The sequence below is a fragment of the Ceratotherium simum genome, chromosome 14, assembly GCF_057802395.1.
Source record: "Ceratotherium simum simum isolate JZ-2026a chromosome 14, ASM5780239v1, whole genome shotgun sequence".
In the NCBI taxonomy this organism is placed as follows: domain Eukaryota; kingdom Metazoa; phylum Chordata; class Mammalia; order Perissodactyla; family Rhinocerotidae; genus Ceratotherium; species Ceratotherium simum.
Genome location: NC_141913.1, coordinates 31,031,021 through 31,175,199, shown reverse-complemented (window position 1 = coordinate 31,175,199; position 144,179 = coordinate 31,031,021).

Sequence of the window (144,179 nt, the reverse complement as noted above, 5' to 3'; positions counted from 1 at the left end):
TTCTTTCCTTGATTCTTCCCTGCTCTCCTCTCTATCTCTTACCCCAAGATTCTACACTGGCTGCTCTTTCTCCCTGGATTTGGTCCATCTCTGCCTGGTCTACTCCTGAGCCTCCTTCAAATTCAGAACACTTTGACTATGAAGCCATATGCTAACTTTGGGCCAAATATTAAAGCCAATGGCAACGCTAAAAGTTTTTATAGCTTGAGTTAAATTAATCATCGCTGTTTGCAGGTTGCTCAATATTTTAGAGAGAGAACTGAGATTTGGTAGCTTTCTCTCTCCTTGGAGGGATAAATAGACATAAGGACTCATAACATTAGAGTGCATTGCCTGATTCCTTGTTCTCAATACCTACATACTTGGAGCAAGTTGCCTACAACAATATCTGATATCTCAAATGCTCTTCTTACTATGTGACCTTGACATTCTTGCCATTCAGTGATGGGGTCTATGACTCATTTCATTGACCCTCAGCGGAGTTCTCTGACTGCTTTAACCAATAGAGTATGGAGGAAGTGAAAGTGATGCTCTGTGACATTAAATCAATCAAACACCTATATTTATTTGTGTCAAAGCATGGCCTTAGCACATGAGTAAATGGAACACACTTCTCCTTTACTCTTTTGGGATTCTCACTCTTGGAGCCCAGCCTCCATTGCTGTTAACAGGCCCATTGAGAAGTTATATAGAGAGGCCACAAGTAGGAGTTCCAGCTTTCAGCCCAGCTGAGATCCCTGCTAACAGCCAGCATCAACTGCCAGATTTGTGAGTAAGGATACTGCCAAATGGTTCCAGCCCCCAGCCATTGAGTCATCCCAGCACTATAATAGAGCAGAGATAAGCTAGCTGCACCAAGCTCTGCCTGAATTCTTTACAGAATCTGTGAGTATAACAAAATGGTAGTTTTACATTAGTTATTTTTGGACCTCTTTGTTATGTAATGATAGTAACAACACCTGACTTTAATGGTGGTCGCTGAATTCACTGTCCTCCTTCAAACAGATCAAAGCCATAAGACTCCTAAGGAAAACACCATGGGCCCAAAGGCTGATGATAGTGATTTTAGTAAGAAAGGTAGTTCTGGGAAATTTCCACGTCTAAGATTTTGCTCTTCTTTAATATTTTTATTTTCCTCTTCTTTGGAGTCTTTTCTGTGTAGCTGCTATGTTAATGTAGACCTAGAGCCAAGTTCCACTTTGGAAGTTCTAGCAGGCCCACGTTGGGGACCAGTAGAAAGAGGCATGGATTTGATATCTTAAGTCAACTTGGTTTTAGGGAGAAAGGCTGGGTATCCTTGGAATTATTTTTCTTTTTCTTGCTCTCTATTTACCATAAAAATGGTTTATCGCTAAAGTTAGCTTTTTGATAGTGAGGCAACTACAGTTAACTTGCTTGGAGTTTAAAACATAATCATCAGCCAATATTGTCTTAGTGTGGACTGGTATAAAAAAGTCCCATAGACTGGGTGGCTTATAAATAACAAAAATCTAATTCTCAGAGTTTGCGAGGCTGAAAGTCTGAGATTGGGGTGCCAGCATGATCAGGTTCTGAACTTTCTTCTGGATTGAAGGTGGCTATCTTCTCCTTGTACCCTCACATGGCAGAAAGAGGGTAAGAGAGATCTCTGGAGTCTCCTTATAAGGGCACCAATCCTCTTCATGAGGGCTCCACTCTCATGACCTAATTACTTCCCAAAAGCCCCACTTCCTAATACCATCATAATCAGGATTAGGATTTCAACATACAAATTTGGTGGGGGGGGTGGCACAAACATTCAGTCCATAACAAATATTTAGGCTAAGATGAGAATGTTTCTTTTTCTTTTTTTGAGGTAGATTGGCCGTGAGCTAACATCCGCCAATCCTCCTCTTTTGCTGCTAAGGGAGACTGGCCCTGGGCTAACATCCATGCCCATTTTCCTCCACTTTATATGGGACGCCGCCACAGCATGGCTTGCCAAGCAGTGCGTCAGTGTGCGCCCGGGATCCGAACCAATGAACTCCGGGCCGCTGCAGCAGAGCGCGCACACTTAACCGCTTGTGCCACCGGGCCGGCCTGGAGAATGTTTAATTTATCTGGAGTATCTTTTCTGACATAAACTCCTCTGAAACCTGGAGCTGAGATGGACAGAGGGACTTCCACTAGTCAAAGGTTCCCAGAGTCTGTCTTCTGACTTTCATCTTCTTGAAGACATGTTTAAGATTTCCCTGTTTCTTTTACTTTGTTTTTGCACACACCCGCCATCCTGGTTTAAGCTTTATTTATATTTTCTACCTAGAATACTTGAAACAAACAAGCAAAAAACAAATAAATTCCGATCTCTAACCACTTCATTCCATTTGCCATGTAATGAAATTCAAGATCATATAAAAAATGATTAAAAGCATAGGAGTAGGAATACCTGAGATAAATTATGGTTTTGCCCCTTACAAGGTAGATAACTTGGATCAAATTTCTTAACTGTAGTGAGCCTAGGCTTCATTGTCTGCAATATGGAGTGAAAAGTAATGTCAACCTCATAGGGTTGTTGGGAAGATTAGATAAGCTCACACATGTAAGTCAGTTAGAATAGTGCCTGACCCACAGTAAGAGAGAATAGTCATATATTAAGGCGTGTGGAGGTCATTAGATAAGAATACAAGAGTGTCATATGTAAAAGATTAATAATTATGTCAATATATATGAAGCACCTGCTCTAATCCAGGAACTGTGCTAGGAATATAAAAATTAATTAGTTTCCCTACCTATTAAGGTTCAGAAGTTTCAATCTCAAGAGACAGACTCTATTGTGGAAAAGTGAGAGAAGGTTGCAGGAAGGTGATTTTAGATTTGAACACTTTGATTTGAGATCTCATTGATTCATCCGTATAGAATTGTGACAAATTGAAAATTCTCTCTTATTGATGACTGCTCGAGTCCTCTGGTTCTTTTCCCTGCAGCTGAAAAATTTAACTATTAAATGTGCATTGCATTAATTAAAACAGTCTGTGTTGTTCTGTGCTTGATTCTTGTCTTACTTTACAAACTACATTGAAACATGCCTGGAGGCAGGATTACGCTTTGTTGCATCTGCCATAGCACTTTAAATTTTGTAAATACTGTGTCAAGAAAAGTCATCCAAAGCTCGAATATAAAACAAAAAAGAAAAGAACTTGTGCTTTTAATGTCATTCTGGGGCTTGATTTATCATGCTCACATAAGGATTATTTAATTCTCTGGGAAAATGCACCTGCCTTTGATTTTGCTTTTTACCATTTAACTAAAGCCTAAACATTTTGAAGTTATATATTTACTTGTAGGTTCTGTCTGATAGAAAACAGAACTTTAAAGATTATTGCCTTGTAGGACGTTAACCAGTTTGGTATTTAATCTAGCAGTTTTTATTCTAGTATTCATTTAAAAAATTACCTATAATATCCAGTTTCTCAAATGCTCTTAGGATCAGCTTTATCAACTTGCTGGTGTCCACATTAGTGACTTAAGAAATCTTTGACATATATTCATTCTGTTTGTATTATAGTCATGTTTTTAACTTTTGAAACTTATGTTCTGATTCATGTTAGCTACATGTGAACCAAGAATTTTAAAAGTATTTTAGGTTATTGATTATAACCATAAACTTATGGCTATAAATTTCCCTCTAAGCACATTTGTAGCTGCATTTCATAATTTTTGAGTTGTAGAGTTTTCATTATCATTTAGCTACAAATGTATTCTAAGTTTCATTTTGATTTCCTCAATAGAACTATGGATTAGTAAGAAGTGTATATATATATATATTTTTTTTTTTTTTTGTGAGGAAGATCAGCCCTGAGCTAACATCCATGCCAATACTCCTCTTTTTGTTGAGGAAGACTGGCCCTGGGCTAACATCTGTGCCCATATTCCTCCACTTTATATGGGACGCTGACACAGCATGGCCTGAGAAGTGGTGCATCAATGCGCACCTGGGATCCGAACCCTCCTGCCAGCAGCGGAGTGCCTGCACTTAACCACTATACCACGGGGCCGGCCCCCAAGAAGGACATTTCTTAATTTCCAAACATAGAGTGATTCTATAGTTATTTTTTATTGCTGATTTCTAGCTAAATTGCATTGCATTCACAGAATGAAGTCTGCACTATCTCAATCATTTGAATTTTGATGGGATTGGCTTTATAGCCCCCATATAATTTGTGAATTATGTATGTTTTAATATATATATGTTTAATGTGTTTTAATTTTAGAATAATTCCACTTGTACATAACAATGCATATTCTACAGTTGTAGATAGAAAATTTAAATTATTACTATATTTTAAACTCAAAAGTAATTATTATTTTTGTTTTAAGGTCAATATTTAGCACAGTTTCCTTACTCTTTGTGCATTTTCAGCCATCCAATTGGAATGATTTTTCTTCTGCCTAAAGAAAACTCTTTAGTATTTCCATTAGTGCAATTCTGATCTTTTTTTTCCTCCATATTTTAATTTCCTTCACTCTGGAAGAATAAGCTTTGCTGGATTTAAAAATCTAGGTTGTAAGTTATTTTCTTTTAAATTTAAAATAAAATTGAAATTTAAAATAAAAAAAGGTATTTTCTTATATTTTGGCTTCTATTGTTTCTATATTGAAGTCTGATTCCAGCTTGGTTGATGATGTTTGGAGAGTCTCTTTCATTTTCCTGCTGATTTTAAGATTTTCTATTTGTTTTTAGTTTTTAGCAATTACAAATGATGAGCTTAGATGTGGATTCATATCTTGGTTAAGATTTCTAGGGCTTCTTGTGTGTGGTTTGCTATCTTTTATCAGTTTTGGAAATTATTAGCCATTATATCCTATGTTTATATTACTTTTATATATTATGACATTACTTTTGCTTCATTGTCCCTCCTCTTCTTCTAGGACCCCGAGTACAATAAGTAAGACTTTCTTGATGCAGTTTCTATCCACTTTGTACAATACTTTTAATCTATTTTTCCTATATTCTTTATTTTAGACATTACCTTATACTTCACGAATTATCTCTTCAACTGTTCCTAATCTGTGAAACTCATTCCTTGTGTTTCTGTTTTCAGTTATTGCATTTTTTAGTTCTAAGATTTAAAATTTTTTGTTACATTTCCAGTTCTTTGGAAAAAATTCTCCATCTTTATCAGAGTAGGGACAGATATTTTAAAAGGCACAACTAATCACTACAATACCTAGAGCATTTGAAAGTGTTTTATTATATTTTTTTTTTCTGAATAAAAAGTTTGCAAATCTCCAAATGAGTCTTGCTATTGTTAATTTTGCGCTGGAGATGGCATTAGGAAAGCATTTACAGATATATTTGATACTTAGGATGATATTTTTCTCCAAACATGAATTACCTTTCCTACTGCTAGGCGCCTGGGGCACTAGACATTCAGGGCCATCTTTGTCCAATTTGAGGAGGTGAGGTAGATGAAGCCGAGCTGCAGTATTTGAAAAAGACTTTCTAATTTTGGGATTTATGCTTATTTTATTTTTTTTTGATGCTGTTCTTTTTGTGGAATCTCAGTCCTAAAGAGGGGTCATCACACCCTCCTTGGAGTGCCCTAGATATCAATATTTATATCCCTAGCATCTCTGGGTTGTCAAAAGTTCTCTTCCACCTCCCAGATTCCATCTCTGGAACCTACATTTCCCTACAGGCAAAGCAGACACAAATGCTGAAATCAAATTTCTCCACTGCTTCCGTTCTCCTCTGGTACCAATTTGGGAATTTCTCACAATTTTCTTAGCTCTGTGGTGCTTTTCACCTTACACACACACACACTCACACACGCCATCCGCATACACACATCCTATACATTTGAATTTTGTCCAGTATTACTAGTTGTAGTCAGTTGGAATATTGGTCTGACTTACTAGTCTACTAACACTAGAAAGGAAAATCTCCCTTCCCCACTTGTCCAAATGTCTGTTATATGAACAACTGCTCTCTTTAAAAATCAGAAACTCAATTTAAAGTCTATAAACATCCAGGGAAAATATCACAAAGTGTGCACACTCATTTCTTTTCATAATAGGTTAACCTCAGACCATGATGTGATTCAAAAACCACTTATCCTAATAATACACACGTGTGTAACAAATTTGCAATCTAGTTCTCTAGTCTATGAAACAGCAGAGCAACAAATTCAGTAGGGGAATGAAAAGTAGAGTGACTTTGCTAGAGGTAAATGTACCAACGGCAGCTTGAAGTAATGGTTGTCAAGGAAGAGTTAGTCAAAATTCAAAATAATAGTCAAAATTCAAAATAGTATAACAATGAAAGGATAAACAATCCCTCCTACCTCCATACCATCTAAGAGCATTAATATGCAATCACGAATGTTTATAATAATGTTTCCATACTCTGCATAAAAATGCCAAATGTTGTTTAGTGAGCTCTACCTTAAAAAGGTAGTGAGGTTTGTGATGAATTTAGTATAAATTTCATTATTAATTTCTAAGTGTAGATTGGCAAATTTCAATTATACCCACCTATATAAGCAACTTCTTTTATGATTGCCATTGAAAAAAAGAGTATCCTTTCCTTTCCCCAATTACCTTCTTACACTGCCAATAGTAACTAATCCTTTTAAATCCATGTTTCTTTCTTGGTTTTAATAAAACAATTTATTTTCTATTTACTATGTGGCTATATTTTAAATCTTTATTCTTGAAGTTGGAATATATTTTTCAAGGACTTTTTTCACCTTATACCAACTAGCACTGAGCTGTTTTCAGTACAGAGAAAGGAAACAAAATATAGCTGATAGAGCAAATCTCTTTTTCTGCTGAGTCTTTTATCCGTTTTGGCCAGTAGCACATATTGGAGTCTTTAAATTATTACTTTTCCGTTCATATAACCATGATGTATAACAAATTGAACATCAAGCTGAATGGATCCACTTAGTTGTTATATTTATTTATTTATTTTGATCACTAAATTAAACCAATCTAGTACTTTTTCTGACCTCCACTAAACTCCTGGGGAAAGGGATGTATTTCTAAATTAATGTGAATTTGGCCAAGAAACACTCTTTGGTCTGCTTTACCAAGCAAATTTTATACATTTATAAATGGAAATGTAAAAGAAAAAAGAAAGGCAAGAACAATCTTTGCAAGCCCAGCATATTTTGCTAGCATGGACCACTAGTCATCCATGCTTCAAGAAGTTGGCCTTGGGCCGGCCCCGTGGCTTAGCAGCTAAGTGCGCGCGCTCTGCTGCTGGCAGCCCGGGTTCAGATCCCGGGTGCGCACTGATGCACCGCTTCTCTGGCCATGCTGAGGCCGTGTCCCACATACAGCAACTAGAAGGATGTGCAGCTATGACATACAACTATCTACTGGGGCTTTGGGGGGAAAAATAAATAAAATAAAATAAAAAAATCTTTAAAAAAAAAAAAAAAAAAGAAGTTGGCCTTAACAATGGTGTGTCACCTTTTCTTCCTATTAAGAAAGGCCATTTTATACTTGAGATTGTCTAAAAGCTGTTGCACAGTGCTGGGAATAATAGTGTACAATATAACTGTAATACTGAAAAAGAACTTTGAGATTTTTATTTTCCCTTTTTGTTTTGTTGTTTAGAAATACTATTATTTTGAGAAACTTAAGCAAATCTGCAATCCCAGTTAAAAAGATAGGCATTTTAGAAAGTCTAATTAAATGTATCTACTCCCCACCTTCAACACTACACCATCCTAAAATACACCTGCATTTCAGGTTAGAAGTGTAGACAATTTCAAAATATCTACTATAAGGAATGTCTGAGGATTGCTACTGGTATCAAGGACACTAGTCACCCTGCAATTTGTACAATAGTCACTCATATGAAAAAAAAAATTAAAAAAAAAAAACGAAATTACTAGGTGATGGAAAAGGGTTTTTGAAAGAAAGAAAGGAAGAAATTCAAGAAATTCCAGAACAGGGAATCTATGGGAGAAAAGCATGGGCACTGAAATGTCTTGAACACTGAGGAGACAGAACAAGTGTGTCTGAGCATATAAAGATGGAGCAAAAGGCATGGGACTAGAAGGGCTGAGCTATAAGGACATTGAAGACAAAACATTTGCTCCAGGCTGGTTTTGCTTCCTAGAATTTAGAGAGGTGTTAGGAGTTTAGATTTCAAAAGGTTTTTCTGGCAAAAACAGAATTAGAGTTAGAGACTGTGTGAAATCTAAGCAGAATTACTACTTACCGACAATGGCTATGAAAGTAAATTACAATCCTGAATAAACTCTTGGGGAAGTCTCTGCTTGCAGATAATTAGTTTTCTCTTAGTGTCACTTACTAACTCTGTTATCCCAAAGGTAGGATACCCTTATCTTAAGGCATTGGGTCTGGTCCCTGGAACTATTGGCACCAGAATTCTATACAATTGAAGGGCTTAAAAACGTCATTGAGAAGTACCTGTCCAGCAAGAGCAGACTAGATGGTTTGGACTACGATTTGTAAGATTGCTAGTTCAGAACAACTAGAAATGTTGAACAAAATATTAAGAATAAATCTGTAGGAAAACATAGGGAAGATTCAAAGTAGCAACAATTTGGGGAGCCAATATCTCGGAGAAAAGTAAAACCTAGAAAGGTGAGCCAAGCTTCTGGCATTGCCTTTTCTCTCCCATTATTTTCTTATTCCTAAAGCTACAGTTAAGTGGTCAAGGAAGCTGAATAGTATTTCTGCAAAGTCATGGGAGAAAAATTGGAGTTCAGGGACTTCCAAGAATTTATTTTTGAAAATAATCGATCACGCCTCCTGATAACTATATGAATATTTTTCTTTCAGTTTGATTCAAAGTATGTGAAATTGTTAAATTTTAGATAGTTTCTTCTTGTTTAATCCTCTATCAAAAAACTGTTCCCACATAAATTCCCAAGAGCACAACCTCTTTCTCAGGCTAAGCAGTGCTATTCCTCTTAATGTTTTCACTGTTTGATTATTATTTATTTTTTTCCCTTAGTTTCCACTGTAATATATGGTAACTTACATCTGGCCAATATCATCACAGCATTCCTAAATGTCTTCGTTAACTTTCACTAGATGTTAAGCTAATGGAAGCCTGTGATATTGTGTTTTAATGAGCTTGGTAACTTGTACAATACTGAGTACTTGTGTCATCAATAGATGTTTCTTTCATTTTATTTAGTTGATCCTTATGTTCTCTCATATGCCACTTATTGTTTGTATTATTTATTCCAGAATGAGATCACATAGTTTCTTAAGTTCTCTTATTCAACACACATTTATTGAATTCCTACTGTATTCCAAGCACTGTGCAATTATCTGGATGTAAAAAACATAAGAGACAGAGAAAGACTTCAGGAAGTTCATAGCCTAGTGAAGAGATAAAACATATAAATATTACCTAGGAACACAGTGTTGAATTCCTGGAGACAAATATAAAAACTACCCATTAAAAATGTGGTAGAAATCAATGTGGAGTGGTTCTCTTAGAAGTAGAATACCTAGAAAATGGAATACATAATTGGTAAAGACAATGGTATCTATACCAGACTCCAAGCAGAATATATCATAAAATCATCAAAATCATGGTGTTTTGAATATGTGATTCTTTAAGTTGTTAAAAAGATTGGAAATTGTGGGAACCTTAAAATAATGTTTTTCCACTCAAAATTGACAGTAAACATTTAATAAGACATATTTTGTGGACAGCAAAATGTTAGGTTTGGAATACAACCCAAAGAAACACATGACATAATCTGGGTTTGTTGTTTTTTGGGAGAAATACAGATAGTCATTTGAAAATGCTTCATGGTGTACCAAGCTCTTCATGATCATATTTCTGCCTATCACCACTCATCACTTTCAGTTGAGAATAGTAGTCATATTGAGTCTCTAGAATTTCTTTGAACAGGACATTCTCTCTCACGTCCCATGATTTTGCCTCTGCTCCTTCTTTTGTATGAAACTTATTTTCCTTATCTTCATCAGGCCCCCAACTGTTCTTCTCAGCTCACTCCACATATCAGTCAAAACTCAGACAGCGCCTCCAGAAATTTTTCCTTTATCCACCCATGCTGGGTACATGTATAATAGTTTCCTATGTTTGGATCACAGAGTGGGGACAAGAGAGTGATAAGAGATAAGCCTAGAATGACAGGAAGGAGCTAGATAATGGATAGCCTTTTAGTTATTTTAACAAATTTGAACTCTATCATGTGAGTAATGGGAAGACACCAAGTAGTTTTAAGCAAGACAGGAACGTGTCCAGCCATTGTACTCCACCCTCCTCCTACATGGTCATTCTCAATTTCATAATTTCCTTAAATGCCAGTGAGAATATTTTGAGGGTTGGAATCCAAAGGCTGTTTAAATTAAGATCAATTACATATTCTTTTTTTTTTTTTTTTGTGAGGAAGATCAGCCCTGAGCTAACATCTGTGCTAATCCTCCTCTTTTTGCTGAGGAAGACCAGCCCTGAGCTAACATCTATTGCCAATCCTCCTCCTTTTTTCCCCCAAAGCCCCAGTAGGTAGTTGTATGTCATAGTTGCACATCCTTCTAGTTGCTGTATGTGGGACTTGGCCTCAGCACGGCCGGAGAAGCGGTGTGTCAGTGCGCGCCCGGGATCCGAACCAGGGCCGCCAGTAGTGGAGCGTGCGCACTTAACCGCTAAGCCACGGGGCCAACCCTACATATTCTTATTGCTAATCTCTCTTCTGAGTTTTAATCTCTTATTTCTGTCTGCTTGTGGGCAATTTCCACTTAAATATTCTTTCACATCAAAATAAGCTTGTGTAATATAAATTCATTAGCAATTCCCTTGTATGATCCTACTTCTGTTAAAAGTGGTTCTCTATTCCTACTATTCCAGGATTGAATTTTTTATTGTTTTGGAAATGTAGAAAAATCATAAACTGAAAAGTAGAAAACCTGCTTAAAATTGTTGTCCTGCTACCAAGGCAAATTGTTTAGACTTTTTGAACTTCCCTGTTGTCATCTACATAATGAATATTTGAAATAAAGACTTGTACCATGGCTACGTAGAGAGCTAAATTTTTGATTCTATAATTACTATTCCTTCATCACTCTCATTCAGATCTCTCATTTTTTTTAGTTCAGTGTATATCGAATCAAGTCTCTTCCATTCTCATTGTTTCTGTTCTCTGCCTACAACCCTGACTCCCCATGATTCCACCTCCTATTAAAATTGAAACTATTATTATCTCATCCTTGGGAAATTACATTAGCTTCCACACTGGATTCCCTAGTTCTTTTTAGTCTCTATTTCAAACCAGCTTATGTACCTTATGTCATTAGTCTTGTCAAGATGATTCTCTTGCTTATAAGATAAAATTAAAATCTATAAATTGGATTCAAATTCTTCTAAGGTGCATTATTCCTCTCCACATTTTCCAAAATGATTCTTATACAAATCTCTTTCCCACCCCTAAAGAAACCCAGATGCTCTTATTTTTTATGAAAATATTCTCAATTCTCTCTTTCTGCAAATTGAAGTCTTTTTCCATTAATAAGTGAAGTCCTCATTTATAAGGCACTTCATCCAGGGAAACTAATTCCATCTCTTGAGTTCTTATGGCAGTGATTCTCTCTTCCTCTAGCCTCACATTGTTGATCTACAGGAAATAATTGATATCCAGTATCACTTCTGGACATAATGCTGATGATGGGTTTTGAGCAATGACACATGACAAAACAAGAAGTTAATATTTATTTTATGTAATAACAGCTCCCAACTACATACTGCTTTATAGATTACCAAAATATAGATTTTATTTGAATAATACACTTGACCTTATGGGAATACACTGTTACCCCATAGTTAGATGAAGAAACTGAGCTTCAGAGAAGTTACAAACCCTCGGTTTGCCCAAGGATTCACAGCTAGTAAAGCAGAGCCACCACTTGAGCCCAAATCTCCTGACATGTAAATTCAGGGCTTTCATGGTAACAGTCCATAGATGTGCCAAAGAACTCGCTATTTTGTATGAAAACAATCTTTGAGGCCAATGATCATGACTTAATCATTATATGCTCAAACACTACCATAGCGTCAGCAAACATTTCCAGCTGTTCTCTATTAGAATCCTTACCTTGGTGCCACGTCTTCCCTGGGTCTTAATGCCTTTTCTTAAACACCCTGGATTGTAATGCTGAACCTAGATGCCACTTGTCTTAAACCTCTCATTACCTTCTTCCTTCCAGCCACATCTCACCTGTGGACTTCCTTTTCGAAGAGGCTGATCTTAGCTAGTTATACTGGAAAGGAACTGAACCCCGGTCATGTAAAGTGTTAATCGCTGATTGGGCTTACTGTATTTTACTTTTCGGGAAAGTTTTCAATTTAACTAGAAACAGTCCTGTAACCTAGAGGGAACAATTTCTAATAGAGTGATGCCAGAAAATTTGGTAAAAAGTTGGGAGATGTTTTTGAGTGAGACTCCTTTTAACTACATTCATAGTGATTGCCTATTCGGCCTCAATCTCAAGTCAGACATGGTTTAAATGTTAATTTTTTCTTTTCTGTTTTAAAACAATTGTCTCCATATTGTGCACAAAGATAAAGTAGCTGGAATTTTAAAAGCTTGAGGAAAGAAATAGGCTGGTTATATTCTTAGATGGGTTAGGACATTGTTGTATAGTTTCATTTCAGCAACAGCAGTCAGTAAGTCTCCACTAACCCTACATCTGCAGAGGAGAGGTGTACTTTTCTCCCTTCTCAACTTTGCTTACTACCAGAGCATCATTCTTTCATTTTCCTTATTGTCCTCTCTCAAAATACATGACTATTTGGGGATGCTTGCATGTGTATTTGCAGATGAATAAGATGTAGGCAGAGAATGTCCACACTTTAAGTAAAGCTTAGCCATTATTTATACCATAATACAAATGAGTTTATTAGGTATTTTTATTATAGTAAGTTTTGAAGAAGTTACAAAGTACCAGCAGAGGCAGAAAGAAATGGTCTGATAGAATAGAATAAAAAATTTAGTACGGAAGGGAAAAATGGGAGACACTGGAAGAGAATCTTTGCTTTAGCCTTGAGCTGGCAAAATTTCACCACTGATAGTACAAAATGGTGCCGTGAAATCAAGAGGGTGACCTAGACAAATCTTCTTGTCAAATGGTATGTTTTTCTTGTTCAATACATCATCTCTGGTTCTCTATTTTCTCTCAAATAAATTCTCTCGGAGAAAACACACATTCTAGAAAATAAAATGTTCAAGCTACAAAATGACATCTCAATTACTTGCACATTCAATCATTCTTACAAGTAAAACAAAATTGATCAATAATGTTTGCTGTAGTGTGCCCCATTAAGCAGCTTTTCTTCCTACTACATCTCCATAAAGCTTTCTATTCCCAGAAGGACAAAGATTGAAAGAATAACAACAAATATATATCAAGAAGGAGAGTACATGGTATGTTAGATCTGTTTATGCTAATCCTAATTTATATCCTCCAAAGTGAATAAAATTAAATTCTGAGAGCATCTACTTCTCCTTCATGACCTTACTTCCCTCTCTGAAAGTTGTCTTTCCTGAGATGCGTTTGGAGGAAACCACAGTTATTGACTTGATACACCAGATAGTCAACTTGCTCTCGGTTTCTATGGTCTTTTTATATTAATTTTGACTAGTCGTTTTCACTGTTTCCTAATGTACTTAATTTAGGGTTTTCTCTTCTTTCCCCCTTCTCCCAACCTTGTTTGCTGCAGTTTTAACTAGTATTTTGCATATGTATCAAGAAGTAAATCTAAACTTGGTAAGTGATTCAAAAATAATTTTCTTTTTTCATCCTTTCCCCTTTTCCCTTTCCTTTGCCATTCTGTTCACACACAATGTGTATTCTTTAACACAATTGTAAAAAGAAAACAATAATAGTAAGGGATAATCTTTTAATTGAGGAATTTTTTTTGGGGGGGATGAAAAAGATTGGCCCTAACCTAACATCTATTGCCAATCTTCCTCTTTTTCCTTGAGGAACGTTGTCCCTGAGCTAACATTTGTGCCAATCTTTCTCTATTTTTTATGTGGGACGCTGCCACAGCATGGTTTGACGATGAGTGGTGTGTAGGTCCCTACCCAGGATCTGAACCCACGAACCCCAGGCCACCGAAGTGGGGCACATGAACTTAACCACTATGCAACTGGGTGGGCCCCTTAATTGAGTTTTATAACTCTAGTGAATGAGAAGAGAGAATAATATTATCTTACATTTATTCTCATTTCATTAGTTTTCTGTTCTTTCTCTCTTCCACTTTTCTTCCTCATACCCTTTTCCTCTCTCTCTTTTGTGACTATGAGCTTCTAAAGGTCACTAATCCCAGGACCAGGTATATAGTATGTACTCAAGAACTGATTGCTGAATCAAGGAATGAATTATAAACTGTAACACCCCATTGGCCCCTTTGCCACTGGTTTCTAACCCTTATTAACCTCTTCTCTTACCTTCTGAATTTTATAAGCCCTATGATAACCTTATATTCAACATGATTTATATTTATTGGGCACATATACTGTGCCTGGTACTGAGGATATATCAATTAACAAAACACATAATGATCTCTGCTTTCTTGATACTTTCATTCCAGTGAGGAAAGAGAAAAAAAATGAAGTTAACAAGTAAAATATACAGTATATAAGTTGGATATAAATGTAAAAGAGAAAAACAGGAAAAACGGAGAGAGTGTATAGAAGGGGATTGCAATTTAAGGCAGTAGATGAAGTCTTCACTAAGAAGGTGCCGTTTGCAAATTGGCTTGAAGAAGGTGAGGAAATGAGCGATGCTGGTTATGGGGGATACAGCAAACTCAAAGTCCTGTGGCATGAATCTTCCAGGCACATATGAGAAAAACCAAAGGGTCAATATGGCTGGAGTGAAGTAAACAAAGGAGAGTTTAGTCAGTGAGTCAATCATGCCCTTATGGTCTTCTCAGTAATAAAGCCTGTTTTGGTTGGCTAGGACTGCCATAACATGATACCATAGATTGGATGTTTTAAACAGCAGAGATTTATTTTCTCACAGTTCTGGAGGCTGGGAAGTCCAAACCAAGGTGCTGGCAGGTTCAGATCCTGGTGAGGGCTCCCTTCCTGGTTTGCAGACAGCTGCCTTCTCACTGTATTCTTACGTGGCAGAGAGAGATCGAGACCGCGAGAGCTATCTGGCATCTGTCCTTATAATGCCACCAATCTTATCATTTAAGAGCCCCACCCTTATGACTTTATTTAACTAAATACCAACTTATAGGCCCTATCTCCACATACAGTCACAATGGAGGTTAGAGCTTCAACATACTAATTTGGGGGAGATACAATTCAGTTTATAGCAAAATCCAAAAGAGAAGTGCAAGGCCACTCTGAGAGACCCTGAAGCATTATTCCCCTGAACATCACTGTGCACTGGGCAAATAGCTACCCCATGGCTCCTGCAGCCCCAAGGCTAGGGAGCTGGAGGGCAATTTGTGTCTGGCCTCAGTGATTTATCAGGAGCTATTTGTACATATGCATGTTCACTAACACGTGTTCATATTCACTAGTGAATCTGCTACTCTCTGTTACTTATTAAAACACCTTTCGTACCCTATCTAGCATGTACTCACATGTTGTATTTCTTATAAGTATGCCTTGATTCTCCCCGCTGAAGTGCACAAACCTTAGAAAACATCTTTTGGCTTTTTCCTAACAACCACAGTGCCCAGGCTAGGGCTGAGTTCACAGTGGAAAGTAAATAAATGCCTTCAGTACAGGGAAGTTTTATTGTTTTTTTTTTCATTAGGAAAGCTTTTATAGCCAAGATATAGTAAAAGAGTCATAAAATACAATTAGAGCTCTAAATGTGTTTTTAATCTCATATATGCATATTCTCATGTACATTTGTGTGTACATATAACACAACAACAGTTATGACAGAAGCAAATATATATATATAAGGTAATTTTGCTGCCCAAGATATTATGGTGATCATTCTAAAACCGTGTTTTCCAAGGATAAGTTAGGATAAACAAAAACGCTCCATTATATTCAGCTGTGCTTTTGGATTGAGATTTCTACTGTTCTGAATAAATTCCAAGACTATTTCTACATCTAAGGTTCTAATACATCTTGAAAGACTAGTTCACTGTAGAGAAGAGAGTTTGAATTCCCATTTTTGTTTTTGTTTTTGTTTTTGTTTTTTTGGTGAGGAAAACCAGCCCTGAGCTAACATCCATTGCCAATCCTCCTCTTTTTTTGCTGAGGAAGATTGGCCCTGGGCTAACATCTGTGCCCATCTTCCCCTACTTTATATGGGACGCTGCCACAGCATGGCTTGACAAGCGGTGCGTTGGTGTGTGCCAGGGATCCCAACCCTGGGCCGCTGCAGCGGAGCGCGGGCACTTAACTGCTATGCCACCGGGCTGCCAACTATTTCCTGGTTCTTTTAAGGCAGGCATATGAGCTAAGTCAAAGATATCAGCTGGAGAAATAGTTGTGTTATAAGCGTGTTTTAGGCCTTTGAGCATTTTTACAGAGCTAAATCTTTTCACTTTTGAAATATGGAAGAATCATTCTTATCATTTACCTTTTCTAGAAATCAGACATGGCATGAGCCCATAAATATATTTTATAATTTATAAAGAGCAAACCGTTTGTCAGATTCCCAGATCTAACGATATTGGAGCTATCAACCTACTTCCCAGAAGAAAATGATAATAAACAACAGTTTATTAACATAGCCAAAGTTGCTAGATATCATTCGACTTGAAAACAGGAAATAGATTAAAATCCTTATTAAAATCCAGTTGAGTGACTTTGGGAAAGTCATTTATGTTTCCTTGAGATGTTTTATCTGGAAAGAAAATGTAAAGTGATAAAATAAGGTAATGTGTGAAATAACATTTAAGAAACTAAACAACACTATTCAAACTAAGATATTTTAAAAATCATCTGAAGTAGGAATCTCACCTTCAATATCCTTGAAAAAATTCACCCTGTTACTTTTGGGAAGGGAAATAATTCAAATCTATGTTTTAAATACAGATTCTAAAAATGGAAGTTTGTACATACTAGAATGTAAAGGTTCAAGTTTTTTTTTTCTCTTTCAAAAGAGACTACTGGTGGAGAAAGTCATTGTGCATGGAAAAATTCCATATAAACTTTGATTTTTTTTAACTTCTGAATTTCCGTTGGGCAGTAGATATGGGATTGGACAGACATCTGGAATCACCCATTATCTTGGCTATGATTTGGCATCTCCTAGGATGGTCCATATTAACACATCCCTGGATGGCAGAAGTTATCATATACCTTCATAGCATAACTTGCATATTTTGGAAGGCATTTCTGAGAACAGATTTTTTCGACAATGAACATGCCAAAGGCTTGACATGAAAAGCACTTATTCCTAATGTCTGTCATTCTCTCTCTGCCAGTTCATCTTTCCTGGGCTGGCCCTCTGCCACACTGGCACCTGAAATGCAGCAAACAATGTTTGGATGCTGAAGGTGTAACCGTAAGTTGTGGTTATCTTCCAAGCAATTACCATATGGTGTGCAATTCAGCTCCTCATCTCTTTGTTCGATGGGAGAATAATAACAATGACAATAATGCCATTTAATAATGTATTCTAGCTTTAGGGCCTATTTCATTCCCATATTTTTGTGTCTTTGAATAGATTGATTCAGGGGGAACTTAGGCACCGTTAAAGTTAAGTCACCTCTCCAGAATGGGAGGCTATTGTATATAAAACAATTCCAAAGCAGGCTTGATGAAGAAACGAGGGAGATTAGCATATTGAAACAGGATTAGGGAGAAATTTAAGAAAAATAAATTACCAAGTGAAGCATGCATTTATACAAAGCAGGCCCTGTGTCCAAGTTTCTGATTTTCCTTATCATTCCTGAGAAATATTTTGTGAAGTGTCTGTAGAACAAAATAGAGAAAGAAAAGCCTTCTGGTGGTAAGTTGCCCTCATAAATATGCATTGGGCTCTCCACCAGACCTCAGATTCAAGGCCTGCTACTGTCAATCTTATGAAACTGGATCACAATTTTCACAAAATTACAAACTAGGAGACCACTGTACCCAACTCATAGGAAATTGAGTCAAGTCTGAGATGTCATTCAAAGTTTATTCAGCCAATAAACATGTACTGAACACCAGTGTGTTGAAGATTTAATGGTTATACAAGTTTTACATAGGATTTTGCATCATCATGATGGAGACTGAAAATTAAATCAAGAATTATGATTCAGCACAAGAAAGGCTGTGGTAGAGCATATAGCAAGTGGGGCATCTATGAAGTCTTCTATGAAGACGATCACTGAGCTGCATTTTATTATGAAAACTAGAGTTAATCATATAAAAGAGGAGAACAGGTTTTTACACACAGAAAACAACATGCACATACTGTCAAGCATAGCTTAACGACAGGGATATGTTCTGAGAACTGTGTCGTTAGGCCATTTCATCATTGTGCGAACAGCACAGAGTGTACTTACAGAGAGAGTATAGCCTACTACACACCTTGGCTATACTGTACTAATCTTACGGGACCACCGTCCTATATGCAGTTCGTTGTTGACTGAAACATCGTTATGCAACCCATGACTGCCGTTATGGAGGAATGATCTCCACACATATTTAGGAAACTAAAAAATTTGGATAGAATAAAATCTGTGACCTGTTTTTACACATTTAATCTCTTTTTTTATAATTTTAATTTTATTTATTTATTTTTCCCCCAAAGCCCCAGTAGATAGTTGTATGTCATAGCTGCATATCCTTCTAGTTGCTGTATGTGGGACGCGGCCTCAGCATGGCCGGAGAAGTGGTGCGTTGGTGCGCGCCTGGGATCCGAACCCGGGCCGCCAGCAGCGGAGTGCGCACACTTAACCACTAAGCCACGGGGCCAGCCCCATTTAATCTCTTTTGATTTTTGAAAGAGCTCTATCAAATGGAAAGCACGGGCATTCTTTTTCCCATTTTATGGAAGAAGACGTGAGAGTTCAAGAGGCTTAGTTACCTGCCCAAATTAAACTATAATGGAGAGGAAGACCTGGTCCTAAAAGAGTGGCCTTCAGATTTTCCATTTAGTACTCTGTGTACACACCACCCTGTACAAATTTATATTTCAAGAAAAAGGTGGACTGTGATAAAGAAATGCAGGATGATTAGTTCACAAAATGGGAACAGATTTTTGAGAACTCTCTAGAGAAGAATATGTACCCCTCTCCCTATTAAAATCTGCTGAGAATTTCTTCCTTTCCCACATAGCCACTGTTTATTCATATTTTCTTATTTATGGCATAAAAATTAATTTTAGTGAAGCCCTTCGTATATTTAAGAACTGATAAGTAGCACTATAGCTTTCTCCACTAAGTGATGCAAATTATACATTCAATATAATTTCACCAAGTATTATCAAACAAATTCTATGTACAAAATGTGTTGGAGTTACTAGAGAAAGTGTATGGGAAAGTAATAAATATGAGCATGGAGCTATCCCTTCCTATAGTCGTTGATAATCCAGTAAGGAATACTGACTTACAGGGAGCTCTAAGTGAAGATGGACTAGGTACAAACAGCATAAATGTACTCTGGGGATTCGAGGAAAGATGATTCTAAATTCATTGTGAGGAGACATGGAAGATTTCTTGGAGGAGAAAGAGTTTAAACTATAGTCTGAGGGATAGCCATAACTTTAGTAGATGTTATGAGGTCAGAATACTTGCAGAGAGAAGGCACAAAGTGAGGAAAAGCAAGGGATCAAGAAAGCCTAGAACATATTGCATAAATAGATCAAGTGAGACTGTATGGTCATAGATCCACCTGGAAAGCTCAGAAATTATAGAGATGTTTATATTCAAGACAATTATTAGGAATTGATATTTATAGTCATGTTAGAATTTACTGATTATTTTCCTTCAGAATATATGTACATATTTCTGTATATCTGTGTGTGTGTGTATATATATGTGTGTGTGTTTGTATGTATGTATGTAGGTAAATATGTTATATTTTATACACACATACATACATATGAAAACATAAAAAGAAAGAGTTTTAATCTGAATTCTATCACTTATAGATGGGTAAACTGATGTCAGAATAATTAAGAGATTCATACAAAGCTATACAGGTAGTTAGTAACAAAAATAGGCTATAAACCAAGTGTGAATTATCCAGCCTTGGATGGCATTGTGCACAGGAAAAAGTCCCTAAAGTGGCATAGAAGCTCTTCTCAAATTCATCCGAACTTACATTTCTGGTCTCTTCTCCCCTCAGCACACTCCACCCTCTTCTCACAATGAACTCAGTGTTACTGAACTACCCAGGCCTCTTTTCAAAACCTTCAAGCCATTGCACATGCTGTCCTTCTTCTGGCAAGTTCTTCTTTTGCACAGATATTCACATATAGCCAGCCAGTTTTATGAAGGAAAAGAGCTGTGATGTGAAGAAAGCTCTGACCCTCACTGTGCAGGATGGGATGGGGATGGGGTGGGCTGATCTTGAACCGGTTGATATATGGATACTACCATGAAATTTATTTATTTATGTAGTTATAATTTATAACCTGCTTACTTCCAGAAAGGATTTGAGTCAGCTGGCTAAAAGTTAAAATACTTGTAAAAATCCTATTTTGAAGTTCTTTGATGTGAAAATTATACCGCGCAAGTTGGCACACTGAGAGTTTCTCGTCTAATTTCTGCCTCCATGTCTGATCCATTTCAGCAGTGCACTTGCTTGATGATTTTTTTTAAGAAAATTTAACTGAACAACTCACACTCTCAGAAATGCTTTGATTTTACTTTGGTTTGTGCTCAGGGCAAAGATTTCTGGCTCTAGTTTTCCCATCCCCCATCGTGAATTCACTTTAAATACAACATATGAGGAAATCAATGTCCAGTGTCTTGGCTGAAAAGTAAATGAAAACAAATATTCAGGATGTAGTAAGCATGCAGGTTTCTGTAACTAAACTTGATCAAAGGACCAGATGTAAGGAACCGAGTAGAGTCTATTTTTCTTTGTTAGGAAAGGCCCAAGGGCTAGTAATTAGGAAGCTGAGATAGTCTTCCTCTCCAGTGCTGGCCCTAATGTTTTGTGCATGAGGTGAGAGATCTTAAGTTTTCCAAAAAGTGTTTCTCTACCTATTGGTTTTTTTGTGATACCTTAAAGCTCTCTCTTCACACTTCTCCTCCCTCCTTTCTCTCAAATTTCAGTTAAGTTTACCGAGGGCGATGTAATATATTCTTCCAGGGAGGAAACTTACAATGCCTTATAATGCAAAAAATTAAAACTTGGATTAATTTTTTTACTAAATTCTGTAACAATTTAGTTATTTAACATAAAATGTACTTTTCATGGAGTCTTAAGTAAGAAGTACGGGTTTTCAGGTGCACCAAAAGCTGCAATAATAAGTAATCTGTGGTGATTGTATTTAAAAAGAAAAGCATCAGATGAGAAGGAGAGCTTTAGAATGATTCCCTCATAATAACACACCCAAAAGGAAAAGAAAAATAACCAATCACAGTTGAAACATTAAAGAGCAGTTTGGGATTTTTGAGCTTTTCAAAAGAAGAGGTGAGGACTTTCTCCAAGAAAATATCTGAGGGAAAGAGATAAGAGACCTGGAGAACAGAGTCCAGAAGACTGAAAGGAGCTATGAAAAAGTCACTTGAATCTGAACCCGAGTTAAAATAATAAACCCTGCTAATAAGTCTTTGGTTCTTGGTTTCAGATTTTTTGCAATATGAAATAATCTGCTGAGTTCCTGCCTAATCCACTTGTGCATTCTCTTCTTCTCTGGGACAGGCATTGGGTTTTAATTCACTTCCAAGCATTCAGGCCAAAATAACAAAATATGTCTTTGCTGAACGGAATTGATGCTCCTAAACTTTCATTCATTTCAGTTTGTTCCATATAGGCCTGTATTTTCACAGCTTTTCCTTTTCCATCTTCTAAGGGGAATTCTGGAAGAGAAAATGTAAAATGCTGAGAAAAGATATGTTGGTTTAGATTAGAAAGAATAGGGAGGAGGAAAAGCCAGCTTGGACTAGAATTAAAGAAGAGAAATAACAGATTTGGAGGAAGTAGACTGAGAAAGTGTAAGGAGAAAGTTGAAAAGGATCTTTGGGACATTTGTCATATGTCGAAGAATTTAACTCTTCCTTTGATATGCCTCTAAAGGAATTCCACAAAATTTCCATCGTGTTTCAGTATGTTTTTGGAAGTCATACTTTATGTTTTATGACTGCATCACCGTATAGATCTAACAGCACTGAACAAAAGAGACGTAGTTCCTGACCTTATGGAATTTGAGGTACAAATGATAATGACCATCCACACAACTGTAATGACAAAGTGTCATTAAAGTTTTCAGCCCTTTGTAGTCATTACCTCATTAATATGTTCTGTAATTTTCTCATTAATGTCTAGATCCATATTGTCTTTAAGGTTCTGTCAATCCGAGGGAAATGTTCAGAGCACAGAGTTAAGGAGTGTGAGTCCTCTCTATCCCCAACATACCTTCTCTGTATCTGACCTATCGTCCACAGAGAGACAAAGATTTTAAAGTCTGAAGATGAATCATCTTGATTTCAACTCTTGAATTCTTATTTTTACTCTCAGGCTTAAAATACCCACTCCAGTGCATGACGGTATCACTTAGGTTTGCCCATAGCAATTAGTAAATTATTCATAGCGTTGGAAAATGAGTAGCGTGGACTGTACAAACTCTATATTTGACTGTCCCATTAGCTGTGGCCTGATTCTCACAATCATGGTCTCAACCAGATGGCATATGCTCCATAATGTGTGCTAATTGATTGATAATAATAATAATGACTAGCATGGAGGACTTACTACGTGTCAAGCCCTAGTATGAGCATTTTTAATATATTAATTCATTAAATTCTTCCAATAACCTTATGAGGTAGGGTTATTACCACCATTTTACAGATGGGGAAAATGAGGCAAAGAGAGCCTAAAAAACTTGCATATAGTCACACAGCTAATGAGAGAGCCAACATTCAAACTCAAGCTTTGTGGCTTTAGGTTAGTTTTTATGAATAAATTCATTCCCTTACTAATGCATTGGTTGACCTTGTGATCATCCTCCTTCCTATTCTAAGGGGACAGGCAGTCAGTTGGATTGATACGTGCCAATATATTTAATGGAGAATCTTGGTTATGACCAGTCCCCTTCTCCTGAACAACCATTTCTCCCCTCTTTGTATTTTAATAATGGCCTCTTGGAGACAATTTATACTAGGTTCAGAGTTGGTAAAAGCATCTTAGTGCAATTTCCTCGTTTGAATCCTTCTCACAACCTGCTAGTGAGGTGGATACCATGCCCCTCTGTGTCAGAAATGGGGCCTAAATATCAGAAAGTTTACGTGTTACACTTGATCACAGAGTTGGTCTGTGCTGTAACCCAGAATCAGACCATATTTTTTTTTGTTGCTATTATTCTAAGGCTTGGCTATGGTCTGAATATTTGTCCCCCCACAATTCATATGTTGAAATCCTAATACCCAAGGTGATGGAATTTGGAGACGGGGTTTTGGGGAGGTGATTAGATCATGAAGGTGGAGTCTTCATGAAATTTAGTGCCCTTCAAAGGAGGGTTGAAAGCAATCTCTTGCCCCTTCCACCATGTGAAGTTATAGCAAAAAGATGGCTGTCTAGGAAGGGGGCTCTCACCAGACACCAGACCTCACCAGCACCTTGATCTTGGACTTGCTAGCCTCCAAAACTATAAGCAATAAATTTCTATTGTTCATAAGCCACCCAGTCCATGGTATTTTGTTAGAGCAGTCCAAATGGACTAAGACAGGCTCTTTCTGCCATATCATATGACGAACGTAAAATCTGGGAAATATCCTACTTGAAAACTGACAGAGCACAAAAATAATAATTAAATGAGAGGCAAATGTTGTAGGTAAAATTTAATGTTTTTTACTTAGCTCAGCCCCAAATATTTAGCCATAAAATGAGGACAGGTCTCAAACAAGACCATAAGTTTTTTATTCACAAAGGAAGATTGATACAATAATGAATTGAAGTATGAATTATTTCAATTGATTGATTGACTCAAATTATAATAATGTGGTGGTAATAAGTTTACAGGATTAAGTGAAGAAAATTTTGCTGAGACTGTCATCAGCAAAATCTGCAGGCCTAGCTACCAAAATATAAGCAGAAGGCCACTTCCGTGAATGTTTGATAAGCAAGCAACAGAACACTTTTATGCACACCTTCCCAGCTGACAAGACGAATTAGTATTTATTGTATGATAACATCTTCATCTGTGACCATACCCAGAAGATTTTCAACTAAGAACATGATATTGACCCTAAAGAAATGGATTTGAGGCTTTTTTCAATTTTTCATTATTTGATTAATTTCTAAATGAATATTTTTATCTATCTAGTGATTTTGAGAAACAGAGATCATAATAAATTCTACCACATCTTCCCCCCCCCATCCTCTATATTTTGTTTCTAGAAATAAAGAAGTAGAACCGGCCCCTTGACTGTCAAAATTGAGGAATTCAGCAGAACTTGTGATATAAAAGATATGTTACATTTTATGCTCGGATTTAACTGAAATAAACATGAGATTGAATTAATTCTCCACTTGGTTTTGAGAGTGTATGTGTATATCTGCTACAGAAATAACGACATAATTAGATTTGAGGTTTAGCATTTTCAAAGGATTTTACCTGTTAGATACACATAAATATATAACAAAGATATTTCATATTAATAAGGGTAAAAGAAAATTCTAGTAACTGAGTTAAGCAAATCTATTTAAGCAATTATGATGCAAGTTAAAATTAAATAAACGATTTACTTATAAGGAATTGGTCTGCACACTAACAGGGATCATGATTCTACTATGAATTATTAATGATTGATTTATCTTAAAGTTAGAATGATGTTGAAACTTATTTTTAAATGAGGGAAAAATAAACATAGATTGAAAGTGATTATTTTAGAATGTTTAGTAGTTTGAAAAATAAGAAATTTCAATTATGGACCACAGAGATTGACTTTTGTGATTGAAGGGCAGAATGGCTCAGAGATAGAGTAAAGTTAACAAAACTTTATTTAAAAAAAAGAGAAGACAGAGGAGTATTGTAAGTTAGATCTGCATAGTAGAAGCTGTTGAATAATTTTACTCAAGAAAAGTATGATGTCTTATGCATGATACTCAAAGACACTAAGTAACTGACACATCTATACTTCATCTCACATTGAATAGGCCTGGCTACAAAGGCAATATTACATTGGTTAAATGAAGCTTGTTGTAGGAAAATAACAGTGGTCAAAGCTGCTATTTGGGATTTCAACAATAAAGGAGCCGAAAGGTAATTCATAGGCTGATTTTCTCTACTCTATCTCACACTGAATAAAAGCTATACCCATCTGCTGTCCTTTGTGGCTATGTAGAAATTACAGCTGAATTTCATCATGAGTCCTTGCTCTTAAACCACTCGCATACTTAATTCTGGTTAGACTGGACAATTCAGTGCAGGACTAGTGTGAGTGTGTGTGTGTGTGTGTATGTGTTGGGTTGGATGGAGAGGTATGACATGGCAAGAAGAAAAATAGAAAGGGAAACGAGGGTAAAGAGACTCTGTAGCTTGGGATATAGACAGAAGCAGAGCCCTCCAAGTCTCCTGTGAAAGTACAAGCAGAAAGAGGGAAGAGAGAAAGAGGAACTCAAAGAGAAAGGGCAGTGGGAGGTGCCACCTTGGTGCCACCACTAAGGTTATGTTAACCAAGCCCCCTTCCTCATGTTGAGCTGCTGCAGCAGCCGATGACCTCACCAACTCTGGCATAACAAAGGATTGCTAGATTAGCCATTTTGATTGCATTGATCAGCAAATTCAATACAACACTGGCTTATCTGACTTTTAACACCTATCCCCATCCCCCTTCAACTGACCAATGTTTTAGCTGGAGTGACTGGTCATGCCCATTAAAATTGCTGCATCAGCAGTGATGGTCAAATTTTTCCAATGACTGGAAAGAGGTTATGGATATCTCAGTATGACAAATTTGTACCACAAATAAGTCTTGTTAAAGAGATGAGAGTATTTTTACATGACTCAATTCATAAGAATCTATTAAAATTTACTTTTCGAGTAAGATGGAGAAATGCTCAGGTTTCCATCAACCACGTTAGTTCAGATTGTGTTCCCAGAGACAGTCTGACAGAGAAGCAGAGTTATAGGATGAACTATCAAAATTGAGAGGAAATTCATCTGAGCTGTCAGTTATTTACAAATAATGATCCAAGTCAGGAATTTTTTTTTGTTCAAACATGGGAGCAGGACTGGTTTTGTGGGCTTGCACAGGACCCCACACTCAGAAGGGCCTCACACTTGATTTAATGTTCTGCTGTTGCCACTTTGAAATTCTTAACATTTTTTGAACAAAGGATTCCACATTTTCATTTTGCACTGGGCCCCATGAATTTCATAGTCAGTTTTGCAGAGGGGAGCTATTGCAAGTGTAGGAAAAGAGGATGCTGATATTGAAGCCAAGTTTAATTTCAAATTACAGTTTCTAAAACGGTTGAGTCAATTTCAAAATCTATACCACTCTCTCCCAGGCCTGTCCACTTAAATACGCTTTTAACGATAACTCCCTGGGCTTATTTTTGCTACGTTCTTCTGATTCATGCGTGAAGGGAAAAACTAAACAGAAATTACAAATGTAAAATTTCCTTAAAATCTTCCCTTTAAACTTTATATAGCAGCAGTTCTTTGTTTGGCAGAATACCAGAGATAAAGTTACACGACCTGGACAGTTTATATTCACATTCCTTGTACCAAGCAGGGAAACTGGTTATTGCATTTTCCAGGAGATTGAATTGTTATAATTACATTGCATGTTATAATAATATTTAAATAGCTCCCAGTGTTTGGCAGGCATTTATCTGTTTTATTTTCAAGGGTTCATGAATGTTGTTCTGCTTAAGAACACTTCAGGTAGCAAGATGTGGGAATGTTGGGGAGTCCTTGGGAAGGGTGGTTCCTTGACATGCTAAACCTATCAGACTTTGTTCATTTAAAATAACAAATGGAATGACTCTCTTTATTTTCATGACTCTAAGAAAACCACCTTCATTGTCAACCTGGACTGTTTTTATCAAATTTAAAGAAACCAATTAACATTTTTCTCTATGAATGAGGGCAAAGAATAGAAACTGATATTTTTTTAAGAAGGAGAGTTGGAATTTACCTTTTCTTTATCTGAAGATCGACAGAAAGTGTTTCTCATCACCACATTAAAAAAGAACAACAAAAATTATATTCTGTTGATTTTATTTTTGAAGTGTCTTTCGAACTTTCCATCCCCCTTTATTCCAACTGCCATTATCTTGGTCCAAGCCAGTCATATCTAACCTAGGCTACTGGTTAAAATTAGTGTCTTTTTCTTCTGTCTCCCTTCTCTCTAAGTTATTCTTATATTGCAGCCAATATGATCTTCCTAAACCGTAAATCTGATTAGGCGACTTCCCTACAAAAACCAAACTTCCAATGGCTTCCTACTCTGCTTGTAAAAAAATCCAACTCTTCAGTTTTGTAACTGATCCCTGTCTACTTCCTGGTCCTCGTCATTTATCATTAGTACTGTCTCACTGTATTTTCCTGCCTTAATGCAACTCTTACATTTTTCTAACTGTGCCGTACATTGTTTCCTTGTTCACAAAAGATTCAAGGTTTTGTCAATGCTGCTTCCTTTTTCCATCTCACATCCACCCTCCAAATGTGGTTGACTGATCCTTCCTCTTCAAGTCTAACATTCATGCATGCATTCAACTAATATTAATTAAGCCTCTCATTTCCTAGAACTGTTAGAGGTACTGGTTTTACAGTGGGGACCAGAAAGCAAAGTTCTTGTTTTATAGAGCTTATATTCTAGTGATTAAGAGATTAATATAATAAGAGAATTAATATAATAATGTCTCATAGTGATTAGTGATATGATAAAATCTAAATCAATTAAAATAGAAGGTGATATTTTAGATTGATGACCGAGATGATGGATTTTCTGAAGTGATAACATTTAAGTCTGAAAGTACAAAACATACCAATTAAAATAACAGAGAAATAAGCATTCCTGAAATAGGCAACAACAAGAGAAGAGACCTAGAGATGAAAACTGCAAGAATTGCTGTGTGGTCAGAGTCGAATGAACACAGACAAGAATGATTAGGGAACCCAGCTGGGGATCAGACTGTGTAGGAACTGGTAGGCTATGGAAAGGACTTTAACTTTTAGTCTTAAGTGTGATGAGAAACCACTGATTGGATGAGAGCGGGATCATCACCTGACATTTTCGGGTTTTGGAAGATGCCTCTGGCTTCTCTAAGGTGAATATACTATAGGGAAAAGCGTGGCAGAAGAGAAGCCAGCTAGGAATTAGGAGTTCATTGCAGTAGCTCAGGGCAGAGATTCATATGGCTTAGACAAGATAAAGGTAGTTATATTTGCAACAGAACTCACTGATAGATTTGAAATGTAAGAAAGGCAGACATTATGGATGACCACAAGGTTTTTGCTTGATAAATACGTAAATGACTGTAACATTTACTGAGACAGAGATGAAGGATGGGGAAGATTTGTAGGTGGTGCTGTGAGATATTATATAGTTCAGTTTAAAAAATAGGAAGTTTCACATGTTGTTGCAGAGACCGGCTACATGCTCAACAAGCCCATCCCTTCTTCCTAGGAATGTAGGAATATTATATTATTCAGCCTCTTTGGTGTCTAGATTGGGACCATAAAACATGAGAAGAAGTGAAGTAAGCCACTTCTGAGATGTCTATCTTTGTGTCTCTGTTTCTTTGTCTCTCTTCTGAACACCTGGAAGGGAAAGACTCAATATGGAAAAGACAAACTATGGAAGGGGCCCTCATGGAGGACAGATCCTCAGAAAGGCCACCCGAATCTATGTTATATTACATCAGTCAGGATCATGAACAAAATAGAAGCCACACAGTATTATGAACAGGTAAAATTTAATATAAAGAATTATTAACTTAGAGAATCAGAGAAAAAAGAGTTTGGCTAGAAAGAATTAAGAGAATTATAAAGAATATAGGAATAGCAAATATAAGGAGTAGCCTCTATCCCTAGGGCTGAAATAGAACACCCAAGGAATAGCCTTCCTCCTAGGACTAAGATCTAGAAGTATTGGAGATGTCATGACTTTGGCTCACTCAATGTCAGAGAAGTTGCTACGGTGCTGCCCTGGTAGAATGTGATGGAAATCCACTATTTGAACCTGGCCATAAATATGGCCTCTAGGGTGCCAGGAAAGGCTATTCACAGCGATGTATGTCACTGAATGCACTTTGCTATTAAACCACCCAAGGGAGTTTCTGGGGGAAGCTCCAGGCTGCTGGGTGCTGCTGATCACTATTCATATCAGTAGCCATATGCTGGAGAAGCCACCCACACTTCAGGAGATGAGCACAGGAAAAGCCATGGGCACTGCAGGAATCTGCTAAGAAGAACTCATTGAAGTTCCAAAATTACTTCCTCCTGTAGTGTCTCTCTGTGCCTTCTACTGACAAACTTAGCGTCATACCAACTAGGAAAGGAAAAATAAAGGGCCCAGTTCAATTTTCATAGATCAAGAAATTAAGGGTCAATTTGGAACTGGGAGAAAATAAATTGATAATGAAACATTTCTTCATTGTCTTCTGGCTTGCTTGGTTTCCAACAAGAAGTTTAGCTATAAATCCTGCCTTGTCCCTCTGAATATAGTTCCTTTTTTCCCTCTGATTGTCTACAAGACACTCTCTTTGTCTTTTGTTTTCAAGAATAAGTAAGATATGCCTCAGAGGTTTTTTGGAGGCTAGGGTGATAGTTTTCTTATGCTGTTTGGTATTCTTTGAGCTTCCAGGTTTTGTGATTTGGTATCTATCATTAATTTTGGAAAATTCTTAGACGTACCGTTTTGACCTATTTTCTCTCTTTTTCTTCTGAGAATATATTTGCATGTCTATTAGAATATTTGATTTTATCCCACAAATCTTGGATGCTCTTTTTGACTTTTTTAAAAACAATTGATCGCTTATTTTTCTCTCTATATTTCAGTTTGGATAATTTCCATTAGTCTCTTCAAGTTCCTTGATCTTTTCTTCCATTGTGTTAAATCTATTGATGAGTCCATAGAAGACATTCCTTATCTCTGATACTATATTTTTCAATTCTAACACTTACATTTGTCTCTTTCTCGTAGTTTCTAACTCTTCTACTGAGATCACCCCTCTGATTTGCATGTTGTTCAGCATTTCCATTAGACTCCTTAACACATTAGTCACAGTTATTTTAAATTTCTTGTCAGGTAGTTCCAACACCTTTGTATCTGAGTTTAGTTCTGATAATTGTTTTGTCTTTTCTGAGTATGTTTTTCTTGCCCTTTCTATGCCCTGTAATTTTTTGTTAGACATGTTGTATAAAAGAATAGATACAGAGATAAAATCATTTTTATGCCTGGAAATGAGCACAAGTTCTGCTAGGCTTTTGATGCAGGCTTTGAGTTAGTGTAGACAGGAATTGGGCTAGGTTTGAGATTTGTTGTTGCTATAGTTCACCTTTCCGTAATACCACAGACTTCAATTAGTGTAGGTGTTGGTTTATTAGAACAACGTCTATTCAATTTTGAATTTTAGGTCTTCCATTTGTGCTGTGCCTCAGAGTGAGTCTCCTTGTTCATTGTTTTTCCTCTCTTGTCTCTCTTCCAGTAGTATTTTATTGCTTTTGAAGCCTGTTAGATTGGTGGCAAAGACCATGAGGGAGTGTGTTCTCTGTTTTTCTGATTAAGCCTCTGACAGGGAAGCATTGAATCCCTGGATCTTGGGGGTGTGGCCTTCTCAGTTCTCCTGCCCTTCCCTCAGCTGTAGTTGTGGGTGCATGTCACAATCCTGCCCCTCTCTTTTTTCTTTCCTGTTCTTTTCTCCCAGTTACAATGATTTTTCAGCAACATTCTTATGGCAGCAGTACTTGTTATCTTTTCCCTCACAGTTTAAGGCTTTCATTCCATTGCAGAGATAGGGAAGAAGGATCTAGAAAGAATTTCTTGCCCCTGTTGAATGGCTGCTATTCACTTATCCTAGCTCTGCACCACAAAGGATACTTTTTAAGATCTTTACAAACTTTCTATCTGGTAGTGTTTATGGAGAAACAGCCTATAACAGGATGTGGACCTCCCAATTTCGGTCACTCTCAGGGTCTCACGCTGTCCTGTTAACTCACACTTGGCCTTCACCAAATTATTAACTCTTCTAGCTTAACTCTTTACCAGTGTCTATTGCTTCTTCACAGCATAAGAACACACTTGAATCACTTCTGCCCCCACAGGCATCAGGTCTTTTTAGGTTTGGGACCAGTTCTTTGCTCTCCAACTTTGGCTCTCTCAGGGGTTCAAAAAATACATAAATTTGAAGTTAGTCTGGCTTTTTTTCCTTGCAAGGGTTAGAGTGAATCTTTTTTCATTTCCACAACCTTGGAGCAAAAGCCCAAAATCCTATATGACAGGTTTTTTAATAAACACTAAATATACACCTCAGATAAATAGGATAGATCTCTAAATATTAAGTGAAAATTCAACTTGCTAAATAATGCATATAGTATGATAGAAATTATATAATTTTTAAAACACACATAACAATAAAATATAGTGTTTATGTATCTATTCACATATTAAAACACTTAAAACAGATTGGAAGAGTCCACAGCAAATTTATGATAGTGATTTCTCCTGAGAAAAAAGTAAGGAAAGGAATTTCAACTTTATCTGCAATATTCCATTTCTTTTATTTAAGGAAAATTACTTTAATGTCCAACTACCACATGAAATGAAGTATCCCCAAGGCCAAAAGCATCATCTATTCCTTATGATGTGTCACTATGAGCTTAATTAGTAGCTCAGCTATGACAGCCATTCTGCAGGCGGACGATAGACAGTTGTCTTTAGTAGTCCATAATGTTGAAGCTATTCCAACTTATACAGCATAGGTCACATGAGGATTTCATATTTTTTCTTTTATATGTCACCTCAAGCTCAGCATTACCCCAATGAATCTCACGCTTTTTCAGATTCTAGAAAGGGGAGTAAGTAAATTTTTTTTTAAGTGTTTATCATAAGTATATAGATGTAATGTTAACTACTAAAAAAAAAATCCTATTTAATCTTAACACCAATCTTAAGAAAATGATATAATTATTCCCATTTTCCTGACAAGGTGAATGAGACCTAGAGAAGTCAAATAACTTGTCTGAGCTCAAGCTATGAGAAAAAGTAGAATATGGATTTTATAAGACCCACAGGAGCCTGGAAAGCTAATTAATCCTGAAGAGAGGGAAGCATCCTCAAATGACTAGAGAGAGGGGGAAGCATTTTCAGAGAGTCAGAGTGATTACAAAGAAAGCATAACTAATGCTCCAAGTTATACGAATCTGATTCTAAAGAACTGAGGCAGTCTATAAACACAAAATGTCAGTAATGTGGTCCACCCTGGGATGCACTGCCCAGCTGTATCTTCAGTAAGGTCTTTGTTGTCCCCACTGCTGGCAATGCCTCAAGGATTGACTCAGCTGCAGAGAGTCACCTTTCAGGAAGGAGTCTGCATCTGATGATGGATTGATGCAGGACTGTAAAGCCTGGTCCCTCAGCCCAACTAGTGGCCCCTCTGAAGGACTATTTTGGTTTCAGATCCTACCATGGGATTGTACTGGGCCTGCATCATGGGTGAAATTTTCACCTCTGCTTCCTTCCTGTGCCTTCCTCGAGTAGTATTGATTCCAGGGACACCTCTCAATAAATATTCTGCACTCTAAATTCTGTCCCAAATTTTGCTTCCTGGAGAATTCAACCTACAACAAAGTGAGGGCAAATTCAATTAAAATGTTCAAACTGTTTATTCACACAGACATAATTTGAATATAAGTAAGAGAAAATATATTTGAAATATGTAAAATAAAGTTAATCATAAAAATGGCAAGGAACCATACTGAGTCAACTATCATAATGGTTACTAACATCTCCATACCAATATCTATCTTCTGCCTACATTTTCCTCCCCATCTATTCTATATTCTAGGATTCTTTTCCTCTCCAAAGAGATTCTAGGGTCGTCTTACCTTATAGTTTCTGGATAATCCCTGCCTATCTACTTAAAATGCCCCAAATCTTTTTGTTTAAAAGGTTTTACAGTAAATAAGGCATAATTACAAATGTTGGAAATTTACAGATGTCAAAAAATTTCACTGAATTCTTAAATCCTTTTTCAGAAGAGCCTAGTAAGCCCAGATGCCTTCTGTTCATTTTTTTTGAATATTGAGTATATATCTTCAATAAGACTAGAGTAATATTAGTATGATGATGATGATGATAATAATAGTAATAACAATAATATGCATCAGAGTCAATTGGAAGGGTTGTTAAAATACAGATTGCTGGGCCTCACCCCCAAAGCTGGTCTGGAGACCACACTTTGAGAACTACTGCTTTAGGATATTTTGATTCCCTCACTTACCTCACCTGTGACATGTGACATATTACCTGCTTACATAGGTACCAAGACAGAGCACCACAGTCAATAAGTCTATTAAAACTTAATTTATTTCTAATGTTTTATGTAAGAAGTAAATAAAAGTTTTTCTTAAATGTCTAGTACATTCTCTGGGGTGCATTTTTCCCACTCTGAAGCCCACATGATATAGACCTGCAGACTCTAGGCCTCCAGAGAGGGCTCCACATGAAAGCTCCCTCCTTTTCTACAGCTACCTCTTTCCTCTTGGCATCCTGCATTTTCATTCTTTATAACCACTCTAACTCCCAGAAAAACCTTTCTTCTCTTTCTAGTCATTTGAGGATGCTTCCGTTTCCTCAGGATTAATTAGCTTTTTAGGCTCTTGTGGGTCTTATAAACTCCATGTTCTCTGCTACCAGGCAAAGTGGTGGGCCAACTTTTGGCTCCTGGTTGAGTCAGGACAAGTGCCAGAGAGGCCCTTCATACCAGGTAACTTAACTTTCAGATACTTTTCAAAGAAATAGGATTAATTTGCTGCTTAAAACTCATATAGTGCCTTCATAGGAAATTATTATTCCTACCCTTAATTTTGACTTCACATAAAAAAAAAATTAAATTTATCCACCTCCCAATGTGAGTTTCACTGCAGAACCTTCTTCCATTAATGTGATAAGGAAGAAGACCATGCCTAATAGCTACTCATTGCTAAGAGTCTACATTCTTGCTGGGGAGAAAAAGGTGAAATATATTAAGCCCTTACAGAATCATAGGAGGCAAAATCAGAAATATGTTGGAAGGAATGTATTAATCAGTAAGTTCTGGAAATCAGAAGAGGGATATACATGGGCAACCAAAGCTCTGAGAGGGTATTCAAAAAATAAAATATAGTACCAGTGGATATCCTCAGGATCTCCTCAAAGGAAAGATAATAAGAGCTTTCTTCATCATTACTTTGAGTTACTCTTTTTTAGCAGTATATAGTTAAAGATATTAGAAGATGGTTAATGGTTAAGAAAGAGTAAATAATTTTTTTGTAGAAAATTTTAAAAAATAACTATTTTCTTTAATTATTATATTTTTACCTAGGGATATCAGAACTATATAACTATATTATAGAAAAAAACCAAGCTATTAATATTTAATAAAATAATCATTAATTTTAGCCAAATAAGTTAGACAAGTTTTGGCATTGATTTATACTGAATATTCACACTTTGAAGTAAGTAGTGGAAAGGGCAACGCATAGCTGTAGCCATAATAGATTAAACAAATTAGTGTATTTTAAAGTACTCTGAATGTTTCTAAAACAACTCATTAATTTAAGTAACTGTGAAAACAACTCTGCTTTTCTTTGGGGTATGAAGCAGACACCAAATGCTTTAGGAATTGAGAGAATGGTCCAACTCAACCAAGGAAAGCTGAGAGAAGCTGAGCTCCTTATACTTTTAGAAAAAGACAAAAAGAGGTGAAGGGGAACATTTAACAATGAAGGCTTTGCCTCCTTTTCGCCTTTATCCTGTCTTATCAAGCAGTGTATGGGTCACATCAGGATTTAGATGCCCATTTTTATACTCTTTAACTATCTTGTTTCAGAACTTAATCTTTATTACCAACCTCCTCAAAAATAGCAGATAAAAAGAACAAAAGGAAAAGAAAATGGAAAGCTCTGCAAAAGTCCATTTTCCTCTCTTTGTTGAGTTCCTGGTGGGACATTTGTATTCAGGTCATCCATGCCCCCTCTCAACTCTCTTCCTTGCAGGAGTGCCCGCTCTGCCCCTGTGCAGAAAGGGCAGCACATTAAGTGCTGAAATGGGAGATGTCTCACATCTCAGATGAGTATCATGTCATCATTACTAGGAAAGTAGGCAATAAAAATCAAATATGGATGATCTCACCTCTTTCCCACAAGCCTGCCTTGCCCTCTGCCTGAAGAGAGATTCACTCCAGCGTGCTGCCTGCATTTCTTGCCTCACATAGGCCAATGCTGAGAGTGACAAGTCTCTGTGCTTGGCCCTCCTGTAAGAGGTGAGCTCCTATCTACAGTCAAGACCATTAACATGTCTCAAGGGTTTTATTTTTCTGGAGAGCAAAGAATAAAATGTAATTAGAGAATCATTTTACGGTCAGCCTGAAGCCTACACTACACTCTATCCAGGAAATACACAATTAGGTGGAAGACAAAGAAAAAGAAGCAATAAGGAAAATTTATTGTTCCTTAAATGTGGGAAATGGACAAGAAAAAACACATTGTGTTTAGCCAACTCAATTAATTGTCTATAACATAATGGAAAACTTCCTAACTGGTCATAATAGAATGAATCTGCTTTCTCTAGTGACCAAATAAGTCAAAAGGAAGTGTAGTCCACGATCAACATAAGGTTATTACTGCTGAATGCTATAGATGAAAGATAATTTAAGGCCAATTAACTATAACATCCTCATCCTTGTCTCCATTAGTCAGGTAAGAGTGATGAGATATCATCTTGATTTGAGTGATAATTATATTGGTAGGAAACTTGATGTAGATAACAGCTTTATGACCCCCAATAAAACCTGGATTTGGCACATCAGTAATTAAAATGCTTTTCTATCAACATCCAACTCAAAATCACTCCTTCCAAACACGATGGAGTTATAGGGACTGGATTTACCTTCCCACCAGAAATAACAAAAATGAAAGAAGAGAAAAGAAAGAAACCACAGTTCTCAAGATATTAGACATCAGGCAGTAAAGAACAGTGATCTTTGGGAGATGGCGGGTGGGGGGGTGGGAAGTTGAGCCATATGATTACTCCACTTTACTTCCAGGAGAAAATTTCTAGGCTGTAATGGATGCAGGACGAACCCAGGCAATGGTGAATTGTCTCCCTGAGTTGAGGACACAGACCTGGGAATTCAGAGAGGCCAACATGGCCAGAGTGTGAGGGGTATATTACCAGAGGGGAGAAAGTGGCACAGAAAGAGAACTCTAGAAATCTGAAGAGTATTTACCTTGAGTATTCAACAGAGTACTTGTCAGAGCATGTGTATGAGGAAATTACACAAGGCCAGAAAAGGAACCGCCAACAAGGTAAGAGGCAACAATCATCAAGGTGCACACAGGGCTGGGCATAGCATCTGTTCTCTGTACCGAGAGCAGTAAACCTCATAATTCATGGGACCTCTTAGAGTACTAAGAAGTTATTGCCTTACAAGTGGCTAAATGCAGCTAGACTAGACTACATGCTGCTTTGGTACTTCCCAACAAAGCTTAAAAAGCATGACCAAAAAGTATCAAACTGTTTTTAAATAACTGCATCCAACACACACAAAAATATTTATAAAAGCACAAAAATATCCAACACCCAATAAGGTAAAATTCACAAAGTTTGACATTGAATAAAAAAATTACTGAGCATGCAAAGAAGCACAAAAATGTAGTCCATAAGGAGGAAAAATGTGATCCATCAAAACTGAGCCAGAAATTATACAGATGATAAAATTGATAGACAATGACATTAAAATGGTTATTATAACTATATTCTATAAGTTAAAGAAGATAGAGGAAAAGCTGAACATATCATTTAGAGACATGGGAGATATAAAAAGACACAAATCAAACACCAAGAGCTGAAAATTACAATGTTTGAGATCAAAAATACAATGGATAGGATTAATCAGCAGATTAGATAAGGCAGAAAAAAAGCGGTGAACTTGAAAACATAGCAATAGAAACTATGAAAAATGAAAAGAAAGGAAAAGAAATGAAAAAGAAAAAAAGCAATGGTGAGCTGTGGAAGAACAAGTAGCCAGAAAATCAGTAGGAATATAGAAAATTTGAACAACATTAATCAATCAACTTGACCTAATTGACGTTTATAGAAAACTTCACTCCAAAACAACAGGAATCTCAAGTCTGCAAGCAATGTTTGCTAAGAGTCCATACACTTTGCCATAAAACAACTCTCAATCACTTGAAAATGATTCAAGTCTTTCAGAGTATATTCTCTGACCACAATGCAATTAAATGAGACAGGAATAATAGAAAGATAATGGGGAAATATAAAATATGTTTAAACTACCTAACACATTTATAAACAACCCAAGAGTCAAAAATGAAATCAAAAGGAACATTAGAATGTATTTTGAACTGATGAGCACCAAAAACTCAATATATCAAAATTTGTGGTATACAACTAAAGAGATACTTAGAACGACATTTATAGCAATGAATGACTATTTTAGAAAAGAGGAAAATCTCAAATGAAAACCTCAACTTCCACCTTAAGAAACTAGAAGAAAAGAGCAAATAAAGCCTCAGAAAAGCAGAAGAAAAGAAAGATCCTTAACTTAATCACATCTGCAAAGTCCCTTTGTCATATAAGGCAACATCTTCGTAGGTTTCAGGGATTCAACCGTGGACATCTTTGGGGGCCATTTTTCAGCCAACCACAAACAATAGCTCTCGTATACTAGAAGGAATTTTTTAAGTCAGACATCTCATCCTTAACAGAATGTGTGAAAAGTCAATCAAACAGTGCTTTCAATATTCTAAATGAACCACTTCATGAACCAAGAATTTTATACTCAACCAAAATATCAACAAAATATAATATTTAGAAAATATATTGTTAGACATGTAAGAACTGAGAAGATTTGTTTCTCGTGGACTTGCTCAAAAACTATTAGTGTTTGCAGAAAAAAATGTAAAAAAAACATTCAAGAAAGAGAGTGACATAGAAATCCCAAAAGTTATAGACTACATCAAAAGTACAATGAAAAGAAATTTTGTAAAACTGACCATATTCCCCAAATATAATTGGTACACATTCGAACAGAATGTCAGGACTCTGGAAAGAACGGCTTTCAGAAAAAAACGTACTTGATGCATAGTGAATACGATTTCAGGGTGGACCAGCCAAAGAATCTAATGTAGGATATTGACCCTAATATTTTAGGATGAAAGCATTGAAACTAATTTTCTAATATTGATACAATCAATAAACTTAAGCTATAACTACACAAATATACTCACACATAATTGAGAGAATCCATATTCGTTACAAATGTCTGTGTATAAATTACCATAAAGACAAGATAATAAGCTGTAAAGGAAACCTCAATAAGTTCAAAATGTTAATATCATGATAATGTATTTTAATTGTAATCTAATAAAATGAAAAATTAATAACAAAAAATAGCTAAACAGATCCTATATGTTGAGGAAACTAAATAGTATATCATTAAATAACTCTTGGATTTAAAAAATCATAAAAGAATTGACATACATAGAAATAAAAGATAATGAAAGGCAACCTGTCAAAATTTGTGGAATGGAGTGGAAGTTTTACTTAAATGGAAAAACGTGAGGAACAAGAAAAAGTAAAAACAACATAGTTAGGCACTCAACTCAAACATTGAAAAAAACAATAATGCTAACTTACAAAAAGAAAAATAAATAGAAAGGAAACAAGAAAGATTTAAAGGCATAAATCAACAAAATAAAGAAAAAAATAGTAGGAAAATTAGTAAAATAAAATACTGATGTTTTGAAAAGTTTAGCAAAATAGGAAGAACTCTTGTAAGACTGAACAAGAGGTAAAAGATACCAAGTAAACAAAATACAAAAACAAATGAAATAACAACATACATGTCAGAAGTAAAATAACAGAGAGAACTAATATAAAAATTTGTACGCCTTTGCATTTGAAAACCTAAAAGAAATGGATACATTCATAGAAAAATATAAAATGCTCATCTTGATGAAAAAAAAATCAGTAAAGAAGGATTAAAGAAACCAAAATCTTAGTCAAAATTCTCCCTTTCCCTGAATTCAGGCATGGCTGATTGCTACCAAATTTAATTAACATGTAATTTCTATCGTACATGTACAGAAATATTCTATCAGATAATTTCCATCATATATATAGAGAGAGTGAAATATATGTATTTCTAAGAAGTAGAGTAAAATTTGCCGAACACTTTTGTGCGGCCAATATAATTTTGATCCTACAATAAGTAGGATTAGTAGATAAAGTAGATAAAGCCAGTGCAACATAATAAAAATACAGGCCCATTTTACTCATGAAGGATACGGAAATTATACTAAATAGAAAGAATCCAAAAGTGTATTAAAATTATATTTCATGATCAAGCTTGGTGTATACAAAAAATACAAGGATGATCCAGTAAAGAAAATCTATCAGTATAATTTGTCTTGATAGTAGGATAAAATATTAAAAAGTCATGTGATTATCTCAATAAGTGTAGAAGAAGCTTTTGATAAAATGCAGCATCTGCCAGTGGTACCAACATTCTCAGTACCCAGATCTTGACTTTGAAATATGATTCTACAATTAAAGGAATCAGAAATCCTTGGAGAGAGGCTGATTTTAAAGCTGAAGCAGGAAAAATAGATGAACTAGGAACAGCTTGTAGGACCAGAAAGGAAGTACTAAAAATAAGTAAATAAAAGGATAAGAAATGTCCAAGGGACCCAAGGGACAACCCAAAAGAGCTCCCAATGCTCAAAGCCCAGTTTAAAGCAACAACAACCACAAAAAACAAGTTTGTATATAACCCAAAGTATAAAATAAATATACATGGGGCCATGTTGATATAATCAAATGATTGAATAAATGAATGGAGAACAGACAAATTTTTCTTACAAAAGAATTCCAAATGATATATGTAGATACTGGCCCCCTCCAGTGGTAGAGCTGAATTCTCCCTGCCTCCCTTGGGTGTAGGATGGGTTTAGTGTCTTGCTTTCAGAGAACAGAGTAGGAAAAGGAGTGAAGGAGAAGGGAGGGAGTTACTTTCCAATAGAGAACCCTGGCAACAGAACCTTAAGCAAGTGATCAAGGTCTGTATTACCAGCAACAGCATATGGTTATTATATACTGTCTGTACCATGTGATGAGAAGGGCATTTCACCTCTGTAATATTCTTTCCTCAAAACCATAATTGCTGTCTACTCCTGAGAAAATAAATCAGACAAACCCAAATTAAGGAAAATTCAAAATACCTGACCAGTACTCCTAAAACCACCAAGATCATGAAAAACAAGGAATGACTGAAAAACTATCACCAGAGGAGACCAAGGAGATACGACAACTAAATCCATTGTAGCATCCTGGATTAGATCCTGGAACAGAAAAAGGACATTACTGGAAAAACTGCTGATATTCCAAAAGAAGTTGGAGTTTAGTTAACAGTTATGCAATATTGGTTCTTAATTTTGACAAATATTTCATAACAATTAAGATCTTAAAATTAGAGGAATATTTGGGAACTCTCTGTACTATCTTTGCAACTTTTTTGTAAACGTAAAATTATTCCAAGCACAAATTTTATTTAAAAATAAAACAAAACAGAAATAAAACCCTTGAGCTGTGCTCTTGTGATTTGTCCATTTTTCTTAATATATGTTATATTTCAACTAAATGTTTACTTAAAAAATTCACATCTATTTCTGATTTAAAAAGTAACTATTTGCAAACAAGAATAGAAATGAATGGGGCCGGCCTGGTGGCACAAGCGGTTAAGTGCCAGGGCTCCGGTTTGGTGGCCCAGGGTTCACAGATTCGGATCCTGGGCACGCACCGACATACCGCTTGTCAAGCCATGCTGTGGCGGCGTCCCATACAAAGTGGAGGAAGATGGGCACAGATGTTAGCCCAAGGAAAATCTTCTTCAGCCAAAAGAGGAGGATTGGCATCAGATGTTAGCTCAGGGCTGATCTTCCTCACCAAAAAAAAAAAAGAATAGAAATGAATGCCTTAATTTGGTAAGGGTTCTATAGCACAAACTTATAGCAAAAAATATTGAAAGACAAAAGAGTTGATGCTCTCTAAGATTAGGAACAATATACAGATGATGCTATCATCACTGTTTAACATAATATAATGATGGGGTAACCAGAAATCAGTCTACAAAAAAAGTATTTTTCATAAAACAAGCATGAACCATCAGTGACTTACAATTTATCCTAATCAACAATATATAATTCCTTTGTAGAAAAATTTAATATCCCAATAAAAGATGATAAAAATTAATTCCATACTCTTGGATGAGATGATTTAACTTTTTAAGATGCTGGTTCTAAGAAGTTATCTAAATATTAAAAGCAATCTCAATCAAATTTTCAATTGGATTTTTTAAGGAGCTTGATAGAGTCACTCTCAAATTTATATAAAAGAATGAAGTCAACTTTGCAAAAGTATAAATTGGGGTAGGGAGAGTGCCTATCCCAATTAGGCACTCAATCAGGTGTCAGAAATTATGACATACTACAATGATATAGCAACACAAATTAGGGTGGTATTCGCACAAAAAAAGACTAACAGACCATGAGAATGGAGTAGAAATTTTAGAGACAGACCAGCTATGTATGAGAACCTTCGTAACTTAAACATAATAAAATTAACACAAATCAATAGGGAAATAAAGGATGTTTCCATACCTCACTATATGGAGATAAATTTAGATACCTAATAAAGACCATTTACAAATAGACTCTAGATGGGTTAAAGACATACACAACAGGTAAAACTTTTAAATTAATGGGAGCAAAAGTACAAGAACATCTCTGTGATCTTGTTGTAGGGAAAAACTTATTAAAAATTCCCAAATCATAAACTACAAAATTTAAAAACTGGGTTTGTATTCAGTGGAAAACACAGTGGACAAAGTTTACAAATGGATAAGAAATTGGGAAAGATATTTTATATTTCTAAAAATAACAGGGGATTATGAGGCGGAGTCAAGATGGCAGCTTAGGCTGACTCTGAACTCACCTCCTCCCATGGACACAGCCAATTTACAACTACTCGTGGAAAAATTACCCGTGAGACAGAACTGAAAACTGGATAAGAGGAACTGCTGTAACAACGGACAATCCTAACTGAGGTGGAAGAGGCAGAGACTCCCTTCTGGAGAGAAAAACGCCGCCTTCACAAGCCGCCAGCTTCACGGCCACCGGGAGCAGCTCACAGGTACGCAGCCTCCCTGGAGGCGCAGGGTCCTGAGCCGGGGAGCGCCCCTGTTGTGGGCATTTTGTGGACCCAGCACAATCGACACCAGCGGCATAATATCTGACTTTGCCTGCTACTAAAGCATTGGGGAGCAGCCCCAGAAAACCCGGTTCACAAAGAAACTAAAACTGGCTCTTAAAGGGCCCGCGCACAAACTCACCCATTCCAGAAAGCATCCTAAAATCACCAGAAAGAAAGGTGCACAGTGCTGTGGTGAAAAGAGACGCACCTAATAGGCCCTGAGTGCATCTCGGTGAGGGGTGAGACCTCTCCAGGGACTGGGACATTGGCAGCGGCCATTGTTGTGGCCTGGTGTGAGCGTGCTGACACAGACGCCATTGGAGTTCTCCCTGAGGCCTGCTAGCCCAGGGTCTGCTCCACCCGCTAGAGCACCGATTTAATCCAGCTCAGCCAGGGCAGGCAGCCCACCCTAGAGACTGGCCCCACCCAACAACAAGCCCTCAGGCAACTAGTGGGCCTGCATAGATTGGTGACTGGATTCTCTGCAGCCTGGCAACTGAGCCAACTTGAGTGGGGCAGGGTGTGCACAAGGAGCCGGTGGAGAGTGTGGGGTGGTGGCGGAGTGTGTGGGGCTCCCGCCGTGGAGAGACTGGGTCTGCTTGGGGGTCGGGGCGCTCACACCGGGCAGGACTGTGTTGACTGTGTGTGTGGACCTGTGGGCAACAGGGCTTGTCAGCTGCAGAAGACTTGTGCTTCTCAAAGACCCACATAGGAGGTTTGCCCCACCTTCCAAAGCCTGAAACAATTGGGTGCTCCTGTGCCTGAGGCCAGCCCCACCCAGCTGCAATCCTCAGAGAGCTGACAAGAGACCTAATAGGCTAGAGGCTTACAGCAATTGTAAGGCCCTGAGCCTAACAACCTGCCACGCTGGGGGCCTACTCAGTTAAAAGAAATACTGCAACACAAATGTGGTATTAGAACTTGCAGCCAACTGTGCTGGGGCTCCCCACACCTGATAAAGAGACTGAAGGGCCCACAACAACTACAAACAGCTGAGCATTACAACAGCTGGCCAGGAGCATAACTTGGCCTCCCTGGGCGCCTATAGGGAGAGCTAACAGGCCACAACAGAAGGACACACGTAGCCCACATAGGGGTCACCCCTGGAACATTGAGAACTGAGGAAAGGACACTGGAAACCTCCTAAGGCATCACTTACATAAGGTCACCTATCCAAGAGCAGGAGACGTAGCTGACCTACCTAATACGTAGACACAAGCACAGGGAAAGAGGCAAAATGAGGAGGCAAAAGAATACATTCCAAGTAAGGGAACAGGACAAAACCCCAGAAAAGGAACTAAGTGAAACAGAAATGAGCAACCTACCCAACAGAGAGTTCAAACTAAGAGTGTTAAGGATGCTCACTGATCTGGGGAGAAGAATAGATGAACTCAGTGAGAATGTCAACAAAGAAATGGAAGATATAAAAAAGAACCAATCAGAAATGAAGAATACAATACTGGAAATGAAAAATTCATTAGAGGGACTCAAAAGCAGAGTAGAGGATACAGAAGAACGGATCTGTGAGCTGGAAGAAAGACTAGAAGAAATTACCCAAGGTGAACAGGTAAAAGAGAAAAGAATTAAAAAGAGTGAGGACAGTCTAAGGGACCTCTGGGACAACATCAAGCGCACTAACATCCGTGTTATAGGTGTCCCGGAAGGAGAAGAGCGAGACAAGGGGGCAGAGAATCTATTTCAAGAAATAATAGATGAAAACTTCCCTAACCTAAGGAAGGAAACAGACATCCAGGTACAGGAATCCCAGAGAGCCCCAAACAAGATAAACCCAAAGAGGCCCACACCAACACACATCATAATCAAAATGTCCAGAATTAAAGATAAAGAGAGAATCCTAAAAGCCGCAAGAGAATGTCAAGTTACATACAAAGGAAACCCCATAAGGCTATCATCTGACTTCTCAGCAGAAACCTTACAGGCTAGAAGAGAGTGGCAAGATATATTTAAAGTGCTAAAAGAAAAAAACTTACAGCCAAGAATACTCTACCCAGCAAGGTTATCATTCAAAATGGAAGGAGAGATCAAAATTTTCCCAGATAAGCAAAAATTAAAGGAGTTTGTCACCAAGAAACCAGTGCTACAAGAAATGTTAAAGGGACTGATTTAACGGGAAAAGAGAAGACCACAAATAGGAAAAATTATCTATTTCCATGATAAGAGGAAAATGGATACAAATGCACAAAAAAGAGGTTAGATATGATATCAAAAACATAAAAGGAGGGAGGAGGGGAATTAAAGAGTACAGCTTTCAGACAGAGGTCAAACTAAAGTGACCATCAATTCTGTATAGAAGAAGTAAGGAACAGAGAAGGACTACTACAACACTGAGGAAAAAAAAAAAAAAAGTTAAAAAATGGCAGTAAGTACATACCTATCAATAGCTACTTTAAACGTCAATGGACTAAATGCTCCAATTAAAAGGCATAGGGTGGCTGACTGGATAAAAAAACAAGACCCATATATATGCTGCATACAAGAGACACACTTCAGACCTAAAGACACTCACAAACTGAAAGTGAAGGGATGGAAAAAGATACTCCACGCAAATGGCAAAGAAAAGAAAGCTGGGGTAGCAGTACTCATATCAGACAAAATAGACTTTAAAACAAAAACTGTAAAAAGAGACAAAGAAGGGCATTACATAATGATCAAGGGAACAATCCAACAAGAGGATATAACACTTGTAAATATCTACGCACCCAATGTAGGTGCACCTAAATATATAAAGCAATTATTAACAGACATAAAAACAGAAATAGACAGTAACACAATAATAGTAGGGGAATTTAACACTCCACTTACACCAACAGATAGATCATCCAAACAGAAGATCAACAAGGAAACATTGGCCTTAAACGACACACTAGAACAGATGGACCTAGTAGATATATACAGAGCATTCCATCCAAAAACCGAAGAATACACGTTCTTTTCAAATGTACATGGAACATTCTCTAGGATTGATCACATATTAGGCCACAAAACAAGTCTCCATAAATTTAAGAAGATTGAAATAATACCAAGCATCTTTTCTGACCACAACGGTATGAAACTAGAAATCAACTATAGGAAGAAAATCAGAAAAGCCACAAATACATGGAGATTAAACAAAATGCTACTGAACAACGACTGGGTTAACGAAGAAATCAAAGAAGAAATAAAAAAATACCTGGAGACAAATGAAAATGAAAATACGACATGCCAGAATTTATGGGATACAGCAAAAGCGGTTCTAAGAGGGAAGTTTATAGCAATACAGGCTATCTCAACAAACAAGAAAAACCTCAAATAAACAATCTAACAATGCACCTAAAGGAACTGGAAAAAGAATAACAAACAAAGCCCAAAATCAGTAGAAGAAGGGAAATAATAAAAATCAAAGCAGAAATTAATGAAATAGAGACCAAAAAAACAATAGAAAAAATTAATAAAACCAAGAGCTGGTTCTTTGAAAAGATCAACAAAATTGACAAACCTTTAGCTAGACTCACCAAGAAAAAAAGAGAGAAGGCACAAATAAGTAAAATCAGAAATGAAAGAGGAGAGGTTACAACAGACACCTCAGAAATACAAAAGATTATAAGAGAATACTATGAAAAGCTATATGCCAACCAATTCGACAATCTGGAAGAAATGGATAAATTCTTAGAATCATACAACCTTCCGAAACTGGATCAAGAAGAAGTAGAGAATTTGAATAGACCAATCACCAGTAAGGAGATCGAAACAGTAACCAAAACCTCCCCAAAAATAAAAGTCTAGGACCAGACGGCTTCCCTGGTGAATTCTACCAAACATTCAAAGAAGACTTAATACCTATCCTTCTCAAACTCTTCCAAAAAATTGAGGAGGGGGGGAAGCTCCCTAACTCATTCTACGAAGCTGACATTACCCTGATACCAAAACCAGACAAGGACAACACAAAGAATGAATATTACAGGTCAATATCACTGATGAACATCGATGCAAAAATCCTCAACAAAATACTAGCAAATCGCATACAACAATACGTTAAAAAGATTATACACCATGATCAAGTGGGATTTATTCCAGGGATGCAGGGATGGTTTAACATTCGCAAATCAATCAACGTAATACACCACATTAATAAAATGAAGAATAAAAATCACATAATCATCTCAATAGATGCAGAGAAAGCATTTGGCAAGATACAGCATCCATTTATGATAAAAACTCTGAATAAAATGGGTATAGAAGGAAAGTACCTCAACATAATAAAGACCATATATGAGAAACCCACAGCTAATATCATCCTCAATGGTGAAAAACTGAAAGCTATCCCTCTAAGAACAGGAACCAGACAAGGATGCCCACTGTCACCACTCCTATTTAACATAGTACTGGAAGTCCTAGCGAGAGCAATCAGGCAAGAGAAAGAAATAAAAGGGATCCAAATGGGAAAGGAAGAAGTGAAACTGTCACTATTTGCAGATGACATGATTTTATATATAGAAAACCCTAAAGAATCCACCAGAAAACTTTTAGAAGTAATAAACGAATATGGTAAATTTGCAGGATACAAAATCAACATACAAAAATCAGTTGCATTTCTGTACACTAACAACGAAGTAGCAGAAAGAGAAATTAAGAATACCATCCCATTTACAATGGCAACAAAAGAATAAAATACCTAGGAATAAACTTAACCAAAGAGGTGAAAGATCTGTACACCGAAAACTATAAAACATTTCTGAAAGAAATTGAAGAAGACACAAAGAAATGGAAAGATATTCCGTGCTCTTGGATTGGAAGAATTAACATAGTTAAGATGTCCATACTTCCTAAAGCCATCTATAGATTCAATGCAATCCCTATCAAAGTTCCAACAACATTTTTCACAGAAATAGAACAAAGAATCCTAAAATTTATATGGAACAACAAAAGACCCCGAATAGCTAAAGGAATCCTGAGAAAAAAGAACAAAGCTGGAGCTATCACAGTACCTGATTCCAAAATATACTACAAAGCTATAGTAACCAAAACAGCATGGTACTGGCACAAAAACAGACACACAGATCAATGGAATAGAATCGAAAGCCCAGAAATAAACCCACACATCTATGGACAGCTAATCTTTGACAAAGGAGCCAAGAACATACAATGGGGAAAAGAATGTCTCTTCAACAAATGGTGTTGGGAAAACTGGATAGCCACATGCAAAAAAATGAAAGTAGACCCTTACCTTACACCATACACAAAAATTAACTCCAAATGGATTAAAGACTTGAATGTAAGACCTGAAACTATGAAACTTCTAGAAGAAAACATAGGCAGTACGCTCTTCGACATCGGTCTTAGCAACATCTTTTCAAACACCACATCTGACCGGGCAAGAGAAACAATAGAAAAAATAAACAAATGGGACTACATCAAACTAAAAAGCTTCTGCACAGCAAAGGAAACCATCAACAAAACAAAAAGACAACCTAACAATTGGGAGAAGATATTTGCAAACCATACATCTGATAAGGGCTTAATCTCCAAAATATATAAAGAACTCATGCATCTCAACAACAACAAAACTACCAACCCAATTAAAAAATGGGCAAAGACCTGAACAGACATTTCTCCAAAGAAGATATACAGATGGCCAACAGACACATGAAAAGATCTTCAAAATCACTAACTATCAGGGAAATGCAAATCAAAACTACAATGAGATATCACCTCACGCCCGTCAGAATGGCTATAATTAACAAGACAGGAAACAACATGTGTTGGAGAGGATGTGGAGAGAAGGGAACTCTCATACACTGCTGGTGGGAGTGCAAACTGGTGCAGCCACTATGGAAAACAGTATGGAGATTCCTCAAAAAAGCAAGGATAGAACTACCATATGATCCAGCTATTCCACTGTTGGGTATTTATCCAAAGAACTTGAAAACACCAATTTGCAAAGGTACATGCACCCCTGTGTTCATTGCAGCGTTATTCACAATAGCCAAGACTTGGAAGCAACCTAAGTGCCCATCAAGGGATGAATGGATAAAGAAGATGTGGTATATATACACAATGGAATACTACTCAGCCATAAGAAACGATGAAATCCAGCCATTTGTGACAACATGGATGGACAGTGAGGGTATAATGCAAAGTGAAATAAGTCAGAGGGAGAAGGTCAAATACCGTATGATTTCCTTCATTAAGTAGTAGATAATAACAACAATAAACAAGCACATAGGGACAGAGATTGGATTGGTGGTTACCAGAGGGGAAGGGGTTAGGGAGGAGGGTGAAAGGGATAATTCGGTACATATGTGTGGTGATGGGTTGTAATTAGTATTTTGGTGGTGAACATGATGTAATCTATGCAGAAATAGAAGTACAATGATGTACACCTGAAATTTTTACAATGTTATAAACCAATGTTACTGCAATAAACAAAAAATTAAAAAAATAAAAAAATAAAATAAAAATAAATAAATAAAAAAAAAATAAAAATAACAGGGGACTAATATCCAGAATATAAAGGATTTCCTGAAAATAAAATAACCTCAAGAGAAAAATGGGCAGAGGTTACAACATGCAGTCTGGGAAGAGGAAATCCTAAAAGCTAGCAGCATATGAAGAAATGTTCAAACTCATTAGTAACCATAGAAGCACAATGAAAATGGCCAAAGAATATCGCTTTGCACCTGTGTATAGATAATAGGTTTTTGTGTGTGTGTGGTTGTAGGTTTAACTGAGGATGCAGAGGTGCTGCACTGCTGCTCAGAGAGGGCCTCATGGCTGGCAGCCTGAGCTCTAAGCAGAGCTTTTGTCTTTTGCAATTAAAGAGAGGAAGAACATGGCATAGCCAGAAACAACTAAATCCTGGACAGGTGACAGCTCAGCTGACTAGGACTTCTCTCTAGGACAGGTCACTCCTGCTTCCTGGGTCTGGGAGGATTGGGAGCTTTCCCCTCTCCACCTCCCACTGCCCTTCTGAAGTCAATTCCTAAAGGGGGAGAGGAGTCTGCCAGGGATAGCCCCAGCCGGTGATGAGTAGACAGGGAGCTGGGACCCTAGAGCCCCTAATCATGAAGCGCCCCCCTCCCAACCATTTTGGGAACTAGTGAGGCTAGGATGAGATGATATTAGAGTGGAAGTGTACACAGGTGTAATTGTTCTGGACAGCATTCTGGCAGAAATTCATCCATTAATTAGCTGAGACATTCTATGAGCTAGCAGTTTACCTCCTAGATATATATTCCAAAGGAATTTTCACACATTCCAATAGGGGTTATGCAAGTGGATGCTCACCACAATATTATTGTACATGGTAGTGGGAGGTTGGAGAGCATCCATAGCTGAGGAGTGACTGGGTAAAACATGATGAAGGACCACGCAGTTAGATGCAACAAACTAGATATTCACAAAGCAACATGAATGTCTGATGAGATAAGTAACAAATTGAGATCCACAGCAGAATATAATATGCACTCATGCTCATATATCAGAAATAAACATTTTGCAGGAAAATTTACCAACAGAAATGTGTACTTTAGCTATTAAAGTGATTGTCCGTGGGGAAAGGAGTGGGAGGCGGGAATGGTAATAACAGGGTAAGGTAAATTAAAATATATATATATTCAGGGAGGGAAAACGTCAATAAAAGGAGCAGCTTCCTTTAACAGAACAGTGATGATTGTAGTCAATGTTTCTACATTTTATTGCAATAAATAACAATGTTAGTGTTATTTTGACTGCCATGGAACTGTGTGATGGTTAAGCATATATCAAGCTATGCATTTGCTTACTTCATCCTTAAATCCTTGAAAACCCGTGACTCACTCCAGGAGTCAAGATGCAACTCCTCATTAAGCAGTTTAAGAAAAAAAGAACTTTTAATTAGGTGGTTTGATAAAAACTGTAACTCGTAATGGATTATGTAAGCTTTCTGCTCTGCAATAATTTCTACTACTGAGTGAATCCGTTGAGATTAGCTCTCTCTGATAGCCTAATAAATAAATGCATGTATCACAGAAGAATTCTTCCTTTTATCCACTTGCTAATTCATTTACCCAAATGTGACAACTCTGTGAACAGTTTTGCAAAAGCTTGACAAGTGCTTATGTATCTCCCTTTGATACTATTTTATGAACATAACAGGTATTTCCTCATCTCTCTATTTGCAAAAGTCTAAAATTTTTAATTAAATTTGCTTTTTTGATTGGATCCTCCAGAATTATCCTTCATATAACATTTATTACATTTTTTATGAAAGACATGTATGCTTATTATAGAGAATTTAGTATACACGTGTAAGAGGTATAAATTGGACTGTCATAAACGAGAATGGGCAAAAATTTTTTCTTTGTTTTTCTGTAATTTATCTAATCTTGTCTCTCAGCAGGCAACATATTCTATTCCATTCCATCAGGGTATTCATTCTGACCCAGAAATGCTTTTCTTTTCCCCAGCAAAACTCAAATATCATCCCAATCATTGACAAGTTTAAAGTTTAGTCACTTTGCTTTAAATACTCCATCTTTTGCAATTTATCTTGACCACCTCAAATCTTAAATGTTTTCTCTTTCTCTGCTTTCCATGGTGGTGTTAGGCTGGTATCCCCAGCAGGTTCTCCAGAGGCAAGTACCCTATTCCATATCTTTCTTGTCCCAACTACAGATATGCCAGGTCTTTCAGCTGATTTTTCCACATCACATGTAAATGTGTGAAACTTTGTGATTTTATAATATTGTTTAATATGTAGTAGTCAAAATTTCTTTTTTTCCAAGCTATCTTTAACCATTTATCCTCCCATATAAATTTCATAATCATCTTATCAACTTCCAAAATAACCTTGCTTAATTTTTATTGAAATTTCTTTGTACTTAATCATTTGGGAGAATTGACATCTTTACAACATTGCATTTTAAATTTATTTAGGACATATTTATATCCCTCAGTCAAGTTCAGTATTTTAAGATAACTTCTATTTGATTTCTTAAGTTTTTTTTAGTTATGATTTTTGTGTGCACTTGCAAGTGTAATTTTATTACATTTTTGAATTGGTTATTCCTAATTCATATAAATACAATTATTTTTATATATTTTCTGTATTTGTCCACCTTATTAAGCTTTTTCAATAGATTATTTTAGCTTTTTTGAAAGAAAATTGTATCATCTAAAACACAACTACTTTTTCCTCTCTGATTACTTTTTTTGTTAGTGCCCTCAAATCAATTCTGACTCCTAGCGACCCTGGGTACAGCAGAGCAGAAACTTGCCGTCTTTTTGTGCCATCCTCTCACCTTCCAGCACTATATCAGACAATGCTCTGCTGCTACTCAGAGGATTTTTGTTGTCAATTTTTTTGGAAGTGGATGGGCAGGTCCTTCTTCCTAGTCTTAGTCTGGATGCTCTGCTGAAACCTGTCCATCATGGATGACCCTGCTGGTATTTGAAATAGTGGTAGCATAACTTTCAGCATCACAGCAACATACAGCCACCACAGTACAACAACCAACAGGTGGTGTGGTTCCCTGACGGGGAAACAAACCTGGGACTCAGAGGTGAGAGCACCAAAACTTAACCACTAGACCACCATGGCTGGCCCTCTGATTATTATACGTCAATATTTTTCTCTTTATATTGTTGTCAAATATGTTAGAATTTCCAAAAAAAATTTTTAAATGATGCTAGTAGATAATTATTTTGATGATAAATTTTAATGTAATTGGCTCCAGAGATTTACAATTACATGGAATATTGGAGATTAAGTCTAAGTGGTGATTCTTAATCACATTGCTGAATTACTAGGGTTATCTGATTTTAATTTCTCCAAGCCTTGGGAGTCACTAAGGGTGGGGTGGGGGTGTATGGGAAGTAAATGCAGGACATGGGAATATATGCATAAGCCTATATTTTTTTTTTTTATAAGAAGGGATCCTTGATCAAATCTTTGCTTCTTCCTCTTCAGAACTTTTAGCAAACAGCCAAAAGGGGATATTGAGTTGATGATTAACTCTACAGTTTGCTACATAAACAGAAAGCGTTACGAAATCTACACAAACTACTTATTGGGTGTGAAAAGATAAAAATGACTATTTATCAAAAAGTAACTACTGGCCAGACATTATGGTAGACAACATAGCTGTCATCAAACATTTGACAGGTAAATGTTAACATGCGTTTTCTTTATTAATTTCTCCCTTCACACGCACACACACACACACACACACAAGCACACACAAGCACACACTCACTCCTGAGAGGTAGATACTATTCTTTTTTTACAGGAAATGGAACCAACAAGGCATTAAAGTAACTTGTACACAGTTACTTAGCTACTAATACAGGGTATTTAGATTTAAAATTTTGTCATTTTCAATTTAAGATAAGGTTTCTGCCACTGCACCACCTTTGACTTATATGATAACTAGAACACAAACAGTGCTATGGGGCTATCTGGGAGAAAGAGAAGAATTTCAGCTGAGGCAATTCAAGAAGGCTTCCTGCGTACAATTTGGGATGCTAAAAACAATTTCAGCAGTGGATATCAGTGAATCAAAACTAAGGAGATACTTTTTTTAATCATTATAACTTTAGAATCCTGTTAACGTACATTTAGATCAAGAGAATAAGGTTGTGTTTTAGGAGTCCATGTGGCATCTGCAAAATCTGATAAATAAACCCAGCCTGATAAGTACCACAGACCTCTGTAACTTCACTGCCTTTTCCTTATAAATTTCTAAAACACTTAGTCCGATATTTTTCAAATGCTTTTGTATTACACAGTGAACCTGCTATAATTGTACAGCAAACTCGAGACATTAACTGCTGTGATTCTGAGTCCATAGACTCAGAACACATATATAATGTGTGTGTGTGTGTGTGTGTGTGTGTGTGTGTGTTGTCCTCATTCACCATCAGTTTCTAATTATTGAATATCCATTTTAGGTCTAAATAAACTGCTGGCAGCAGTCCCTAATGCCATATGCTGTGCAAATTGTTCTTGTCCCTTTCCTGATGTATGTAGTATGTGTGTGCATGTGTGTGTGTGTGTCTGTATGAGCCGGGTGATAAAATTTAGGCTGCACGAATAGAAACAGAAATATGATGTCCAGGAAGAGACTTGCATTCCTTTAACTCTGTTAGCTAGTAGCACAACATTTATATTATCTTATTTAATTCTGGATGATAAAATTCAAGGGTAATACTGACAAACGTTGGTGCATGGAAAAGAGTCCCTTAGTTATTGGATGGGCATAAAACTTTGCCATATGAATAGTTTTAACGAATTTGGCATTTTATATTCGAGAACATGAGAATCAGGGAGACGACATAGCTGTCTTCAAACATTAGAAAGACCATCATGTAGCAGAAGAAAAATGCGGATTTTGTGTGGCCTAGCAAGGCATATTAAAGCCAAAGGATAGAAGTCATAGAGGACAGAGAGAGGGATGCCGGGAACACCCATCAGAGAGAGGGATTCTGGGAACACGCAGTCAGAGACGGATGCCGGGAACACTCTCAGAGGAAGGAATGCGGGGAGCACTTGTCAGAAAGGGGGATTCTGGGAACAAGTCGTTAAAGAGAGACGGGAACACGCTGTCAGAGACAGAGAGGGATGCCAGGAACACCCTCAAAGGAAGGCATGAGAACACTCTCAGAGGAAGGGATGCCAGCAACACCCATCAGAGGGATTCTGGGAATAGGTCATCAGAGAGAGAGATGCTGGGAACACCTATTGGAGAGAGGGATGCTGGGGACACAAGGTAAGAGAAAAGGACCCCGGGAACACCTATCAGAGAGAGGGATGATGGGGACAGCTGTCAGAGAGAGGGATATGGGTACACTCGCAGAGGAAGTGATAGGAGGAACATCCTCAGAGGAAAGGATGCTGGGAACACATTGTCAGAGAGGGGAATCCTGGGAACAGGCAGTAAGAGAGAGGGATGTTGAGAACACCTATCAGAGAGAGGGATGAAAAAAAAAAGTTACAATGAAAAAGAGTTCAAGGCTATAACCACTGATTTTTCAGGAAAAAAGATATATTGACCTCAGCAGGCACTGAGCATCTCGTTATCAGAGGTATTCAAACCGAGCCATGATGATAACGTGTTGGGAAGATTCAATCCTTCAGTGGAGGATGGGATTACATAATCCTTGATATTTTCTGACACTACATCTATGATTATATTTTTAAAAATCCACTCACAATCAATTTCCTATTTTCTGTGATGATAATTTCAATCATGTTCAGCACTGATTCGAACTGCAAGGCTTTGCAACCAGAATCAACACCCCTTTCAAAATTCAAGGGTTTTCTCCCCTCTTTTATCCCCTTGGCTAACATAACTTTTTGTTTTGAAGAAGGAGGAAAAAAGCCCAAAGGTATCATACACATCAAAGAGCTCTTGAAATATAACATTTTGATGAGTTAAGAAGTAAAGCAATAAGAAATAAGTATGGATTAAACGTCTCTTAAAAAAATGGGTGTTAAAAATTGATGGAACAGGACTTGGCAAACCGCACTGAAGATTTTGCCAAGCCCCCAATATTTGAAATATTCTTTGTTACACTTGACAAAGTCAACCCCTCTGAGTGTCTCAAAAGATATTGCCAATACAGGTTGGCAAAGCAACCCATAAATACACAGTCCAAGTTTTCAAATAGTTTCTTCAGTTCAGAAACAATATACAGTCCAATTCCTTCTAAGTGGATGAGGGTTTCCTGGACCACTTCCAATTGGGGGAAATAAATTTGAAAAAATGCAGCTGTTGAAAATGGCATTGCTGATATAATTATTGTCCTTCTAATGAATGAAAAATTCTTACTTCCATTTTATATACATATTGTTGTGTACTTGTTGGTTTTGTTGTTGTTTTACTCCAAAGGAATATATTGCTTTGCGTATATTGCTCTGCATATATTGCTCTTTCTAAAATCACAGCATTAATATTATGGCCACTATCTTATCTTTTTTTCTCCCTCCTTTCTTACACCTTCTATGTTCTCCTCTCCTCATCAACTCACTCCTCTTCTGTATTCCATATTGGCTTATCCCAGGAGGTGCACCTGTTTTCCCTTTTATCCTTTTCCTTTTCTGTTGCCTGAACCACAGTCATGACGGTAGGATATTCAGCAGCCATACTGTACTGTGAAGTGAACTTAAGGATGGAAGCCAAGCACTGAGAATGACAGAGAAGGAACTTCAGTCATTGGTGGCTATGGAGCCTCTATACCATTCCTAGACTGACCCTTCCAAACTGCTTTTGTTTGTAAGAAACATAAACACTTTTTTGTTTAAACTACTGTTGAGGTTTCAGTTAAATATAGTCAAATTTCATTCTATCAATGGGATCAGAGAACAAGCTAGAAATAATCTCTACTTATTTCTCAAACTAGACCCAAGTAACTTCTGTTCTGGGAAACATTCATTGATCCCAGAAAGTAAGTAATATGCCCCTTTCTCTGTTCTCTCGTATCGTGTCTGTGACAATATTTACAGAAGTATTGTGATTATTGGATTATTTGTCTCTCTCTCACTTACTGTATAAGATTGGTGTACCCAGAAAACTAACAAAGTGACAGAGGGCCTGGAATGCAGCAGGCAGTCTAGATATGCTGAATTAATTTATTAATAGACATGCCCAAGAAGGTAGGCAAGCCAGTGGTCTATAACAGGAAAATATGGTAGCCAATAATGTGGCTTATTCACAAGGCTGGCAAGGCAGTGCCAGTGATGAGAACAAGGGACTGCAGGGGAGAACCAGAATGCCAAGGAAGCTACCAATGCCGCTCTTGGGCAAAGCAGAAAGATGGATACCCAGGCATTGGGGTGGACGTATGAGTAGACACCTGGTTACAGGACCAAGATAGCAGCAGCATGTGTTTGGCAATCAGTGAAGAAAGGTTATACAGAATTGATGTAGCCTTAGTTAGGGAATCTTTAATTCCTCCAAGGGTTAGAATGTTGGGATGTTGTTAGCACAAAAGGAGGGCATTGAAAGTAAGAAATACGAAAACATTTTCTTAATATTTTGGTGTTTGCCTGCTGTAATCCCACTCTGCTTGCAGCAATGTTAAATTGGTAACAAAAGACTCCTTCCTAGTCTGTTCCCTAAACCAACAGAAACCAGCATTCTTCTTTATGTTTCTAAAATATTGGGGTACTTTAAAATGCTACCCTAATTTCTTTTCACTTTTATTCTGTACACATGCAGTATATAATCCCGTTTATCTCATGACATCAGTTAGCATCTGGATTAGGAAAAATGAATGCTATGAATATGCTTCCATTCTCACTTCTCTCTATATGCATGCCAAACCCCACTAATCGATTAACACATTTTTTTCCACCATGAAAGAATTTTGCCTCAAAGTCCTTTTTCAGCTCAGCACTCTAGGAAAATGCTACAATATTTCAGAGTAGAAAAACTAGATAAAATCTGTTTGCCATTCCTGAGCTAGATATTGAATGAGACCAAAATCTGCCTCTCCACCAGGTCTCTTTCCTGAGCTCCGTACACATAGAGCCAACTGCTTGTGCACCCAAAATTAACATCTTAAACTGAATTCAGTCTTTCCCCTCTCACTCCCAACCCTTTCCTTTTACGTTCCTCCTGTGCCACCGCTAGTGGTACTGCCATCCTTTCAGTTGTCCAAACCTAAACCTCAGCGCTAACTTTGTCTCTTCTTTTCCCCTCATCCCCATCTATAATCAATTATAATATCTTGTCAGTTCCACCTTCTAAATATATATTTACTCCTTCCACTACTCTTCTGTTACTATTCTAATTCAGGATTCTGTGATTGCTTGCCTAGATTACTAAAGTAGACTCAAGTTTTGGTCATTTCCAATTTGTCTTCCATATTGAAGCCAGAGTGATATTTCTAAAATGCACTTCTCTGCCTTTTGTTCCGCAGAATTTTCCCATTGACCTTAGAATAAAGTCCAACTCCATAATGATGTTTATAAGTATCTTCATAATCTTCTTACTTCTCTACACTTCCTCTGTCCTGCCCACCTTCATGCAACTCTATGCTCCAGAGGCTTCCAACATTTTGTACGTTCTATTCCTTTTACCCACTAACTCTTCTTCATCTTTGGATGCATAGCTTATATGTCATGGAACACTTTGGGATCTATATACTCTTTATTAATTTATTCAACAAACACATTTTGAGCATATATAATATGCCTGGGCATTTTGCTGGTGAACAAGAATAAGAATAATACTGTTCCTGCGTGCATACAACTATTAATCTACTGGAAAAGCATACAGTAATCAATAATTGCACAACTAGCTATTTATAACAACCACTAGGTAAAATATAATTTTTAAACAATATACCAGTAACTTCTGTATCTACTTACCTTAGAATAGACATTCTTTACTAGGAGGAAAAATAAAAACACAACTTATATGACCTCCCATAAATATATAAACCCAATGCCAGTAGGCACACCTTTGCATGGAGAAAAGGGTAAAAATGGATCTTGACTCTGTGTGTGTGTGTGTCCCTAAAAATATCTCTGATCTTGGTATACAGAGCTCGAGGGAAGGGATGGAACAATATTTTCTGAGGAATGGAGGACATTGATGGGAAGGAATGGAAGTAAATATCATCCTTTTCTCTTTGGGTATTAAAATTCAAGAAACTTGTCAGAGTTAACTAGGTGAATCTGGCTAACATTCACTAGCAGAGGAAGATCTTAAAGGAGAACTCACTGTGAGGGAATAGAGTCCAAGCTGTTAGCCTGGTCACTAAATACGAGCTCAGAATTCATGAGATTGAACTAATTCTGAAAGAACATATACATGACGCTTAATGCCGCTGTGTGCCCCGCCCTACTGTCATAAAAACTGGGCTTTGGGGAACATGAATGTAATCTTACTGCTCAATTATGGACTAAAAGGAACCTAAACCAGAAAGACATACCATAGCCCTCTGTATGTGACTCACGTTTAACAGGGATACCAGTTCGCACAACCAAATTCATGCTGGGAGAGTACTGCTTGGACATCCTAGTTGTCTCTCCTTTTAAGTTTGGCCTTTGGAATTACTCCTGTGGACTGACTAATCCTTGGGGGATCGGGCTAATTCAGAAACAAGAGGTCTTAAGAGAAAGATGGGAAAATTCCTACAAAGAAAAGCATGTGAAAAAATAGTTGTGATATGATAGTTTTTGTATTTCAAATTAGTGAAGTATATTATACCAGTTTCAGTATGAATTGTGAAAATTTCTGTAAAAAGAAAAGTACAAATAGCCACAGGTGAGTATAAATTTTCCCCCAGGAAATGGGGATCCAGAGATGTACACTGCAGAGGACTGTTGTGATTGGACTTGCTTGCGAGGTATATAATTCTGTGCATAGAGGATGGATTTGCAAGGGTCGAGACATCTGGGAATATCCAGCATTGAAATGAATAGGAGAGGGTTATTTCTGTAGTCACAAGGTAAGATGGTTTGCAATAGTCTACTACCCTATCAAGAAAATCACCTGTTATCTCTGTAACATCTAACATATAAGATAGTTAAAGAAAAAAAAAAGAATAAAGCAATGAGCAAACAAAAACAGAACAGAATCAAACAAACCTTGCACAACTTAAACAAAATGTGAGAATCATCCTAGAGTTTATCCCTCCACTTTCCTCTGCTCTCACTCAATCTCAAAAAGGAGAGCTTTGAAGAAGCTTGCCCACACTTACCAGAGGTAGTCAAAGAATGTCAACTTAAAGACTGATAGAGTTCAACAAAACCTCCAAGATATCTGTTTCAAGTCTCTCTTTTGCAAAATGAGAAACTCAAACCCGGGAGGAAAAGTGGCAGATCTGGAACCAAAATTGAAATCTTTTGATTCTCAATAAAACAATCTTACAAGGGATCCTTTTGAGTGGGCCAGGCATCTGGGAGAGTGAACCTTTTCGGACTATGAAAAGAGAAAGTGCTGATCTTTTGCTTTCTCAGGGGCCAGGTCCATAAACGGTAATTGGGCAGATCTGGAACTGCTCTCAAATTCTCTGATGCTACTAACCGTGTAGCGGGGCTCGTCTGTTGACACTGATGATCAGGATACTAGCAGAGGGCAGCAAGAGGCGCTTCTCTACTCCTCTCCTGAGACAAAGCATAACATGCCTTCCTGGGCACAAGGAAGAAAATGCAGCTCATTAAAAAAAGAAAGTTTTCTCTGACAATTTGCTCCCGTCCTTGCACGTTTCCTCTTTCGTCTTCATCTCTCAGCCTGACCCTCTCATCTCACCTTTGCCCAGACGGTCAACATAACTTCATGGTTGGCACTGATTTTTCTAACAGTAGCAATTTTAACCCAGTAAAAAGTATCCCCAAAGCACAGAATGTATCAAATTAAAGTGCCTCTCCACCAACTTGATACTGTGACTAATTTGTAAAGGCATAAAGTGAGGAACATGTTTTGTTCTTGGCTTTTGTAACCAAGCGGATGTTCACCTGCCCTTGTCTCACCCCTTAGCTTTTATGAATAATTACTTTTAAAATGTGATGTTTCTGAATCAAAGATTCACATCTATGCGTTTGTTCTATGGTCTAATATCTGTCTTCATATTTTTGCTGCTAAAATGATCTCTCTAGATAATGCCATATAAGTTCAAATGCACTCAAGCATCCACCTCGTTGTTTTAACTTATTTATTATTCCTTAAATTTATCATGGAAAGTTTCAAACCTAATCAAAAGTACAGAGAATAGTATAATTAATAGCCATGAACACTTCACTTATGTTCAGCTTTTATCAACTCTTCTCCAGTCCTGTTTCATCTACACTACTCTCCCTCCTTTCCCTCATCCCACATTATTTTAAAGCAAGTCCTAGATATCACATCTTTTCATCTGTAAATATTTCAGCATGGATATTTAAAGATAAGGAATCTTAATGAATAAAAAATTATCACGCAGCTATGCTACCTAGAAAAAAATAGTAAGTCCTTTCTATTATCATATATATCAATTATCTTAATAAATATTTAAAATTTTATTTATTTAACTGCATTCAAGAAAGGTCTACTCACTGAGATAGTTGATATGTCTTTAGTTCTCTTCCAATCTGCAAATTGTTCCATCGTTATTTTTTTTCATTGAAAATTATTTAAGAAACAGAATCTTTGGCCTGTAAATTTTCCCACCGTCTGAATTTTGATGGTCATGCTTCCCATAGTATGGTTTCACATTCTCTATCTCCTTTATTTTCTAAAAATTGACCAAGTTTTGATCAAGACATTTAATGAGATTTAGGTTTGGTCTTTTTGAAAATCATACTTGTTAAGATGGTATCACGTACTCCCATCCAGAAGCGTATAATACTCGGTTGTCTTTCTTTTAATACTGTGTTTTCTTCCCCAATATTGACTTTTTCCGAAACCTAGATTATTTAAATTGCATCAATTGACTTTAAAATTTCTATGACAAACTTTGCTTATTTTACACAACGAATTGTATTGCTAAAGCTGTCCTCTTCTGCAATAACCAAAGAGATGTAAAGGATGGAGAATAGAGAGGCAAAACTGATAAGGGAGGCCAGGAATTAAGTATCTTGAAGGAATTAACTGACATTTCAAATTCTAACTCTTAAAATATAAATATGCAACTGTAAAGAGTACGAGTAACTCTGGGATTGGCATTGGAAGTGTCTTTGCAAACCATGCTTGTTGATCTAATCATAGTTCAGCTCACACTTTAATTACATCCCAAAACAAAATGGCTCTGTGTTAACGTTGGAGATAGCAGTGCCCAATAATGTGTACTTTTGAATACCTGGAAAAAAATACCCACACACACATGCATATAAATTAGTGTATGCTTTATATTGAAGTATAACATACATGGATGAAAGTATCTAAATTTTATCAGCACTTGATGAATTTTTTTCTATTTGAAGATGTCATGTAACCAGCACTTAAACTCATGCACCCTCCTACTCACTCTTTTGCTTTCAAAGGTAACCACTATTCTGACTTCTAATACCATATTTTAGTCTTGCTTGCTTTTGAACTTCATATAAATGGAATCATACACTACATACTTTTCGTGTCTGGTTTCCTTTGCTCAACGTTTTGTTTGTGAAAATAATTTATGATGTTACATGTACTTGTGTACTATTACTGTATGTATAGAATTCTGTTGTGTAATTATAGCACAATTTGTCTGTTCCACTATTGATGGATAATTGAGAATTGAGTTCTTTCTAGTTTTTGGCTATTACAAATAGTGCTGTTGTAAACACTTTTTTATACGTCATTTGGTAAGCAAATGCATATATTTCTTTTGGATATATACCCAGAAGTGAAATTTGCCAGAGGTTACCAAAATAGTTATATCAATTTAGACTTCCACCAGCAGTGTATGAGAATGCAAGTTGATTCAGATCCTTGTCTATATTTGGTAGGCCCACCTTACATTCTAGGCATTCTGGCAAGTTTTTGGAGGTATCATATTATGGTTTTTGTTTCTCTTTTCCCTGATGTCTAGTAAAGTTACACCCTTATGTTTACCTCTTGTTAATTGCATATTCAAGTCTTTTGCCCATTTTTCTGTTGGGTTGTCTTTCGTTTTTATTGATTTTTAAGGCTCTCTTTATATATTTGGCATTACTTTCTAATCTGGAAGTAAAGAAATATGAGGTATTATAAGAAAAAGTAAGAGTGTTAGTTCTACAACTTTTATTAATTTTTATACTGCCAAAGTTAGCTGAGCACATTAGCTGTTATTCTAAAACTTACCTGAAGCATTGTTCTTCAGTGATAAAGAGTTTTTGCTTAATCCTGTGTGCACAATTAAAATTTATCCTTTATGGTTTTCTATTCAGCAGTTTAACAATTCTGCTTTCTTTCTAGTCACACACTTACAAATAGACAATGGTGATTAAAAGCTAAGTTTATTTTTTGGCCTTATCACTTTTTTTTCTTTTGTTCATTCGCATCTCCACTTAGAGTCTCAATACCAGAGATTACAGTTAGCTCTGATGCATAAAATTGGTTGATTACTAAATCAGAACTATGAATTACATATAAATCACTAGAGCTCACTTCCTTAAGTAAATTTACAGAACTTTCTTTTCTGATATATAAAAATAAATCATACAAAAATGCCGAGAAGAAAAAGATAGGGAATTACATCTACTGTAATCATAAGATAGTTGTGAGCCTAAACCATTCATTTCACTTCCCTGGCCCAATACTTTTGTATGAAAAAAGGATAATACTTCTCTTCCTACATAGTTTGAAAATGAGATAATATAACATATAGAAACACATTTTAATGAAAGTGGCATTAAATTTTTACATGGCATCATTAATCTGAGAGATAATTCATAGACTTACTAAATGCTGCAACTAGAATATATTTTAAGAGCAGATATTTTAAAGGTGAAGAAATTAAAGTTTAAATGAAGTTAGTCATCTAAAGTCCTATTGCAAGTTAGTTTCTGAATTGTAAGTCTTGTCCTCTTCCACTTATAACTTACAAATATTTATTGCAACTATGTCCCTACAACCTAGAATATCTAATGAAACTTTATTTGTTACTTTTTACTGTAATTTCATATACAAGCAAGAGGAAAATAAAAGTTAAAGATTGCTAAATTGCTAAATCTTCCCTTGTGCAGGAATATGAACCATTTTAAATATAAGCCAAAAGTTTTACAGATGAAATACAATAATTTTATTCATTACTCCAGAATCAAAGGAAAAGCAAAAAGATCTTGAGCAGCAAAACAAAGAAATATCAAGTGGGAAAGAATTTTATTTCTTATTTGTTTGTGTGTCCAGAAGTTATTTACATAACATAAGTGGTCTGAGTTATATAAGATCTTATTCCTTTTATTTTATAGGTGAAGAAAGCAACACACTAAGAATTAAAGATATGTTTATAGCTTTAATCAGACCCTTAAGGGGAGAGCCCAAAGACTCCCTGAATCCTAGCCACTGCCCTTCTTTCTGAGAAAGAGACATGAAATTAAAAGGCTGGAACAGGAGAAATCAGCATTGAAATACACTAGAGTGACTGTAGCTCCTGTGAGACAGCACTACGGACACCATGGTAAACAGGGCACCATCTTCTGGGATATCACAGACTGCCTGACCATATGGTCCAACAGTTGGGCTCTTAGAAAACATGATATTAAAGACATCAAAACTAGCAGTCATTAATCAAGGCTTAAAAGAAAAAAAAAGCAAAGTCTCAAAGCCTTATTCTGCTTTTAGAGGTAGGGCACCCAAAAACAACAGACACAAGAAACTAATGCAAACATTAGCACGAGGGATAATAACCCAGTAATTTGGATAGCATAGACAAATTAAATCAAGCGTTGATTAACTCAGTGAATCAATACAAGTGAAAAGATAAAAGAAGAATCATAATTTTCCTGAAAACTCAGAATAAATCTATTACTCAATGTGATATATTATACTGATGTGCAATCTTAAAGATGTGATAGAAAAAGTAAAATAATAGCTACAGAATAATAACAATAGTGGCAAGAACGGTTAAGGCAGAGGGAGTTTTATTTATTATTATAAAAATAATTTATGTAAATATTGTGGGATTCTAGACAACTCTTACCTCCAGAATACATCAAAGACAACCATCTCTGAAAATGACCCCCATGACTATCAGCAAGGCTGAACAGAGACAAGGGGGGAATAGAGACAGCTAGGAATGAGAATGTCTTTCTTCATCCACTGTAATTCCTTAGTGAGGAGAAAAGATTACACAGGAACTGATCCTGTGATGCATATTTTCCCATGAATAGCATAGATATGGAACTATTTTGTCATCGTTTATATATGGGTTTAATTTACCTTTTTAACAACTGGCATATTGCTCAGTTTTTTGTTTGTTGGCTTGGTTTTGATCTGTCTCATTGGGTTCACATTTATGGGTTAAAATGTTCCATCAAAATATTAGTAAAGTTATCATATATTGGCTATGTGTCTGCCAAAACACAAATTAAGTGAATGTTGATTTTAAACTGAATCTCCAAAATGGTCAGCTGTTTTCAATATTGCAAGGTAGTTACCACCCCCTCTTTCTCCATAAAACACAGCTCTCAATAGGCGAGTCAAGTCTTATATTAGCATATTACAATCATCTCTTAATGGGATATAAATCTTTTGGTTTTGAAGTACCATTTTAAAGTTGTCATTAAAACATGATAGATTACCGGTTCTTAAGACATTTAATGACTCACTGGGAAATTGACCCAGTTGCTGGGTTGATAAGGAAGTAACCTATTTATATCTCCTTGATGAACATTAAAATTCTTTCTGTAGTGATGAAGTAGGGGATAGTAATACAAGAGGTCTGAATATGGCCAAGGAAACTGGGCATTCCTGTAAGTTTCACCCCCTGTTCTAGGCTCCCACAGCACTTTGTGAACCACAAGTGGGACCTTGTACCTTGATCATCTCGTCAGGGAAGGTTAGTGTATCCCACAGAACAGATAAATTATCCCTAATTTCAGTTAGGCTATACCAGCCTCCCATCACCAGAACTTGAAATGTAAGCAATATTATTGAATATTTTCTCCAGCTTATCCCTATACACAATGAAGTGTTAAGTTCTGTCCTTTCTACTGCAATAATATTACTCCTCTTTTTCCTTTTATTTCAATTTCCACTGCCACTTGCCACAATGCAGGCATTTAGTTCTGCCCTATACCATTTTTGCAATCTTCTTTTTAACTGGCCTTTCTAATTCATATCTCTCTCTTATCCCATCCATTCTATTTTTTTGTGAGGAAGATTAGCCCTGAGCTAACATCCGGGCCCATCCTCCTTTTTTTTTGCTGAGGAAGATTGGTCCTTGGCTAGCATCCATGCCCATCTTCCTTTACTCTACATGGGACATTACCACAGCATGGCTTGATAAGCAGTGCATAGGTCCTTGCCCAGGAACTGAACCTGCCAACCCGGGGCCTCCAAAGTGGAGCACGTGAACTTAACCAGTACGCCACCGGGCCAGCCCCTATCTCATCCATTTTTAAAAAGCATCCTGGTTAAGTCTAATACTGACATTGGCATTGACCACACCAATCTTTGTGCAAAAGCTTTCCATTAACGTCTCATTGTCCGAAGAGTAAAATTCAAATTCTTGAACGTACATTTGAAGTAATTATACCTCTCCAGCTTTGTTTCTCTCTATCCCCTCACTTACTCTAAGATCCAGATCAGTATATCCAATTTTTAGTTGTTGTTGTTCAAACATGCTTAGGGAATATGTAATGGTGCCTCACCAAGGTAGCGATTCACAGAGAAGGATAGGCAAAGAAAATCAGATCACAATTTCTAGAGATGTGTGTCCCTTGTTCACATCTCACAGGTCATTTTTTCCTCTTCCTCTTACTCTTCTCCCTTTCTTCAAACTTACTCTATTCCTGCAGCCTATGAGGACCTTCTCTATTTTTCTCTCCATTCAAATGTGAGAATCACCTCAAAATCCTCAACTGAGTGATAAAATAGAAATTACTTAATATAAATGCAATTTTATAAATACTGTCTTATAAATCATATTACTGAAAATTTTGGTAAAGGCCACTAGCTGTTCACTGAAACCTGCTCTATATTTTGGGGACCAATCTAAGTGACATTTCCCAACTTCTCGAGCATTCAGATACAGCCAGGCAGCTAAGGGTCTCACAAGGAATGTGAAGAGATAATGCTATGTGCCGCTTTCAGATCTATAAAACCTTTCAGGTGTATTCCTTTTTGCACACACTTTCTGTGCTCTTTCTCTTCTGCCAGTGAAAAGAGGAAGATGACAATGGCAGAGCCACCAGATGGAAGGAGTTGGGGAGGGTCTGTGTCAGTCAGGGTTCTTCAGAGAAACAGAACCAGTAGGACATGAATGAATATATATATATGAAAAAAATATATATAAAGCTATTTTATTTCAAGGAATTGGCTCATGCCATTGTGCGGGCAAGTCCAAAATTAGTAGGGCAGTCCTGCAGGCTGGAAACTCAGGCAGAAGCAGACGCTACAGTCTTGAGGCAGAATTTCTTCTCAGTCAGGGAGAGCTCAGTTTTGCCCTAAGTCCTTTCCACTGATTAGATGAAACCCACACACATTTTGGAAGATAACCTCCTTTACTTAACTGACTGTAGCTGTTAACTACATCTACAAAGTACCTTCACAACAGAACCTAGATTAGTGTTTGAGTAACTGGATACTATCTATAGCTTAGCCAAGTTGACACGTTAACCTGTTAAACTATCACAGGGTCCCTACATGACTATGTGGAAGTGAGCTCCCTTGATAATATGGGCACCCACACAGAAATGTTATGTAAGCAAGAAGTGAAAATTTATTGTTTTAAGCCATTGAAATTTTGAGATCTTTTATCTTGACCCAACCTACCCCAAATAATATACAAAATATTGCTAGATAGAGATCTTTCCAGGTCTACTTCAAAGAATAGATAAAAGTAGTTTGTAATTAAGCATTAAATGTGGATATGCTAGTAAATTTTCCTCTTGGATTGAAGTTGGTTTATTATCTTTCGCAAGTTAAACACTTGTTAAAATGTGGGTGATGCTTTAATTTGTCCAAGATGAACACATTTTTCACGCTACTATTTAAAGGTGAATATCTACCAAGCTTCATTTTGGATTATCACCTCTTTGAAATTAGTGGAGTGAATTTTACTGAGGTTTTAAAAATGTTGTGATTTTTGGATTAAATGTTTCCAGAAGGGAGATAGCTATTAGCTTGGCTCTAAACTCTTGATGTAGTTCTCAAGCAGTTAAAGGGGCAAAGACGTGGCAGTCACACAGTTTTAGCATGTAAACCTCAAAATTGCGGAGGCAATTGCTCGCTTGCTTTGGTTGATATTCAGCCAAAATCTATCAACTCATATTCACTGGTATTAACTATATTTACTACTACCAGAATGAAATTCAAATCATTCAGTGTGTAGCCCTAATAATAATCCTATATGACTAGGGGCTGCTTCTTCAACATTATTTCCACCTAATTTATAATCAAGATGTTCAATTAATAATTTCAGCACTTTACGCAGTGTTAAGTCAGCTGAAAAATATGTGATTTTTCCACTTTTCATTTTTCACAATGCTGAGGAGTGCATAATAACCTGACAAAATGAGGATGCCAGGAAAGCAATGGTTATTAACAGACTAATGGGAAAAGGAAAGGATTTTAAGAGAAAAGCTGAAAACTTGATTGAGTTCTGTAAAAATGTAAAGGCACAAAACTATTGCAAAAATAAAGCAGCCATGTCTACAACACTTTTTTATAGTTATTAAAGGTTCCTTTGGAAAAGAAAATTGACCCAGAAATAAGAAAGACTCACCTCCTTGGGTGCTCTCTCCGTAGAATCTGCCAGAGATCTGCTGAAATTGCTACATTTGTCTTGGCTGTGTGTGTGTTTATTTGGGCTATTGTTTCTTTCTCCTTCCATCCTCCTGGGTGGTACTTTCTATATTTTTCAGCTAACCTATTAGCAAATGTTAATCTAGGTTAATTCAATTCATTATTAATTTGACTAATAGTATTGTAAAACATTTCAGTGCTAAAGGGATGAAAAGAGAAGATATAATGAGTAATGTAGTAATAATAGTGGTTACCATTTCACTGTGCTAAGTGCTTTACATGCACTGATTTCATTGAATTCTCATAATCCTATGAGGTAGATACAAACAAAATTCTATGAAACTAAAGATTCAGAAAAGTTACATTCGGGCTGCCTTTTAAACTTGAGTATATTGGAGAACCAACTTTTTAAATGGATAAAGCTGTTCTTGGGAACAATGATTAGTCTAGTTTGACTAACGGGTACAGACAGCATACAGAGTTTAAGTGATAAACTTTGAACAGAACTAGAGGGCTCTATGCCACGTATATTATTACAAAATCCCATACAAATAAGCACTTGGCTCAGAAAAAAATACACTGACACACTGTTGGGTCTTTCAACAACTGAATCATTTGAGCTAAAGTGATACACGGCTGCCATTTTAGCATTTGAGGGTGAGAAAATAAGATACGACTTATTCTAATATTAACCATTTATATCATAATGGGAACATATTTTCATTTACCTAGTATAATTAATCAGGGTTCTTGAGAGAATGGAACACAGAGTTGGTCCCCTTAAGAGCATCACTCATATCCTTGCAGGCCTGGAGGAAGCACCATCTGTGGATGAGCACCTGGAGCGAGAGTGAAGGCTGGAGGGACATGTAGGGAGGAACCTAGACACTTGGGAGAGGGGTGATAATAATGAGATAAAGGTCACTGGAAAAGGGAGGCATGACATAACAAATTTAACCTGTCACAATATATCCAGGTTCTGTTCTGCTTTCTTGTAGACATCAAGGTCTGTGTCAGAAGAGGAAGGCCACTTCAAAAGCAGAACTAAATTAGGAACAGTATCCTTACTTCACAGCTCTAGCCTGGCCTGGGAGATTCAGAAATTATTTCGTTCTTCCTGGTCTAGGTTTAGAGCAGTGTTAGACTACATAAACTGCCTCTGGGGCACGGCCACTATTTGAGCAAAAGATTAACCAGCAAGTAAGAGAATGGCACATGATCACTGGAGTTAAATGTTTTGTTTTTGTTTTTGTTTTTGAGAGGGAGAATTGTTAGAACTGCTGGAGTTCAGAGAAGTGACATATCAAGGTTGGCAGAAGGAAATTTTGGAGATCATTTATCCCAACTCTCCATTTATTTTTATATTTAGGAAAAATTTATATTTATAAATAAAGAAACTGAGGCCCAGACAAGCTTAGTGACTTGCATAGTGACAGCAAATTAGTAACAGTTTTTTCAAACAAATACCCCATTATACTACACTGCCTTTAAAATAAGTCTAAGGAAAGAATTTTTTTTTCCTAAAGATGTGAGGACAACATGTGGATTTTATGTTAAAGCTGTAAAACTTTCTGTTGATGCTGGATCAACCTTGTACATTGTGGGAGATCAAGATTTGGCCACCCTGAAATATATCTCTTTACCTTGATTCTTTTCTCTGAGGGACATTTGATCTCCCCCACTAACCGTCTAAAGAATTTGATATGGTGGCTCCTTCCTGGAACAGATCTTCCATCTGATGGCTGTAATACAATGTAAAATAAATGTTACCACAGGAAAGGCACCAACAAGCCCATCTTATCAGAAATTCTGTCTCTCTGGCCACATTCTCTGGATGGCCCTGCGAGGAATCGCCAGACAAACATTTACATTTTTAAGGGAAATCGCCATTTGTAAAGGTATCGCCCTCTCTGTCTTGGGAAGAGGGGGAATGACCTCATTTCTAGAAACTTATCAAAGTGGAAGGTGAGGCCTTAAATCTGCGTAATAACCTTACCCTTGTTTACAGTGCTTTAGTGGTAATCTCCTGTAACTGAATCCCCCCAGCCCCAACATCCTCCTTTGTCTTTAGATGAAGATGGTATTTAAGACGAGAATTTCTGCTATTGTGTTGAGAAACGCAGTGTCCCTGGTTTCTCCCATGTATACATGTTATTAAACTTGGTATTATTTTCTCCTGCTAACCTGTCTTGTTAATTATTTGGCCAGCCATAAGAACCTTAAGGGAAAGGGCAGAGGGGGATTCTCCCTCTTCCCCCACAACGTGATTGGCTCTTACACATGAAGCAGGACATTCATGATGGAAATCAATTTCCTTGGTATTAGCCAGAAACTCCTTGAAAGGTAAAACAAGAGGTACCATTGACTTTATTGAATATATTCCAATGCCTAATGTGCTGAAATAAGTCTAAACCTTTGACTGAGGAGAGAATGCTATGGACTTTTATTTTATTAGAAAGAAAAAAGTTAAGTTTTTAGTAGATATCTCCAGAAGTGGAAATTACATTTTATGTAAACTCAGCTGAGCTGTTTGGAATTCGTTATTGAAAAATGGCCTCAATTGTTTTCATGGTCAGGTGAGAGTGAAATATTGTTCCCCAAATACTAATAATTTCTAATCTATTAACAGATTATTCTAGAATACTTGGGGCATCTATAAGGTATGAGTTGAGGGGTGCCCAAAGTCTTCACTGTTCCCAATGTCACCAATGCTTGAGATTAAATATTTGTACATTTCCACTTTGGATCTCAAAGTTTAGTCTTCCTGAATTCTTTTTTGAAATGCAAATATTGTCTATGAGTTAATACTAGAAGCCCTTATCAACTAAAAATCCCTTGGAATTACTTAAGAGTGAGCTGGGAGTGCATAGCCATCTAAGGGTAAAAAAAAGGAAAGAGGTGCACCAAAGGTAGGAAGGGAAATACAGCAAACTGGAAGCTGGGGCTATCAAAAATGAGCCTTCAGTGCAGCATTATTTTGCCTGGGGCTCATTCTGACCTCAGAAAGGACAATATGGGTTAATAGGTGCATCAGAGTGTTAGAATTTTTTCACAACTGTCCTGAGTGGCATTAAATATCACAAGTAGTTTAAATTAACTTCTTCCCCTACAAAAAATATTTGACAATTGCTTATGTGATATGTGCTTGACATTTTGAAGGATTATTCAAAATCTTTTTGTATTTAGGATAATGACTTCCGAAGCACTTACCATCTTGTGTCAGTCAAATACAAACACTGCGGGGATATTAAGTATTGAATATGTAAAAATCATAGGAAGGTGGTGACACAAAATAAAGAAAAGCATACTATTTTGAATTTAAGAACTCCAGTCTCGGTCTCTAATGACTACTAAGGCAGGTGGGTGGATATCCTGAGTTTTAAGTGAAATCCTATATCTTTCTTAGTCTTGACTAAGCTATATAGATACAGCTTTTGAAGATTTCAGAGAGATGGATGGTGGATGAATGCCAAGGCAAGCAGAATGATTAATGAGGCCTCTCATATCGTGCTGTATGCTCCATTGCACCCTGAGGTCTGGCTTTTGCCCCCACCACTCAGCTGATGCTGCTTTCACAAAGATCACTGGTGACTTCTTAGTCACCAAATGCCTATGGCCTGATTTTGCTCCTCATTCTCTTTTGTTTCTGGCATTTATACTCCCAGTCATCTTCCATTTTTATAAACTCTCTTCTTGTCTCTAATGGCAGGGAAGTATTACATTTAGATTTCTGTTCTTTCATCTTTAGCTCCTCTTCCCTTTTGTGTCTTCCATTTCTGGCTTTATCTACAAGTTTCAGGTCCTGGGTCTTCCATTCTTATGAGAAACCATAAAGTCTTAATCCTAAATTTTAAATTAGGGAAGTATTATTTTGTAAATGGCAATGGAGGTCAGGGAGGAGAAATCAATTTTTGAAAGTGATAGAAGAGTAATTGTCAATTGGCCATGTATTGTTCAACTTCAGAATTTCAACCACTACATTTATAATGACAAGTAATCCTGGACCTCTTTCTTCTTCCAGGATTTCCTGTCTAACCACATCCATGGAGCTTCAACCTTGGATGTCTTAAAACAATCTCAAAATTAAGATACCCTAAAATTTATTTTTTGCCCCAATCTCCCTTTAAGAGTCATAATTTCGGTTACTATAATCATGCTCTCTTCAGAATTCTCCATCAGGCTCAAGCCATTGGAATATCCTTTTCTTTCTTTGTTTCTCACATTCATTCACTGAATCTTTTTAATTTTCAATGCTTGATTTGTAAGATCTCTTGTAGCCATATTTTCCCCATTGCCAGAATGCTAGTTCCAGCACTTATATCTCTGTGTCCAGACCAATTTTGTGCTAATATTTATTGGACAGCTAAAATCTATAATCATAGTTCTAGGTGTGGTAAAAAATTAACTGCTGTGTAGACACAGATCCTATCCTCTAAGGAGCTTATAGTCTAATCAACTCTGATGGACATTTAACTCCTCTTTCCAGCTACCTTCTCTGTAATAAATCTTGCTTCTACTTCCTTGTTTATTCAATCAACATACCATTTGAACCATGTTTCTTTCATGCTTTAAACACCTTCAATATTTACCTATTTTAGAGAAGTCAGCAATTACTTGGATTTGAAGCCTTCTACAGCTTTATCTCAACATATTTCTCTAACATAATCACCTCTTTTTCCTTCTATAAAATCTGCAGTCATCAGACTAGTAAATTCCTTGCCCTTCAGACATGCCACATGTAATTTATTCGCACAGTTCTTGTTGACTAGCTCATCATTACTGATGTGAGTCTAAAACTCGCGCCTCTTCCGTGCAGTCCTCTCTTTCTACTGTATACAACCTTAATGATCTTCTTCCCAGCGAGCTTTCTTTGCTCATCTTCTATGCCCCATCCAACACTGAGCTTTCGCTTTTATTTTTTTCCTTAACAAGTCACCATTTAAAAATCTCTACATTTTAATTATTTGTCTTGTTTATGTTATATCTCCCTATTAGGATGTGAGCTCTAGAAGGGCAGGGATTTTTGTCAATTTTGTCACTGCTAATTATCAGTGCCTGAAATAGCTTTTATTACGTACTAGGCACTCAATAAATTCTTTTGGAATGAATGAATGGATTAATTAATTAAATGGATTCAATTTTTCAGATCTTTGATTTTCTAATTAGGAAAATGATGATTTTTTTATACATATATGTATTACATATGTGTGTGTTTTTGATATATGTAATATACATGTCTTTACTTTGGAATGAATCATCTATCATTAAATTAGATGGCATCTTGGCAGGAACCCTAAATCTAGTATCTTGTCTATGGAATCGGAGAGAGAAGAGGTTAGGGATGGAATTTGTTTTAAATCAGAGGGTTTCCTTAGATTAGGGATTCGCAATCCTTTTTTTTTTTTTTTTTAAATATTGACTCCCTAAGGAAACTTTTAGACTTTTTTTTTCTATTATTTGCTTCCCTCTCTCATAAAATTTTAAGACCTCAGATATACTATGTTTGTTTATGTATTGTTGACCTTTGAGGGCACTAACTATTGTAATAGCTAAATTTTTTTTCCATCTGCCCCTCCCCTTCAAAACAATTTTCTCTCTGTGGGAGCAATATTGCTTCCATTAAGAATATATGCCTCAGATAGTACAGGAAATGTATTTAAAAATGAAAGCTAACATAAATCAACTCCTATGGTTAAAAATGTCCCTATACTATAGACTAGTGGTTCTCATACTTAAGTGTGCCACTGGAGGGTTTGTTAAAACACAGTTTGCCTGGCCCAACTCTCGGAGTTCTTGATTTACTGTGTCTGCGTTGAGGCCAGGAACTTGGATTTCTCCCAGGTTCCCAAATGACGCTGATGCTGCTTAGGTGATCACATTTTGAGAACCACTGCTGTAGTTATGGTTGTCAGAAAAAAACATTACTAAGTACTATGTTTGAAATGTTCTACTGTTATAATAACAAAAATTTCTTCAAGGCTTAAACAGATTACTACAAGTCATGGCTAAATCTCTTCCTTCAAAGATATTCAAACATGACGCTGGTGATTACACAGGGGATATGGCAGATCTGAGGCCAGAATGGAGTTTGTTGCCTCCCAACTCAGTGATTTCATAAGTAAAAGACCCTTGTGGTGGAATTTCAGGCCAAGAAGGCCTTCCTGGAGACCTTCCACTTTCATTGCAAGGGTAGCAACCTCTTTTGTCCATGTAGTAGCTACTCTGTTTCCCTTTACCTCCCTAAATGAACTCATTACTATCTCTCAAAGAAAATTTAGAATACTTTAAAGAAATGCAAAATTTCCTGGTTTCTTCTAAGTGGTTTTAATCCTAGGAATGCGAACAGTTGATTACAGATCACAAGTTGTTTGATCTGCTATGATGGAGCCATAAAGGAACTAGAGAAGGATAGGAATTCTAAGGAAAGAGAGGTAGAGAAACACATAAAGTGAGTCAAATGTTTTTTCCAGTTGGATTCGCTCAGTGCTGCATGGGATGAAGTCTAAATTAAATTTTCCTAGTCTAGATGAATTTAATCGGTCATTTGGAGGGAGAGTGCGTGATATAAATACGGTTTTTCTTTTCAAGGTAGTACCCAAAAGAGAGGCGGATTATAGAAGTTAAAATGGAAATATTTTCAAAGTCCAAACACATCTCCAAAGAATAAAAAAAAACAGTTCCTATTTGATCCTTAACGAGTGCTGTACAACTCAGTCTATCTCAAACTGTGCTTTTGTGTCTAAAAAAGCCAGGCTACAAATTAGCACCGACTTGCCTTTAATAGGCCCAGGGGTATTTAGACCAGACTGGAATGCTTGGTCTTTTACTTGCATGAACACCTTTAAGAAGCAAGACAAAGTGAAATTTTAAAAATAGAGCTTCAAAGCCTAAATAACAAAGCAAACAGAAAGCCCATTTGATTTGGTCACTGCTGTATCTTAAGGATCATGCTATTGATCCATTGCACATAGATTAACTCCGATGCACTAGCACTCGTTGTCTGAGATAATCTTGTGTTTGCCTGCCTAGCACTCCACCTGGCTTCTTGGATAACAATACCCAGGAAATGAGGGAGGCTGTGGCAAAGCCCTGGAATAAAGAGAGATGCTCTTTGTTTCTCATACCTCACTGTCTTCTTAGCTTGTCCTCCCTCCACCTTTCATTTCTATGCTTGCCAAAGAAAAGAATTAATAGCATGGAAGTTTTAGATCTGAGGCAGGTTTCATTGGCATCAATTCTTTTTCTCAACCTATCCTGAGCTAAGTGGCAGGTCACTAGGAGACTGTCTATATGCTAACTTGCTCTTTTGCTGAAGGCTTTCCTGAGAGGGGAATTATTTACCAACTGCTGAACAGCAGACATTTTATGTGTCCTTACTTTAGAAACCCTTTAAAGATGTTTATTCCCATGTTGGGATTGAACAACAATTTAAAATGACCAGAAAAATAAGTCATGCTCTGAATTTATACAGCAAGTGTTCTTCATCGTACGCCGGTATCTGCAGCGTATTTCCAGCCTCCCTCTTCCTTGTGCCTGTAGAATGGGCATCACTTCACAGAGTGCTTAAGAAGAGGATGCATGACTATTTTCAATACATTTTATTAATCTCTAACGTATTATTATAGCTGTACAATTCTACCCGATATGTAGTTAGGCATTCTCATGAGTTACCCCTGAGTCTGTTCCTTAGTAGTTATAGTTTACAGTTTCTGCAAGTCTTAAGTGAGTATTTAGGTGAGCAAATAAACACAGGTATGTCTATACTGTAAATGCAATTTAAATACCTGCAGAAAGCTGGAAGTGAGAGATTTCTCATGCGCGATTACTCGCAAGGCAGAAGTTTACATTTTTCTATGATCCAAGGCAAGGCAACAGCTCCCGAGTCCTCTGTCCCTCACACCTTCCGAGTCTCAGACCCTCGTTCTCCCATCAGACTAGTTCACTTAAGATTTACAGTGTCTTCTTCCTCACCTATTTGAAAAACAACAGATTTTTCATTTTACTCAAAATTCAAGTTTTTAAAAATTCTTTGATGGAAAGGAATATTTTCTTTAATATTTACTTTCATTTGACCTATCTCCATATATTCTTTCTGCAATATATATCTACTATGTGTATGGATAAATATTATATATATATATAGATTAATATATTCATGTCAATTGATATATAGATACATATAGGTAATGTGCATCCTCAGGTATTATTTACACACACATGTATGTATATACAATAGATTGTATGTATCTATGTTTGCATACCTATTCTTTTGAGATAGTTAGAATACAGTTATTGAATCACTTTTGGGCCGGCCCCGTGGCTTAACGGTTAAGGGCGTGCGCTCCGCTACGGGCGGCCCGGGTTTGGATCCCAGGCACGCACCAACACACCGCTTCTCCGGCCATGCTGAGGCCGTGTCCCACGTACAGCAACTAGAAGGATCTGCAACTATGACATACAACTATCTACTGGGGCTTTGGGGGGAAAAAGAAAAAGGAGGAGGATTGGCAATAGATGTTAGCTCAGAGCCGGTCTTCCTCAGCGAAAAGAGGAGGATTAGTATGGATGTTAGCTCAGGGCTGATCTTCCTCCCCCCCAACAAAAAAGGAAAAATGGTCCGGCCCCGTAGCTTAGCGGTTGAGTGTGCACGCTCCGCTGCTGGTGGCCCGGGTTCAGATCCTGGGCACGTGCCGCTTCTCTGGCCATGCTGAGGCCGCGTCCCACATGCAGCAACTAGAGGGATGTGCAGCTATGACATACAGCTATCTACTGGGGCTTTGGGGGGAAAAATAAATAAATAAATAAAATTATGAATCACTTTCATTTCTTGATGGAACATTTCAAACTAAAGTGCCATCAGGTGAATAGCAGGGTTAAGTTCATAGTTTCAGCATGAGATTTGTAGATATCTTCAAATTTATGAACTCACCATCAGCCAGGGACATCTGTCAGGCTAACAGGATCAGAAATGAAGAATTACTGTTGTCTGGAGATAATAAATTAAACTCATGTGGGAACATTTTGTAACTCAAATAAAGCCCCGAAGTAGAGGCTGATTCTCCATCCTCTTCATCCACACCTCACCTCAGGCCCTTTTCCACTTCCTTCTGGACCACTGCCAAAGCCTCCTAACTGGTGTCCCCTATATTGAAATTTTAGTCTTTCTCATAATGACTATCATGGTTATCTTTGTTAGGCTTAAAATTTATCATGTCACAATTCTACGTAAAAAGCTATGCTTGCTTGTCAGTATTTGAAAGTAAAGTGAAAACACCTTAATATGTCACATGATGAAATTTTCAAACTGAGTCTACATTTTCCAGGCTGATCTACTCCACTCTATTGTATGCACTTCCTCTTCAGACCACACTGAAACTTTCTATTTCATGGAGAATACCAGACTTTCATATCTCCCTGACTGGTCACCTCTGTTTAAAAGTAATATTCTGCCATTTTTTCTCTTTTCCCAGCTTAGATGACTTAGTGAACTTCTCGATTTCTTGATCTTATACATTTTTAGAGCCAGCTATACATTCATTCATCCAGCCTGTATGCATCGAACTCTAGTCTGGAGTTAGAGTAGTAGAAAAGACCAATTCCATGTCCACAAGGGACTGACTTACATTCTAGTGGGAGAAGACAGAAAATGGTCCAGCAAAAATATGGGAGATAAATTCAATTAGTGATAAGTAATAAGGAGAGTGTTGAGCAACTAGGATGGGGCTAGCTACCTTGATCATCAAGTTGGAAAGGGCCTTTATCAAGGATAATGCATTCAAAACAAAATCAGAGTTAGGAGGAGGCCATCCTGCAAAGTACCAGGGGAAGAATGTTTCAGGTGGGGATGGGGAGGAAGCAAGTAAAATGATCCCAAAATGTTTGTTTTAGGAACAAAAAGAAAGCATAACTGTGGTCGGCCCAGTGGTGTAGTGGTTAAGTTTGCGCGCTCTGCTTCAGTGGCCCGGGGTTCGCAGGTTCGCATCCCAGGCATGGACCTACACACCGCTCATCAAGCCGTGCTGTGGTGGCATCCCATACACAAAATAGAGGAAGATTGGCACAGTGGTTAGCTCAGGGCTAATTTTCCTCAGCAAAAAGAGGCAAATTGGCAATGGATGTTAGCTCGGAGCCAGTCTTCCTTACAAAAAAAAAGAGGATTTTACAAAACATTATATTAAAATATATTTTTATTATTAAGGAAAAGATCCTGTTTTAAGAGAGGAACTGATAATATAAGAGAAATGGCTCAGAAGAGAATTGTAGAGTCTGTGTTTAGCCTTGAGTACTAGGAAGGTCATGAGGATTCGTGGCCCATCTAGAGGAGCTGGCTTTAGATAGAGGCAGCAACGTTTGCTTCATTATAACGAAGGAGAAGGCAAAGCAATCTGGGCAGAGGTATACGTAAAGTGGTGGACCATTTGATGGATAGACAAGGTTATCCTTTTTTAATCTATTTTATTAGTGAAAAATGAGATGATGTCATGAGCTGTGAGTGGTGGACTGAAGAAGGGGCTTTGGATATTTGAGGGGAAAGTAGAAGGTATAAAATAGCAGTTTTCTACAATGAGAAAGAAATTTACTAGGAAGATGTAGTAAGATTATCTTGACATGTTGATAAATTCAAGGCAAAATCAGTCGAGTTGTGTGATCTTCTAGAATCATATTCAGCTTTTTAGATCTATATAGAGAGTATAAGCAGTCAGTTAGACTTAACATGGATTCCATTAACATGGGATTTTCAAGAAGAGTTTATAGGGCAGAAGACAGAAGTGTGAAGGGTCTTTACAAGTGTGTGTTTATATTTCTGGACCACAAAACCTACATAGGTTAAGAATGGAGGTAAAGATGTGATTGGGATGGCAGGGACTGGAAAAGCTGCCGAGGCAACTGACTGAATGTGAAGGACTAAAGCAAATGATCCGGCGTGAGAGAGGTGATGGTAAGAAAGTGAGCTACTAGGATTCAATACTTCAGAGGGATTGGTGAAGGTAAGGTCAAGATGGTAACCATGGGAGTGAATGGCTCATATGATACGGATGGGAAGCTCAGTGAAGGTGAGGCGGTCAAAGAACTGAGAAGCTGGGATTTTGGATGCATAAGTGGATTTGAGGTATCTTTGAGGTTAGAGGTGAACTATATGAGCAGGCAGCTTGGAATCGAGTTTTCAGAGGGGCATACTTATTAGCATGTATATTTTTGTATATGGCATTCTGGCATGTATATTTTTCCATTTATATTCTACCCCTTCCTTTCTTTCCTCTTTTGGTCTACATTACTAAGCAGTGGGTTCTCAATGATGTGAGCACCTGTCTCTTCAAAGGCCTTAAAAGGCCAAGGACAATACTTGGTTTGTGTAAAAAAACCAACAAACAAAAAGCCCTCAATGATTAGTAATAACCAAGAATGAATGAGTGGTAGTCCTCAGCATTTTAGAAATGACAGGAAAAGGGACATGCATTTCAATGCACTTATTTTATGGATAAAATAAGTGACAGCTGTAAGATAAATTACTCAGGATTATGTGGCTTATTAGTGCATGAAATGAGACTAGATCTAGATACTAAGACCAATGTATTTTCTAGGAGAAAACACTTAAATACATGGTCATACTTAAATTTCAACATTATCAAAAGTAGATAAAAAGACAAGAATAGAGTTTGATTCAAAGTTTTGATATCATTGATGGGATAGAGCTCACATGCAAACTAAGAGCCCGCACCACTTTGTCCCAACCTTTCGGAACTTCACAATTCTACTGTATTCTTGCCTGCTCTTCTGTGTATTTGCAAAGCAAATTTTGCATTAAATATATCATATAACTCTGTGATTGCTCTAAGAAACTGTAGGCTAGGGAATCTAAGAGTTGAATCTAAGTGTTATTTTCACAATGGGATATGAAAATCACTGGCCAGATGTGGTTGCTGGTGGAAGTGAGAAAGAAATTAGGCACATCAATAAAACATGAGAATAATTTGAGGGCCACAGTAAAATAGCTTATGGTGTAAAGACCTAGGGGATTTCACCAGTGGAAGGACCAAACCAGCAGAGAGAGAGGTGGACAAATTCCTTTAAACTCTTATTTTTCCCCACCCCATGATGCTGGTTGCCTTTGTGACTGTTTTGGTCAATACTTGAGCAGCTACCTGCATCATAGCAAGTTGTAAACTCCAGGTTCACAATTCCATTTCCAATGCTTACAGCAAGGTCTTGGTCTTATTATTTCTTCAACTGGAAAGATGTCAAAATTTACTTCTTCCCCTGTGCTCTTCAACGTAAGAGTTCTCGTGTCCTCTACCCTTTGAATTTAAAGGGCTAGTCAGTTATCATCAATAAACACTGTTTAGTTTAGGTTTTACATTATGAATTTTCTTGTTTAGTCATGTTTCAAGTGGTTTCTGTTAGAAAAATAAAAAGATAAATAAAACGAACAGAGATTAAGTGGCAGAGCAAGTGAAATGACCCTCGTTTCTCATTTCCTTTTTCTTTTCCTAAGGGGTAAATTCTATCTAGGTGTTTCTAGTGAGCGTGTGAGTATGCTCTGTGTACACCTGTATGTCTTTGTATATGTGTATGTTAAAGATGAGGAAGGCAGTGGAATATTAATTTTATAGTTAGCTGTGGCATGGAACTCAAACTGGAAAAACAAAGCAACCTAAGAAAAATTGTAAGGTCAAGAAATGTTATTTCTGAAAAAAAATTCAATATATATGGCTATTGGAATCAGACACTTGGGGGTAAATTCTGGATCCACCACTTATTACACCTTTCAGTTTCCTTCCCTATAAAAAGAGAACATGTTACCTACCTTACAGGTGTGTCTGGCATAGTAAATGCTAAATAAATATTGGTTCCTTTCTTTCATTCCCTGGACCCTAGAGACACCCTATTTTGGAATCAAGTGTTCTAATAAATCAAATGTTATTGATATATCTATGAATCAGGGCACTGAAAAATATAAAAGGTATATGATATTAAACCTATCCCTAAAATACTTAAAATTTAACTGAAAAAGATGTTCATAGAAATAATAATTACAATTTTTACAAATAACTGTTCCAAAAATCTAATCAGCATTTCAAAACACTGCATCTGAAATGGTAAGATTACTATGTATATTAATGCATACAAGATTGACGAGATTAGTGGTTAAAATTATACTTACAAATTCTTAGAGACAGTTGGGGGGAGGGGTCGTAGTGATTATTTAGTTTAACCCTCCAATTTTAAAATGAGATAAAGACTCAGATACATGATGTGATTTGTCCAAGTCATGCCATTAGTAAGTATCAGAGCAATTAAATGAAAGAAACACAGAAGCAGGATCCATAGAAGTAATGTCACCAAATTATATTTGATGGAAGAGTATGTGTTCCAAGTCTGCTTAACTCATTCCTAATAGCTTTAGTATATAAATATATCCCTTTGGCCCAGGTAAAATTACTTTTCAAACTGTCCATTTGATTGTGACATGAACACTAAAACCATTTAAACAAACAGAGGTTAATATGTTTTTAGTGTTGTATGAGGGAGAATGATTCATCTTTAAAGCTACCTAATGAAATATATTAACTGCTGTCACCTCCTTTGGCTGGGATATTCCATAGATACAAAAGTTCAAAGATACCATTAGTAGTTTCAAAAGGAACTTCCAAGTTGATGATTGCTTTAGACAGGGAGGGACACAGTGTTTGATATCAAAGTTTGGTGTTGCATGGCTTCGGTTAATCAAAACCTCTTTGGAGAAGGGATGAAAAGTAGAAATATTAGAAGATCTACAGAATAGATGTCCTAACTATTAAGATGAATTAGAAGCCAACTTCCATATTTTTATGTTTAGCAAAGCTAATGCTGTGTATTACCAAGGAAGAGACAAAATAAGAATGAGCCTTTTCCAATGGGCAGTTATGATCACTAGCAGGTAGCTATAATGTGAAATACAGAGAAATCTGAGAAAAAAACATTTCCTGTAACTCATTTTTTCCCAGTGACTTTTACATTTACAAGTTCTTCCTCTTTCTGACCTCTAGGCCAGGTCCCCGCACCCTGACAAAATGGAGTTCAATAAAGTACATATAGGGAAAATAAGAAGAATTCCTACTTAAAATGGCACATAATAACATGTGTAACTTATACCATGTAAAGTGAAATTGTCAGAAAATATTAACAGATTCCAAAAGGGCTAGAAAAATTCAATGAATTCATTGCTGTCAGTGAAATCTAGGAAAGCTACAATATTCCTAGTCCTTAAAAGTATGTCAGGCAGCTCCCCATCACCCATAGATGTATTTTTTAAATGCCACCTTTATGAATGATCAAATACAATGCAAAACGATATTCAGATGTTATCCAACCATATGTTTTAGGGCTCTTTTCAAGTATAGAATGCTGGGCTGAAAAGGCTTTTCCTCTCATCTTCTTTCTGAAGCCCTCCTATGATGCTTATGTACAATTTAGTACTTAAATATATAGTATCTTATTATCACTTGTTGTTGAATACCTTGGGTTGGTCCTATCACTTTAACCGGATTTTAAGCTTCTTCATGACAGAGCTTATGTTCTATTTTTCTTCTTATTTTGTGTTCTTCGTAGTAGCTATGTCAGGCCTTGGAGATGCGGTAGGGGCCTGAGGAGCTCCTGGTTCTCTGAATTGAATAACGGTCTTGTTTATATATTTTTAGTCCAAAGAGAGAGTTAACTGATGTTTTAGATAATGGAAGACCCTTAATAACATAATACGAATAGAAACTGAAATGTATTTAAAAAACCAAAAGGATGATGTATGCTCTTACTATATGGGTGGCTCACAATATATGAGCGAGTTGGGTAGTATTTGACAGAGCTCTCCTTCCGTGGCTTACAGACTCCTTCCCTGGGTTGATGTCTTCCTATTTGTGTGATTCTTAATATTCTGAATGAATTTTATGTTCCTACGTTTAAAGGGTCATCATTGTTATAGTTCATAATATATCCAAATAGCCATAAATACCATTGTCACTTATTATATGTTTCCTTCTCGAGTAACTCCAAGTTACACCAGAAAAGAGATGGGTTCACAATACAAGTTTTACATCTATTCCAGGTAGCTCATAACAAAATCCTCACTGAATCTTCTGATTGCAACCAGAAAATGTGCAGAGCACCTCCAGGGAACAGAGCCCTTAAACTCATCCAGTCTTAGAACTAGAAGAGTTTGGAACATTTAATTTTACAGAAGAGTAAAGGATAGCCCAGAAATGGAAAATGACTTGACCAAGGGCACATAGTTAGTCCTTCAAAATCTCTGTGGTTTTATTAGCAATTGTATAGATTTGGTTGGGTCACCCTAGAGCACTGATTTTCAACCAGGGGTGACTTTGCCTATCAGTGGACGGTTGGAAATGTCTGCAGACAATTTCGGTTTTCACAACTTGAGAGAGGGTTCTACTGGCAACTAGTAGACGGAAGCCAAGGATATTCATAAATGTCCTACAGTGCACAGGACAGGCCCCCTCAATAAAGAAATATAAGGTCCAGAATACCAACAGCGCTGAGGTTAAAAACTCTATAATTGCACAAAAGGAAAAAAAAAACAGAAGCAAAAACAAAACGCTGTGTGATATATAGGGTATCTCTCTCTTTAACTTCCAGGCTTCCTTATCCCGTATCTATGGCCAGGTGCATGTCTATCAACTCCTATTGTCCTACAATTCATTCTCACACTCTTTAAATTGGGGGCAATACAAAGGAAAGATGAGATTTACTGCCAGGGAGAACAAGGTTGAGCTTCATGGCTGTATCCAAATTCTGTTACTTAAGGGAGATTCAAAGAACCCCCAAATCCTGTTCGTAACTCTATTTTCCCTCAGAAATCTTGGGCATATAAGCAAACTCAGTTCTGGAAACCCTTTTGAGAATATTAGGGAATTATGCTATTAACATAAAACACTGATAAACACCAATAAAATCTAGGGCTTATGTGGAAACATCAAAACGCCTGCCTCAGGCTTCGTTCTGACCTGTTCAATTTTCCAATCCTTTATATATTCAGCCTCCATAGCATCTCAGTGTTGTTGATTATTGAGAATATCATTTGTCCTTAAGCAACAATTCTGGGCTCTTAACAAAACTAACATCTGACAGTTCATAAAACCAAGTCCTGGGTCCCTTCAGACAGTCAGATATAGGGGTCCAAATTAAATTTATGTAAATTTTTTTCTCTGTATGATATTGGTACTACTAGATCCTGTAGCTGTGTTTACATTTGTAACAGGAAGTGAAGATTCAAAACAAGGATCCAGCTTCTCTGGTTTAATAAGCATTGTGAGGTTGATCCTCATCACTCCCAAACTCTGTTGACTTTTCGTCTCTTCTCCCTATCCCTTTTAGATGCATTAATGTTCTTGATTCTCTCCTTATAACTAATCCTGCCCTTAGGGAAGGATATCTCATGAGGTATTTATACATTAACATTAGTGTAGTCTGATTTGTTATTTTTCCTGAGGCTATGTGTTTTGAGTGATGAGTATGAAGCATAAGGAAGGTGTTTTTGAAGAACAGTTGGTAGTGTATCTTACCTATAGACTTAGTCAACAAGTCCACCTGGGGTGGAGGTTAGCTTGGGGAGAATAACGGAAGAGAAGATTTCATAGATATGGTAGGACTAGATTATGCATTCTAGACAGAGGAAATTAAGCTTTGAAGGTAAGTGGGAGGGGCATAACTAGGTCACTATGTTGTGAAATTAGATGAAGGGTGAGATGACTAGTTGAATTGAGTGAGGAAGAAATCATAGACAGAGCATTCATATGTTAGGATACTTTCTGTCTCTGTTCCCTTACTATATGCTATATTCTCTCAAAAAGCCTTTTCTCTCCCTTTCTTCCATTTCCAACTTTCTTCTCTTAAATCTCCTCGACTTTTAGACCTGTAATGTGAAGTAGAAACTCAGTGAGACTTGTTTGATTGCCTGGTTACGTCTTCTTGTTTCACCTCCATTTCAACATTAGGTTACCTAGCAACAAAAGAACGACTGCATTTGCATAAGGTGATCCTGGACAGTTCTGAGATGTTGTAATTGGATTACCTCTCCAAATTATTGCTGTCATAAGTAAACATGAAACAGGTAGACCAGAATCCAAATTCACATGTCTGTCCTGGAAGTCAACAGTCAGGACTAATACAAGGAGGAAGCAAGGGAAATGGAAATGAGGAGAAATCTTACTTTGAACTTCAGTTTTACTCAGAGCATTTATCAGATAAAGTCACACAGCCTGATTTCCTTAATTCCTTGATCTTTTTTCACTCAAAATCCAATCAACCTGAATAAAATTGTCCTTTTTTCATATGGCATTTAACCTTTAATCCTCCTCTAACTTAGTGGCAGATTTGATATTTCAAAGATTTTTAGTAGATTTTTTTTTAATTCTTAATAAAGAAGAGGTACTTTAACCAAAAAAAAATAGGAAAATAATTAAAATAAGGGAGAATAAGATAAATGTGGTAAACAAAATGTTATTTCTTCTAAGGGTATACATTTCTATTAATTGAATTGAAAAATTAAGTGATAAAGCATTGCAAACACGTACAAGGGAAATTCAAATAATTTTTTTTCATGCTTCCAGTTCTTTATAGTACATTACATCAGTTAATGGCAATTTGTATAATTTGTGTAATGACATAAATTGCCACAAACCCTCACTCTGTGAAGTGCTGTCAGAGTCATAAATCAGGAGTCAGAGAATGAGCTTTAGGAAACACAGTCTACCGGCCTTAGGGTGAAAGAGGAATGGGTCAGGGTGGCAATCATTCAGTGAGTGATTGTGCAGGATTGAGAAGGAAAATGAATGGAATGGCATGAGGAAAGCGAGACTGAGTCAGACCTTGATGAGCTAATCCTCCACATCAAATGGAATAATGCTTCATGGCTACATGTTGTTTTGCTCAACTTCTAAAATTGCTTTCCCTGATTTATGATTACTTCTCTATAGGGGTCTAAGGACAATGTTGAAAATAAATCTCAAATCCTTTCAGAGACTTTCCAACACAGGATACTTATTTTAAATGTGAGTGTGTATACATATACATATATATATATACACATATATGTATATCTCAAGAACTATCAAGCATTGGAGATTTTATCTTACTACTGGGCTAACAATTTCATGGATGCTAGCAGAAGACATGAGACTCTTGGGTCAGAGACAAAGGATTTTGTTACTTAGGGCAATAGCAGTAGCCAGATTATCAGCATTTTCTTGCACCAATTCGCTAAGCCTCAATTCCCATAGCATAACATAGAGAGCCAGGTGACAAAAAGAGGTCCAGAGGAGTTAAATTACAAGGCAGGAACTTTAAGCATAGAGAACCCAAATCTTTTATTTATTTATTTATTTATTTATTTATTTTGTGAGGAAGATCAGCCCTGAGCTAACATCCATGCTAATCCTCCTCTTTTTGCTGAGGAAGGCTGGCTCTGAGCTAACATCTATTGCCAATCCTCCTCCTTTTTTCCCCAAAGCCCCAGTAGATAGTTGTATGTCATAGTTGCACATCCTGCTAGTTGCTGTATGTGGGATGCGGCCTCAACATGGCTGGAGAAGTGGTGTGTCGGTGTGCGCCCAGGATCTGAACCTGGGCCGCCAGTAGTGGAGCGCGAGCACTTAACCGCTAAGTCACGAGGCTGGCCCGAGAACCCAAATCTTTTAAAATGGACAGTAAACATGCCTACCCTTTGTTCCAGAGAGAGACTATATTTTTTATGTTCTAAGCTGCAAGCAAACCTGCCCTTGGTTCTGGAGGGAGACAAATTTCTTTCATCTAAATCTGTTAAGTATATAAGCATCCTTGAAAAGATAATCTAAAACAAAGGCAATCAGCACCTCTGCTTGCCAGACATGAAGAAGCACAAGACACCCATAGAAAATTGTCCTCCAACACTTTTTAAGTGGAGAGATGCTCTGATAAATCTCATGACTTTGACTCCCCTTGGGATGTGAATCTGTGTTTTTTTCCTCCTGGAGAGAGACTTCTCACTTCCCACCACCTCATTCTTGGAACTATTGAACTTGGGCTACCTAGACAGTGGAAAATGAAACAAAATATTAACTGTTGTCTTTTAGCATTGGCAGAGGGTCTAAAGCAATAATCCTTGGCATTTATCCCTTTACCTTTTATTATCTAAGAACTTTGTGAAATTATCTAGCTAGTTAATCTTCCCAACACCTTTGTGAGTGAGGTTAAATGATGCAGTTTCTAAAATAGATATATACAAATTATAACTTCATAGGTCTAGTGATATAAGTTTGGACTCTAATTGTTCTTGGTGTTTGATGGGATTACAGCCATTTTATGGGCCACAGGTTGTCGTTTCTTCTACACGTCATCTGTTTTTACAGTCTAGCATCTGAAGGAGCAATCCAAAATGGCTCAATGAAACCACTATCCATTCTAAGTAGGTCTATCTTATAACACATAATCTTTTAAATATTTTTGGGTTATTTCCTGCTATTGCTGGTCTCAGTTGTAACTCAATTTCTAATTCTAGAAGTCGTTATCTGAACAAAAATTATAGAGCCTTAAAATTTGATAAGAACTTGGAAGATCATGTAAGTTTCCTTTCTTCAATGAGTAAATTCTTCAGAACTGGTAATTTTTTTTGGAAATAAAGTACAGATTAACTCATTTTTTTAGGCAACGAAGTAATAATATAATTTATGCATCCTTAACATTTTGTTAATGTAACTAATATTCTCCAGACTTCACAAGATTGTTAGTATAAAAAAGGTCAGACTATCTCAAATTTCACCATATTATGGAATTTTTATCTGTTTTATTTTTCACTGATGAATTTGTAACACCTAAATCAAGAGTGCAAGTAGCATGCACTATAAATATGTGTTGAATGAATGATAGCATAAGCTTTTAACCCTCTACAAAGTCACGATGCCATGCCATCCAAGTTTACCTATAAATCTGCATATAAAAAGAGTCTGCCGTTATGTATGACATTTCTTGGTCAAGCATTATCACTGTCTCCTTCACTCTCCACTTCACTCAGCAGTTGCTCCCAGGAATCCACATAGACATCCCAAACCCCTCATGTTGCCAGGCATGTGCTGGGTTCTGGACAGCACAAGGAAGAAGGATTTTCTTCCTTGTTCAATGACACAAGGAAGAAGGATTTTCTTCCTCATTCAATGACACATCTTGCCACTCATGGGCTGCAGTAAAAATATTTGGACCCGTGTCACATAAATCTTTGTGATTTCAATTTCCTCAGCTTCAGTCTAAAACCTTGCTCTCTAAAGTCTTAGACCTCATTCATGCAGCCAAAATAAGGATGGGATTCTTTGTTATCCTCCTCCACCACCTCTTCTCTCTTCTCTCTACCTCATTGTTTCCACACAAAACAGTCTGCCTGCGGGCTGCCTTACCCATGTGCAGATTAACTTTTGCTTCAGAGACCCTTTTTCTTATATTAAATCATATCTGAATTTTAAGTTACTTTAGCTGCAATATCGTATTAACAGATGTGTAATAATTCACATTCCAAAGGAATGCTTTCTCTTTTGAAATAGCTACCTTGTGCAAATCAAAACATTTACTTCAACTATACATTGGCCAAAATCTTCCGATTTTGTCCCCTGATAGTGAACCTCAAGTTTTATAAGACCTACCTGTGATCAGACCTATGAGAATATTGTTAAGACATATAACACCATCTTTTTTGCTTTCTCTCTTCTTTTAATAAGACATCTTACAACTCATGTTTTCTAGTTGTATCTGAATGATTGAATCTACTCAGCGTTCATTTTCTTTTCCTTCATGTCAATGATCACATTATCTGCTTTAGGTAGATTTTTGAAAAACTTTGTATCCATTTCTTCATATTTACAGTCTATTCCAGACTTCCAAACCCAGGTACATGATGATAATGTGATCAGCCTCATCACCTAAACATAGATAACGGTGACTAAAAGGCATGTGGCGTAAGAAATAAAATTTCAGCCTGTTTTTGACATAAGTGTCAACACGATCCAAGAGTTGCCCTTGCAACAGATAATTAGGGAAAACTGTCAAGCCTGCAGCTTAATCCTGTGTACATCTGCTCAAAGTCAGCTCTGAAAACTGTGGGATCTAGGAAGACAATCTTTTGTAATTAGCTAAGGCCACAATAATCCATAAAAACATCTGATCAAATTGATTTCCAGTCCATCAAGTGGTATCTGTCAACAGCAAACCTACCGATCATCCTGGAGCTGTGACTACCTCATGTAAACCTCTAAGGTCATTTAAAGGTTTCTTTGCCTTGTAAATATAAAATCATTTTCACTTTTTGACAGGCTGTCTTTTCATGTGGGGCAGTAGGGAAGAGGGGAAGTAGGAAAAAGATGGACTGTCAGAAACATTCACAAACCATTAACATCAGGGAGGCAGAAATGTCTTCTGTAAGATCCGTGTTCTGCTAATGCATAGCCAACTATATGCATAGTCTATGAAGAGAGAAAATTATATCATATCTGCTTCTGCACTGGAGATCTTGACTTTGCTCTTATGGTGTGCATTGCAGAATATTGCCCCCATGCCTATCCTGCTACTTGGATGTGCTGCTTCCATCTCCCTGCCCTGCCCCTGTTGCTCTCTCCAAGCTCTAGTCTCTAGATAGTTTCAAATACAAATGCTAAAATAATCTTCCTTAAACGCAATTTTTGAGAATGGATTGACTCCTATCACTTTTCTGCCTCTTTTTTGCCTGCCATGTCTATTCTGATTCTTTCCCCAGCCTGGTGTCCTATGCAATTTGTTGATATTCTAGGAAAGCTTCAGCAACTTTTCCCCTACCCTTACTTTCTCCACGGCCACACATAATGCTTCTCTTAGGTAAAATTCTCCTCATTCATTTCAAAATTGCAGTTTCAAATCTGTTTCAAACCTCCCTTGCCTCCTCTGGATCCTAATTCCATCCTAATTTTCTCTTACCCTTCAGTGTGCATGACTTAAAGAAATGGTGCATTTGCTTCACTTCATTTTCCCTCACCCAGACTCTCTGACAGCTCCTCAGTGTTTACCATCATTGCTTCTTGCAACTCTCGACTCTTATCCTCTGTGCTAAGGCATTTTTTCCGCCATATTTTTTGCTTTCTCTTTTCTAAGATCCCTTTTCAAGACCATCCTCTAAGTGAAGGACACTCCCACAAGAATTCCAGCCTTAATTTTCCGTTCTTTCTGCATTATTCCCATGTCTCCTACTGCCTCCTCTAGGTTGATGACTCTCATTTTTGTGTCTCCAGCAGCTTGAACTTGTGTCCCATATGTTCAATTGCCTAAAGGCATCTACGCTTAAAAAACCTCATATTCATGCAAATCTCAACATATTCAAAACTGAATTAATCTTCTCCCCACAATTGTATTCCATTTTCAAATTACTTCTTTCCAGTAAGGCAATTGTCCTGGCTGGTTTCCTTTCCTTGCTCTATTTCCAATTTGTCACCAAGTTGTTTCATTTCTTCCTTTAAATGTTGCCGTATAATTATTATTGCTCCTCTTTTTTTTACTGCTTTCATCCTAGTAAAAGTTTTCTTCATCCTCCTCCCCAAATTAAGAACATATGTATTAGATTTCTTTATTGAGATATAATTTATATACCATAAAACTCACCATTTTAAAATGTAAAATCTTATGTTTTTTAGTATATTAACAAAGTTGTGCAACCGTCACCATTATCTAATTCTAGATCACTTTTATCACCCCCCAAAGAAATCCAGTACTGATTAGTAGTTACTCCTCATTCTGCTCCCCCACCCCTCCTCTCTTAGCCGTTCACTAATCTACTTTCTGACTCTACGGATTTGTCTATTCTTGACATTTTATATAAATGGAATAATACAATATTTGGCTTTTGTGACTGGCTTCTTGCACTACCATAATGTTTTCAAGGTTCATTCAAGTTGTAGCATGTATCAGTACTTTATTCCTTTTTATTGCTGACTAATATTCCATTGTGTGTGTGTGTGTGTGTGTGTGTGTGCAGTTTGTCCACTCATCAGTTGATGGGCATTTGGGTTGTTCTTCACTATTATCCTAAGAAAATATAATATTTACTGTAACAGATAAAAAGACATGTTGACGTATAAAGGTGTGAAAGTGACCGTAGAAAGAAGTGTGTAGATTTGGCATATATATCTGGAAGTAGAATCACCTAGATTTGTTGATGGGTTGGATGAGAGAGATGAGTTAGAAAAAGTAATCACAGATGAATCCATAAACTTATGAATTCTATGGTCTTCCTTCCCTAAGGGGGAAAATTCTTTAATAACATAGGGAAAATTGTGCCTACAGTAGGGTGCCTGGAGTCTGAGTGTCTGTAGGGTGGAGAGAGGACACTTGTTCTATAACTTTACTTTGGGAGAGCTCCACTATGCTAATGGATTTAAATCCAAAAGTTATATATACATATATTCTTATTTAATTATATATTTTATTATATATTTATATATATAATATATTATTAAAATTAACATATATTAATTTAATATATTAATAAATAATAATATATTATATTATATAATATATATAAATATATATTATGTAATTATATAGTATAATAATACACAAATATATATTATATATATGCCAAATATTTTTATGTGAATGTCTAAATACAGAGATAATGCCAAACTTATAATAATGCCTTCCAAAGATATTCTTTTGGGATGTGGTTATTTATCTTAGTTGTATACATCACCATCCACCCCTCATACGTACTAATCAATTTAAGGCTCATGCTCGGCTGAAACCTTTATCCTAAATCCGCTCAGGCCCCTAATAATACCTCTGCTCTTGCCGCAATCAGTAATCAAGTCCTGCCAATTTTTTCTTTTAAGTACTTTCTATGATCCACTTCACTCACCCCCTTGCTGTCATTCCTGTTATTTCTTACATATACTTGGTCTATACCGTATCCATCTCTGGCTCCAGCCTTGCACCCTTCAATATATCATCAGAAAAACTGCCAGCAATATCCAGACAAAATGCAACTCTGACCTGTCTTGACGGTTGGAAATTTTCAGGCATTTCCCATGGCCAAAACTCAGCCTGGGTTACTGCCCTCTACTTTCCCAAATAAACTGTATAACACTACAATACACATGGTGTACATGTTATGTTGTATGCACCATATGTATCGAAACTGTCTGTTCATAAATTGTCTTATTTCTTTTTATCCTAAGATAAACATTAAAATTCTGGGGGCTGGCCTGGTGGCGCAGTGGTTAAGTGCCCGTGCTGTGTTTCGGCAGCCCAGGGTTTGCAGGTTCGGATCCCGGGCTTGTGCTGATGCACCTCTTGTCAGGCCATGCTGTGGCTGTGTCCCGTATAAAGTAGAGGAAGATGGGCATGATGTTAGCCCAGGGCCAATCTTCCTCAGCAAAAAGTGGAGGATTGGCATTGTATGTTAGCTCAGGGCTAGTCTTCCTCACCAAAAAAATAAATTAATTAATTAAAATTCTGGACTATTGCCTAGAATCTGACTTATAGTAGGTCTCAATTAATGCTATGTAAATGAATAAATTGATATTAGGCTAGAACGATATAGGTTAGATTGGGGTTTTAAAATATTATTCGCATTCCAATGTTTTGCACACTAGTTATAATTAAAACACTGCTAGTCTTACAAAAATAAAAATAGTAATACTGTCTAGAGTGCTGGAGAAAGGTACTTCATGTAAAGATTGAGTACGTGAATTTCAGTACCTTACATCTAAACCTGGAAATACCTATTGGACTATTGTACAACAGGCAAATTAAAATACAGGCAATTATAAAAATATTTCATAGTTTAGTGCATAAAGTGAAAATGTTTGCATGTTTTCTCATTTTCATATATGTTACAAAAAAGGTTTGACAAAGCATTGTGTGATCTAATAAAATATATATATATATATATAATAAGAACAAAAGTGTCAATAATATTAGGAGAAAACATCACGTTCAGAGCTCCAAATCACATTTTAATAAAAGAAGCAACCTTTCCAAAGACAAATTCACCCTGAGTCATTCAGAAACCTGGTGAGAACATATAGTTAATGTAGTCTTTAATTGTTTTCAGGCTGAAGTTACACACTTCTAGCCTCAAGGCTGATGATCTCAAGGTTGTCTGATTTTGAATTTGGAAAACCTTTATGTAACACCTGGATTTCCCATGCAAAGTGTTGTAAAGTATAGCAAAACCCAAAAAGACTCAGTGCTTAAAATTTAGACTATTGTTTTGTCATTCTTGTCGGTTCTGGGACTTTGTAATGTTGTTCATTTGGATTAAGGTGTTGGTTGGGATTCATACTCCAGGATGGGGTAATTATAAAGATTCTAACATTCAATAAATTATCCTTCAATTTCCAAATTAGTGTGAAATATACTAGATCGGCATATTTATACTCATCACTCCACCTCTACTAATCAACTAAGACTTTGTAAATTCATATCAAAACCTTTAAGAGTTGGTCAAATCCCATCTCTTTCAGGAAGCCATCTTTAATTTATTTGATCATCCTTTTAATTAACATCTTCCTCTCTTTTCTCCATGGACTGGAATTTTCAGTATATATTTTATCTGTTTGGGTTTTTATTGTGACTATTTTCCCATTATTTCTTCAAAACTATAAATATGGGCTTTCTGGTATAGTGGACACCGCTGACGCCCACTCCATCTTGGAGATCATCTGGTGAGGTTCGACAAGTCCCAGCACACTTAGTTTGCATCTTTTTTTTTCCTCTGTTCGAGGACTTTGGTACCACAGGAGCTTGCTTCATTGCTGGCAAGCATAATCTTGAAGTACAGGGCAAAAGTCATCAGTAGATTCTTGGCCCATTTTCCCTGGCCTCTGAGAGATGATTCAAAGGCATGATCCACAGTTTCTCAGAGGGTCCCTAATGGTATTGAAACTCAGTTAATTTGATCATTAATGTATGTTTTTTATATTATTTCTATCCTTGCTGTTTTCCTCCACTTTCCTACTTGTGGTTCCTGGAATCACCTCCCAAGTAAATTATCTGCCCCTAATTCCTTGTCATAAAGTCAAATTTAAGAGTATCTGATTTAAGCTAGTTAGAAAACAGTAGGTGTTCAATAAATGCTTGTGGAGTAAACCAGCAGAGTATTGTAAAAGACTCAGAAATTATGTAAATGTCAAAGATCTATGTGAGAACAATAGAAGTACTGCAGTTGCGTTATGATATAAGTAACGTTTTTCTTCAGTTTTCCCACTTCCTTGTTCTGAATTCTGCTCCTTCCCTTTATAACCTCTTTTTCAGAGGTCTGGTGTTATCATTCTTTTCCCATCTCCCCGAGCCTCAATGTTATTTTTTACCCAACTGCTCTCTTGGGCCAACTTCTTTTTTTTTTTTCTTGTGAGGAAGATCAGCCATGAGCTAACATCCATGCCAATCCTCCGCTTTTTGCTGAGGAAGACCGACCCTAAGCTAAAACCTATTGCCAATCCTCTTCCTTATTTTTCCCCCCCTTTTTCTCCCCATAGCCCCAGTAGATATTTGTGTCATAGTTGCACTTCCTTCTAGTTGCTGTATGTGGGATGCAGCCTCAGCATGGCCGGAGAATCGGTGCGTCGGTGCGCGCCCGGGATCCGAACCCAGGCCACCAGTAGTGGAGTGTGCGCACTTACCCACTAAGCCATGGGCTGGCCCCCTTGGGCCAACTTCTAATGTCCCTGTCCTCTCCTTTATAATTTCCTTCCCTCAAAAATTTCTTGCAGTAAAACTTATTTTCTCCAGGGTTGGCCCTGTATAAACACATCTGTGTCCAGATCCAAGGCATAGCATATCGTCTTCAGAGTAATTTGCCTTTTAATAGGAATCTTTGAGAGATTCATTGCCATAGCCAAGCCATGAGTTATATACAAAGATAAATTCTAATTGGAGAAATTCCAGGCACTGTGGTAGGTTAGTAGAAGAAATAATTTTCAGGAAGGAGAAGATAGTTTATTTTACACCCAGTAGGTAGTAGTTTATTCTACCTGTTTACTGGGCAGGGTTTGGCTTCAGAAAACATTCTATTTTAAGCTTTCTTTAGATGAAACAAAAATTTCCCCCACATTATGACTGAATTCTCTTCTTTATCCCTCTGCTTCTTCTCAGTGTGGAGTAAGACTGGTTGAGGGACAGGATGCTAGAAAGCACAAGAGAGAGTTTGAACATGTTTGGCATTCTCTTCTACATTTGATAATATAGGACTATATCTCCCCACCCAATAAGTGGGCAGTGCAGTTGTTCAACCCAAGTGCAGGAATTGTGACATTCTTACTGTTGAGAATTTTTGGATGCTTGAGCTTCCACCATTATCTTTTGCAAATTCAGTTTATCTTCAAGTTGCATAAAGATCTTAATGTAAACATACTTTGGTAAGGATTTAAACTTTAGTATAAAAGTGTCTTTGCATCCATTTTTTCATTAAAATCATTAGATTTTCCCCATGATATTAGCAAAGAAATATTCTTTCTTCCACTTTATATTTATAAAATAAATACCTGCAATTAATTCATTAGTTACCCCTGCCTATAAATTCAAGGTTTTTGGCTTCTGATATACCTCACTGGTGAGCTAGTTCTATGGGTCAGAATAGAATGCAGGTCTTTGGCCTAATTTCAACACTTGCCACACCATATCACACCCAATATTCTCAATGAAATCATCAATCCATATGCTGTTCTTATCAACATCTGGACTAGAGCTTTTCTATAAGGTAATACATCCCTTACTACTATTTGATGTTGATTATAAATCACAACTCTTGAGGTATAATCACTCAAGCCATTAGGAAGACAACCAATTGGATACTTAGTCAACACAAAATGGCTTAAGCTTATCTATAAAGATATTTCTTTATAGCATCATTTTAATACCCTCTTTTAGAAGACAGTCTAATTTAATGTTGTGTTTACCCTTTTATGGTTGGGAGATTTTACATTTACTGCTCTCGTTTTCCCAGAGATTTGCCATTATTTATGATTTCTTAAAGCTCATCAGCTTTGAGAACTCTTTAGAAACTTCACACAGGATCCTGGGATCTAGTTTTCTGACTTGGGGCCTTTGAGCATATTAAGAGAGCCAGGAAGGGGAAGGGGGTTAGCATCTCTGAATGGAGGCTATGTGTCAAACACCATGCTAAGAACTTCATACCGTGTTGCTTAACTTTTGTAATGCCTAGAGTGTTATTATATTTCCTGGATGAAGAAGCTGCATATCTGATCTGCATGAAATAGCACTAGCAGGAAGGATTCTTACCCACAGCTGTTGGACTAACACAAACCTGCGCTATGGCATTGAAGCAATTAGCCTCTCAATGCTGGAGTTCACTTCTCTCTTCCCAATGTCTCTGGCAATTTTTTTCTTTTTATTCATCTGAGGTCAGAAATAACATAAAGAATTTTACTTTTTATTATTTATTAACATAAAATCATTATCCTCAAGGGGTGAACCAATCACTTCCTTGCATATTTGGTGAGCAAGGGAAATATACATATATTTCTTATATTTTTATTTTATTTTGTTTGTTTTTTATTAGTATTTTCCTGTGACCTTGACTTATCTGCCCTTCCAGGCACAACTTGTAGACATAAGGAATTTTTTTGTTCGTTCTCTACCATAGTTCTTTCCTTTCACCTAAGCAAGCTGTCTCCCACCCAAGCTCATTGAAAGGTCCTTGTACATTGACATCATTGTTATTATTTATTTTAATTATATTTTAAATATATTGATAAAATGTACATGTTTAAAGTGTACATTTTCATAATTTTGATTTATGTAGACAACAGTGAAACCATCACTGAGATCAAGGTAATGAACCCTCAGATTTCTCCTCATGGCCCTTTGTGATCCTTCTCTCCTGCAATTTCCTCCCTCTACATCCCATCCTCAGGCAAACACTGACCTATTTCCTAGTACTATAAATTAGCTTTCATTTTCTAGAGTTTTATATGAATGGAATAATACACTATGTACCTTTTTTCCTGGATTATTTTACTTAACATCGTTATTTTGAAATTCATCCATGTTATAGCATGTATCAACAGTTTATTTGTTTTTACTGGTGATTATTATTCCATTCTCTGAATATACCACAATTTGTTTATCTATTCACTGTTGATGGATGATTGTGTTATTTCCAGTTTTGGACTAATGCAAATAAAGCTGCTATGGCTGCTCACATACAAATCTTTGCATGGACATATGTTTTCATTTATCTTGAATAAATACCTAAGAGTGGAATGGCTAGCTTATATAGTATATGTATCTTTAAAAATTTAAGAAGTTGCCAAAGTGTTTTCCAAAGGAATTGTACCACTTTACATTCTCACCAGTAGTGCATAAGAGCTCCAGTTCCTCCACATCCTAGCCAACACTTTTAATTTTAGCCTTTGTAATATGTGTGCAGTGGTATCTCATTGTCGTTATAATTTGAATTTCCCTAATGACTAATGATATTGGCTATCTTTTTATGTGCTTATTTGCTATCCATATGTTTTCTTTAGTAAAGGGGAAGTAACTGCTTAAATATTTTCACATTTAAAAAAATAGTGTTTTGAAGTTAAGTTTTAAGAATTCTTTATTTACTTTGGATACAAGTCCATTATCAGATATGATTTGTAAATATTCTCTCCATCTCTATTCCTTATCTTTTCATTCTTGTAACAGCGCCTTTTGGAGAGGAGTCCACAGCCTGGAAAGCCTCCTAAGGAGGTAAGCTGGGGCTTATCATAGAGTTCACCTCATATGGTTCCTGTTTATAAGGCATCACTGTTCTCTGTTATCCAGTGTCTTTAAAACCAGTGTTTCATATATTTTATTTGTTTCTTTGCTTGCTTCATTTGGGAGGGTAAGTCCAGTCCCTGTTTCTTCTTGTTGGACAAAAGCTAAAATCCTCTGATCCACGTGAATGTTTTTAGAGACTCTTCTTTTCTCTTCATCAGGAGGATTTGCAAGTGCTTTGTCAGAATTTAATCTCTGTAAAATGCTTAATCCCTTTCAATATATCAGCCCTTTTAGGTTACTCCCCCACATTGGAACCTCACCTCCAGCCTAGGGCCTAACCTAGTCTAATGTCACCTTATGATACAAGTGAGATTTTTCCATCTCACAAAATGCTACAGTCCACTGACTTTAGAGGACATCTGTACACCAAGAGGCCCCTGCCTGCTATTCAGGTTCACACAGCATCTTGAGCTTCTTCTTTCCCAACTTCTCTGAAGCATTTGATATAATTGTCTCCCTTAGAATAAAATATTTTCCTCTATCTACTGATGTCTAAGTTTCTGAATATTTCAGACATTTTTTCATCAGACTTGTACTTTTTCTATATAACATCTTCCTAAGTTTATTTTATCCAGACCCATCTCTGTGAAGGTTCTCTAAAATTATTTCTCTCCTTCTGGTCTCTCCCTGAGAATCAGTCATGTATCCAATGGTGATTTAACCTCACCATTAGGCTGTCTACATCTCACCTCAATCTCAATACTTCATCCTTAACACTTTTCTTTCCTCTCATCCCCTGCCCAGTCAATCAGCAAACCTAACAAGCTCTACCTTTAAAATAGTTCAAGAATCTGACCACTTCTCTCCTTCTCACGGAGTCTAATTGTAGCCTATGCCACCACCAACTCTCGCCTTGGGTTACTAGAACTCTCTTCCTACAGATCTTCCTTTTCCTCTTCTTGCCTATACTGTGCTTATACAATAGTCTTTCTGCTTCTACTTTTGCCTCTCTATTAATTCAATCTCATAATAACCGAGTATTCTTTTAAAATCTACATCAGATCACGTTGCTGCCCTGATGAAAATGCTTTAACATTTTTTTTTAACACTCAGAATAAAACCCAAAAGCCTTTACCTGATTCACAAGGCCATGCCTGGTCTGTCCTTACCCATTTCTCTACCTTGCTTAGTCAGCTATAGCCTCAAAAGCCCTTTTCTCTCTTGTGAATGAGCCAAGCTCTTTCTTTATTAAGTAACTTGGTGCTGGCTGATTTCTGCTATTCCTCTGTGTCTTCACAAGGCTTCCTCATCCTAGTCATGTAAGTCTTTGTTCATGTGTCACTTCCTTAAAGAAAACTGTCCTGATTCCTGTAGCTAAAGTAGCCTCACTCACCACAAACCTGGAACTTACCATTCTATGGTCCTTTTTTGATTTTTTCTTTCCAGAATTATCTCATCTATAATTATTAAGATAACTTTTTCCAAAGAAAAATGGAGGAAAAACTTTATTTTTCCTTTTCCTTGTATACTCAGTGATTAAAATAGGGCCCAGCTCAATAAACATTGTTAAATAGAATAATGGATGCATAATATTTTTTTATGGACTTCAATTTATTTACCAAATTCTAAGGCATGTCATGACTATTATTAGGCTTCTCTCTTTATTACACTTGGATGGCATGGTTACTTCCTCCTGGTGTTTCTGTCATTTTTTGTTCCTTCCAAAGTTGATATACATGGTAGATTTACTACCAAGACTGCCCTAACTCTCCACCCTTCCATCTGAACCTGCTCTTTCATGTGTGATTTTGTAGTTCCCTCCATCATGATATGGTCTTTCTTTCCCCATGCTTTGAATCTGAGCTGAACTTGTGTGGTTTTAGTCCGTAGAAAGCAGCAGAAGTGACACTCTTCCAGTTCTGAGCAAAGGACTAAAAGGCCTGGCGTGATTGTGCTCTTTCTACCCCAAACCCTGTTCCTGCTATTTGAACAAGGCTGAGATAGACTGCTGGAGGATGAGAGACCTAAGAGGAGAGTCTAGTTGTTCCAGGTGAGCCATCCTGAACTGGCATAGAGCCAGCTGACTGCCAGACCTATAAGAGTGTTCAGTCAAAATTTTGAGAGGTGTTTACCTGACCCACAGCTGATAATAAATGAATAAGCCCACTCATAACAGGAACAATCACCCATCCCACCCATAGATTTGTGAGCACTAATTAATGCTTATTGTTTTACACCACTGAGTTTGGGGGCCATGTGTTATATAGCAATAGCTAACTGATACACTCACATTTCTATTTCCTCCTTCTTGTCAAAATTAATAGTCAAATAGCAATTCTTATATAAGCAGTTTAATGGCTTTCTATAAAAGGTTATACTTTCTTGCTAGATGAGTATTTAAAAATTGTACTTAGTTACATATGTTAGAATCTCAAGTTCATTTTGCTTGTTCCAATGCTTTGTGTATTTTCCTCATAAGTTCCATGGTGGTAGGAACTAGATCTCTTGTTCACCCAATAAATAGTTCAGTGCTTGTAATATAACGAATGTTTAGATATATATTTATAGAAGGATAAACAAATATAATAAATAAATATGTGTTCTTAGTCCTCTCCCAGATTATTTTTCCAAATAATTGTTCATATTTTAATGGCAATATGAAGCTTTCCATTGGGTCTAGTTTGGAATTTTTTTTCTTTCTGAATTTACTTATTTAAAAATGTTTATTAGTTCCTTTTTTCTTTTTTTTTTGATGAGAAAGATTAGCCATGAGCCAACATCTGTAGCCAATCCTCCTGTTTTTGCTGAGGAAGATTGGCCCTGGGCTAACATCTGTGCCCATCTTCCTCTACTTTATAGGTGAGACGCCTGCCACAGCATGGCTTGATGAGCAGTGCGTAGGTCTGTGCCCAGGATCTGAACCTGCTAACCCCAGGCTGCTGAAGAAGAGCATGCGAACTTAACCTCTATGCCACCAGGCCAGCCCCTATTAGCTACTTCTTATGTGTCTGGCACAGAGATTTGCACTGGGTTTCATTCATGAACAAGATAGGTAAGGTTCAAGCCCTCATGAAACTTAGAGTGGATTGTAGAAGATAGATTTTTAAACATATGCAATGAGAGTTATTGTAAATAATACAGATTAACTCATTTTCTTTTGTAATCTTTTCTCTTATATGGTATATTATTGTGTGTATTAATGTAAACAGACTTCCTCTACTGGCTTCTGAAAATAATGGTTTCTAATGCTTTTAGAATACCTTCTCCTTTTGTCTACCTCAGTTTTATATCACAATATGATCTCTTTTTCTGTTCATTTGTTTAAAAATTTAACTTTTTTTTAAAGCTTATGTCAGACTTTGCTAAATGCTGTCAAATCATACAAGTGAATGGACTGCTCTTTTCCCTCAATATCTTTCCTTTCGTCGTATACATTTATACTTTCTGTCTTGAGCTATCTTGAGCTGCAACTGAGAATTCCAGAAAGGAGGAGCTGGAGTAACCTCAGGCAATGATGATCACAGAATACTTTGCCTGCGTGTGTGTGTGTTTGTGGGTGTTCCAGGAGAAGGCTGGGAGTGACAGGTGGTGATACCTTTCCTGTCCGCAAGCTTTCTCCAGCATCTGAGCTAAGATAGCAGTTCCAATTCTCCCCACTAGACAATTTGACTTATGACCTCTGGCAAACCCTGGGGCTCAGGAGCTGCTAAGAAAGGGACATAATTGTTGTTGGTGTTCAAGGGAATCCTCCTGTAGAAAAGCTATCTGGAAGGAAAAGCTGAGTGAGTATAACTTGGAAAGTAAGTGTGACTGAAATCCTTTTTGACCTTGACATTCAGAGCTGAAAATTCTCCCCAAACTCATTTTGACTCAATCGTTGGATGTTTCAAGGTGACTTCTCTAACAGTTCATCTTGCTTCAATCTCAGGGAGACTATAAAGAACTCAAATCCTTTTCTTATTGTCTCAAAATCCTCCTGATACATTGGCATTTATCAAGAATGGATCAGAACTTCCTCGATTTAAGAACTGGAAAGAAATATCATGATGTAAGTCTTTCCTATACACTTAGAAATCTGTGTGTTCTATTAAAAAAGTCAAGGAGCTGATATTAAAATTGGTCTTTTTCTTATAAAGTGACTTTTGCTTGGGTTCATTTACATGGAGTGCACTATTACTCAATAGTATTTTTATTCTTAAATAAGTTTATAGTTCCTACTTTCATCTGCAACTAAAAGCTCCAGAAAGATAGGAAGTTCTTTGTTGTTTAGGGATTTTAATTTGCAATTGGAGATGTGTGGTAAGTTCTATTCTCCAGGATATTTATGGAATAAAAATACAATGGTTGTTATTTTTATACCACGCTCCCCTTATTTCCACCTCAGTTTCCTATCTTAATGTGATATTTTTGTCTTTCTTACCTCCTTCCTTCGTTCCTTTCTTCTTTCTTTCTTTCTTTTTTGGTATGAGTCAGGCTCTGTGCTAAATATCATCAGCATACATATACTGATTAGCCCAAGCTGTTCTCTGTATCCTTTTGTAGTTGATAATTTAGTTAGAAATTTTGCATTTCTCAGGCCTAGTGATTCTCATCAAATCATGCTGCACAGGAGTCTACCACTTTTGCTTATGGCTAATTATGTTGACAAGACCACAATGCATGTGAAACAATGACCAGCTCATTGTAAAGAGGAAACTTTGTGGAAATAACACTTTGTACCACTTTTGTGTTGTAAAGTTTTAAAAATGATTTCATATGCCTTTTGTTTCATCAACCCAGCAGCACTCTGAGTAGACAGATGTTGTGACAGATTTGTGTTGTCATATTAGCTAAGCCGAGTCTGCATTTCCCAAACTTTCCTTCCTGGTGTAGTTCCAGGTTAAAGTGGGACCCAAGAGACAGTTTGCATTAAAGTTGACAGGTGGGAGTGAAGCAGTGGCCATATTCCTTTAACAATCACACGGTTTGTTCAGGGGCTCTAGTACTGTTTCAGCTCACAAATGTCACTTATCTGCTGACTCACCTTACCAGCACAGGGCATCAGCCAGGCTCACAGCTCCTTTAACTACTGTCATCCTCCTTCACCTTTTCTGACTTCTAGGTCTAGTGTAATTTAGCTCCATTAAAAAGAGTGCCAGAGGGGTTGGCCCAGTGACGTAGTGGTTAAGTTCGCAGGCTCTGCTTCGGCAGCCTGGGGTTCACAGGTTGGGTACCGGGCGCGGACCTAAGCACCACTCATCAAGCCATGCTCTGGTGGTGACCCACATACAAAATAGAGGAAGACTGGCACAGATGTTAGCTCAGGGACAATCTTCCTCAAGCAAAAAGAGGAAGATTGGCAACAGATGTTAGCTCAGGGCGAATCCTTCCCTGCAAAAAGTAAATAAATAAACAATGGTGCCAGTTTCTTCTGCAGGTAACCTGCATCATCAAAGTCGGAGACTTGGAGGTGGCGGTGAGATATCAGCATGGGTTCCATTGTATCCTGTGGGTCCCAATTTGTTCTTTTTTCTTATTCTTCCCCATTTTATCTTTCCTTCCCAACTGCTGACATCAGGTGCCAGAACCATAGGCACAGATAACATCCTTACGTAGACTGTGTAATCAGCTCCCAAGATGTGTAAGGTTAAATTCCTATAATAAATCCCTTATTCTGTATCCCTAATGGTAGTTCTGTTTCTCTGACTGAAACTCAACTGACAGAGATAGATACTACAAGTCTGCATATGTAGATAAGGAAATGGAATCTCAGAAAAAATTATGTAGTTAGTAAGTGACAAACAGGGACCCAATCCAGGTTAATAAAGTCCATGCACTATAATAATTAAGTGAATTAAGAGATTAGGGTGGGATGGAATGGATTGGGAAACTTCCTGGAGGTATTGGAAGTTATATTACTTATTACTTATATTATCAAAAGTAGAATGAGAGATCACATACACAAAGAGGAAGAATTGGACCACGATTCTAATTCACACTATAGAGCTTCCATGTTTATTATCTCCGATGAATTCTCTTTGCTTCTCTTAGATTGCTGCTACCATTCTTGCTTTCCTCTAGTCATATTCTTAAAGTTACATCTAGGATATATCAAGCTTTGAATTTGAATTTCTACTTTGAATATCAATTCTTCCTTGCAATATCTTCTCAGAACAGCTCCATCCTCTCTCCTTATATATTTACTTATTGCTGAGATCTATGAGATGATAGGTAGGTAGGTAGATAGGTAGATAGACAGATAGATATAGATAGATAGATAGATAAGATCTTGTTTTAATTTTAGATAATCAGTTTGGACATGACATTCAAGGTCAGGAAGTTTCATTAGATAAGAAGAAGTAAGATATTAAATATGCAATTCCTGTATTGCATGTTGGTAGACAGAGTTTTCAAGGAACATATATCCTCATCTTAAGTAGGACACATAGAAACAAAAGCAACTTTTTTGAAAAAGGAGAAAGAGAAGTGAATATACTTCTTTGAAGACAGTGCTTTAACTTTTCAATGTATTTACAGTTTAATTTAAGCCCCAATCATTGGCCTTGAATAATAAATGATTCTAAGTACATTTTTATAGTTTGACGTAAAATTTAAAATTACTGGTCCAATTTCACACTTTATTCCAGTTGTTAAATTAAATATTATAAATATTAAAAAGCACTGAACAACAACTAATGTCCACTACAGGAAAAAAAAAACAACAATTGACAAATGTATTAATCAGAGTTGGGTAACATAATTTTATAACGGATAATCTCTTACCTTGAATATCGTACAGAAATGTATGGAAAACAAATTTAAGATTAAGACGAATATCTCTTCTAAATAGGTAGATATACCTTTCTGCAAGCAAACTTTTTTTCAAGTTTTTTTTTTATTGTAGTAACATTGGTTTATAACATTGTGTAAATTTCAGATGTACACCATTATACTTCTATTTCTGTATAGATTACATCATGTTCACCACCCAAAGACTAGTTACAATCCATCATCACACACATGTGCCTGATCCTCCCTTTCGCCCTCCTCACTCCCCACTTCCCCTCTGGAAACCACCAATCCAATCTCTATGTGTTTATTTGTTGTTGTTTTTATCTTCTACTTATGAATGAGATAATACCATATTTGACCTTCTCCCTCTGACTTGTCACGAATGAATGAATTTCATCATTTCTTATGGCTGAGTAGTATTCTTTCATGTATGTATACCATGTCTTCTTCATCCATTCGCCCCTTGATGGCCACTTAGGTTCCAAGTCTTGGGCATTGTGAATAACGCTGCAATGAACACAGAGGTGCATATATCTTTACGCATTGGTGTTTTCATCTTCTTTGGATACATACCCAGCAGTGGAATAGCTGGATCGTATGGTAGTTCTATCCTTAATTTTTTGAGACATCTCCATATTGTTTTCCATAGTGGCTGCACCAGTTTGCACTCCCACCAGCAGTGTATGAGAGTTCCCTTCTCTCCACCTGAAAGCAAACTTTGCAACCAGCAAATGATTAACCTGGGAAAGACACCGAGATGCAAGATCTGTACATTCAATTGGCAAACATTTTTGAAACCATGTTCTGTGTCAGGAATGTTGTTGGTCCCGGGGATACAATGATAGGCCATACATGGTCCCTGCTCCTTGCCCCTGAAATAGGAGAGGGCTACCTAAGCACTTGTGTTCTCCAGTGTGTACAGGCTATAATTGATACACTTGTGCTCGGACAAAGTGAAGAACTCAAGGAGGCCTATCCACACCTCTCAAATGGACCAGGAAAGGTGCATAGGGATAGGTTTGTGCTGTGCCTTGAAGCATAGCAGCAAGTCTATGCTTCAAGCCAAGTGGGATTACAACATGAGAAAAATCAATCTATGATGAAAAAGAAAGATCAAGAACTGCATGTCATTCAGTGTGCTTAGAACACAGAAGTGCCTGAGGAAGAAAAGTAGAATGTAAATTTAGAGAAATGGGTAAGGGTCAATACGTGGTTTATTTTTTTTAATAATTATTTCACAGTAAAATATTAGAAAGACAGATGGTAGAGAATTAGTCTTATTATCAACTTAATTCAGATTGTTCCCGTTAACTTTTTATTTTCCGTTGAATAAACCAGAATGGAAGACTGAAAACAATTATCAGTGTATTCCCGAGAAATGCATTTGGTTTCTTGAAAACCAGTTTTTAAAATTATCATCATTATTAATATTTTTTTTAAAGTCAAACCATCAGATTAATTTTGTCTTTTGATCTTGAACCTAAAATGCTAAATTCTAGAAAGAGAGTAGATTTCCAATATTTGAGCGATGATTATATTTTTATAAGGAGATCCCTAGTCTCAATCTCTCAGAATCTAACGCCATATGTACCGTAGTGGAATATGAATTCTAACCGTGGGAGGTGGTTCCTGAACTGCAAACCTGGCAAGATGTTTCTGGTGAATATTAGTTCACATTCTTAGTTCTTCCACCACCCGCTCCCTGATATCAGGGACCCACAAACCAGTGCTAATTGAGATCCAAGTTACATGAAGAAGATCAGAGGGGATTTGTTACATTCATCAAAAGAGAAGAAAATGAAGCCTACGTCCCAAAGGACCCTACCATTCTGGCCTTCTGGGTTGTAGGGAAGCATATTGAATGATAAGGCTCTCTGGTGCACATTGCTAACTGCAAAAAAAAAAAAAACAAAGAGGTTTTAAATTTCCTATTAGTGTCAGTAGAACCAACGCACAGTAAATCATTTGGGATTCATTTTTCATCAGTAAGGATTTAGACAACAGACACAGCACATATCTCTTCAAATATGAGTGTTCATGCTCACCTTCCCCCACCTCAACACACATGCTCACCCAATGAACCACAATCTACATGAATCATGTGAATTTGATGGTAGAAATGACAGTAAAATGGCATTCAAACATTTGCCGATAAACACTCTGGTTAGAAACAGGAATTTATTTAAAGAAACCAGATATGCTTTTCAGATAGTCCCTCAGTCTCCTCGCTTTGCCACACTATAAGCCTGAGAGAGAGAGAGAGATTTTTTTTCTCTCCCTCTTGCTGTTTGACCTTGTAGAGTTGCAGAAGTGAAATGGAGCACAGGTTGGGAACATCCATTGTTCTCATCCCAGCTGCTCTGAACTCATAGAGCACATTGTCAGTGAAATGGAAAAGAAATTAGCAGCTCATTTTGTGCAACGTGAACTTTCTCTCTCTGTCTCACTCATGCTTGATGGGCACACTCTCTTTGATAAATCAGTCCTTACGCCTTATTGCCATGCAAGAACTGAAAGTAAGAAATGTCAACAGCACTCCCCTGCTTTGATTAGAACTAATCAAGTTTTCCATCTGCCAAGGTAGTAGTTAACTTTTATTCAGATGCCCCCTGTTTTGGGGGGATTAGGTTGAGAGGGCAATTAGGAAGATAATGGAGGACGGATAGCTCAAATGCCCCAAACTACTAGGCACTGAAATAGTAATGTGCGCTCCATGTTAGCAGTGACTGTGGTAAAACGCTGATTCTGCACGCTATTGTAAGGAGGCTGTACCTCACTGCACACCTCTGGCCTCCTTGCACACAGAGGTCAATTAGCAGTTAAGGATGAGTTCAAATAGATTTAAAGAATTAGCCATTTTTGAGACTTTTATGGGGAAATTTAACTTGGTCGTGTTTTCAGCCAGCCAAAAAGAAAAGAAAAAATAGTCAGTGGGAGCTAGCTGAATGTGCAGATGTGGTATCATTGAAGCATCTAGAGACGAGGGCAGGCTCAGTATCTGCTGAGTAGCCAGCAGTTCCAGGACAGTAAAGGCTGTTTTAAGGTCACAGGAATCACTGTCAAAATGCAGTGCATTGGCAATAGCAAATATTCAGAGAAAATCGGTACTCAACAAAGACTGAAGGTCAGCATATCTAGGAATTTTTTTTTAAGTGAATATGTTTCTTTATAAATTTGCATTCCATGAATAATGCCTTGGAAAAGGTGACCTCTTCTGGCAATCCTGTATAGGTCCACTCTCTTCACTCTCTTCCAGATTTCCAAGTACACAACCTTTAAATAAGAAAGGATGGGTTTTCTGCAGCTATGCTAAAATCTATTCTGGACCCATTGGCAAGAGGGTGAGTGTTTGAGAGAGAAATAAATGGTCCACTGTTTTGGATGTCTCCAGAACCGGAGAGATCTGGGATATCATACATTTCACTGCTCCTTTACGGTGTGTCAATTTGGACAGACCCGGACAAGAGCTTGTTCACCAGCAGCAGCATCATAGCCATCATTTGTATCAGTTAGAAATTGTATGTGGGTGCATGTGATAGAGACCTGAATAGAAAATCTAGAGTTAGGTCTTAACACTAAGCCTCCATGTATCCAAGCTCTTCATACCTTTATGCCCCATATTCCTTGGCATCCATATTTTTCCATTTGGAGACACATAAGATAACTAATCACACTCATACTCTAGGCAGAAAGCAGGAAAAAGAGGAGACAATGAGGTTTATGTGCCCTTTTAAGAAGCCTAAGTTAGAATTCAACACCACGACTTCTGATTATACCTCATTAGCCAGAATTTTATCACATGGCTACACTTAGCTATAAGAAAGGCTGGAAGTTAAAGCCTTTTACCAGGGTTCATAGCTACTTCAATAAAATACGGTTGTTGGGATATTGGATATTGGTTAATCAAGTCACAGTTTCTGCCATATCTTTATTCACTTAAAAAAAATGAGCAAGCCTTAAACCAAACATCAAATTTCCTTTCTAAAAACAATTAATCTTATAGAGTGTTAGTGGAGATACTCACCATAGTAAATGAATAGATATAGAAAAGCACCTGTACATAAATAAGGACACAAAATATCAGCAACATGGCTGATATTGAATAATAGTTAATATTCTAGTGTGTAGAGTAAGTGATAAATATTTATTAAATAAATGTACCATCACATTTATTTATTTATTAACTCTTTGTAGAATGTCTACTAAGTGCCAGTAGCAATGCTAAGGCCTTTATGAGATAAAGACTCAAAGATTATTATGACAAAGAAGGATATTCATAGTGATGAAAGTACTAATTCATCAGGAAGATATAACAATTATAAATAAACGTAATAAACATAGAGTCTTGAAATATATGAAGGAAAAACTTATAGAATTGAAAATAGAAATAGGCCATTAAGTAATAATAGTTGGAGAATTAAATACATATTATCAATAATTGATACAACAAAAATAGAGAAAATTATCAAAGATATAGAAGACTTTGACAGTATTATCAATCAAGTAGGCCCATCCCACATCTATAGAATAACCCACCCAAGAAGAGCAAAATACACATTTTTTTCAATGCACATAGAATATTCTCCAGGATAGACTATATCTTAAGACATATAACAAATCTCAACAAATATATAAGGATTGAAATCTTGCAAAGTATGTCCTGCTACCACAGTGGGATCAAATTAGAAATCAATAACAGAAAGAAATCGAGAAGTACCCAAACATTTGGAAAAATAAATAAAGTACTTCTATGTAACCAATGGGTGAAATAAAAAATCACAAGGGAAACTAGAAAATATTTGAAGTAAGTGTATATGAAATCAAATTATATTATAACTTATGGGATGCATCCAAATCAGTTCTTAGAAGAAAATTTAGAACTTTAAATGTCTATAATAGAAAAAAGATAGTTATCAAATCAATTATAAAAGTTTTCAGTTTATTAAATCAGAAAAAAGAAGAACAAACTAAAACCAAAGAAAGAAGGACAGAAGTAATAATGATCAGAGGATAAATCAATGAAATAGAAAACAGAAAAACAATACAGAAAATTTGTGGAATCATAACTTGGTTCTATGAAAAGACAAAATTAACCAAATTTTTGTTAGACTGAGCAAGAAAAAAAAGAGAAAAGGCACAAATTAAAAAAATCAGTAATGAAAAAAGGAACATCACTAAGGATTCGACAGAAAATAAAAAGATTTTGAGGAAATAACACATACAACTTTATGTCAACAAATTAGATAACTTACGTGAAATGGACAACTGACTATGGGCACAGATCACAACATTGACTCAAGAAGGAATAGAAAATTGCAATAGACCTGTAACAAAGAAATTTGATCAGGAATTAAAAATTTTCCCACAGAGAAAAGTCCAGGCCCAAATGCCTAAAAAATTTTACCAAACATTAAAAAAGAAATAATATCAATTTCTCACAAACTCTTCCAGAAAATAGAGAAGGATGGAAAATTTCCCAATACATTCTAAAAGGTCAGTGTTACTCCTAACAGAAGCCATATAAAGACTTTAAAAGAAAAGAAAACAGCAGGTAAATATCTCAATTGAGTATAGACACAAAGAGTTCAATAAAATATTAGCAAACTTATAAAACAGATTATATACTGTGACCAAATGTGATTTATACACTAGGAATGCCAGGTTGGCTTAATATCTGAAAATCAATGTGATACATCCTATTAATCAAAAAAGCTCAAAAAAGCACCTCAATAGATGCAGAAAAGTCAGTTGAAAAAAATCCAACACCCATTTATGATTAAAATTCTCAAAAAACTAGAAATAAAAGAGAATATCCTCAACTAATGAAAGACATCTATGAAAAACCTCAGCTAAGTTTACGCTTAATGGTGAAAATATGAGTGCTTTACTCTAAGATTAGGAACAATGCAAGAATGTCCACTCTTGCCTCTTCTATTTAACATTTTACTCATTGTTCTTGCCGGTGCTAGAGAATAAATAAATAATTATAGATTCATGGGAAGTTGCAAAAATAGTAGAGAGAAGTACCTGTTACCTAATGGTAACATTTTACATGTTTATAATACAAAATCAAAATCAGGAAATTGACATTAGTATAATCCACAGAATTTATTCTCATTTCATGAATTGTACATGCATTCATTTGTGTGTGTGTGCATGTGTGTGTTTTTATGAAATTTTATCAAATGTAGATTTGTTTAACCATGACCACCATTAAGATGCAAAACTGTTTCCTAACCACCAAGGTCTCCCTTGTGCTAGCCTTTTGTAGTCAAATACACCCTTACCCCACTGTCCCAACATCCTTAACTGCCGGTAACCACTAACCTGTTCTCAATTTCTATAATTTTCTCATTTGGATAATTTATAAATGGAATTGTGCAGTATGTAACTTTTGAGATTGGCCTTTTTGTTTTGTTTTGTTTTGTTTTTTCACTCAGTGTTAATTTCCTTAAGACATATTTAATTTGTTGTGTATATCAGTAGTCTGTTCCTTTTTTATTACTGAGTCTTATTCCATGATATGGATGTAACACAGTTTCCTTAATCATTCTCCCATTGAATGACACGGGTAGTTTCCAATGTTTGGCTGTTACAGATGAAGCAGCTGTGAATATTCACGTGCAGGTTTTTGTGTGGATATAAGCTTTCATTTCTCTGTAACAAATGTCCAGGAGTGCAACTGCTGGGTCATATAGTCAGTACATGTTTAGTGTGAATGTGCCAAACTATTTTCCAAAGGAGTCGTACCAATGTTCATTTCCACAAGCAATATATGAGAAATCCAGTTTTTGACATCCTCACCAGCATTAGTGTTGTCATTATTTTTTTTTTCAATTTCAGATATCCTAATAAATATGTAGTGATATGTATTCATGATTTTAAATTGTATTTCCCTAATGGCTAATGACATGTACCATATTTTAATATGCTTGTTAACATATGTATATCCTCTTTGACAAAATGACTCTACATGTCTTTTACCCATTGTCCAACTGGATTATTTTTGTTTTGATTTTTTACTGTTGAGTTTTGAGAGTCCCTTATATAGTGTAAATATGAGTCATTTGTCAATTATAAAGTTTACAAATATTTCTCCCAATCTGCAGCTTGATTTTTTATCCTCTTAACCAGAGCTTTTGCGAATCAAACAGTTTTAATTTTGATGAAGTCCAATTTATCATATTTTTATAGCTCATACTTTTTATGTAATGTCTAAGAACTCTTTATGTAGCCCCTAGGTGCCCCAAATTTTTTTCTGTGTTTTCTTTTAAAGGGTATAGTTTTACATATAAATCTTTTATCCATTTTGAGTTAAATTTGGTAAAAGGTGTGATGTTTAGTTTGGGGTTCAATTTTATTTTATATTTATTTTTGCTTGTGGAAGTCTGATTGCCTCAGCTCCATTTATTGAAAAGAGTATCCTTCCTCTATTGAATTACTTTTGCATCTTTGTGAAAGATAAGTTGGTGTTTTTATGTGGATCTATTTTTCTGGATTTTATCTTCTGTTTCCTTGATCTTCGTGTTATCTCTCCACTAATACCACCCTGTCTTAAATACTGTAGCTGTATTGTAAGTCTAAAAAAATCTTTCACTTTGTTCCTTTTTTTTTTTTAAATTCTTTTAACTATTCTTGTTCCTTTGTGTTTCCATAAAAAATTTTAGAATAAGGTTATCTACATGAAAAATCTTGCTGGAATTTTGATAGGAATTACAAAACATAGATTAACTTGTGGAGAATTGTCATATTTACTGTTTAGTTGTCCAATCACAATATATCTCCATTTATTTGATTTCTTTTATCAGTGTTTTATAGTTTTAAGCATACAAATCCTGATCATGTTTTGTTAAATCTGTATCTAAGTATTTTATTTTAAATAATTAAAAGTTGAATTTGGTTTCATTTTGGGTTTTCACATGTTCATTACTATTTTATGGAAATAAAATTGATTTTTCTATGTTAATCTTGTGTCCTATGAGCTTGCTGAACTTATTTATTAGTTCTAGAGTGCTGTCCTTTTTTTTAAAAAATATTTTGGGATATTCTATACAGATCATCATGTCAACTACAAGTAGGGCATGTTTATTTTTTCTTTACAATCTATAGGTTTTTATTTCCTTTTCTTGCCTTATTGCACTGGCTAGGACTTCTGTTTTTTTTTTTTTTTTTTTTCATTCAGCCTATTAATAAAGTGGATCGGATTGATAAACTTTGGAACATTGATTCAGTCTTGTATCCTTAAAAGAAACCCCACTTGGCTGTGATTTATCGCTGCATTAAATTTAATATATAGTTGATGATTTTTACATCTATGTTCATGATATTGAGCTATAGTTGCCTTATTTTTTATTTTCTTTCTCTCATTTTGCTCAGAGTAACACCACCCTCATGAAATTAAGTTTGACAGTCTTCCTTCTTTTATCTTTTCTGGAAAAAATTGTGTACAGCTACTGCTAATTCTTCTTTAAAAGTTTTGTAGCCTTCCCCAGTGAAACAATCTGAGCTTTGAGTTTCCCTTTTAAGAGATTTTTAATTGTAATTTCAACTTCTTTAACCATTATAGGGTTATTCAAATTACATATTTTATATTAGATGAGTTTGTGTAGTTTGTACTTTTCCTGGAATTGGTCTATTTCATTTAAGTTGTCAAATTTATGTGTATAGTCTTATTCACAGTGTTCCTCTGGTATCCTTTTTATGCCTTTGTGGTCTATAGTAATGACCACTACTTACTTCCTGATATTGGTAATTTGTGTTGGGTCTCTTTTGTCAGTCTTGCTAGAGGTTTGTTAATTTTATGGACCTTTTCAAGGAACAAGCTTTTAGTTTTACTTATTTTCTCTATTCTTTTCTTGTTCTCAATTTCATAGATTTGTGCTTTTATTATTTCTTTGCTTGTGCTTGCTTTGGGTTCATTTTGCTCTTATTATTTTTTTTAAATTTATTAATGTAAGATCTTATATTATTGAGACCTCTCCTCTTTTATAAATTAAGTACTGTGTTACAAGTGTTTGGCTCAGTAGTGTTTTAGCTGCTTTCTATGTATTTTGATTCTACATGTTATATTTTCATTTTCATTCAGTTCAATATATTATTTTAGTTTCACTTAAGACTTCCTCTTTGACTTACAGATTATTTAGATTTGTGTTATTTAATTTCCAAGTTTTTGGGGATTTTCTTCTTATTTTTCTGTTATTGATTTCATTGCGGTAAGAGAACACACTCTGTACAATTTTGATTATTTTAAATATGCTGAGGGGGCCGACCCCGCGGCTTAGTGGTTAAGTGCACGTGCTCCGCTACTGGCAGCCTAGGTTCAGATCCCTGGCATGCACCGACACACAGTTTGTCTGGCCATGCTGAGGCGTCATCCCACATACAGCAACTAGCAGGATGTGCAACTATGACATACAACTATCTACTGGGGCTTTGGGGAGAAAAAAGGGGAAAAAAAGGAGGAGGATTGGCAATAGATGTTAGCTCAGGGCCAGTCTTCCTCAGCAAAAAGAGGAGGATTGGCATGGATGTTAGCTCAGGGCTGATCTTCCTCACAAAAAAAATAAAAAATTAAAAAAATAAATAAATATGCTGAGATTCATTTTATGGCCCATGATATGGAAAGGGGTATTCAGTTAGCAAAATTATAAACTATAAAATTTTAATACATCTAAAATAAACCATAGTCATCAATTTAAATACGGAAATAAGTGAACTATGTGAAGAATAACGTAAGGAATGTGAAGAAAACAAATGAATAATTTGTCTTGAAATTGAATAAGAAAAAATAGTTTGTGAGCTTTCTGATTGTTCATTTTGGCATAAAAATCAAAAATGTTTTGGGCAATCTTTTCTGTACCGCAAGTATGAATGCAGAAAGAAGGTTTAATTGCTAGAATTTTTTAGTGGCTGTGTCAATTTTTCTTTGTCAACATCTATTTCTTTCCCCTAACAGCATCCCAGTTTTCCTGTTGTTGGGACAGTACCTATTCTCCATTGTGTGTGATTTGATTTACTTTGCTTTTCTTTATATGAAGTCAAATGAAAGAACAGTTTAGTGACTAAGTTCTAGTCATCCTGCCAAAGAGTTTGAATCCTGAGCAAATTCATGGAAAGATTGGGGAATGACTGGAGGCAATTCATGTCTGAAGGATCCTTAGTCGTTACTTTCTTACTGTACTATTCCAGTTAAACAGTTGTCCTAATTGGTTTTTTGTCGTCCCAGATCTTGCTTAATGTCTTTCAGAATTTTCTGCTGCTTGACCATTTTAAAGAACAGACAGTCAACGTCCAACTTATTTTATGGAACTAGACTCCCACACCAATAATTTTTCACCAAAGCCCCATGTTTAGGAAGAAAGGGTTTATAGTTATTGCAACCAAAACCTGAGTGTGATGATAAAAGGAGTTTTCTCATTTAGACTGTGCAGTTGCTAGAAAGATATTGTGTTCTAGTGTTTAAAAGTTCGGGTTCTGTCACACACTACCTGTGAAACCTTGGGAAAGTTACTTAACCTTCTTATTTTTCATTTGGGACTATTAATGTTATGCACATCAGTGAGCTATTATGAGGATGAAAAGAGTTAATACTGGTAAAGAGGAGGGAAGAGTGCCTAACCCCTATTAAACATGCATAAAATATCAGAAATCTGTTTCTGTTACTTGTGAAAAGCCTCACAAAAGATACCAAATTTCAGGAGATTTTTAAATATTGGAGGGGATCAAAAGCAATCTGATTATTATCTTGGGAAAACTTTTGAGTAAGAGAGAATTTTTAAAAAGTCAAGTCACGACGAAATGGAAGTCCTTAGAAACATGTTTAAGAAACTGAGTTAAATTTGAAGGTAATCAGCAAGCCTCTTCTAAGAAGACAGTGGTTCAGTGAAAATAGGGAAGAAAAATCTTTACTTGTGGTGCCAAGGAAATGCTGAGGAAGATCATGAAAATTCCCACACTTCTGCCCTTAGGCATCATTCAAGATCAAGCTTAAGTCTCACTTCATTTCAGACCTTTCCCAACAACTCTACTTTCTTCTTGACCTTATGTAGTACGATTAACCTGGCAATTAATTATTGTCTGCATGAAATCTTTGGTGACTTTTGGTTCTCTTTGTCCTCTCTCTTCACATTTATTTACCTCTGAATTACCTGTCCAACTCATTCTCTTTTCTCTAATCCCATTACTACTCCTGTATTTTAGGCCCTCATCATTCTCACCTTGACTTAACAATAGCTTCTTAACGTATCTTTCCACTCTAGACTTGACACCCCTTCCCCAATGACTTATCTTTATTCCTCTTCCTTTTCCAATCTATTCTGCAGTCTGTCACCAAAGTAATGTGTCTCAAAGTCCACAATCACCACCTTCTCTCCAAAGCCTTTCAGATCCCCAACTCATAATAAACAGAGCTAACTCTTACATTCCGTGTACCCTTTTTAGCATTTAAATAAGATCTATCACAAACTGAAAATAGTCCAGTTTTCCTACTATTTTTGCCACATTTTGAGTACCTACAAGCAAAGAACATGTTTTATTCCTGTTTGCATCCCTCATATCCTAACACTATATATTTCACATAGTAGTATTGCCTAAGTCCACCCTAAATTAAAGTAAATTGCTATTTAATTGTTACTTATCTGTGTGTCTTATCTTCTTACTTTTTCTTCCTTGAGGTAGGATATCAGATCATATTTTCTCATTCCTCCCACGGCACCTAACAAAATACTATTCATAAAGGCTCATTAAATTGTTAAATTGAATTGAGTTGACTTGAAAATCTTAAGTGGAAGAAGAGACAGCCAAGTTCTTTTTCTTCAATTTTGTTGCTTATTTATTGTAAAGCTTTGGACAACTCATCTAAACACACAGCACTTCTTTTACTCATCTCTTAAATGTCAGTAATGATTCTTTCATTCTTTCCCGGGTGCATGTGGAAATAATTAATGTATAAAAATATATTATTTATAATTAATTAAATATATTAATTATTAATTATTATGTAAGGATTTGGAGGATACTGGAGAAGAACACTATTAATCATCATCAGTAACAGCAGGAGAAAAGACTTGCTAAGTACTAGTATGTGCATGATTCTCTGCAAAGCAAGATAAGTGGACAAGTTCCTTGTCCTCTGGGAGCTGATAATCAAAAATGCACAAGAAATCCAGATGTAACATACTCAAAGAAAAATATACTCAAGAGCATCCAAAGTCAAATGCCAAAACCAGATTGTGAACTTCCTGAAGCCAGGAATTAATATACAATGCATTAATCAAAGTAATAAGCCAATCATATCTTGAGAAAATAATTTCATCATTGGCATACATTAGGTAAGCTTGGTACCAACTCATACAGACACCATAGACACAAGGGTCAAATGAAGGTAGAATCCAGGGAAAGAAATTTCAGATTCATAAAGAGTTCTGAATTGACTAGGCTGCTGGACTGGAACCAGAGTGGGTATGTGTATGTGTGTACATGTATATGTGTATGTGTGTGTGCACACAGGAGTGGTGGTGATGGTGGGGTAATGAAGAGAGCAAGGATTTAGACCAAATATCAGGAGGAAGTAGGTTGTCGTTATATAAATGTGGCCCATTAAAGATTTTTTAAGCTCACCACATCTGTTTAAGGAAAGAAGAGTTCCCTGATGGGTGGTAAGGCTCAGCAGAAGTTCTTTGGCAACAGTGACAGCATAAATGATTTGAGTGTGAACAAGACGATAGAGCTAGGGTAATATGTAATAGATTCTAACTTCCTATTAGCTAAACAGGGTCTGTCATCCTAGTTCAATGCATTGGACAGATCTCTGGCACTTTTAGGAGAATAAAGAACAATCAAGAAACTGAATGTTTCACTGAAATTATGACATAATTAATTGACCACATAGAAGGAAAGCAATAATGAAAAACTATACTGAGTAGTGTGATAGAACATTCAGTTTTTGACCAGGCATGCTGGCCATGTTTCGACGTGCAGCCACTGCACTGGTTCCTATTAATCCTGGATTTAAGATGGTCCGTAATGGTCTTAGTCCCAGAAAAATTGAGTAGGACTACTTAGCCCCGAGCTGCAATGGGCAACTCAGGTCCAAAGTGACTGCTTTTTGAGTCTGTATTCCAGGGGGCTGGCGGGACCCCAGGCACTTCACAACTGAATCACTTTGACCCAAAGTCATTTGTTCAATCATGGTTGACAAAAGGTAACAGAGACTTTCTACTGTTCGGAAAACAAATGGATCTCTTGGCTGTTTTCATAAAGATCGACAGGGACTTAAAATAGCCTGAGGTTAATATTATAAATCTTTCTAAAAGAGATTTTCAGAACATATTCTTTATCCCAGCTTTGGATCAATCTCACAAAATGACATATTTTCAAACTACAGTGAAGCAAAACAACTTATTCTTGAAAAAGTTGGAAATATTAAGAAAGCTTTTCCTTGCCCAGCTTTTTTTGTTTGTTTTGTTTATCCTTTTATTCTTGAACATCAACCAAAGAAAGAACTCAGACAAAAATGTGTGATGAATACGGATTGACCTTTTCAATAGCTTTGTGCCTATTCATTGGTGTCCAGAGAGTTCCTTGGATGCCCACAGTGGCTACGACCGTATGGTAGACTAGCATGAGGTGTGGGCTTTTAACACTGTGTGGAATAGGAAAAACAAAAACAGAACATGATAAAGGAATCAAATCCCTAACCCATGTAATCATAAAGACCTGCTACGAAATTTAAATTCACTGGGAATGTTGACTAATAAATATTTTTGGCACTGTCTTATACATGATTAAATAAAAGGAAAGTTGATAATAAAAATTAACTTTGATCTTTGAATGAAAGGATGTTTTAAGGAGATATGAAGGAGTCTAAATTAAAATGGAAACAGTGAGCGTAGGGACAAGAGTTCAGGGAAAGAATAAACACTGCAGACAAATAGAGCAGACTGTATCATGTTTATACCACTTTCTGATAGGTCTCACAGTTTTGCTTTATAAAATACTAAAAACTTGCCCCTTTTTTCCCTCTTGTATTTTTTATTCAAACTTGTTGACATTTCCTCTTGCACTGGAAAGTTTCTGGAAGCAGAATGACCTGACTTTCAGTTGTAGCATCATCACTTACTGGTATAACAAAAATGAATGAACTTTCAGATTGTCCTCCGAATAACAGGAAGCCATGTTTATAGCCCTGACTCTGCTCACTTCCTTACATCGCTTGTAGTCACAATTTGCTTATTATTCCTGACTCTGTGTGTATGTGTGTGTGTGTGTGTTCAGAGATGTATGAGAATTGTTCTTATCCCATCTTAACTGTAATTTGGAGCCGAAAGCAGCATTCAATCTCATGCCCTTTGAGGTTGGAGGATACCATAATAGCTATAATGATTGGTTGTTTAGGAATGTTTTGTCTTTTAGCCAGACTGTCTGGCTGGGGAACTGCATCATGAAAGAAGTCTGGAGGGTATCTCACCAGCTGCTATAGTCTAGCCACAAGGACTTTGTTAGGAAGATAATCTCTCATTCTTCTTGTTTCGAAAAATAAATCTTGGCCAAGAAAGCTCTCTATGAAGCAAATACACTAAAATAAAGCCATATTTAGTGATAGTGACAAAAATGAAGCCACGGTGAAGAGGTCTACTAAGAAGGTAATTTTTATACAAAAGATGTAAATTTTAGAAAAAATTTAAAAACTGGAATCCAATTTAATGGCATTTTGTATTTCTGACACAAAATGAGTCCACCATATATATGTGTGTATGTGTGTGTGTATACATATACACATACTTATGTGTGTACGTGTGCATCCAAAAAAACAAAAAAAAAAACTGACCAGTGCAAAAATAAGAGATTAAGGTTGATGACAGTTGGAAAGTCAATCTACCTATAGCATAAGGACATGCATAGGAGACTGTTGTATCTCAATGAAAATATAATTCAAGAGAAATTTATTTTAATGTCTTTAGTCTTATATTTACAGAGTTACTAAGGGTGTGAAGGGGTCCCTTAGATCTGTAATACATTATCACTTTTTATGGGGGAAATTCCATGAGAATAATATTATCTCATTTGAAGATTAAAGAAAGATTCTTCTTTCCAAACATCTAGGGAGGTTACTCTTTCTTTTCTTGTAATCACCTGCTACATTTCTTTAGTGTCTATTACAGAATCGACTGAATGAATTTTTCATCTAAATAGCATTGACTGCAACAGAGCTGAGAAAAATTTGCTCTGATCCTCCTTTAATATTTTGAGGTCAAAGCTGTCTAAGTCTTGGTTTCCAATTCTGGCTCTTTTCTGCCACTTCTTAGCCTTTCTGAGCCTCCATTTTCTCATCTGTAAAATGAGGTAACTGAATGTAATGGTCTCTGAAATCATTCCTAATACTAAAAGAGAAAAATAAAAAAGAGAATAAGAAGGAGAAAGAAGACACTTAGGAATATTTGGATACCTTTGCTTCATGGTCTGGTAGAGAGAGACACCATTTGTCATCCACGGATCATGCACTGCAGAAAATGAAGTGGCAAGATGGCAAGTGCAGCTCAGAGCTCTGAGGCCAAATGCACACTCATTGTTATGTAATTTTTATTTGGTGCCAGGTGGGTGCACTGTTTGCCAGGAATTCATACTTCAGAAATAACAACAGTGCACACCCAGACAAAGAGCTTGGATGGGATGTCTTTGTTCAGTGAACAATTAAAATATATTTGTACTGAGTGATAAAAACCTTCCCCGAATGTAAGGCACAGTGGCAAAGCACAAGGTGTGGTTGTACTTTTCAGGTCACAATGTAAACGCTATTCCCCTTCACTGGCCAGTTACTGTGGAACTAAGGTAAAAAAAAAAAGTGGGGAGAGTATTTGAAGAACATCCCAAGTCTTCATTAAGTGCCCAAACGTTAAATATATTGCAATTTTTAACTCCACGTGGAATTAGAGATTTATAGAACTTTGTTAGATAAGAGGAAGGGACATAGGATTGATAATTTGAGAAACGTTATTGGTCCTAGAAGTCTCTTGGGCAATCACTATCCTTTGGTGGAATAGGACTCTATTTCTTAGTCCATTTCAAAAGGGCTTCCACAAAGCCAAAGTCTCTAGACTAAGATGGTTCTTTGACCATGTGTCTTGTTTCCCTTGGCAACTTTACTCCTAGTCACAGGGATGCTCAGCCTTGGACCCCTAAAGCTAGTGAGAATAGAAGAGAGAACTGTAGTTCCTATCGATGAATCATCCCATGAAAAGTAAGCTAGGTTTTCTTTACTGTAGACTTCAGTAACCACATTAAGTTTGGCTTATGCTGTTCTAAAGTTTTCTGTGGCCTTCTTGCCAATTTTAGCTTCAAAACAAAAGAGTTTGGAAGACCTTTTTTGAGACCCACAAGGCAAACCCTTCCAACATGATTTCTGTTTGTCAGAAGGTTGTGCCCTTTCGTGACTTGAACTTTATTCAACGCTTGAAAAACTATCTCAACCACAGCCATATTTTGTTTTCTTCAGAGCAAATTTTGCACCATCATTTGTGATAGAAGCCACTATGTGCTCACTCAAGCCAGATCATCTCTCATCCAGAAGGACAAAATCGATTTTGATTCTTCAAAGAAGAGCAGCACGTGGTATTTGTTATTTATATTTAAAGAAGGGTCATTAAGCACTTCTTTTTTCTCTCTCTACCTAGGGTCTCAAAGAGGGAATTTACAGGAAACAAATAGACATGGATTAGTTTATATGTAAGCCCAAGTACCACACAAATGTCTTTGACATTCTGCAAATAATCCTAAACCAAGGGTTGAAAATAAAGAGAAAGTCTATCTGAATATCTACTATTATTTTAGTGGCAGATTCAGTCGGCCATACCACTTAACTAAGATCTGGATTGTAGTTTATATTTTTATGTGATGAAGTTTAACTTTCACACAGAGGAAAATCCTGTTCACAGGCAAATTATGTTGGAATGTCACTTTCAGCGATGAAAATCCACATATATTAGCCATTTAGTTATATTCAGTTTCAGAAAATAGTAGTAAGTAGGCACTCAATGTCCATTTGTTTGAGTGAATGAATGACTACACAGTGCATGTTCTTGGGAATGTGGAGTCACAGGTTCTTTCTTTTGTTCTGAAGATAATATATCTTATTTTTCAGCTTTAGTTGACCTTCCATTTTTGATCTTCCATTGCTTTTCTTGGAGTGGCTATTTAATTCTTCATGCAGTGAATATATAATAATAGAATATGAAAACTTGCACTTATAGAGCTAGGAGTAGTTAAATGTACTAACAGAGTCTATGCCTCCATTCTGGGACCAGGCATTCCCTGAATATATCCCAGAAACACAATGAGAGCTTCAGATAAAATGTGTTCTGTCAGTGCCAAGAAGTAAGATGCATGAAAAACAAGCAGTATAACAACATAGAGAGTAGTATAAACATATCTATAGGTAACAGAGAGCAAGATACGTAGATAGATAGATGTTGATGCTGAACACATAGAATATATTTGGCATGTAGCAGGAGTATAATTAGTATTCTTTAAAAGAATGGATAAATATTTAGATAAGTAGATTGATCAACTATCAGACAGTATAGCACAATGCGTAAAAACACAATTTAGTGTCAGGCGGACCTAAAAATTGAGTTTAAGCTCAGAGGCTTCCTACTTTTGCAATCTAGGACACGTAACCTCGACCTTTACAAACCTCCATCTCGTCATCGCTGAAGTGGGGATAAAAATATTTATCTTTTGAGGATTCAATTAATATTGCTTAGGAAAAGACTCAGCAGGTAAGCTATGCTCAGCTTATATTGTTTCTTCTTATTATTTTTATTTTTATCACTACTAATAGTTCTAACAACCACCAACTATAATAGAAGAAAATTACAATACCTAACTCTAGAATTTAAAGCATACTGATGAGCAAAAAATTATATCCTAGACAAATAGAGATGTGATAACTAGATTTGGACAAATGACCAAAATGTCCTCTGAGCTTTAGTACTCCGTTAACTATTTCTCTAATTATTCATTCAGCATCTCCTAGGAATACAGTTCTCACCTACGTGCTCACTGGGTTTCTGAAGAACCTCCCCAATTTAGTTGGGGAGATAAAAACTAAACACATTAACCCTGTGGGACTCTTAACCTGGAGTCCAAAAACCTCCAAAAAGATTCATGTGTAGATTTCAGTGGGTTATGAATTTGGATGGGGAAAAAAAATGCATCATTCTCTTCATGAACCTCTAAATTTTATCATTTCCTTCAATTACGAATGTACCAACCACAGTATTATTCACAGTTCCTGAGGCTGTCAACTGTAGACACCACAGATATTTTCACATTACATTACTGTTGTCACAGATACCTTGAAATATCATTCAAAATTATAGTAGTTGTTAGACCTGCTGTTAAATTGTGTAATATGTGCGACGATCATACATAGTACTACAACACAAATTTAGCTTTTATAAGATATTGCAACTGTATTTTAATATAATTCATTTCTTGTATAATCTTATATATTTTATTTTATCACTTAAAGTCATTATTCTGAGAAGGAATCATAGCCTTCACCAAACTGCTAATGGGGTTCATGGCACAGAGAAGGTTAAGAATCTCAGGAATAGAGAGGAGTTGGAGAAGAAAGAAACATGATTATTGTCTAATGATTGAGTTATCTTATGCAAATGAATATGTTAGGTAGCTTCAGAAGGAAAGAAGACTTCCTGAATGTTAAACAATGGTCACCTATCAGAGTGTTAGGGCAAGCTTAAAGCAAAGGCATAGACTCAACAATAATTGGTAATGTGTTTTGGGAAAGGGATCTTCACACTGATTTGGTTATGTATTCCTTAAAATAATATTTTAAGTTGGCTTCTAAAATTTTCGTTATAAATATAGTTTAAAAGAGTATAAATTCTGGTGTATTATAAATAATAATATTTTTAAAGAAAACTATTAAATTACTCTTGAAACATTTCCAATGAAATAGAGTAATTACAAAGGTGATTTAATACCCACCAGTGTTTATTTAACAAGGTATACAGATGGTTTCTTTTTTTTTTTCACAGTTGGAAGCTTTACATCCAACTTTTATCTTTTCAAAATCATATTTCTGTTCTTCTTCCCTCACAGAATTGTCTTTTATTTTAGACATAATACAGATGGCATTATAGATTGATATTTTATTGATCAACTTAGCATATTTCTTTGATACAAAATACATAAATAAATTGAATTTTTAAAATATTTCTTTAACCAAAGAGTTCTAAGTGTTGAAATAATATTTATAGAATATGTTATCATTACAATGTTTATTATTAGGCGTTGATCAAAGAATAAATGTAACAAAATTTTTGATAAATGATTATTCATTAAAAAAGAAAGTAGAGCACTATTTGAAATACATCATTTAATGAGATGGTTGGAGGTATGTGGTAGATCGTATGAAATGATGACCACAACCTTCTGTTCTATCATGAGCCCCTCTGCAATGTGACTTTGTATTTCCTCCTCTCCAGAGATGGAGTCTCTTTCCCTCCCCTTGGATATGGGCTGGCTTGGTGACTTGCTTTGATCATCAAATGCAGCTCAAGCGTATACAACTTCCGAGATTAAATCTTGAAAAGACTTGAAGCTCCTATCATTTCCCTGTTCCAATACTCTCACCACCACATCAGGAAGCTCAGACTAGACTACTGAATTATAGGAGACTATGGGGAAAGAGAGGCCCTGAGACCACATGGAGAGGGCGAGCCCAGCCCTCCCAGCATCTAAACTGAGCTCCACCCACGCCAACTCATCAGCTGAATGTAGCCACATGAGTGAGCCCAAGCAAGACAGACAGAAAGACAGTGTATAGAATTATGAGAAGTAATAAATTATTGCTGTTTTAAACCACTAGGTTTTGGGATAATCTGTTACAAGTTATTAGACAACTATTAAAAAAAAGAGCAATTACAGTCCCTAATTAAAGACATAGCCTCATTGCCCCTTGTTTGGTGCCCTGCTGACCTTCCCTTGGGTCAGTGAATCAGATTATGACTGTGAAACAGAGGTAGGAAAGAAGAAGCTACATCACAAATAGTTGAGGATCTGGACACCACAGTTGAGGATCTGGAAATTGATTCTCTTAAATCTACCCAAGTCCTTGTGTCTCTTGGAAATTCTTTACACATACCCCAGCTGAGGACCACTGTTCCAGCCTGAAGGGCATGATAAAACAGGCTGTAGAACAGTGATAAGGCATTTCTGAAGCAGTGGTAATAGAAAAACAGAAGTGTCTCAACTGTGTGTTTATTTGAGGAGGCGTCCTGAACTATTCCTGAGAGAGGTCAGAAGCATGAACTCTATTTGGGCAAAACATAATCAGAAACAGAGGGGTAGAAGCACCAGAGTATTTGGTTTTACCCAAAGGATTCACTCTCTTTCTTGGTTAGCTTATGTCGGCATCACCATGAATACAATGGCTGTCCTTCTCAGGGTAATGTTACAGGCAACATGGAGTCTCCAACTGCAGGTATGTTGACACAAAACATTGCCATTTCTTGATCAACTCCTTCATCATAAAATATATATTATTTCCATATCTCAAAGCAATTCTGTGTTATGGCATTATCACCATTTCATAGGTGAGAAGAACCAGAAAGTTTGAAATAACTTATCCAAGAAAGCACGGTCAGTGGCTGAGGTGTACTTTAATTCCAATTTTACATGATGCCAATGTCATGCTCATGGCCACTGTGAGTGGGAGATTAGAGTCACTCAATTCTAGGTTCTTTCCAGGTAGAAAGTCTATCTTCATGCCAAGGTGGATAACTGCCAGCATAAGGGAATCATCATGAGCATATGGTGCTGTGCGAGGTCGGTTAGGGACAAGTACCTGTAGGCTGGCTGTATTGGAGTAGGCTTATGGAGGATGCATGACCTGAAGTGCATTGTCTAAAATGCATGAGATTGGGTAAATGGAAAGGCATAAGGACAATTCAGACAAAGTAATAGGGTAAGGAAAAGCATAAAGCAGAAATTAGTCTTGCTTCTAGAGGATTCACTGAGAATACTGGCCTGACTAGAAAAGAGGGAATGCAGAAGGGAGAGAGTGAGGTTGCATATGACAGACTAAAACAGATTACAGAAGGTCTTGAAAGCCAGACACATTAATAATGTACATGGAGGGGGAAATTTTACAATTGAAACATTAATATTATTTGCTCAATAGACACTGAGAAAAAGATTTTTTTCTCCCAAAGACCTCAGGGAATATTTCATTCCAAAGTTTTCTTTTAACATTGATTCTAGGGATGGTACATAATATGTAACATCATCAATTTTCAACATTTTGCACATTCTCACACACACACACACAGATACATACATCTACATATATATATGATTTCTATTCCTGAAGCAGTCGGCTTGCTCCTGTACCTTTAAGCAATTGAATAAGTGAAGTCAGCCAAGGGAATTTAAGGTAATATAAAAATAGAATGTCTGCAGTGCAAAAGAAATCGTGGATTGAAGAGAAAGAAACTAAGTAAGATTGTAGGAGGTCTCAGACACACGCCAGCCTGTGGAGAAGAAAGAACTGCAACAAAAAGCAAGAAAGAGCCAACAGGTAGCAGTGCTGGGAGCAGCAGAGGAGAACTCAGGAAAAGGCCAAAATGATTACTAACCCAAAGCAGAGAGGTATTGATGTTTCCTTTCGTTTTGTAAAATCTTTTTTTAAAAGTATGAATCTTCCAGGATTAATAGGGGGAGAAACAGCACACTGGTCTGACTTTTGTGGATAAAGCTCTAGGTTTTAAATGATGAAGATATTTTCTTTTGTTGTTTTATGTTTTAAAAGCTATAAAAAATTCCTATTTTAAAGTACTCATTACCTTGTCTTTGCAAAGTGAAGAAGAGATTTCTTTTGGACTGCCTTGCTGAAAAACAGAGGAGCACAAAGCTGAAAGTAACCTCAAAAGGTTACTCTGTCCTCTGCAGAAGCAACACGGAAGGCCCTAACATTTGTCTTTCTGTTCACTTATTCATTCTTTCCACAATATGTATTAGCATCCATTAATTGAAAAACTGGTCTGTACCAGACACCTTGCGTATCACTTAATTCTCACCATTGCACTGCAGTGGATATAATATTCTCATTTAACTTTAGAGAATTAGTAAGGCAAAAAAAATAGCAACAGTTTATAGCAGAGCTGAGATTGGATCCAATGGCAACCGACTTTCCACTATCACATCAATGCTGCACAAGATAGCCCAGCCCTCTTTGTGGTCCCTTAATACTTCTTGTGCCCTCATGTTCTTCCATTCCTATCCTCCCCAACTCCACTCTCCTCTCTGGCAGGGATGAAAGATCCAGAGTATGTACATTTCAGTGAATATAAATTGTGTGGTTACCTCTATGAATGTTACTTGTGTTTTAATACTGTCAAATGGAAAATTAGACTCTGTGTTGGTTGGAATTTTAAGCTTTAACCTTCACATTTCCTAAACCATCCCTATCTGGAAAGATCCTCAGGGATGGGCTTACTATATACCCCCTTGGTTACCTTTCCAGTCTTTAATTACTCTTCAGACCAAAGCTGACAAAGCTGTTTTAAACCATATCCATTTGGACCTACAAAAGTTGTTCCTGCAGGCATAAGCTTGTCCTTGAAGTGCTGTTGTCAGACCATATGTCTAGCTGACAGCATCTTCAAACTGGTACAGTTCCTGAGTCTGCTTCTTTTCCTATCAAAATTCCTTTCTATCTTTAGAGTTGACAGGAAATAGGGGGTGTTTTTGTAAGTATTTGGGCCCCTTCTGCTCATCTCACCATAAGTACATAGCACTTAAACTACATTCTGACTTGTTAGAAAGTTAGCAGTTGTTTGTTAGTTGATTAGTTGTTTACATGCCTGGCAACACTGTCAGCCCTCTTAAGATGCGTGGACCCTTCCTGAGTAATTTAGGTAATGGCTACCTGGGTGCACAGTAATCTTTCAATCCCATCCTGTGAACTGTGGAAATTCTGATGATTTCACAAACTCACAGGGGATTGTGGTCCTACAGTCTTCTGTCTTTCCCATCTCTATTTTTGATGAATTATTCTCACTTAAGTCACCATTTCCCTTGACAGTGTCGTCTCTTTGCTTCTACCCTTTTCTAAGATTAACCAAAGCCATCACTGACACAAGATATTTAGTTATATTCAGCCAAATGTTTCTCAAAGTTTGCACTCAGAGAAAGGGAATTAAATTCCTAAACAACAAAGTATATAGCAGAACATTATATTATCCAAATCCTGTTTTTAAAGCCTCAACCCCCCTACCACCTCAGATCTCTTCCTTTGTCATCTTCTCTGGGGATCCTCCATTTCTGCCATATTGCTCACACTTCAAACACTTCCTTTCCTCTTGTCAATTTGTTCAATTGTTCCTTCTTAATCTTCCTTTCCAGGCATAATCACCTCTTCTCTCCAGGGCATCTTGCTGAAGGACATGTCAAATTTTAAAAAGCGATGATAATAAATAAATAAACGTATACATACAAAATAAAAATTGACAAAAATAATAATTGAGAATAATTTTCCTGCCCTGTATTTCACTTTTCTGCCTTCCTTACCACTTCATTGACTGGCCTTCCATAAACAAAATAGTCCATGAAAGTGGTTTAGAATTATGCCCTAGCTTTAAAAATATATTTTATTTTCTTCTTGGTTAGCAGTATTACTATGATGATGAAATTGGAATCAAACTAAGTGGACAACAAAATAATTGTGGTTAAACATATTCCAATATACTCATATTATAAAATACTATGCAGCTATTAAAAATATGTTCTTTTAAGTAATATTTAATTATATTGACAAAGATTACATATATGTATATATATGCCATGCATTTAGATTTCACATAGGTATATACATAGATAATTTTGGTTTTTAAGATGGATTAAATGTTCAATTAAAGAAACATTTAAACTATTAATAAAAGAAAATGTGCAAGTAAGAAAACATATCATTGTTCACCAGAAAATATGTACCAATTTATATGTCTATCCATATCACTTAAAAGTACAATTTGTCTAAACACTTACCAAAATTGTTTTTGTAACTTAAAAATATAAATATTTGTCAAATTAATTAGTGAAAATGGTTTGTTCTCATAATGTAATTTACATTTCTTTGATTACAAGTAAATATCCTAAAGATGAAATAATCTTTCAAGAATATTGAAAGTTTATATTCCTTCTTTTGGGTCTTGTCCACTATTTTTCTTTAACCATTTTAAGCAGATGTTCAAAATTTTAAATTGATTACTAAGAGTTTTCTGTTTTTAAGAACATTAACTCACTGGCAGCCATGTCTATCTATGCATTGCTTTCATGTTAGTTTCCTCTGTGACGGCATATAGTCAACTTTATCCAATTTCCTCTTTATCTCTATTGTGGTAATGCTACTTACTGAGTGCTTTCTATGAGCCAAGCCCTGTGCTAAGTGCTTTACATTCATTGTCTCTTTTCATCTTCCTAACACCTCGATGATGAAGGTTCTATTATTATCCCCCGTTTACAACAGGCGGTTTATGGTGTAGAGAGGTAAAATAGCCTGCCTAAGGTTACATAGTTTGATAATAATAGAGACAGAATTAGAATGGTTTGACCTCTGAGAGTATATTTGTAAGTACTGTACAATAGTGCCTTTCCAGTACCTATTTTTGTGCCTTTGCTTTTGTAAGGTCTTCATCCTAAGATTGTATACGTAACTATATACATTTCTTATTAGCTCTCTATGGCTTTCATTTTATATGTGGATGTTTAACTATTTTATTTAATGTTGGTATAAGTTGTGAAGTGTATACCCAACTTTCCTCCATAAATTATTTTGGACAAACCAGATGACTTTTTAAAAGAAAAAGAATCTATCCTTTATACATTGAAAAAATGAGAATTGAATAGAGACTTAAACAATGCATTAAAATGGAGATAGAGACGTGTGACAGGATATTTTGCAATTAGGGCTTGGTATAAGCTGAAGCACATGATAAAAACGATACCATAGAATAAGAAAACTGTAGAAGCCAGCTTAAGTGATATGCAGAATTGCACATTAACTTTGGATAGTTAAATTGGGGCCCGATCTTAAATGCAGCCTCTTATATGGCACTCTGATTAACCAAGCAGGCTGCTTGGAATCCCTGAAATAACAATTTCGTGTTTATACCTAGAACCCAAAGTTAGAGGTAAATATAAAATGTTTTTAATATCTCCTCTCTCAATCACTCTGGGAAATGTCTGTTCCTACTTGACTAGTCTCAGGTAGGAAATAGGCTAAAGAACGACCTCCCAAGAGAAACAAGTTCTCTGGTAACAGGAAACAAAAAAAAGAACTACAGGTTGAACAAAAACATTGGCCTAGTATCATTTATTCAGGGAGATAAAAAAATGTAAGTTTTATTTACAATTGTGATTTATCTTGAACATTGATTTTTGATTTAATTTTTTCTTGAGAGCCCTCCCAGCATAGTGAAATATGTTAAGAAGCTTCTCCAGTCTTCTCTCCCCTTTCTCCTCTTCTTTTCTAGACAAATAAATAAAGGTAATTTTGCTACTGTAATCCCGAAAAGTTTTGTTGCTGGTTTAAGCCCAGAGCACACCTCTTTGTCAGAACATAAAATATACCTTACTAATTCTACAGGAATTCTTGGCTTTGGTTATATTTTTGAATATGGTCCTGCAAAGTCACAGTTGGCCCTCCCACATGCAGTGACAGCTTCCAAATTCATGGTGACCATAAGAAACACAAATCTGCGTTCATGGCTTTATAGACCAAGAAAAGGGAACTATTTCAAGTCAAAAATGACTCACTAAGGTAATTTTTGTTGGGTTGGCTGAAAGGAGCTATTAGTCACCATATTTTGAGAATTTTTCATTTTACCTAATTACTCTATTTCTATTATAGATAGATTTTGTTTTTTTGTTTTTGCTTTTGGGTTTTTTTAATTGGCTCTGGATAGAAAAGCAATTAATAGTAAAGCATCAAAATAATTCTGAGCAACTTACCTGCTATGATGTATGGTTTCAGAAAACGTGTGCTGTCATGTTAGGCTGTTCGTGCACCATCGTCATAATCATCAGTGAGAACAAGTTTTATGATGACAAGTCTCTCTTCTAACTGTTTAGGAACATTGCAGCATGTGATAGGACAGCAGAAAGTCTGTTTATTGAGAGAGAAGGGATTACATAAAGAAAAGAAAAAAGATTGAGGAAAATATGTACACTACTTTAGTGGACAGATTCCCACTCATGAAAAATTCCTGGCTAAAAAGTATAAATTAGAAGTTGACATGACAATAGAGCAGAATCTTCAAATCTTATTTACCTCTATTTGGATTAACTTTAAGTTTGTATAGGAAGGGGCGGTAAGAAACAGAGTGTGGATCTTAACTTCAGGTGTTTGTCAATGTAATTAGCCAATATGGAGATGACAGATAATCCTAAAATGTTAATTTCCTGTGCTCTGTGAAGCTACAGAGCCAGTTTCTTTAGAGAAGTATGCTATTTGCATGTCATTTTGGCTTCAAGGGAAAGATTTTTTTTTCTAGGATCAAAGTTCTTCTAAGAAGAAAAATCTGGGAGTTACTTTATTCGCAAAATTTAAGACACGGGATCACGATGAGAAACAAAATTGATTATTGAAATAAATGGATAGATGGATAAATAGATAGATAGATGTTTATGGGAAAATGTCTGAGTTTGGAAGATAGTTATCATCATACCATAATACACCCTCTTCATCTCAACCTATATTTATGTGCAGTTGTTTTCTGAATGAATCTTTTAGATCTAGAAATTTCTACTAGAAAATAAAATTTTACTTTCAGACTTTAGGCTTTAACTACTAATAAAATGAAGAGGGCAAATATTCTAATACTGATTTTATTCATAGACATAAGTGCTACCACGAGGACAATTACAAAATTAAAACTGCTCTTAATTGTTTAGAATGCTGCAGAATTGTTGCAATTTAGGCACTGTTTAGAGTCAAAGAGGTCCCGGTTCAGAGTCTACATCTTCCTCTTATTTACCACATGAACTTGGACATGTTACTTTGTCTCCCTGATGCTCAGTTTTTTCAACTGTAATAAGAAGATTACCTCGTAAAGATCAAAAGTGAGATAACACATATAAAACACTGAACGCAATGCCTACCCCAGAGCCGGTACCCCTCAAACCATGACCATTTTATTAGTAATAAACAATATTAAAAATACTCATTAGGAAACATACAATTTATACTTGATGCAGGCTGCAAATTAGATAAACAACCATAGGGTCATTCATTCCTTAATGAAATGCAGATTGTTGATATATATACTGTTAGCCCCCTTTGATTAGAGTTTGGTTTAGTGGGATTTTAATAGAAGAACTAGAGTGGCCCAGGATTGGAAGTTAAATTTCATGATAGAATTTCTAAAGATCACTGCTAAATGCTGGTTGTCCTCATTTCACTCAATTATATGATTTAATTAAGTTTAAGCACTGTGATACTTCATTTTATATTGTCTATTTTTTCCTCTGATTACTCCATATCCCTACCATCCCTTTGCCCCTCAGCTATGTCTTGAGCTATGGAACACAGTTGACCTCGTAGTAGCTGGCCAATACAAATTGACTAATTGATGGCATCCGTCTTTCTCTCTTCCCTTAGGGAAGAACTCCCCACTCTCCTGCACCCAGGGAAGAGTATCACACGTCCATGTAACACAGAATGTGGAAGGACAACTGTTTGCTCTGTTACAATCACCCTACCTCTTAACTATCTGCAAACACATCCATACCCTGAAGCAAGTTCCCCAGTGCTGTCACATGGTCGTGGAAAAAGGGGCTCCAGCTCTCTGGTCTTCTCTTCTGAAGTTAAAAACCAAATACTTTCCTCTCTCCCCAAAACAATAACAAAAGCAATAATAACAGAGAGCTCAGATCTAATTGTGAATCTCTTATAGTATACAGATAGGCTTATAAACCCCTTCTAAACTTCCTCCTCTGTAATCCAAATTAGATTTATTAGAAATTCCAGACTCTGAATTGGCCTTCAGTAAATATGTCAGGTTGAATGGACTGTGCCTAATCCCCAGTTTTCTAGAACTAGAGTGGAGGATGCTGTTATCTTTAACTTTCACCTACTTCTTTTCTATCTTATAAAATTTTTCCCAGTTTAATTTATTATGTGAAAGGGAGCTAATTTCCAGCAAGAGAGCTATGTTTGTCATCCATCTGTAGGTAATCAACAGTAGGAGAAACATAAACACACTTGACAGCCCCATGGCTTTTATTAAAACTTTTTTTTCCCAGAGATTTTCTTCGAGTGTCTGGAACCATACTAAAACAAAATAAACACATAAACTTAGGCTACTGTAACTAACAAGAAATATAATTACAATAATAAAAGTGGCAGAGTTCTAGAATAAATGAGAAAATTGTGTGATTTTTTTTCTATCTTGAAGATCATTTCTATGTAAGGAAAAATTATAACCTCCATTGGATGTGTCAGTATAAAATGGTGCTCACTGATGGGCTTGAACCTCAGAAGCCACCATAAAAGGTATGCTGATAAGGTATGGAAAAGTCTTTTTATAGAGGCAATGAAGTGTTTTTCTTTTGAAGTCCAGAAGATGACTTGCAGTGGACTTTTACTGTTAAGTAGTCTAAGACTTTGAGTAGATAATGAAAAATGGCCTGCTTACACTGCAAGAGTAGCAATGAGATTTTTTTGTGTGTCTTTTGGACCCAGAAAAGGACTGGGATGACTAAGGAAAACATCTTAGCTCACTGAACAAAATTAATACGTATTTTTATCACCCTCAATTTCTAACAGATTGCAAGAAATGTCTGGATGAAAAGTCAGTGCATCTCTAAAGAATAGAAAAAAGCAATACTAGGCCCTGGTGAATTATTAGATATGGTTGAGTAGAACCGATTTTATACAACCCTTAATATATATTCCTATGTTGCAGGATTTCTAGCAGATTCTATAAATGTAGTGCATGACGTGAGCCAAGAAGATTTGTCCAAAATAAGATAAGATAAAGTACAGGGTGGAGAATAATTAGATCCATTTGAAAATGAATTTAGATCAAACATACGTTGTCTGGCTCCAAATAAATGAATGAATAAACCTAGAGAACATTCTTTTGCTGAGAAAATGCTATAGGTAATACAGAGTCTGTCCATGTCACACTGCACTTACTGAGACAGTTCCAGTCATGCTGCTCTTGCCTTCACCTACGGACTTTGGGTTTAAACTATATTTCTTGAGTAGGTAAAAGTGACTTATTCTTAAACTCTTTGTGTTGTGACAAGCTCCAATTGTATTCCTGATCACTCCTCATCCACATGCCTTGGCTTGACCTCTAGGATTTTAGTATTTCTTATCAATAAGAATAGATTCTGATTCCATTTACTTTGAATCGTGAAACCTATGTGCTTCTAATTCTGTCTGCCTGCCTGCTGCCCCTGACTCTGCCTTTAAATCAAATTTAGGACTCTGTCGTAAAATCCCACTCCTTGGGTGTGGTTCGTTCTCATGGTTGGCCCCTTCCTTTTATTTTCATCTTTGCCCGGCCATCTTCAACTGGTAATTGAGATCACAGATGTGCCACTTTTATAAAGTGAAATATATAAATAATTTTAGCTTAGTTGATATACTATAATAGACACCCCCGTTATGCTATTTTTTATTCAAAACACATCATTAGCATTCTCCATCTAATCTTTTGCTTATACTGCCCCACCTGCCTGAAATAATTTTCCTTAATTCTGTTTGTTTATCTAACTTTCTTATCTTTTCATCTCTTCTGCTCCTGTCTTCATCCTTTTCTTACTTCATTCTCCTCCCCCACTTTTGGAGATTTACTATTTAATGCCTCCTACTATCTCACTCTACCTTGGTTGCAGATGTAGCATCTGGAGCTATAGCAATATCGAGTGAAGAAGAGGTAGTAGTCATGGGGCTGAGAATACAATGACTGATAGAAATGATATGAGTCCCTCATGGCACAGCTAGACCTACCATTGCTTCGTATCATGGTATAATGCAAAAAATATATTTATTTTTGCTAATCTTAGGTTTTCCATTAATTTCAGTCAAATTTATTTCTAACTGATAAAATAATCAATAAATATTGTTGAATGAAGGAATAAATGTAGGCTTGTTCATGCTAGTTTTAGCTCCCAATGATGTTTCTTCCACAAACCTCTGTATGTTTTGTTTTATACCATTCTATATAGAATTATTACTGGGTCTTCTATGCATACATGGTATCTCATCAAAATGTATTACTTATAGACTCTTTAGAGGCAAAGGATGTGACTTACTCTTCTTTCTATCTCCACTAGATCAGTGTATAGTAAGAAATTGTTGATTATGGTGATAATGATGGTGATGAGGCTGATAAAGTTAATAGTAATAAAACAACTGCAGTGAAAAGAATTTAATTCTACTGTCAACTACTCACTTACTTCAAGCCATGACTGACTATATTCTACTATTTTCAAATGAAGCCATTACAATAAACATTGAATTTGTTGGAACTATACCAACAGCAACTGACCTTAAATTTACCACTGCTTCAGACTCATGTTGAAGAGATCTTTGAACAAGGTCTCTAACGGAAACCAGCTTTGGCATGACCCTCAAGCCCAAAATGTGCCTCTACAAACTTACAGACAATCCAGTGATTCTCAGAGAATACGACAGTCAGTCTGAGCTAAATTTATTACCAGCACAGCCTGTTCCTTTAATTAAAGGGTTTTTACTCTTGGTTTTGTTAGCAAAAATATGGTACCTTTTTTTTTTTTCACTGTATTTAAGGTCATTCTGACCTGTATAGAATAAAAATGAATAATGATGGATCCAAAAATGTAGGAAAATGAGAGGACTTCTTCACTGAAATGTACTAGAGCAGCCAGAATCTTTTTACAGTCAGTGTTTGTTGAAACATATATGTATACTTTCCCCATCACTCTGCCATTTCCCTATCACATTAGCTATCATATTATGTCACAGCTCCTTCACCCACAAATAGTTCTTAACCAGGTTAGGTTAAAGAGTTAAATGTCTTTCCGTGGGCATTCTTGAGTCGGGGGTTTCTCATGAAACCTACTTTACAAATACCGATTCAGAAAAAATAAAACCTTCTAAAGTCACTCCTTAAAGTCATTTAGAGAGAAAGGTGGTGGGTAATTGATTCCCTTTCACCTTTTCTGTTAGTAGTTTTTGTAAGATATACATTAGGCTTTGTTTACTTTGGACCAAACACAGTCATCATAGCTTCTGTTCTTGACCAGATAATTTTACCCGAAGTGACTATTAAACTCTAGAAATAAAGCTATTTAAGGACAAGAGGTTGTTGGGTTGATTACAAAGACTCAGGATGAGGTTTTGAACATTTGTCAATTTGGAGCAGGCTTTTCTCTCTCTAATCAACTCAAACTGATATCTTAAGCATGAAGCAGAAATTTCTCTTTGCAGTGACTGCTTCATCATATTTATATGATAAAATACACCATCTTTATACAATACCAACACAAGGCACAGTTTTTCTCCAGCTGCCAGAAGAGCTTAGCTACATTTTTTCCTACCCTATCCCATCTCTATTTTCTTGTGACTTCTAAGGGTTAAATTTCAGTTCCTGAAAATAAGCAATTCCTGAGCCATTGTAACCTGAAGTTATGTTTCAAACTTTTTAGAGACCAAAAGACATACAGATGAATCTAAGATATTATAAAGCAATTATATGTGCATTGATAGTAAGAATGTCTTCTGTTCTGTCTTTTAATAAAGCAGAAAAATAGTAATAATAAGGCAAAACAAAACAAAACAAAATATTTTTTTTTGATTCTCAAAACAACTCTGGGTGATAGTTAGAGACAAAAACCTATTCTGAGACCTTTAGATGAGGAAACTGAGATTCATTGAAGGATTTTTTCAAAGCCTTGCAAATATTGAGTGGTACAGTTGGAACATCACTTTGGTTCTTCTGATGCTGAAACTGCTACCTGTCCCACACCATGCTGCCCTTCATCCTCAGGGAAGTCCTGGAGCATTGCTCTCAAACATCTTGCAAATACCAACTGCATTTTAACTACTCTTCCAGGATTTACAACAGCCAAGAATAGTCCTTTTCTAGTCCTTCACAAACAGCAGGGGTTGATAGGTACAACACTTCCAAAAACCTAGTTAGATACTTACATTAGAGTATTTTGAAAATGTAAAATTGTGTGCCATAGAATTCAAATTCATCACCAAGCTTCTTACACCAGATTATAGAGGTTTACTAGTGCCCCCTTTTCTGTTTCTTCTGAATTTTTTCAGGATGGAAAAAACAGGCCACACCAATTAAGAATTGTCAGTATGGTCATTTCTAGAGTGATAAACCAATTGAAAGGATGGATCTTAAATCATATTTGTAACAGGCAATCTCTCTTCTACTATTCATATGTGTGTGTGTAATTATTATTATTTTTGTGGGTGATGCTAATGATAATCAATGTCTCATTACATTAATTTAAAATTTTTAATAGTTTAATAAATGAAGATAGATCAGTTTTTTCAAAGAAGAGTATTAACTCATTCAACTTGATTTCTGTAAATGTAAAAATGGTTTAGTTGATGAATAATTATCTAAAATTAATTATCATTAACTATAGACAGTTTTAGTTTTTTAAAAAGTCAGTATATCACAGTGTGTTGGAAAGAGTACATATATAGTGGAATGAGAACACTGAAGGCAGAGGACAATTTTCCATTTTTCTTTGTATCTGGGGTACTTCCTTAGCACCTGTTCACAACAGGCATGCGCTATATTTATGTTCAGTGCATAGGTAGAATCATACAATTTTGAACTAAGAAGGACCGTAGAAGTCTTCACATACAACCTCTCACCCAAAGCAACATTCCTTTATAATTTTTTCCCTTATAAATATCTATCTTTGCTTGAATATCTCAGTTAGAAGAGTTCTCTGTTGTACAATACAGAGGACGAGCTCTTCAACTGTTAAAAACTTTCATTTGAGTCAAACCCAGAATCCTTGTAACTTCCTTTCTTTTTTTTTTTTTTAATTTTTTGTTTATTGCAGTAATATTGGTTTATAACATTGTAAAAATTTCAGGTGTACATCATTGTACTTCTATTTCTGCATAGATTACATCATGTTCACCACCAAAATACTAATTACAACCCATCACCACACACATGTACCGAATTATCCCTTTCACCCTCCTCCCTCCCCCCTTCCCCTCTGGTAACCACCAATCCAATCTCTGTCCCTATGTGTTTGTTTATTGTTGTTATTATCTACTACTTAATGAAGGAAATCATGCGGTATTTGACCTTCTCCCTCTGACTTATTTCACTTTGCATTATACCCTCAATGTCCATCCATGATGTCACAAATGGCTGGATTTCATCGTTTCTTATGGCTGAGTAGTATTCCATTGTGTATATATACCACAGCTTCTTCATCCATTCGTCCCTTGATGGGCACTTAGGTTGTAACTTCCTTTCAATGGTTTAAGTTGAGTCATTTGGAAGAGAAGAAATAAAATCTGTTACTTTTCTATTTGTCAGTGTGTTTCATATTAATGACCCTTAGTTTTGTCTTCCAGCTCAGTATAACTAGTTTCTTTGATAGCTCTTAGAGCAATATAGTTTCTAGACAGTTTGCAATATTGAGCAACTTCCTCTGACACCCACTCCTCATTTTGCAAGTGCTTCCCTAAAAATGCAGAACCATTAGTGAGGTATGAGCTTCAGAAGTGATAAGATCTATGCAAAATGCAGCAGAACAATGACTTATCATCGTGTCAACAAAATCCATACATTAATGAGGTCTAAGTTTATTTACATTACACTATGGCTTCCTATTAATTGGCAATGAGCTGAAATCCCAGATCTTTTTACCTGGTAGCTTTTCTTTTTTTTTTTTTTTTTCGTGAGGAAGATCTGCCCCAAGGCAACATCTGCCAATCCTTCTCTTTTTGCTGAGAAAGACTGGCCCTGGGCCAACACTCACGCCCATCCTCCTCTACTCTACATGGGACGCCTCCAAAGCATGGCCAGCCAAGCGGTTCGTCGGTGCACGCCCGGGATCCAAACCGGGGAACCCACCCTGGGCCACTGCAGCGGAGCGCATGCACCCGACCACTTGCGCCAACGGGCGGCCCCTACCTGGTAGCTTTTAAGCCAGGTTTTCCCTACCCCAAATTTCCTAAATTAATCTTTTTGAAGCTAAATTCAAAATTATAAAATTTACCCCAATTTTATTTTATCCTATTGATGATAAAGTATTATTTCAGTCAGGAAAACAATTTTGAATCTAGAATCTACTATGGCATTGTTTATTTTTCCTAGTTTTGCATAATCACAATTTTGGTAAGCAAGCCTTTGATGTTGTCATTTAAGTCTTTGATGCATCTCTGTGTTTTGCAAGGCCAAAGGCAGAATTGTGATAACACCACTATTTTAGGTTGATAAAGAGCTGTTATATGACATTTTAAATGGGAGGGCAGCTGGAGTAATTTTTCCGCTAATTATGAATCCGTGTATCTGCACTATTATATAACTCGCATTTTTCCATTTAACAAGAAGGATGTTATATGAATCTTCGAGAGAAGTTGTACAAAACAACGTAACCTAGATCTAAGGAATTCACTTGTTTTAACAAACTACTTTTTAAAATGTTTGCAGTGACAGTTTTGGCATGACAAATCGGAACTGATTCATATATAGAATTTTAGTATAATAAAACAACAAAATACCTCCTCTAATTCCCAGGATCCACTTTTTGTTTGTTTATAATTTGTTTTGGCAGGAGCTAGAGTGGGTCAAGATGAAAGTAAACGATATAATCCCGTTTATTGTTTGACATTTTCTGTTTGCCATTTGTTAATCATTTTTTAGAGAAAATTGTCTTTTTCTTCAAGATTTTTAAACATTTTGCTCAGGGCCAGCCCCGTGGCTTAGCGGTTAAGTGCGGGCACTCCGCTACTGGCGGCCCGGGTTCGGATCCCAGGTGCGCACCAATGTACCGCTTCTCCGGCCATGCTGAGGCTGCGTCCCACATACAGCAACTAGAAGGATGTGCAACTATGACATACAACTATCTACAGGGTCTTTGGGGAAAAAAAGGAGGAGGATTGGCAATAGATGTTAGCACAGAGCTAGTCTTCCTCAGCAAAAAGAGGAGGATTAGCATGGATGTTAGCTCAGGGCTGATCTTCCTCACAAAAAACAAAATAAAAATAAAATAAAATAAACATTTTGGTCAATGATTCTATGGTATAGTATTTTCTGTATTTTTTAATTTGGAGAGTTTAAACTGATTAGATACTGAAAGTTTTTCTATATCCTGGCTTTAAATTTTTCCTACAGTGTAAAATGTGAGTAAAAACCCCCTAATGGGAGATATCCATATGATTCCACTTTCTCTCTAACATGTTTTGAAGTTACCTTGTCTTCTTGAAATATTAGCAAGTATCTTTAGGATTTTCTTTCCCTTACCTCTAGTATAGGCTTATTTGGATTCAAACAACTAACCAAGCAATAAACACAACACCACCTCAACATTTTTGTGATTTCATTGATTATCACACTTATTTTATCAAGCCTTGCTGAAAACGCTCAAAATAAGTCCCTCAATCTTCTTTTGATAATCTTTTATTCATATCAGATTATTTGAGTGTGAAATATGACTCAGGAAGAACAATATCTTCTGCAACTTTAATGTTTATTTTTCTATCCATAAACATAAAGGGGAGAGTGAAGGAGCAAGATCATGTATATCTACTTGCACAGATTAGGCAAATAGAATAACAATATAAAACTGCTTAGGAAATGTGAATGGAGAGTGGGAACAGCACCACTATGAACAGTGTTAACAAGAAAGTCCAAATGAAAGGTCTCCTTTGGATATCTATTGTCAAGTGGGCATTTCCTCCCTATTTTCTGTCCTGGTGTTGTGATAAAATGGAAGTTTACAGAAAAGGGAGCAGTACCATGAGATAAAAAAACAGAAGAGGAGAATCAGAAATATGTCCATGGCTCTTTGTGTCTCTACTGTCCAATCATTATTAGGTTGAAGGTTATGTTGTGGGGTTGTCAGACTAAGCCTTTAAGTCCAAACTCCAAAACAAATTGCCCTGGTATAGATGCAGAGTTCAGTAATTAGGACAGCGTCCAAAGAGAAGGTCAATGACTCACCCAACAGTTTTACTAATATACAGCAGGAAAAGGAAGCAAGCAAGGAGGGAACAGGCTGCAAAGTGTGGAAAAAGACATATGGTGAAGACGAGGAAGAAGGAAGACTGCACAGGTTTAATTAAGAAGAGGAATTGAGTGTCATCTACCAAACTCTACAAATCTACATGAAACTTCAAATATTTTTGGACTAGATTTCTTTAAGGGGTTAAAATTCTTGGCTTTACGTGAAACTTGGCTACTGGTACTGGCATTGCAAATGGATTTATCTGCGCTACTATCTTCATATGAACTCACTCATTCTTTCTCTTTTGCTGTGCTCCCCATTTTGCCAAGAAAATTCACTTTCAATTACGCATATATCATAACACTTAAACATTAGTTTCACTTGCCTCTGGTTAATAACTCACCTTATATTCAAACATCCATCAACATAAAATCAGCATAACAACTTTTATGAATCCCTTTATCATCAGCACATTCTAAATGCTTATACAATTCACTCTCTGGATTCATATAGGAACTTGCTTAATAGCCCTTAAAGTTACTATAAACCTTGGTTGCTTTCAATCATAGGAATATTATTCATGTTTTCAGAGTGAGCACAGTTTCTGTAATTGTTAAAGTTTAAAACCACTGGGATATAGATGTAGTTATCCCTATAATCCAACAAAAATTCTTTTCTCAAATGGTTATAGAATCTCCAGAATTTTTAGCTGCCTTCTGTCTACTTTAGAATTCTTCATACTCATCTTGATATAGGTTTGAATCTGGAGACAAATGTATATAATGAGAGTTCTCAATTAGGAAAACTTCTGAATGTTTCAGTTTCTGGTTTGGCAGGATAGTGGAGCAAGTGATTCTGTTTTTACTTAAGGTTAACTCACATCCCACTGTAGAACCTCACCTCAGTTGCCCCATGGTGAAGAGATCATGTCCAGGGGAATGGCATTGCTGAGTGCTGAACTGATTTTCAGGCAGCCAATAAGCACTAAACAGGCAAAGGAACATGGAAAGAGAAGATCGAAAGATGGCCAAAGACGTATTTTTCTTACTTCATTTACACCCGGGGCCATTCTTAAATGATGCTAGCTGTTTTTCCTGTAATTCAGCAATGATGCATATGGAAATGGTGTAAGCTATTTAAAAATAATTACATTCATTGAAAATGGCAATAAATATGACAACAATATTTATTGTTATATCACTTTATCTAGATATTCAAAGAGTAAGACATAATTTAACAGAGTCTGATCCCTATAATCAAGTTGTAATGTTTCATATTAAGCTCAACTCATATCTTCAAGATGATATGTAGGAAGTGTATAGGAAGTAATAGAACAACATATAAGAAGATCATAATTTTTTCCTTCATTCTTTCAACATAAACTTGTGAAATAACTACTGTATGTCCACTGTATACAAACTTGGATTAACTACTATAAGAAAGTTAAGAGAAGTTGATGTCAAGTCCCTCAACCTTGAGGTCTTCATAGTTTAGCAAAACAATGTCTAAACTATATATTATCATAATCAATGAAATATGTTTACTGTGTTGACACAAACTAGTATGATGACCTTGGGCTAGTTACAGTTCAAGTCTTATTTCAAGTTTTTTGTCTCTAAGTTTCCTCCCATACCTAATTTTGATGATTATATGCTTTTATATCCTAAAATAGAATATTATGCACAAACTTCTGTGCTAGTTTCTGGAGATATAAAAGAGATGCATAAGATACTTGCCATTAGCTACTTAGACAGGATATATGTTTTCCTTCTTTTATTGTTTTTATTTTCCAGTTCTCTTTTTACTTATTTTTTTAAATGTACAGAAGCTGATATTCTTTGCTCCAGGAAGGGTTTTGTGAATAATCAGATTTTTTTACTGTAGGATGAGTAGGTTTCCACTATTTAAAGATTATGTTTTAATAGAAAATTTTGTAACTATATCAAGGTTGCCACTCTGAGTCTCGTGGTAAATGAAACTGACCCCTGAAAAGAAGGTGAATCATTTTGCCTCAAGAGTTTCATTTTCCTAAAAGTCTTCTAGAAGTGAAGCTGTTACTTCTAATGCCCAAGATTTGGAGTAGACCTAGCTGGTAGGCAGAATGACCTTCCCCAAAGCTCAGTAGTAGGAAAAGACAATGAAACTCTCTGATGTAAATTGACTTGAAAATGGAGAAATTAATGCTAGATTTAGGCTTAAGAAAAACATGTAGGAAGCACTGAGAAGAGAGCTGGTTCGAGTCAGGAAAGTGGCTGAGACTGGAAGTTATCTCTGAGCCAGTCTTTTCCGCAAACAAGGCCCTTCAACATATGTAGTAAAGCAGGGTGATTAAGAGCGCGTCATTATTTTGTAATTGTCTTAGAACAGAACAGAATATGGGTATACACAGGTATGTAATACACAGGGAGTCCAACCATGGTACATTGTTCATGGAACTAGGTCCTTTTTCTTTAAGGAATCCCATTGCCTACACAGGAATCTGAACCAGTCAGGGAGATAAGTGCTGCAAGATCCAGCTCTGAAGGGTGGCTCTTTAACAATCACATAGCATGACAGCAAGAAGCAATGTTGGAGGTAGTCTTATTAGACTCATTCTCTCCTCCACCCCCAGGTTTGGGTTATGGGGAGGCATGGCGACTGAGTCTCAAAAAGGAAATAAATTGCGGTTAGGAACTCTTGAGTGAAATAAAATATTAATTAGAAATATTAAAGCGCTCTAACTGTATTTGTGCTCCATGTTGTAAAACAGGTCATGGCAGTTATAAAATAGGATAGCCAGGTATATAAAAATAGAATAAATAGGCTGCCTTGAATTGTTGTTTAAGAACTGAATAAGACATGGATGTTGAGTTCTGAACCCGCGCAGGGAAAGATCAACTTTATGGGGGCAGAAAGAAGAAGGCACCCCAATGAGATTGGTGTTGAGAAATGAGCTTGTCTTTGAAAGCCTTGAAGAGTTCAGAAATGCAGAGAAGCTGTGAGAGAATGTTCCAGTCAGGAGAATGGCATAAGGAAACGTATAGAGAAAAGAATGTATATAACATATGTTTAGGAATAATGAGAAGATAGTAAAATATAAAGTGTATAGAAATTGTTTAGGTGTAATTGCTGTAGGGATAGGACATAAAGGAATTTATGATACAAGTTGACCCCATCTAGCAGCATCTCATCAAAATGCATATTTTGTTTTAAAATACCATAATACATACCACTGATATTACACATGGTGTATGATTTACCATCAATGGGCCATATAGAAATGAAAATGAGCCAAACTGATGTTTATTCATATCACTGGACCAAGCCCCAATTCCACCATTTATATAGAATAATGACCATTGCTAATTTCAATAATTCAGAATCCAGCAGACACTATTCAGGGCTATTGCTTTTCACAGTTCCAAAGGGCATCATTCACCTTGTGTTCCATGTGTACAGCTCTCCTGGACTGAGCACTGAACAGCATGTGTGTCAGCAGTGGTGACCCTAACTGCCACATCTCTCTCATTACATGTGTGTGCATGCGTATGTGGGATGCCAAAGAAAGA